The following is a 141635-nucleotide window of genomic DNA, read 5'->3' as shown; positions in this document are numbered from 1 at the left end:
CATTCAAATTAATGACAGTTTATTATTAAATTCATAAATAATATGACTAGAGTAGACATCAACGTCTGATAGTCTCATTTTAAACTAAGGTAGGTGTGAAAGCCCGGTGATTAACGGTAAAAGAATATTAAAAATAATAATATTAATAGAAAATCTAAAACGGTTTGAAACCCAAACTACAAACCCCAACCCACAAATCAATGACTACTTCCATTTCCCAATTAAATTAGATCTACATCAATGATCAAACTTAAATAGAAGTCAAAATAGAAAACAATCTAAATTATATATTTATCAATTTTTTTCCTTAGTTCCAATCGTAACAAACTTAAATCAAAATCTAAACTAAACCCTAAATCAAACTTAAAATTAAAAATAAATAAATAACCTATACACTTTTTTACCTAATTCAAAAAATTTAAAATCATATCAGACTGCTTGAACTATAACAATCTTTTGAACACAGTACTAAGAATGCGAAAAATAAAAAGGAGGGAATTTGCATACAGTTCTCACAGATGATGAACAGAATCATTAGCCAAGTTCACTGAAGGAGTTCCAATGCTAGCAACATGTTTCAAAATGAACAGACATGAAAAGGAGGACTTTGTTTACATTTTCTGATGGTTGCCCCATTTCATACATGATATTTCCTCCAAAGAAATGAATCCACAACCCAACCAGAAAGATTATCACAGCAAAATACAACAATACCATGTTCTCTGCATGTTTAGGTCTACATGTTTACACATACTTAACAAATAGTCTGCAAAAGAGCTCTCCACCAGTAACCACCCGCCAAAATGCCTGTTAAGAAAATAAGCGAGTGAAGATTATGATAATAGGATATTACTTAACCAACAAAATAACATATGAACCTGAAACACGCTCCATCTACTTCTGGCCTTTCTTCCACAAGACCCCAATCTTCTTCAGCATGTTCCCATTTTTCTTCTTGGGTGAATCATCATCCATGTCCTCTGAGCAGGGTGAACCTATCCTTGCACCAATTGTGTGGTAGTTGTTGTCCAGAGATCCTGTTCTTTCTACAATTTTGCCGTTATTTCCTGTTGAGAGCATGGCAGCAGCTGCCTCAGCTGCCTTTCTCCACTGATCTGACTGCACCTTCAATCTCCTTAATTCAGCCTCCAGTTCTGAATTTGCAGCCTGTGTTGCATCCAGCTGCTCAGTCACTCTTTCTGCTCTTCTACTGTTTTTATCTGCTTCCTCTGTTAAATAACCAAGCTTAGTCAATGCCTCTTTCTCTGCAGCCTTTGCAGCTTCTATTTTTGCAACAGCTTCATCATTCACTTTATCGTTCTCTGTTTCCTTTTTCTTGATTTCCAATTTCAGCATTTCATTCTCTTCTGTTATGCTCTGCAGCTCTGTCTCCTTGTCCAGCAAACTTGTCTTCAAATCTGCCAAAGTAGCCTCTGACTTCTTCAGTTCCATTTGCAGTTCAGGTTCCCTTTCATTAGACTGATTCTGCTCAATCTTCACATTCAGCACTTTGTTCTCCTCTGAAATGTTCTGCAATTTGGTCTCCTTATCCATCAGGTTCACCTTCAAATCTTCAACAATCACTTTTGCTTTCCTCAACTCTGCCTCCAATTCAGCCTCTCTTTGGCGTGATTCTGATCTTGTACGTTCTGCTTGTTCATAGGCACTTCGTATCTGCAATGTGCTCTGGATGTATTCTTCCTGGTACCTGATCTCCGCAGCATCCAATGCAGATCTCAATTGACCCACTTCAAATCTCACCAAATTAAGCTCTTGTTTAAGCTGGTTTGTGTCCTCATTTTCTCCATTTTCCCGTGCAAGTTTAGCATCATCTGATGGATTCGCTGCACTTGTGCTGCTACTATTAACTAGATCTTCCTGGAGTTTGCTCACAAGTCCCTCCAAAGAATTTACTTGAGCATTTGATTGATCCAGCTCCAATGTTATGGAGTTATAAGCCTCCATGGCCTTAACACCATCTGACCGAATTGTTTCTGCAGCTGCCTTGGCTGTTTCCAATTGCATTTGAGTTTGAGTAACAACTTTGAGCGCCCGAGCTTCAGATTCTTTGCGATCATTGAGCTGGGTTTTCATTTCCTCTACCAGAGAGAGAGTATCTGCAAGTTCAATTCTTAACCTCTGAATTTCAACATGTGCCGACTCTGCATGTTTGGTTTGAGAAGCCTCGGAGTCAGCCACCATTTCCAGCTGGATTTTGAGCTTCTGGATCTCATTCATGGCAGAAACCAGGGCAGCAGAATCCATTGAGTGCTGCTTCTGGACAGCCTCAAGTTCAGACTGCCATGCACGGTCCCGGTCCTGGGATATTTTGCGGAGCTCTTGTACCCGATCTTCCTCAGAAGCAGAGAGCTCCAGCAGCTGCTGCTGGGACTCCTCAAGCTTTGCTGATACAGCTAATAGCTGCTTTTTTGCCTCTTCAGCCTCCTGATGGGCTCTTCTCTTCCATGACTCGGATGAGTTTAGCTGGTCCTTTGTCTTCTTCAGATCCTCTTGGAGTTGAGCAACCTGAGATTCCAATTCAGAAAGTTTGCTTGGCCGCTTCTTCTAGAGCACACATCAAGACAGAAAAAGTAAGAGGGTACACAGCAACTGCATAAATCAGACATCACCTCACTCCAGGAAGTTGATGTCAGCAAATAATAATAGCAGATACTAATCTCAGAAAATGAGTTGCAAGGACCTTGGATAAAGCTACTTTATTCAGACAGTATGTCTGCTGATTAGAATCAATTAATCGAGAAGTAATTAAGATGATCACAGCTATGAAAAGCATATGAAGACCACAATACACTGCTACCAACAGGTTGATGGTGAAGACTACTGGGAAAAAAGCTTCACTTAATAAATAATTGCAAAACCAAAATGCAAAAGGATGATGGAGTTCCACAGAACTTGGGATCTTTACTTAATAATACTCTTGATTCTAGAATGACAACCTCAAAAAATAATTGCAAATCTGAACTGCAGAATCAGCCAAAACTCCTAATGTACCACTACTGCATCTGAAGCCAACACTAATGTAACACTTACTAAGTTTCAGAGCATCCAATTATCACGAAAGCAGGGGCAGAAAAAAAAATTCTTAATGCAGATGAACTCTGAGGATCAAATTTGATTTCAGAAGCCCTGAATAACTCTTTAATGATAAGTAGCACGCATGACATTATTGGTTCCCCATGAAGATGAAATGCTTCTGGCCACAGTTTAGCATGGAATACCTCAGATACTGGGCTTCGCGTTGATTTGACAATTTTAGGACTTCTGTCTTTTGGTGTCCTGCTTGCTGGATGGGGAGAGGAAACTGAATCGCCATCTGATCCTGGTGTCTTTAGTTTCCGAGCAGTTCGAGGCGTTGCTGGTGATGTCCTTGGAGGCACTTCCAAAGAGCCAGTTCTGCTCTCAGAGTCGGTGGAATAACAACCAGTATCAGAAGAAAAAGGTACATGAAGACCAATGACATATTCAGTTACAGTAAATGAATGCAAACAATTAGTATGGAAATTCACTAAAAAGGAAAAACGATAATAAAGATTGAACAAAACTTGGTTTCAACAATATAACATGAAGGTTTAAAGACAGATTCAACATTATTACCCACCAGGCTAAAATATGCGCATCACCAAAAAAAAAAGATTGCTTAAGGATGGACCATATGGTCTAAGAAAACCTCTAAAATCCATTACTTTGATTTCAATTGAAACCAACATGTGGCACTTAATGCATATTGAACTCTGTCCCAAACCTTCCCGCACCTTTTTGTCTTGGCTGCTCATAGGAATGCTACGGTGGAGGAGATGTGGGATCAGAGTTCGGATCAAGGAGGTTGGAATCTAAGATTTTTGAGGAATTTTAATGACTGGGAGGTGGGTATGGTAGGAGATCTGCTCCTTAAGCTGAGAGGGTTTAGGCCTTCTTTGGAGGAAGATTCGGTCTCTTGGAAGGGAGGAAAAAGCGGTAAATTTAAATTAAAGAAAGCGTACAGCTGCTTAGTCAATCCTATGGACACCGTTTTCCCGGAAAAATGCATTTGGGTGGATAGAGTTCCTACCAAAGTCGCTTTCTTTGCGTGGGAGGCTACATGGGGGAAGGTGTTAACGCTTGATAGACTTCAGAGAAGAGGATGGCAACTCCCTAACTGCTGCTTTTTGTGTGGTTGTGCAGAAGAATCTGTAAATCATGTCCTTATTCACTGTATAGTGACTAGAGCCCTTTGGGAGTTAGTCCTTGGGCTTGTAGGTGTTAAGTGGGTCTTTCCAGAATCTGTAAAGGAGGTCTTGTTTAGCTGGAGAGGTCACTGGGTGGGAAAAAAAAGGAAAAAGATTTGGAAGGCCATCCCGTTACGTATATTTTGGACGGTTTGGAAAGAAAGGAATAGGTTAGCCTTTAAAGGGGGTGAGATACATAGACAGAAGCTAAAGAATTTTCTTGTTTGTAATTTGTGGGGTTGGGCTAGATTGGATATTGGAGATAACTCTCTCTCCCTTCTAGGCTTTCTAGAGTGGCTAGCTGCCACTTAGGGGAGGTGAGGTCTTCTTGGTCCCTTTTGTTTTTTGGTTGTGAGGCTTTAGCTGCCTTGTATATCTCCTGTATACTGTGTGGCTATTGGCCTCTTTTTTAATATACATTGTCTTACTTATCAAAAAAAATTGAAACCAACATGTGGCACTTAATGCATATTGATATTTGAAGACCCAACTTGAACTTAAATTGCAAAACACAATTTTTATTAACGAGATATTTTAAATTATTTTTTATCATTGGGTAACATATAATGTATAATTATACTTGGCAATGCCTAAACTATTTGCATTCAACAAAAGGAAGGTTACAGTTTACTTAATTAACAAAACAAATAACAAAGAAAGAAATCAATAATGCTAGTACATGCTTCTCGAAAGAAATAAATAAATATTTCCAAAGAATTTAAATTTGTCAACTGCCCAAAAGTGTATGCATATTTTTTTCATTCTAAATCCATGTGTAGAATTTTAAGTGAATGATTGTTGAATACACAGGACAACATATTGAAGGGAGTTTCTGGATCATACCGTGCCCATTAAAAGCCATTTACTTTTTATCCATTATGGGGTTAAATGTATCTCATTTATTTGTCCAGTTTTAATGATTCAAATGCACCACTTGTCTGCATATCATAACATTTCAGTTCAACAAGTAATATTATGCATTCTATGCTCAACAAGGTCCCCCTGAAGAAAACCAAAATTGATACCTAAACCATGGCAAAAATAAACTAAGCTTAGGAAAGGATTAGAAAAGGAAAAGCTACACAGGGAAAAAAGTACAAATTACGCAGGCATTTAAATGGAACACTTGCCAAATTCTGAATCAGAAAAAACGGCACTAACAGTTCTTATATTGAATTCAAAATTTTCATTAATTATAGAGCATTCCCATTCAACCAACTCTTATCTTAAAGCCAAACCCTAAAACTTAATTAAGAAATTCATAGTAAAATTATTTGGAGCATAATAAGGTTCATCAGCTAATAAAGCACTTAAATATATTAAAATTATACCTTCTTTTTGGTGTCTGCATATTCTAGCTTCCCTTGTACTGAAAATGGGAAAGGGGTGAGCCAACTGTTCTCTGATTCTCTCCTTCAAGACCCTGGCCCACACAACCTGCAATAACTCAGAGCAATCCTTGCCTGAGACAGAAGCAGATAAAAAAAGACCTAATATAAATCTATAAAGAACAAATAAATGGTTCACCCAGGACAGACTCTTGTAATCAATATTCAGTACAAAGCAAAACCAACTAACAAACAACACTGTCCCTTCAAAGAAACTCCACAGAAACTACCTCCACTCCCACCAACCAAACCTACTATAGGAATTTTTTTTTTTTTTCAAAAAATTTAAAAAATCAAAAATTAAAAGATGCAACCAAAAGAATTTATATAACATCATTGCCCAACCCCATCTTTAAACCTTTTTTTTGTTTCCATCTTTTTACTCTACTGTTCTCCAAACGCATTATTGAACCAACAAGGAACCAAGATGGCATGGGTGACAATTAATAATCCACATAACAGTACACCAGAAGGATTGCTCTCTTCCCTCATAATTACCTTAGACCCACATCGTCTTTTCCCTTTTTCAGTTTAAAGGAGCAACCATTATTGTTCCTAAATCAGCATTTTGTAGTGAATTAAGAGTAAATAACATGTTCTTCAACAACCATGAAGATCAAAAGCATTCCTCAATCATTTTTCTTCTGTTTATCGTTGCCCAAAGGAACAAAAAAACCACAATGAGCCCTTCCACACAATGGAAAATGTAAAACGAAAACTCAAAAAAATAAAAAAATAAAAAAATCCTTAGTCTGAGCTTCAGACTAAAAAATGTGAGAAATATCATCTAGTATATACTCCGGAAAGATAAACTAAGTTAAAACAGGTGAACGAGAGATGACTTCGACCTTCAGATTTTGGGCAATTCGTGACGGAAATTCTTGGATCTAATGAGACTCTGGATTTAGGTTACCGATCTAAAACAAATAAGAGAAGGAGCAAAAAAGAGCATCAAGAAACCATCTTTACATGGACGCACCTAACCCTTCCAGAGAAAACAACAAAAGGAGGCAGGAAAGAGTAGTTGTTCCGTTCTGATGCCGAGAAAATGTAGAAAATGAAAGGAAAAAAATCAAACTGTTGGCTCAATATCCACGACTCAAGCTTGATAAACTCGTTTTACTTAGAAACACAGACAACAGAAAATGTGAGATTCAATATTTTCCTCCCCTCTTCTTCGGTTTCTCGCCGTTATACCGGAAACCAAGCAAATGGTTCAAAACAATTTTCATGGAAAGAAAAGAAACACATTCACACAACCCGCATTATCGCTTCAAAGCCACACCTTTTCCAGTAAAAACAGATTTTATCCGAAAAGGAAACACAAAAGAAACATCATAACTAGGAAAAAAGCCATTCCACCCAGCAAACAGACTCACACTTCCCCAAACCGAAAGCAACATAAGCCGCCATGATTTCCGAGAAAAACACCTGACCTCGGAACCAAACGGCATTGCTTAAAGACAGCAGCCAAGACCATGTTTGGGGTTTGTTTCTCTCACCTGAAGACGTCCGTCTCCAAACAGGGCAGCTGCTGTGCTTTAGCTGGATGATATTTTCTGTGAAACCCTAGGCTATGGAATGTGAGGCTCGAGGGCTCGTCTTCGCATCCGCAGGGCACTGTACTCTTGCGTGGCGTGGCTCCTGCTGTTTGCCCCTGCTAGAGTCTACTGCTTCAGCGCGCTGTTACCGAGGGGTCGTCTTCTCTCTCTAGAATTTTGTGATCAGTGGGGAGAGTGTGTTCCTGAGGCGTGTCTTTGCACGCGCTCGCTCCCCCTCTGATCGTGTGGGACCACGTGTACGGTTATGAAATCTGGCCACTTGATTTGCTTTTTAAAAATAATAGGCCTTGGGCTTTTCAGTGGGGCTTGGCGCTCAAATCAGTCGCGGTCCGAGGGTCTTGTTTTCAAAGGATTCTTATTTTCTCATTTTTCTTTCCTTTAATTTTTTTAATTAATTATCAAATTGAAATTCATATTTTTATGCTCTTTCTTTCTTAGAAATATTGCTTCTTTAATTAAAAAATGAAGTTTAATTAATCTTTTCCATTTTCTATCATGAAAAAGTAACGTAAGAATAAAAACCTTCGAAAAAAAATAGCTCTTTAATCAAACAAAGTGTAAATAAAATCAAGTTCTCGAACTATTATAATTATTTTTATTTAAATTGATTTGACACTATATTTTAAAAATATGATTTTTCTAGAAATTTAAAATCATGATTTTATAAAATATTGTATTAAAGTTTCGATCAATTAATAACATGGTAATTACCTCAAATAGTATTGAAAGTAATAATAATATTAGAAGTAATAATAAAAGTATAAATATTATTATCGGAATGAACCACACAAAAAGAGGTGATAGGATTGAGAATTGGGGTGTCACATCCTAATCTCATTGACCTAAGCCTCGATACGAGAACTAATGCTTGAACTCTTACTAGAAGATAAGGGAATCGAATAATGGAATTCCTTCTAGTTTGGTTGTTAGTGAGTGAGGAAATCGCAAATGGGTTTATGACCAAGAGGTTGACTTTGAAGCTATAATTTACCTTGCTTTAGGATTAATTATGAACCGTAACTTATTGATCTCGTTTGCCAGAAATAAGTTTGACTAGGCAAATATAGAATTAAAACTATTATTTTAAAACACATTTTCTAAAATTGTATTAAAAATATAATTTTAAAATGTGATTTTTAATAAATAAAAAAATAAAGTATTTGATAAAAAATATATATTTTTAAGTATTTAATAAACTTAATGAGGAGAAGACCCATTTTGGACTCAAACTCTAAAAATAAAATATAAAAGGACCTTTTGCTTGATGGTGTACAAGTGTAAAAAGCATCATATGAAGCTTTATCTACATCCCACGACTTCTTTTTTTTCCAACACATTCTTTTGTTTTTCTTTCCTTTCAGCATAATGCTAACGACAAATCATGAATAATAAAAACCTAAAAATAAAAAAAAAATAAAAAAAATAAAAAAGGGGGAAATGATGGTTTCAAATTTTACAAGGCTTTGCTTTGTTTGCAGTGAAAGCAACAAGCAATTAACCAATGCGTTTCCTTAAAGAGCAACCGAATCAAGCAAGCAATAGCAGCACGACACATGAGAATTGACACCCCAGTATAAAAGTAGGGCACGGCACAGAGACGAGTGCTCGACTCCATCAACCGCCCATCACAGCCTTCAAATAAGCCAGAGGCTCACGAACCCATCAGGAGAAAGTACGATTTTCATTTTCACTTAAAGATCTGGAATTGAATTAGTTTTAGGGATCTACAACTCTTTAATGGTTCTATTTTAATAACATTTTTTATGTTGCAACCAGTCCCTCAGCTATAATTCAACTTTGCCATGCTTCCTTCCCAACCACGCTGTCGGTAATGACCGTTGAACCATTAATTATATATCAAGAAATTTATCGCTCGTAACCTATTATGTCGATGTCTTTTCATCTGTCACTGGATGAGGCCATTTGAAGATCAGGCCTAACGGCCTATAAAAATCTGTGGGATTTCAATGTCACTAACTACCTGAGGAAAAAATTAAACTAGAATCGGAATAAGAATAAGTCAGAAATAAATGCAATTGCTGCCAGCTCAAACTTGGAAGAGGTTCGATTTACTTTTTGCCTTATAAAATAATAAAACAACGAATATAATAGAAAAATCCATTCAAGTTTTGATTACATTTTCGGTGAAGTGGAAGGGGGACCCATGAAGAATGATGGATTGAAGTTGGTCATTTAGTGGCTTTGGTCACTTCAGATATTCCATTACCATTCTTTGCTGCTGCTCATGTAAGGGAAAATATTTAATGGAACTCCTATCATCTATTGGTATTGCTAAGGAAGGATTGATTTCTCTTTCCTTGGCTTATCTCTCACGGCAACATTGTCCTTTAATGCCCATGCTCAATTTCGGGAAACAACGTGTGATTCCCAGCACAAAATTGATGACTACGGTGATGATGTTCTTGGTTCGGATTTAGAAGACTGACCACAGCATGTGGTAGAGTAATGATATACTTGGTTTGGATTTAGTGCTCAATTAATGGAAAGAAAAAGTAAGACACATCAGCTCACGGACGGTACTTCAGGAAAACTCAAAAGTGAAAATCAAAGTTTTAAATACAATTTTTGTAATGATGTTATCCACTTTAGATTTGTTAAAACACTTCTACCATATAATTAAGACAAACTCAAATATATATCCTTTATAAAATATTGAGAAAACAAAGTTTATACTTAATTAAGAAAAACACCCAAAAAAAGGGTAAATTAGGTTTTTAAAATATTTTCAATCATAACAAATTAAAACACAATATAATCAAAGTAAAGAAATAGAGTTTAGAGAATTCAAATTCGGGTTTATAGTGGTTCGGTACCTCCTTGTTTACGTCCACTCTCCTCAACCTCCTAATCGAATGAGAGTTCCACTGACTTGAAACTTCAACCAATCTTTCAATCTTCTTACACTTGGATTCCAGTTCCAATGGACCCTTACACAACTTCTTCAAGATTCAACCATCTTTAAGGCTTTAACACTCAGATTGTTACAAGATATAATCACTCAACCTAACTTAAGGATGACTCAAATACAAGATAAAGCTAAGATGATACGCAAGAGTGCACTAAAGGATATTGAAGTGGTGATTTAATGCACTATGAAGGAAATGAGAGCTTTTTGAACAAGAACAGGTAGGTAGGCTTTGAATGCAAGTGTTCTCTTGTCAATAAATGAAGTGGAGCTTTCAATTTATAGGTTTCTAAGCTCAGGAATCAAAAACAGTAAAAGGTAACCTCGTCCGGTCGAGTTAGGGGTCGACCGGTTCACTAGCCGTTTGAGCATTTAATGCATGATAGGTTACCGTTGCCTCAACCGAACCTCGACCGGTAAGAGAAACATCTCGATCGGGAAGAGAAAGCTACTGGGAGAGAGAAAAGGTTTTTGACTTTCCTCAACCGGTCTTCGACCGAACGACCACAACCGGTCGACCGGTTCCTCAACCGGTTGAGGCGGTTGGGCATAGCCTCGATCGGTTGAGGCGGTTGGGCATAGCCTCGACCGGTTGAGCCGGTTGGGCATAGCCTCGACCGGTTTAGCCTTTTTGACCGCGAAAACCTATTTTTTTTTTATTCATTTCTTTTATAACACTTAGGCAAGGTCTTTAGGTAAATTATTAAGCCAATTTTGAAACATTTTGTTTAAGGTACATTAGTTAAAAACTCGAGTTTTAATGAAATCGACGTTTTAAAGAATAAACCGAGTTTTCAAAGATGCGTGAAACGTGTGAAAATCCTAAGTGCATTCATGCATTCATCTTACATTAGTTTCCTATGATCACAAGTCTTTCAAACGTCTCGATTTTTTATCCATTTAGTCATTTGATGAATTTTTGAGTTTATACTTGAGATTCTTAAATATTTAAATCAATTAGTCACTTAACCATGATTTGTTATCATCAAAACCTGATTAGAAGAATCCTTGGACTAACAAATATTATAATTACCCAATACAATATAATGATATTATTGTATTCCATAAAATTACATCATCACACGGACAAATACTTTATATAAGATCAAACAAATAAACTCTCGTATTGAGATCAATATCAATTTTGATGCTATTATGATATCCCACATTGAATAATAAAAGAAAATTTTGAAGTTTATTTTAATTTTATAAACGCTTTTTAAAGATGCACAAGTCATTGATCCAAAGTGAGTAATATATATATATAATTGAAAGTAAATTACTACAAATAATAGTAGAATCAATCTTCGACCCAATGTGCATAATAAGGGGGTGTATGTTTGTTTTGCATTATAAACATGAAAGTTTATTATATGTGTACAAACTTCTTTTAATTTTATAGAGGTGTTATAAAACCACGGGACCCATTAAGCTCAAAATGAAGATAGTTGTAATTTCACTTGCAAAGTCACCCTTAATTTATTTATGTTAATTTTAGGATGGATTTAACCTTTTATTTTAAAATTTTAAAATATTTAAAAATAAATATAATTTATAAATAAATGAATATTATACATTTTTATAATTGAATTTTATAAAAAACAGAAAATTTAATTTTAAATAGTAAAAAAGTTTTAAATAATTTTTATTTAATATTATATATAATAAAAAAGTATCATATCCCAACCAGTCACATGTTTAAAAAAATTTCCCCAAATCGTTCGGCTTCATACGAAGTCATCCTATAAAAAGAGAGGAATCCTCCAAAAAAGAGTCCAGCCCAATCTGTAGTTCTACCGTCCTACTTTCCAAGGGCTGTCTCGGAGTCAAATTGGCATATGAATCTAAAGCATCTTATTAGAAATATGATTACACGAGGAACAACCGTTTAACCTCAAACATCAATTCAGAAGTTCACGTGTGACAACAATAGCAAAGTTTTCCAGTCTATATATAAAAAAACTACAAGAAAATGATGGAACATCTTTCCGACGTAGAGCCTGAAATAAATGACTAATAGAGGCAACACTTTAAACAAGGTACGGCGTATTCTTCCCCATATACAAATGCCTTCCCATTTTTACTTTTTTTAACTCAATGGTAAATTCTTTATCAATTTTACGGTTACGTAAAAAAGTTATAAGAATTAAAGTTAATATGATAAGTTATTAAATTTGAGTTTATCAAAGAAAAAGCATGAAAATTGAAAATTTTATATAACACCTTATATTAATAGGAAAATAATAATAAAAATTTAAAGACATCCGGATCTTGGAAAACTTTTGGAGTGACAATTCAAGGGTTTATCTTAGGAAGTTTAGAACAAATCAATCATTTGATTCGGTTTTAAGTTACCTAAAATTAAAAATGAAATATTTACCATTTTTACATGAAGGCTTCTAGTGATATTTTCCCATGGAATATTATTTGGAGGTAGTGGGCTTAAGCAAGAGTGAGTTTTTTTGTTTAGGAAGGGTCTTAGAACAAAATTTTGACTATCAACTAATTAAAAAAGATGAGATAAAATATATATTGTATAGGTGCTACTTGTATAAAGAAGAGAAATAAATCAATGACCATCTAATTCTGTTTTGTAATAAAATTAGAATGTTGTGGAATTTGATCTTCCCCATTTTCGATGTGCATTGTGTTTTGCATTTCTCTATGAGGTGGAACTTGTTTAAATGACATAGAACTTTTGTGAGTAAAAGAAAAGGTATGGAGGGCTATCCCATTATGCTTAATGTGGACTTTATTGAAGGAAATGAATAGGACAACATTTAATAATAATGAACGATCCAATTAATTTATCATTTTTTATTTTATTTTTATACTTTTGTGAGTCGAGTTATGATGTATATAAAGGATCACACTTTGTTTATAATTGACTGTCTCTTAAGTAAAGGGATGTTTTTCTTATCTCCCCACTGCCTAGTATTTTGAACATTTATTTGTATACTTTATGTGTACTGTTTTTACAACTTCTAGACATTTCTAATGCAAACTCTTATTTATCTATTAAAAAAAATTATATATTATGTAATATAAATTATTATATGTGACATTACTATTATATATATATATATATATTTACTTATTTTTATTTTAAACTATGTGATAAAATATTCTAATATATTTATAATTAATCTACCAAAATGAATTAGTTTATAACGCAAAAATACATGCATTTGTAATAATTTATAATCTAATAAATAAACAAAATGCTTAAATAGTATTTCTAAAATAATATTTGACTTTAGAAAAGGTGTATATTTCCTTCCAAAACCAGGTACACTATTTCTGTATTTAATTGGAAACAAGATCCTGCGGTTTTCCCTTGTTAAATACAATATATTCAAATTATATCAAAGGATGATGAAGTTTAGGCCAAAACCATGGGTGGGGGATTTGGGCATGTGATGTGATCGTATCAAGATCTTAATCACACTGGAATCTGGAATCTCTAGTGTCCGACCAAATATTAAACATTCCCTTTATCGTCTCCTGGTTTTGCAACTTTCCAATTGCAGAAGCAACCATTTAAGCAAAATTATGAAGCCAAATCTCTCATGGTATACACCCTTCTGGCACAGCCATGACTGAAAGGTGCCTTATAGCAGCTTCTCTAGCAGTCCTTGCGTTTCATCCTAGCTCAACCATTAGGTGTTTCAAGCCAAACCCAAACCCAAACCCCAATCCCACCTCCCCACAAAAGGAAGACACTCCTCCCTCAAAACCACACAGGAGTCTAAAGAGAGCGCTGTCCTTGACATAGTCCAAGCGGAAACAAGATTCTCATACAAATCCCCCTGTCTCCAGGACTTCATCGGCCCTTTCCAACACAAGTGTCGATCCATCTCCTCCGGCACCGCCACTTCTAACAAGAAGCGGCGAGCTTTTCAAACCGGTGTCGGAGCTTATCGGGGGACGACCGTTAACTGGTATTGTGGAAACCATTTTTCGATCAGGGTGGGCGGAGGAGATAGGCGTAACAGTCAAGAAGGTCCTGATGGTGAATAATAGTATAGATGTTCTCAACAGGTTTGAGGAGTATAGGGAAATGGTGAAATCCAAGGCCAAAGAAAACAGTGTCGGTTTAGGATTGGAAAGATTGGTGGCTGATGGGAATGAGCTTTTACTGTTTCATGGCGTGGTCATTACTTGTGCATTAGGGTCTGATAAGGGGGCTTTGGGCATTTGCAGCAAGAAACGTTGTGGGGTTTGTAGAGTTATTGGTTCAAACTTTTTCGTTAGAGAAGATACAGCAAGAACAACAACATCATTGTGTGGGAATAGTTGGAGAGCTCATGAGAAAGTGGCTACTGAATGTATTGCCAATGGCGTGTCTCCAGCTACAAGGAAGGGCATCATATTGTGTAAAGTAATAGCCGGCCGAGTTGTTCGTGCTCCCAAGTTTGGGCTCATGGATGGAGAAAAGGGAGGATTTGATTCTGTGGTGAGTTCAACTGGGGATCAACCGGACGGTTCACAAGATCTCATGGTTTTAAATCCAAGGGCTATCCTTCCGTGCTTTGTGATAATCTACAATGTGTGCAAAGGTACCATGTTTCAATAAGAATTAACACATTCCCATGTTCTCTAATGACCATGGAGTTTTTAGCTCTAAGAATGATTGATTTATTTGCTTCTGTCGGTCCTAAGAGAGTTTACAACTTTACATTGATGAATATGGAAATACTTGTACATGGAGAGATATGGGGCATATGATCTTACCCAAGGATTAAATTATCTTGATATATCTTCGATCCGCGATACTATACAAGGCAACCAATATTTTTAGATATTTTATCAATTTTTTGATTTTTTTTCTTGTTTCAATCGATATTTCTAAATATTTTATGGATATTTCAATGATTTTTCGATTTTTTATTAAATAAATAAATTATAATTAGTTTATTTTTATATTTGATTTAATTTATTACCAAAAATATAAAAACATAATTTTCTTAATAGGTCTTTTTATTTTATTTTATATTATCTATATATTTATTAAATATAATAAAAATAAATATTAAAAATTTATACATATATTATTATTTATTTGATATCATTAAATACATTTAAATTAAAATAGACCATAATTTTAATATTAAATACATTTTAAAATTAGACATATTATCATAATAATATTATAAAATAATCTATAATACAACTTAATAATAATAAATGTATATTTATAAAATTTATATTTTTTATCCATGTAAATTATTATCAAATATGACAAATTATATTTATATATTAAAAATAACTTTAAAATATCTATTTTTACTTCTTATATAATTTTTAAAATTTTTTAATATTTTCAAAAATTTTATTAATTCATAAAACCAAACCACCGATATATTTATGATTACCGATTCTAAAGTAAATAATATTTTATAAAAACTAATTATTTTAAAAATCTATGTATTTTTATATTATTTAATTTTTATATAAAAAATAATTAAAAAAATAAAATAAAATAAATGTATCAAAATAAGTTTATTTTCTTTTCCTCACATTTTCCTTAAATTTTAGATAGGTAAACATAATTTAAGGGAAGTTTCTCCTTTTGGTGCTCATAGTTACCATGACCAAATTCCAAGTCTGCAAACTGCAACCTGGATAAGATCTTCAGACTGTAAAAAGTTAAAACTCTGGCATTAGTCAGCTCAAATGCAGGGATGTGGTGGTTTTTTTTGCCTAAATATAGAGCTAAATTCTGCCCAAATTCTTGATCTCGACCTCTCCCTCGGTATAATGCATCAATGATTCCCTCACATGTGATTGTATTGAGTCACCATTGGATGAACCTGGGAGTGCAACACGAGCCTTTCAAGCCGACACTGGGGCATATTGAAAGTGATGTGTTCCCTCTGAATGGTCCTGAAAGAAGCGGACACATCTGCTGAAGCGGAGGAACGCTAAAAAAAGGGTCCAGAGGAAATCTTCTATCTCCAATGTCTTTCTGGTTTGTGCGACATCCAACCTACCACATGCTTTGAACTTGCCTCCATACAGTGAATTAATTGTGTGCCACATGACCCTTGAGGCTTGATCAATTCCTCTCACAATTGGCTTTTAAGCAACCCTATCATGCTGTGATCAAACCAACGGCTCATCTTAATAAAACCCAAATTATATTGGACCGCCCCTTTTTCTCCAACTACCTATATATATAAATGCTTTTAATTGTAATAAAGACTAAAGTAAGTCATCATAAAATATGGTTAAAATTTAAATGATTCAGCATATGTAGCTATCCTAAAATAATAAAAGAAAGGGAATTCCAAGTTGGGAAGCGTGAAGGGAAAGGGCAAAGGAAGGCCTTCCATTAGTTTATTGTCTGACCAGTATGAGCCCAGTCATCCCAAGCCCCAACTAACCAGGGACCACCACCAAAAGTTTCTTATAGTTAAAGCCAAATCTACTCATTTCCACACATCACCTCCTCGACTCGGCTTTGCCAAAATTCCACGATTAACCCCACCGTCACTCCCACTTTCACTGTTTAAAAAGGATCCATGTGCACGTCCACGTAAATTTCATTCTTGGATCTTCTTCAATCTTCGCAGCAACTGACGGTCCAGATCTAAGGAGAATTTATCTAGGGAGAAACGCCGTCGGAGCTGATTTGAAAAATTACAGAAAAATAAATAAAGCGGTGGAAGTAGAAGAACATTCCTCCAATCACATGCACTCACCGCATATCACTCTGACTTTCAGGGCAGTACATTCTGACCGGCTGTCGGCGGTGGACTCCCCCTCCTAATAATTTGACGTCCAAGAAAATCATTCTTATCAGCTTATCTTACCATTACCACCTAACCCATGTCGTTTATTATACGTGTGTATTATTGGGTTAAAGTATATATAGTCCTGAGTGAAATATGAATAACCCAATTTTTTTAAAATTATCCGACAAATATTTTAAAAATTGGGTTAAAATGATTTGAAAATGATTTTTCCATTTTGTAAATATTTAAAAAAAAAAACCAAAATATTCCTGTCCCCAATCATCAGCGCAAACAAACAAGGAGAAAGAAATATCATAAATTGATATAAAATGAGAGAATCTTATTACAAGTCCCCTTAGCAGACCCTGTTTGAAAAGGAAGTGAGCAGAGGAAGAAAAAGGGCCATTAATGGGGAAGAGCGGTTAGCCGGCCACCCGTTCCCATAAAAATATCCACACAGAACCTGAACCAACGGTTTCAGTGTCCCAAAGGAAAAGATAGCTAGCTACATGGCAATGCCACACACTGATGCTCTGTAGTCTTTTTTTTTTTTCTTCATTTCTTTTTCTAAATACATCTTTTAATTTTTTAGTGTGTTGTGGAGAAGATTTGATTCCTTTGAAAGATGGTCGGTTAGGGCTTCTTTTTTTTTTTTAAATAATTTTTTTTAAATTACTCAGCTTCAAGATCACGCCTGTAAAGTTTCTCCCCATTTCTGTTTTTTTTTTTTTCTCGTTTCGCATTATTGATTTTCTTTTTAAAATATTTGCTCCGAATCTTCTTATTAAAGCAACCTTAAACCTCTCTCTTTTGAAACTGCTTTTGATTATGATGGTGGTGGTGTTTGGGGCTTGATGCTTTTGTGGCCGTAACGGCGTCGTTTTTGAGGTGGAGATGTCGGAGGTCAATGGATCGAGGTCATGGAGGGAGGAGCTCAGCCTTGTGGACGACACCGGGTATCGATACAACACCGGTTCGTTCGAGACCAGGAGATCGGAGTTCACCGTCGCCGGAGACTCGCCGGAAGGTGAAACGGAGAGTTTGAGGGACCAGGTGCAGGGGTTCTTGAAGGCGTGGGGTGAAATAGTGGTGGAGTTGGGGAGAGGCTGCAGAGACATAGTGCAGCAGAGCCTTGTGACCGAGGATTCATTCATTGTTAAGAAGCTAGGCGGGCCGTGTTCAAAGGTTGGCAAGAGATTGAGTTTTTTGAACGATTATTTTTTGCCGGAGGATCGCGATCCTGTTCACTCCTGGACGGTCATACTATTAGTTTTCCTAATAGCCTTTGCAGGTATGAACATGCATATTTTAAGGAATCTGAAGACATTTATTTGATTTTTTTTTTTTGTGGATTACATCACTATTTTATAGCTTCAAAATGCTATTGTAATTATTTTTTTAAAACTTGTATAGGCAGATTAAGGCTGGTCTAATTGCTTAAACCTAATTATTTTGAAGGAGATTGGTGTGATTGGATATAAATGTCATTAGGTATAGTGATTAGTGAGCGACACCAGCCATTCAATTAATCATATCTGAGGAATAGCTTTGAAACAGTCAGCAAAGAGAAGTTCCACCATCATTGGCCTTTCTTCTCTTTATCTTCAATTACCACCTCTATCAAAATTTATTTTTTTAATTATGAGGAAATCAAGTTCAAAACCTTTTATACTATTTTTACCACCTTAATTCCCAATTGGATTTTGAACTCTTAATTTATTTTCATTTCATAGTTTTCCCCGTGAAAATCACTTGCTTATTTTGTCCTTGTTTTATTCCATTCTGGATTAAAGATTTTCTGGACGACCCACTTTTGATGGATATTCACAAATGAAATGATAAACCAATTTGTGTAGAGCATCAGCAATGAAATTCTGAAATTGGTTGTGGTCATGGATTTGATTGGACCCTTGTTGAACCGAACTTGCTGCTGCAGTGTTGCCCATTGAGGACTCATGCAATTATTGCCTGTGTTTTGTGGACTCTGGGAAAGTATGTTGGTTCTTTTGGGTCTAACTTATAAACCGAAGTCCACAATGTCACAGACCTTAAATGCTTCAAGCCTCCATGTGGCTCTTAGTTACTTTCAAGGCTTCCTTGAGCCCTATCGTAAAAGAAGTGTCTGCATGGCATGGCTTGGCGACCATGGGTGCTTCATTCATTTTAAATATCATTGAAAAATAGGATAGGTTTCTGAAAGTATTTCTTACCTTATGTTTGAGTCATAGAAAATTTGAGGGAAAATGCAACAAAAAGAAAATAAAGAGGAAAAATAGAAGGAAAATAAAAAATTGATTTAAGGTTAATAAATTGTTTTTACATACTACTTATCAAAAAAAAAAAAAAAAATTGTTTTTACATACTCCTTCAAATTTATTTTATTTTATTTCATCTATATAAAAATTAAATAATTCAAAAGTGTGTAAGTTTCTAATTAATTTTAATTATATTTGATTTTCTTTTGCATTTTCCATGACAAACCAAACATGAAAAAAATCATTTTTTTTAACATTTTTTTTCTTCTTCTTAATACTTTCTTGGAACCAAGGGGAGTTGAATGTATATTTTGGCAATAACTATGTTTGATGTTTTGTTCTTGATATTGCAGTTTTCTCCACTTATGTTTGTAGGATATTCAAAAATATTTTTAGCCCTGCAAAGCAAATTTTAATTTGTATCTGTAGAGAACTTTCCTATGACCAAATGTAGCATTAGTATTTTTAGAGAGCTTTTAATTTGTTCCTCTTTTCCTTTTTAATAAACACATGTTAGGTATACATTTAGACTATGTTTGGTTCCCAGAAAGTTTGAGGGAAAATGCAAGGGAAAGAAAACAAAGAGAAGAAAAGCAAAATGAAAGAAAAAACGAACAAAAATAAAAAATAGATTTAAAATCATTAAATTATATGTATATCCTACTTCAAACGAATTTATTTATTTAACTCTTTTATACAAAGATTAGATAATTTAAGAATTTATAATTTTCTTACTGATTTTGATTGAATTTGACTTTCTTTTATATTTTTCATAATAAGACCAAACATGAGAAAATCATTTTCCTTAGGTTATATTTGGTTCCCAAAAAGCACTAAGGAAAATGATTTTCTTATATTTGGTTGTACTATGGAAAATACGAAAGAAAATCAAATATAATAAAATAAGTAAGAAACTTGTGCATTTTCAAATTATTTAATCTTTATATGAAGGAGCTAAAATAAGATAAATGAGTTTGAAGTAGTACATGAAGATAATTTATTGACTTTAATTTGTTTTTTTATTTTCCTTCACTTTTTCTTTCCTTTTACTTTTCCTCTCTATTTTCTTTCCCTTGCCTCAAATTTTTTGGGAACCAAACATAGCCTTAATATATATATTTTTTTCTTTCCTTAATACTTTCCTGGAACCAAACATAGCCTTAAGAAGAGGCTTGTGCAAGGCATATCCTGTACCCATTGCCATAATGAGTCATGACTGACAGGTACTTCTCTAATTTCTGAAGTGTCAATATTCTACAAGTTCCAAGCATAGGATTTAGGGACTCTCCCTCCAAAGAGCTGAAGCTCACTGTTGTAAAAAAAAAATTATAATGAGAAGTTCTTTAACAAAAAGAGGCATCAGATTAAGTGCATTGGAATCTTTGTTGTACTCTGTTGATGATAAGATGGTAGGAATTGTAGCATAACAACTTCATTCCTACCGTTCATACAGATTCTCTGCACTATTCAGGTGAAACTCAATAAATCAAGGATGGATAAAATGGAAAATGATCTAAGAGCAATTTGAAATCCTAAAGGATGCAAATTTTTTCCAATATATGCCTTTAGTGCTGTAATTCTCAATGGAGAGGATTGCCTTTCTTCACCTTCTTAAGAAATTTCTCATCTTTGATCTGCTGCTTCTTTTTGGTTTTCATTTTCTATGGTTCCTGACAGATTGTCAGACATAAACTATTGTCATACAGATTCTCTGCACCATTCAGGTGAAACTCAATAAATCAAGGATGGATAAAATGGAAAATGATCTAAGAGCAATTTGAAATCCTAAAGGATGCAAATTTTTTCCAATATATGCCTTTAGTGCTGTAATTCTCAATGGAGAGGATTGCCTTTCGTCACCTTCTTAGGAAATTTCTCATCTTTGATCTGCTGCTTCTTTTTGGTTTTCATTTTCTATGGTTCCTGACAGATTGTCAGACATAAACTATTGTCATACAGATTCTCTGCACTATTCAGGTGAAACTCAATAAATCAAGGATGGATAAAATGGAAAATGATCTAAGAGCAATTTGAAATCCTAAAGGATGCAAATTTTTTCCAATATATGCCTTTAGTGCTGTAATTCTCAATGGAGAGGATTGCCTTTCTTCACCTTCTTAGGAAATTTCTCATCTTTGATCTGCTACTTCTTTTTGGTTTTCATTTTCTATGGTTCCTGACAGATTGTCAGACATAAACTATTGTCATACAGATTCTCTGCACCATTCAGGTGAAACTCAATAAATCAAGGATGGATAAAATGGAAAATGATCTAAGAGCAATTTGAAATTCTAAAGGATGCAAATTTTTTCCAATATATGCCTTTAGTGCTGTAATTCTCAATGGAGAGGATTGCCTTTCTTCACCTTCTTAGGAAATTTCTCATCTTTGATCTGCTGCTTCTTTTTGGTTTTCATTTTCTATGGTTCCTGACAGATTGTCAGACATAAACTATTTTCTAAAATCTTTAATACTTGGGTATAGAAGAACTTAGTAAATTACTATGTGCTCATTCTTTTTCCCTCAGTCATTTTTTAGACAGCTTTTGATTTGACATTGTTAATGGTGTGCAGTATTGAGTGTAAATACCAAACATGATAGTTCTATCCCACGAATAAAGAAAGTATGCATACATCCTCCTAGTGCTAGCCGTGTGCTACTTCCTGATGGTCGACACATGGCTTATCATGAGCTTGGTGTTCCAGCTGACAGAGCTAGGTTTTCCCTGATAGCACCACATTCTTTTCTTTCCTCAAGACTTGCAGGTAGAAAACAACTGTAATTCTTAAATTTATTGTGTTTTTGGTGAAACTTTTTGAGAATTTGTCATTTTTAATTTTTAAAATTATTTTTGTATGAAAGGTATACCTGGAATTAAAGCACCGCTGTTGGAAGAGTTTGGTGTTCGCTTGGTAGCATATGATCTTCCTGGTTTTGGGGAGAGTGATCCTCATCCCATCAGGAACCTTAACTCATCAGCATTGGATATGCTGTACTTAGCTAACACTGTTGGTGTTAACGACAAGTTCTGGGTGTTGGGTTACTCTAGTGGAGCCATGCATGCTTGGGCTGCACTTAGATACATTCCTGACAGAATCGCAGGTACCAAGCTTTTCAAATTTTGTTTATAATAACTATTGCATGATCTTGTGATTCTAATAAAAAAATGGAGAGGTTGGCTCTCAAGTGCACACATTTTGGGTTCTGCTCACAAGTGGTTTTCAGCATCAAAAGCAGTCCAGCAATCTTTTGCTCAACTGGAAGGTGGCTCAGCTAACATAACTCAACAATATTATTAACAAACTGTTTAGGTTTGGCTTGGGCTTAACAAGGTCTTGAAGTACATCTAACTGTCTAAGTTTATCCCAAGGAATCTAACTTTCTTGAAGTAAGAAAGCATTCAGTACTAGATGGACAAGAGGAGTATAACTCTCCAATTGGATTCAAGGGTGATGCTCTCTCTGACAAACATAGACACACACACATCCAAATATTTATTATGGGAGGTAAATAGTATAATGCCACCTGAGCGGCAAGTTGGCAGTATAATGAGAAATAAGGTGAATCCACATGTTTTCATTCATAAGAAATAGGAAGATTTAACTGTATCTGTTTGGAACCATGGACACAGAAATAGTCTTACCATTCTCTGATCCCACCCAAAATTTAGTAGCTTGTGTCGAGTCTTACAGGATTATGCCATACACTAATATATATAACTTAGTTCTGTAATCTGGTTGTTTTATGGAAATTATGCAAAGAAACTTAGTAGTATAATGCTTTACCAATATGACTTGCTCATCTGATGGAGGTTATGCTAATCAGACTATTATTCTCATGTTTGGATACTATGCACTCTATTTATACCCTTTTGTATTTTATTCCCTGAAAACATAGTGTGTCCTTGTGATTCAGTTATGATTTACCAAGGTCCTGAATGAACTCTGCTACATATTATATAATCTATGACCGAATGTGCAGGTGCAGCGATGTTTGCACCAATGGTTAATCTTGATGAACGAAGAATGACCAAGGAAGAGAGGCAAAAAACTTGGGAGAAGTGGGTGACAAGAAGGAAACTGATGTACTTTTTAGCTCGAAGGTTTCCTAGACTTCTCACTTATTTCTATCGCCAAAGCTTCCTATCTGGAAAGCATGGTCCAATTGACAAGTGGTTGGCTGTGTCTCTGGGAGAGAAGGTAAGCACATTTTTGTCATAAATTACTCCAGGATGATCAAAACCTTTAGAGAGTTCCAACCACACTCACTGCTTTTTAACTTCATTTCTATGTGTCAGTGTATTTGGATGATGTTAGTACCTGGTTGATTTAGTAATACTTGAGATTACCGATAATCAGGTGGCTAGTTTACTAATGCAATTGTTGGCTAATGCTAACATATTTTCATGTTGGTAAGAGTTTCTCATTGGTCTTTTCTTGAGTTACCTGCATGTAATTAATGTAAATGCATCTTTACTAGTTTTACCAATGAATTAAGTTGCATGCTATTTATAGTCAGTTCTGGACCATGTTCCACAATTTATGATTCAGTGTTCATGCTATTTGAGAGAATAACAAGGCAAGTTTAAAAACTTTTATTCAGTTGGGTTATTTATTGATTTATTTATTTATATCAAAAACTCTTTATATTTAGTTTTTGATAAGAACCTTTTCATGAGTTTGAATGGTTTACTTCGGGAAGTGGGCCTGGTAAAATTTCCATACTTGTATTCACATGCAAATGGTTTTAGTTTTGAAAATCTGATTTTCCTTTGCACACATCCTCTTTCAACTAGGTGTAGAACCTTATTTTGTTTCATCAATGTTCGGTGGTTTATGTTCTTTCTGGTAAAAGAAACTCGTTGTAGTAGAGAAAAAGATGAGCATAGGTATACCTATTCTGCCATTATTTTAGAAGTTGCAGAAAATCAAACCTCTATTTACTCAATTATTGATCAGTTCAATGAAACCAACATGTAAATCAAATTTTCCTCTTCATGCAATATGTTGAACACAGAGTGTGATGATTCTTAAAACTGATCTCGCATGCTTAAGAAAGAAAAAAAGAAATGCTGCATGTATTCTTTTTGTTTGTTTAGGCAATGGGAGGCTGTTGGTGCTTCCACTTATGTGCAAATGACATTTAACAGTCTAACAACTGTGGAATGACACCTTCACTTACAAAACCTGTGCTAATTTTTTAATGCTCTGTTAGAAGGCTCATCTACATTGTCTGCAAAACTGACATTTTGAGGACGAAGTTAGATTTTTGTTGTAACTAACCATACTACTCGAACAAGATGTAAACTGCTCTTTCACAATCTTAATTGGGTAAATAGTCTACATAAGCTACGATTGAGACCTAGCTCATGATTTCCATGATGGTTCATATAACAAAATCTTGACTTGCTCAGGATAAAGCTCTGGTTGAAGAACCACATTTTGAAGAGTTTTGGCACAGGGATGTGGAGGAGTCAATTCGTCAGGGAAATGTAAAACCATTTATAGAGGAAGCTGTGCTACAAGTGTCAAATTGGGGTTTTAGCTTGGCAGATCTTCAGGTTCAGAAGAAATGCCCACGGAAAGGTATTCTTCCTTGGCTCAAGTACATGTACAGTCAGGCTGAATGTGAATTGACAGGATTTCTAAGACCAATACACATATGGCAGGTTTGCATCTTCTTCCTCGTTTGTGTTGTTCTGATTTACTGTTTACTGCAATATTGTTTTCTTCATAGGCTATTGTAATTTACTTCTATTATAAATTTGATTAGTTTCTAAAGGTTAGCTTCAATATATAATTATTTTTTGTTCATTTGAACAGAATCGGGATTTACCTTGGTTTGTCTAGTAACTAAATAAAGAAGTGCATGCCCAAGTGGATTGTGCTATTTCTAATGTGTTCAATGATCTAGGAAAGTATGATATGTTGAGTCTTTATGCAATGCCCTGTCTGAAAATTTTCACAAAATTTCCTGGACGATTTAGCGCAGCAGACTTGAATTGAGAGAAACAGGGTCCAGTATGAATCTTTGTTCTTTCTCGTTTGATTTTAGCTGATCAAAATTAGCAAATTAGGCCCATTTCTTCACTGAACAGTGGAAATTTTGGCCAAAATTATATCCTGAAAATGTCTCAGATGATCAGGCCTTTACTAGTCTCTATCTCTGTCTCTCTCTTGCTCATGGATTTTATTGGGGTTGGGGGCTATCTATTGATGGCTCTCTCTGTAGTGATTCACTTAGTAAATTGGATAATCTTTTCAAAGATGTAGAAAAGACCTTATATGTATAGATGCATACCTACTTAATGTTACAAAATGAATAGAGCAACCTGGTTTAAGAATTTCTTAAAACGGTTGTATAGCTTTTTTCATTTCTGAATTTTGTTGATGCTGAACAGGGAATGGATGATGAAGTAGTGCCACCACCAATGACTGACTACGTGAGCCGGATTCTAGCTGGGGCCACTGTTCATAAGCTCCCAAATGAGGGCCACTTTTCTTATTTCGTTTTCTGTGACGAATGCCATAGACAGATACTCACTACTCTTTTTGGTAGCCCACAAGGTCCGCTAAACAGCACGTTAGACGCCACCGATTCTGCCACAGCCACAGGATGAGATGTCAAATTTTAATTTATTTAGTTTCTAATTCTGATGTAAATACCCATAGGTTTCCTCATTTGGTTAGAGAAGCATGAAAGACCATATGTTCGAGTCATCATTCTGTTTCAAAATTATCAGACTATAAGCACGTAAAAGTGGATAGTTTGAAAGGTAAAGAGTCAACAATTTTAATGCTTTCTTTCTTTCTCTCACTCGACATTATCCTCCAAAAATTCTCTTTGGAGTTTCCCTTCTACCTCTGCCCGAGTCTGACTGAATGGATAAGTCCTCTCAAATTGGATCTTATTATTGCATGATTTATTATTTGTGGGGTTTCTTTCACCTAAAAAGTACTTATGGGGAAATGTCTCCGAATGTGCTTCCAGGAATCTTCTTAGCAGGATAGAAGTTTCCTTACGAATGGTTCCCTCCTTTTTGTTTGGGGAGTTTTTACCTTTTAGGTCTAGTAAAAAATTAATGGGTATATTTAAAATAAGATTTGGATAAATAATGACAAATATTGCCTTCTCCTGAGGAAGAAAACATGCACAGGTCGTTGATTGTTTTGGAAAATGTGAAAGGAAGATTGTTGGATTCTGATGGCAAATGGGACTGGCAGAAAGTGTTGATGCAGGGATATAGAGTGCCCACTCAAGCATTCTAATGAACAACCCATTTTAGCTCTAGTCTGCCATCTCTTTTTATTTTTCATGGAAAAAATTCTACCAGCGATGAAAAAGTGAAGGGACTAGTGTTCTTCCGTTAGCTTCAAGTGAGATTTTTTTGTCGACATATGAAAACTCTCTCTAAACAAACAGTGGATCATATCAGCAGCAAGGAAGCATATTTATAAAAAAAAAACCGAAAATCAACAAATCAATCTCGACTATTGGAGGCAAGAACCCAAATTAAATTTTTTTTTAAAAAAACCTGCAAATCTTTAAATTGATTGAATTCTTCAAGAACCAATTTACCAAATGAAGAATCAGACGTGTGAGTAAGGAGGATAACATATCCAAAAGAGGAGGGATACCATATTCGGGAGCATGTACAAACTACAAACCAAATTTTGGACGTCACCATTCACCACTTGTCCATCGCATCAGGCGTGGACGGCCTCAAATGATGAGAAACCTACAATCTCTCCCCTCCACCATCAATAGCATCATGAAAAAAACGGCTGACTCAGCCATTTCAAGCAGGAAATCCTCACCGCTCTTTAACAAAGCATTTTCAATAAAAATAAATAAATAAATAAAATAAGATGTGAAATGTCCCACCTTTTCTAAAATTTATCATCCCAAAACAAATGAACAGCACTAATCTGATCTTAGGTTTATGATCTAGTTGACCAGCAGCTAGAGTAATTCTAATTCTGATATAATATCATGATACATTATGATAAATACCAACTTATCATTGAGAAGCCTAGGTGAAACTCCTTAGTAGATATCGTGTTCCAAACTCATTCAAAGGATCTGCAAATCCATTGTTTGGCCAGTTGGTAATGATTGAAGAATCGTCCTCATTGAGGATATTTCTGAGGCTAGATGCATAATTTCCTCACCTTGCAGAAAGTACAAGAGGAGAGAGAACAATCTTCACATGGTCTGGAGGAGGCAGCCTCCAAGATATCACATGACAGACCATTCAATCCCTCAATTAAACTAGCATAAAACACTCATATTCTCGGAGCATGAAATCCCCAAACACATGCACGTTGGCTTCTCGTATTTAAGCTAAAGCAGGAGGAAATTGTTTCACATACAAGCAAACTGCACCATGCTAAGCTTCATAATGGCAATCAATATTTGATTGTGTTACACTCGTGAAAAGTCAGCCCGCAGGTGTTTCTCACACTCAATAAAGGGCACTGACCTTTCCAAATAATGTACAACTATTGGGTCTGAAAGAATTGACTGAACAAAAACCCCTCACTTTCTGTTTTATTACTCAAAAAGATTTGGTATGAATACTAGGACACCATGGTCATCTGAAAAGGGTGAAGACGTTCAACTACAGGAGTTTCTCACTCTTAAAACTAATCTTCCTTAGAAATTTGGTGGAAGGACAATGCAGAGACGGGACAAATTAGGGTCATCAAAAGGCTGACTCACTTCCTCTGGTCTTTCCAAGCATCATATCCTTTGCTTCATTAATTTTTGAGGCAAGGTAATGGCTGCCACCTGCATCAGGGTGATTTGCAACCATCACCTTCCTATGTGCTTCCTTGACCTTATCTGCTGGAGTGCTTTCCCTGTTCAAAAGTTTAAAAAATAAATTAATAAATAATAGGTGAAATACAGGGTGAATTAAGGAAAAAATATATCAAACTTGGGAAGTGGAGTGTGGTTTGGCAGGCAGGAGGGGTAGGAGAATGTCATTAAAGAGGTATACAAGGAGTAAAACAGGTAGAAGGAAAAAAAACAGAGAATTTGCACTATTTCATCAGTCATGGTTAAAAAAGACAAGGAAAGAAAAAAATGTGAAACACCAGTGGCAGTGACTAAGCAATATGTAGCAACTCAAGTAAAGAATACATTCTGCATCCTTAGAACATCATTTCATTGATAAGCAAGAAGATGAAAAACATTTTCAAGCTCTGCTGACTTGAATTCAAATCTGTGGTACTAACTCCAGAGATCTCACTCACTCATCCAGGAGATGTGCTTCATGTTTAGAAGCAAATCAAGTTAGGCCCTTCCATTCCTGGCCTTCATTCCAACCAGCAGGAAGGTTCAATGGAGTCAATGTGGGATCAAAAAATATATTTCTAGCTTCATTAGTTTTTCTAGTAGATATTGCCTGGCCATATTCCTCTCCAACAAAATGGCAGCTTCTTAATCACGACAATACTACTCTGTAGAAGCAGACATGTATCTCATATTGTAGAGTTTTACAAGTCAAACATAGAGAATGGAAATTATCATCTTTGACCTTCTACACATATCCCCAGTAAATACATGCAGAACAATCAAAAACCAGTAATGGGTTGAGTTTAAGTCAAACCCACCCAAACTGAAAATAGAAATTTTTTAGAGCAATTTATTAAGAATATTTAGCGTTAATAATCAAAAGTAAAGAAACTTCCAGTGACTTAGTTACATCCTCATGATGATGGGCATTTGCTAGAGATCAAATCATGGTGCATCCTGCTCTTGACAATACAAATCAAGTTGGTTTTCAGATTGATCAAGTTCAGGAACCTACCTGACCAACAAAATTACATTTTGGCTGAATCTAAGTAACTAAATGCAACCAGTTAACGAAATGGCTCTACTAAAGGAGGTTCGTCTTTACAACCTCTTCATTTTTACAGGTGTCTCTGTTAAGTGTAAGAAAACCGCATTGTTAGATGTAGATGCATATGAGAGAAATACAGGGGGAATACCTTGGAGTCTTTTCCAGTCTTTTAAAAGAAGATATTGATATATTCATAGTTTTGAAACGTCTTGTTTTATAGATTCCTAGATCAAAAACATAAAACCAGAACCTATAGCTAAACAGAACTCTCACCCTGAAAGATTTTTTTGAAAGAACCACACCCTGTGCATCCCACTCATCATTCAGAAATTTCATATACTACTCCCCCCCAAAGAAAGAGCTCATCCCAAAAATTAATTTGATTTTTTCAAATCATTAACAAACCAAGCAAAACCCAAACCAACTTGACTTTTAGGAACATAAGATGCTTGGCATAACTCATGGTTGAGATGTTTCAGAGAATTTAATAGGCCATGGCTGTAGATGGCTATAATCAATTGACCCTCCAACCCAATATGCAACTTGCACTGTTCAGTCCTTTTTGTAGCAACATATTAATAGGCCTAGCATTATCCTTTCTTTATAGGAAGACCTATCCTCATCCCCTTGCTGTAGTAATCTTAACATTTTCTAACACCAAGCCTCTTATTTTTACTCTATTTTCCAATAAATTTAACATCAAGTTTTCTGACCAAAAAAATAAAAAAATATAACATCAAGTTTTGTATTAGGCTGCTGACAGACAAATAAATATAAATAACAAGCATGCAACGTCCAAAAGGTAGAACTTTGTCACAAGTGTTTCATAATTCTACCAATGCCAACATAATTCTCTTATTCATTACCACTTAAAAATGCAAGATGTCGTGGCCACCTAACACAGGAAAAGAACAAAACTTGTATTATCAGTTTTATCATAGAAAATAGTGGTTGTTGCAGGTATGGTCGGTACCCCAAGTTTTGGGTCTCATAAAAAATAAAAAATAAAAAAGTAATCAAACTCATATGTCAGTAGAAAATATCAAGGTACCTGATTCCAAGAATAAGAGCTGCTTCCCTCCTTGTCATTGTGGGCTGGAAACCACCTTCATAAAACTTGCGTAATGTAGGTGGTCTTGCCTTGAATGCTTGCCAAGCCTGAATTCCATATCTACCAGCAAGAGCAGCAGCAGCAACTGCAAGTCCTGCTACCAATGGTGTACCCTGGACCAAATTTCAGATTTGGACTTCATTACTTTGGGGTATGGGTTACTGATGCACCAAAAATGTGCAAGTTGCAGTCATCAAGCAAAGAAGTGTAGTACCAATTTTAAATTATAAATCGATGAACAACATGTTCCCTATACAAGAATGACAAACTTATACCAAATCACTGTTTCAACATCATTGTCACCTTTTTTGCTAACCAAGTAGTCTAGTTTGTGGATTTGTAGATGCCTTTGATCTTATACTTCCAAGAATTATGTGTGGCTGCACTCACAAGGGGATTGAAGAAAGTGGAGGAACAGAACCTTGAGACTTGAATTTCGAAAAGTGCAACAGGGATGCAAAGAGGAGGAAACATGGGTTGAGAACAGGGCATAAGGATGTTTGTCATCCTAGGCATCCACATGATCATCGCAGTGCAGGTTTGGATTGTTGAAGGATAAAACAAATTGGTGCTGCCCAGACCGACTATATTTTTTGGATCCTTCTTAGCCAAGGGAACTTCAGATAATCTCAAAATGGATTAATGTTCCAAGGAGGTTACTGGAGCAGGTTGGACCTCAAGTGTGGCCAGTACTTGAGGTCCACAGCAAAGATAGCACAGTACGGTGAAGTGGGACATGGAAAAGGAAGGGGGTGGGCAGAAAGAGTTGTATATTGCATGTCCCTTGTCTAATTATCACTGAACTGCACTCTATACTTTGTTTTTCTGATGCCAATCTCAAATTAAGGGTGGCTTAGTTCCAAGGCAAGTGAGTAGAATATTCGTGTTAACCTGATATACATTACCAGCATATATCTTAACAGTTTAAACTTTTAGGAAAGTCAGTAGCTTAGCATGATAAAACTAGAAGTTTTGAGTTTGGGTCCATCTATCCATCTACTGTTGTCAATTTGCCTCTCAACAGATGGGTATGGGGTTGGACATACCAGTACGTGAGGGGATTAACCTAAGCCTCAATACATTGTGAGCTGATATTCTAACTCAAGGCTTTTCAAAATTTAATAACTTAACATGATATTAACTAGAGGTCTCAAGTTTGAGTTTTACTGTCCCCATCATTTATCTACTAATACTGTTGACTTGTCTCTCCATTTGTGGGTATGAGGCTGCATGTACCAACACTAGAGGTAGGTATTAGCCTACTATACATTATGAGACTCATATCCTAACAACTTAAACTTTCTGGTGGTAGATAAACATGGTATAAGAGTGAACCCTTTCAACTAATATTGTCCTCATCTATTTATCAACTACACCTATTGGTTTATCTCTCCATGTGTGGCTATGGGATTGCATGTAAAGGAGAACATTGACTTAGTGTGCATTGTGGGTCCAAATCCTAACCACTTTTAAGTTTTTAGATCAAGTTTGTAGCTTGATAATAAGAAATTGATTGTAGTTGTTGTATCACAGTTTTTGATGAAAGAATAAGAGGATAAGAGAGCTTTAAGACGATACATAATTGACCAATAGCAATTGTGGACCCAACCACATGTAGAAAAGTACTAAATGAGAAGAATTTGATGGAATAAAGTGGATATTTAGAAAATAAATTCTATCATAAATTAACAATCCATTTGCCATAGATGGAGTATGAATGTCTAATGAGGAAAGTGTGAGAAGAGTTTACATAAAAGGGGAAGTAGGAACAAATTAGTCTGAAACAAACATTGTCCTCTATCCACCTTATGGACAAGATAGGATCACAAATTTTCTTTACATATACCCCAATGCCTGGATGAGAGTTATTCACACAAGAAGATTGAAAGTTAATGAAATGATTCTATAGGAAGGGCTGATCAAATAAGTATGGGTAGAACAAAATAGCTCGTATGAAAAGCTGCAACATATAAGTCAACTTTAGATGGCTTGGGTTTTGCATTGCTGATCAAGCCAAGGCTCAGTTTAAAAAAGCCATTTGACAAAAAGGAGATACAACATAATGATGGTGTTAGATGGTGATAAGGTACCAAGAGAGATGGTTTGACTCCGGCACCTTATCAGATAAGCAGAGATATTGTTGAGGATAATGAAAGCATTGATGAAATATAAAAAACAGATCAAGTTTTCAACATTATCTTTTTTTGTCATAGGTAAACTTTTTTTAATCCTTTCTGGGACTTGAGCCTTAATCTCCTACATCCTGACTTGGAAAAAAAAATCCCTTTACCAAACCCAAAACTCCTCTCAGTGAATAATGTCCTAACATACCCCGAATAAAACAATATGGAAAGCTCATCCTGCTCCAGAGCAGTCTCCTCTAAAATCAGAAAAACCACTAATTTCTCAGGCCAAAGAAGTGGCAGATAATGGCTCATTCTGCTTCTAAAATTAAGATTTAAGGATTATATGCTGCAAATCCAAGATGGAGTTATAATAATTGATTTAAGAGCTATTGAAAGAGACTTAACAACTTTTCCTTTTAATATGATGAAATCATCAAAGTATACCTCATCATCATTCTTGATACTTTAAAATTCCAAATCCAACTTCTTCAAGCCATATTAGGGATATAAAGTCTCTGGGTGCTAAGATATGTGGGCTCAATAGCAACAATACATTTAAGAGAACATGAATTCATGTAGCAACAACATTCGCGTCTATCCTTCTAACTGAAAGATCAATATGAACCTAAACACAATTAACCACGAACCTAACTTGCCAATTGAATCCCATGTACCCATTCCTTTATTTTGACCTGTGCACCAAGTAACACCAATGAAAGTGATATTTCTGATAAATCAAGAAACAATGGTACCAGGATTTTCCTTTCCTTTTCTAATTCGGACTCAATACAATTCCTTATCCATATTTGCAAGAGACTGCAACACTTAATAAACTTAATCAATGACTATGCTACTACCTCCAACTCAAGTGATATTGCTTATCCTAATTGCATGTCTGCCACACTTAATCAACCTGATTAATGACATCCTCGGTAAAGGAAACAAGATTTAAGCTCAACTGCTTCAAAAATTCCCAGAAAATTTTAAGCTCTTCCATAAATATGCAGCCCCAGCACACCATAGCAATCATTCTACCATGTTACGGGTAAAAGCATTCAAGTTTCTCGAGAGAAATGTTGACATAAAGACTTTGGGCTCAAAAGAAAGAAAGCAAAATAAATACAATAAAATTATTTATCATTTGGAAGCGGCCTAGCAAAAGTCCCTACTGGATTAAGCGCAATCCAACTCTTAAGCTTCATTAATGCAATATTTTCATTGTCTGAATTTGAAAACATAAAACAATAAGATTCAGTTCTATTTTCCTTCCTTTTCATATGTTCTCTTAACAACCAAACAACCCTAGAAAGCAACAAGACAGAGAAAAGGAATGCCGAATAAATAACTTATAGACTCCGTTTGGTTGCTAAGAAAATGTAAGGGAAAAAAATGCAAATCTTGAACCTTATTAACAGGCAAAAAAAAAAAAAGAGGAAAGATACAAAGAAAGAAAGGCCCGATGAATTGAGTCCGTCGAGCTAAGAAAAAACAAAACAACAATACGAAAACATAAGGGCCCTCATCTTGTTTTCTTCCCCTTTCCCAGCTATTCCTCGGCAACCAAACAGCGCAGAAACCAAAACCCTAAAATCAATCGGAGATAATGAAACACTCACCATTCCGACTATAGCTTGAGGCCCAAGATATACCGATGCAGATTCGCGGGCTTTATATGATTTTGGTTTGATTTTCACGACTACGATTCTCAACACGCGCCGTAGGGTTTCGTTGCGTTCAACTAAAAGTGGAGTAAATAATACAAAGGTAATAGGAATCACTTATTAGAGTGCATGACCAGCTATTATTTATTTATTTATTATTATTATTATTATTATTATTATTTATAACCGAAAAATATAGGAGTTAGGACTGTCCAGGAGAACCGTGCTGAGACCCCATAACAAGCATCGAATAAATTCAGAGTTAGGATTCAAACTCATGATCATATGTCACTTATTAAGATCACACTTTCTAGTCTTCGTTTTAACCAACTAGACTATATGATGAATGACCAACTATAATTTATAATTTAATATATTTTTTAATGTTAATTCCATTCTAAATTTCTAATTAATTAAATACAACCTATTTTTATAAAAATAAATAGAATATTAGTACCTAAAGAAACAATATAGCTTGTGAATGTGCAAATCTTGATAATTAGGTTCAAATATTTTAAATTATTTAAATTATAATCATTGAAATTTCCATGGATGTGATAATTTGACATTTTCTTCGAATTATATTCATGGGTGGTATGATAAGTACCCAAAAAGTTACTTTATCCTTGAACACGAATATAAGATATCATGATATGTTTTTTTCATTCTTTTTTGTATTCAAGTCCTATTTATTTATATTTTTCATACCTTAATCTTATCTGTTTATTTATATTTATGGAAACATAGAGTCAGGTGAATGAACACGTAACCATCTAGTTCCCAAGGGCATCTCCACTCCTGGAAGAAAGGCATATGGTCGAGCGGATTCTGCCATGCTCAAAATGATGGTGGTTGAGAATTTGTGGGCAGATGAAAGTTTTGCTTGAATTTATAGGCACAAGAAATCTCGACTGCAGGAAGGAAAAAAGTATATTCAAATTCAATATACCTCGAGACACAGATTAAATCTCATTTTGGATCCGGTGAATGAGCCATAAAGATTGAGGAGAGTGGCAAACTGTAAACAAACCATAAATAAGAAATTGAATATCCATTACAATATTACAACAAAGTGTGTTTCTTGCATACAAAGGAATAAAGAAATGAGACAGAAGGACCAAGTGTTGCTTCTGCAGAGAATAATGACCGAGGAAGAACTGGGTTTTCTAAAATGATTCACCAACTATCACAATCTTTTAAGACCCGAATAAATAGCAAAAGGAGACAGGATGTTTACCCAAGCAGTAAATAAAAGCTTTTGACATGTAAGTTGAAGACCCATCCACAAATTAAATAGATTTTCTCTTTTATTCGTTCCTTGCTTTATGCCCATGTAGCTGCTTTCTCTGTAACTCCCTTCCATCAGAGATTAACTAACTGTCCCCCCTCCATTGCTCACAATGCCCTCTGTAAGGGAACTGCTCTCCACCCTTGGTGGACCTGAATGTCGCCTTGGCCTGGCCGGTGAAGCTGGAAAAGAAAGCCGTTTCTTTGCGATTCCTGATGAGCCCTTTTCCGGTGTCCCATTATTCTCCAACCCCAATGGGCTTTGCAATCGTGACTTGGCCTTAGCTGACTTGGTGGGTGCCATGTAACTTGGAACCGCTGGGGAGCTTGCCAGACTCTCATCATCTCCCACTGATGACCCTGCAATGCTATGCCTCCGAAACCGCTCCGACTGAATGCTGACCATGCTCTTTGTGTCATCATCCTGACCCCACAGATTCCCCCTTGGGCTTGCTGCAGGCTTAAATTTTCCAGCTGCCGATGAGGAAGAAACTGCCTTGGAAGGGGGGGTAGAAGGGGACTGGCGGGCAGGAGGATGGTATGGTTTTTGGCTTGCAGTTGGTGAAGGCTTACTGGAATCCAGCAGGTGGCGAGCATAAGCTTTGGTGATTTCTCCTCCAGTGATGCTGCGGCTTCCACTTTTTATGGATAATTGGTCGTTATTGAGTTCTTTATCTGTTGTGCTGCGGCTCTCCCATGGCCGGGCCGCCATCCATCGTTCCAACCAGCTCCAACCCCAATGGGGGTTGCTTGGATCCATGAACAATAGGTTTGTGGACTTTGAAGAATTCTTCCACGCTTGCTGTAGGACCAATTCCATCAGGGATTAATCAAGAATTTGCAATAATAAAACATGTGTCTACATGAGTGCACCACTGGTATTTGATTTTCTTTCCATTTCATACCAAGATAACTGGAAGATCCAACCAGTGAGTTCTTGATCCTAAAAATGGATAATGGGCAGGAAACAGTATTGATGAATAGGATACCTGATGAGAAAATGCATAAGCCAGTGCCCTTTCTCTTCTCATTGCTGCCCCTTGCTTGTTTAATAGGCCTGCTTCAATTTGTTCTTTTGATTGTAGGCTGTCATCCCATTCCTCCCCCATCTGTTACAATTTCAAAAACAATAATTTTCTGAAGAAAGGCAGAAAGCTGAAAAACCACCTAGGATAACTGGCTTTGTTCAAGAATCTCTCACAGAAGCAATTAGCTTAATCATGTTTCCCTAGATGAATTTATCTATCTTGACAGCAATCCAAATATGGAGAAGCTATTTGGGAAACTAAACTTCAGAATGAAGGCTTCTCTAATTGTCCTATTGAGGGGAACTGAGTTCACATTGGAATGAAATCCTGCATGCATCTTTCCATTCTAAAATTTTGAACTCCCTCTTGCAGTCTAGTTTTCCCAAAATAAAAATAAAAATCAGATGAGTCCAATGTCAACCTAACTGACTGCATCTCAGTTCCCCAAACAGCCCTTAAGACATTATGTATGTGGAAAAAAGCTCATACAACTTGATAAATTGAACCATTAAGTCATTTATAAAACACAAATGCATCTCAGAAGTTGACTGACAAACAATCCAGATGATGAAAAAAACCTCCAAGATAATAGGGCAATTGTAAGAGTTAGAAAAGAGAACTAGAAGAGACCTTCAACTGCTCAAACTCTTTTGCCTGTTTCTGTAGGAGTTGTCTCTGGAGAGCCTGATTCTCCTCAGACATCCTGATCCTCCTATAACAGATCTGAGACTGCACACGAGCAAGAGTTTGCATGCACCGTAGAGTGTTTGCAGCTTGGCGTTTAACAGCGGTCCCTTGTATCAGTGATTGCAACCTGACCAGCCCTCTTAAAGCCCGTAATGCCCTCCTTGCCTGAGGAAAATGAAGATCAATAACACAATTATAATTCCACTCATGCTCATAGATTAGTATCTAATTTTTTCTTTTAAGCATGAAAAAAAATAGGCACCGTGATGCATCAAGAAATATTTTGAATATGACAATAGCACCAAAAAAAATCAACATTATCCAACCTTCAACTAGCTAACCCCTTCAACCTTTGCTTTATTTCTACACATACAAACAACTCTCACTATAAAAGGGTATGTCTGGATGCCAACAATTGATTCTCCTCATTGAAAGTATCCTCAAAATTATTTAACTTTACAACTTGGTTGGCTGTAGGACGTGCATTTTCATTACAGATTGCAATACCCCCAACTGAAAATTAGAGTAGAAGTTAATAATTTCCACACAGAGTTTCATGTCTGGAAATTGGTTTGCTTGGTTGGCATTTCTGACTAGATCTACACCTAAGATTCTAACATATGGCATGGCCGAATTGATAAGTAGAATAAAGCATCAATCTATGTGTGAAACCTCTCATAAGGCCAAAAAGATTCATCAAATCCAACAAACATCCATTAATTTTCCAGTACCTCCGAAATTTTCATAGATGATTTCCTAAAACAAGTAGGACCAGGAAATATCTATAATGATACTCTGAAATATGAATTAATCGGGCACAAGTTAAATAGTGAAAATCTATGGGAAACTCTCTTTTGCTCTGAGTCCACAATTGCCCCAACCACCAGAAATGCTCAGTAGAGTCAATACTAATTTCATTCATCCAGTCTAACATTTTTTAATAAACCCAATTTCATGGATTTCGTTACTGATATCATGCCAAATACAATTACTATAGCAGCTGAATTTTCTATTTCCCCCCAAAACTTTGGTGCAGTTTCTAAGTTTTCAAAAAACCACTGAATATGTTCAATCCAGATTGACTGTTTGAGTGGATATGAGCACCCAATTTGGATTCGAATCAATCAAACTTTTTGCATGAAGACGGTAAATTATTAGATCATCATGGAGGCCCACAAAGAAAAAAAGGAAAGAAAAAGTTGGACATAAGATTTTATCAGCAGCTTAGGGCCTGCTTGGTAACTGTTTTGAAAAACAATTTTTAACTTTTAAGAACAGTTTTCAAAAGTCTGTTTGAAAACTTAAAATGTTTTTAACCTATTTTTAATATTTTTAAATATGTTTTAAACATAACTTTAATGTCTAATGTTTTATTTTTAATCATTGTACATGTTTGTATAATTATTTTTTAAGATAACCCTACAAAAACAAGTGAAAATAACAAAGAAAAACTAAAAGATATTCTTTGAAAATACTGTGTTTTCTCTTTTTAAGAACAGAAAACAAAAAACAATTTTTAGTTGTCAAACGCATTTTCCTGTATTTTGTTCTGGAGAAGAGGAAACTGTTCTAAAAAAACAACTACCAAACAAACCCTTGAGCTTTTAGTCAAGATTTTTGGACCTAATCTTTTAGGACATATCATAAATGCTAGCCAACAAGAAAATTTAGTACCAAATCTTATCATTATTTTGCATGACCGCATTTTATAGCATTTCAAGTCCCAGATATGAAATAGTCCACTTTCAAAACCTAGCAACCTACTATAGGCAATATTTAGACAAATCAAGAATTGATTTTTTAATTATCTCAACCTTTTTAATGAGAAAGTATACGAATCTAGAAAAGTAAATCTAACAAACTTGAATCATAGGAGGGTGACATATTCTTGGGCTCCATTTACTACCGTTAAAGTCTTTCTCTAGACGAAAAGGAGTGATTTCAGAGTGGCTTCAAAGTTCAAACAATAGAAACCATAATACCATACAGGCATTTCTGCTTTCATTAAGAAAAAGTGGCAGAAACAATTTATGCCTGATTTGCTAAAACCTTTTTCTCCTACATTAGCCCAAGACATCATATAATTCATAACATCTATCTAGTAAAGAAGTATACCATATAACCTTGGAATGCTGTTAAATATGAGGTTTCAGTCAAGAATTGATGTTTATTCAAACAAACAAACCCCCAAGGAAAAGCAAATTCAAAAGGGTGCATACCAAATAACCTCGGAATGCTGTTTGAATCTTGATTGCTGCTGCTTCCTCTTTTGCTTTTCCCGTTGACTGAGTCAGAGTGGTGATTTCAACAACCTCCACATCAGTCTCAGGAACATCAAGGGAAGCCATGGTAGTTGTGGCTGCAACAGAGTAAACATGCTTGTGATGTTCATTATCAGGTTCGATTGTTTTCACCTCTTCAGGAGGAGCAAGAGAAGGCCCTGGAACAGTTTCTAAAGAGGAAGGATTAGGATCTGGATATTTGTGCTTCCCAAACCATTTCTTCTTGGATTTATCTGCTCTCTGAAAAAGAGTCATAAAAAAATACACTTAAAAACCATTTAAAATTACAAAAACTTCAAATAACAAAAACAATCACATTGGAATTCCTCCAAACCTGGTCCTTCTTCTCCTTGGGTTCTGGGCTGAGAGCCTTCTTTACGGAAGAAAGCCAGTTCCCTTTCCTCCCCATTTTCTTGTACTCAACCCCACAAAGCTTTAGTTTCAACTACCTGGTGCCAACAAATTCAAAGTTCATAAAATGTCAACTATGTAAAACAGCTTGCCGAAAATAATCAGTGTCATTTTGATTATAGGTTTAATAGAGTCAGTAACGTTGACATCCTGTTTGGTTGTTGAGAAAACTGGGGAAGATAGGAAAAGAAAATTTCGAATTTTCGGTCTATTTTGTTTTAATTCACAAATAATGCAAAAGCTCGCCCCAGATAACTCAAATAGCTAAGCATAATGAACGAAAATACTTCTGAATAATGGATTCTAACGAAAAATCGGAGAAATAAAGTTTCAGTTTCTTCTATTTTTCCATTTCTCAGCAGCCTACGATGGAAAAGAAAGAAAAAAAAAATCCACAATTCAAGGAGTCCAACCCACAAATGGCCAGTTTCCAAAGAAATACTTGCTACCCAGATGCGGAAATTGCATGAATTTCGAGAAAATCAAACACCCATTTCAAAAATGCAGACAAATCTACATAATTGCAATGCAAAATCACTCGACAGCTAAAAATGGAAGGACGAAAAATCTCCACCGACAAAGACAAAGTACCTGCAAAGGAAGATCTGAGGAGAACTTGGTAACTTGGGAATTGGGTCTCCTCCTTCCTTTATCTCCCCAAAGCAAACAAAAAGATTAGAAGTTGTAAAGTTGGAGGCTCTCCTTGTAGCAGAAATACCAGATCTTGCCAACGAGATTTCAATGATCAGAAAATTGAGGAATAACACAGCTGGTTTTGCTAGTGTGATTGACCCCACTTCTTGGGTTTAGCAAATTGGGTCCCACTTATTTAACATCCGAAAAAAAATATAAAAATATAAAATAAATAAATCTGCTAATCAGGGGTTAGAGCTACTTCTTCCATAATGATTTCGAAAATTAGCTGTTATTTTTAGAAATAAAATTTTATTTAAGAAATTAAAAAAAAAAACTTTTTAAATTGGGAGAATTATATTTTGGGGGTAGATGAGCCCCAAATTAACAAAAGGTCCATGTAACTCTTCAAATTGAGTTCAAGACCCAATGAAAGTATGGAAATTGAGTTGAAGGATATCATCATTCAGTATTTCCAAAAAAACCCTTTGTTGATTTTGAGAAAAAAATTAGTATTTTTGAAAAATATTTTTATTTAATTTAATATTTTTTTTAAATGATTTTATGTAATTTAATATTTTTTTAAAATAAATTTATTTAATTTAATATTTTAAAAAATATTTAATTTAATATTTTTTTAAATACTTTAATTTAATTTAATATTTTTGAAAAAAAAAATTAATTTAATACTTTTGAAAAAAAATTATTTAATTTAATATTTTTTAAAACTACTTTTATTTAATTTAATATTTTTGAAAAAAAAATTATTGAAAAAAAATTATTTAACTTAATTTTATAAAATATTTTATATGTGTTCTTAAAGGGTATATTTGTCCATTATTATTTCATATCCTTTAACTCAATTTGAAAAGTTATATGGATCTTTTGTTAATTTGGGGTCCCTCTACCCCCAAAACATAATTCTCCCTTTTAAATTTATTCTCTACTAATAAATAATGCAAAAAAAAATTCAAAAATATTTATATTTTAAATTATTTTTTACAACACTCTAAAAAAAACACTTTAAAAATAAACTACAATAAATTATTTAAAAAAAAAATCTTATTGATATATCTATTTAAAATTTTAAAAAATAATTACTATATTTTTTAAAATTATTTTTAATTATTAACATGAATAGATTTTTTAAAAATATCATTATTATTCACTTAGATAATGTTAAAGTTATCATACAAGGAAGGAATAAGGATACGAAACTAATACCTACCGCATTGAACCGCGCCAGAAGGTGAATCGAAATAAATGGTGGCGTTGATCTTACCTACAAATTTAAGTGCAGTAATTTGTTCGAGTGTAACCGCTCAACCCGTGCCGAAATTCGGATTGGCCCGGATAAAATTTGTCTGGGTTATGATTGGGCTGGATTAAAAGGATTCAGACCCGAAAATTTTGGCATTGACATAGGGTCAAAGGCGTGAAAACATTTAACCGTACATTATTATTATTTTAAAATGTTTTTCAGTAATATTATTTATTGTTTTATTTAAAATATACAAAATATGAAAAATAATTATATTTTTTTCAACTTTTTAATTACACAGTTATTTATTAAAATACTTCATTGTAAATTTTTTGTTTAATAACTTATGAAGATGTTTAAGAACTCTTCATCTCATCTCAGGTTGTATCTAACATGAATATATAAATATTGGATTATTTGATTAAAAGAATTATTAAAAATTAAAATTTAAAAATTTAACTTGTTTTTTTTTTGAGTTTTATTTTGATAAAATATATATATTTTTTCTTTTTGGTAAAAATGAATATTTCTTTTAAAATCTAAATTTTTAAATAAAAAGTTGTGAAATATTAGATTCGAGATTATTTCATCAATTTTAAATAATTAATTAACAAATACTTATAAAAACGGGATTTTTTGGTCCAAGTCAGATATGGCATCATCCAAAATTACTGTACCAATAAATAATGAATTTAATTTAAACTTTACCCAAACAGCAAAACTGAAAAAGTTAATTCAATGGTTGAGTTAGGTCCAACCGACACCCTGCCTTAATTTAATGCAAAACAACAAGAACCAATTTCCAATTTTGTATCTAAAATTTTAAGGATAAGTGTGAAAGAGACGGGCCTTCATCCTTCCTGATCACACCCTAAATAAGGTAGATACACTCATAGACTTACATTTAATATTAAAATTGTACAAATTAGTTGTAGCAACTCCCAAATTATCATCATCTATTTATTGTTCCTCCACTGCCCAGCCAGTGCACATGAACCATCGAGCCACCTTCTCAATCTAGTATTAGTTAATTATTATAATTATAATTAATTTGTTAATTACAGAGTATAATGTTGGATTACATAATCCAGACCCAATGTGTAGGGTTCATGTCATTAGGCTTAGTCAGCATTACGACTGGCCCATTAGTGTTATAGTTGGGCCCACGTTTGGTAGCTGTATCGGGTACAGGATGTGACCTCTCTACAGACCGTTAAACATGATTTTTAATGCAATTATTATTATTATACCTTTCATAATTATAATACATGACACGTCACGGTCCTCTTTCTTTGCTTATCCACTCTTAATACAATTGACCCTTTTCCTTAACTATTCCTCCGCGGAATTTAATTAATAATGTATTTTATAAATTTTATATGTATTTTGATTTTGATTTAAGGGTCCACCTCTGCCGACAAGGGCTCACGTTTTGATGACTTCACTCATTTTGGTTTTCATACTTTGGCTAAAACCATTATTTATTGGACCGTCAATAAAAATTAATTTTATTAACTTTAAATTTAAATCACCTCTATGATTAAGTTTGATGTTTATAATGAAGTCTGGTCAAGAATATTGGGGTCACGATTCATGTTGGTAGGTCGCGTTTGTATCATGTCAAAACTTATATATTTACTACATAGTTCAATGAAATTCCGACACAAATAATAATCATATAAAAAACATAAACCAAAATACTGTTTAATTATTATAAAGATAATACATTTAATAATCAAGTTTTTTCATTTAGTAAATAAATTGAGTAAGTCTTTTATATGTCTACATGATTAATGTCTCAACTAAATATATTTATAAATCAATTGATCTATTTATTTAAAAACAAATTTAAAATGAGTTAAATATGAATTAAATAATTTAAATATATAATTAGGTAAATAATAGAATTATTAAATGGGTCAATATAGGTCGAATTCATATTATGAACATTAATACAAAAATTACTTATTTATTAAATGAGTTATGCAAATTAACATAAAATTTGACTCAAACTCATTTATACTTAACTTAAACTCGCAAAAAAACGCATTGAGGTCATATTGTGTTGACGAATCATGCCAAACTTTGTCATCCCTACTCAAGAGTGGTCAAGCTTTAGGGTTCAATTGTCTCCAAAAGGGGCTAACTTCAAATGGGTCAGGTTGGGCTGATCTGGGTTACAATCCGGCCCGACCAAATTTTTTTTATTCCGACTGCAATTTTCTACTTTTAGTAGCGCACGGACCTGTCATGTTCTCTATATGGGAGAAACGTGGGAGCCAAATTAGAATTATCCACTACTAAAAGTGGGTTTATTTCTTGCGTATATCCAAAACTATGTATATTTTGGCACTTATAGAAATTTTAGTGCATTTTTTTCCTTATTTTATTTTTTAATTTCTTTTTTTTTTTTTCTTTTTTGTATTTTCTTTCCGCTTTTTAAAAACCAAACATGAGTATCTATATCACGAAGCTATTTCTCTCACCTTCGCATCTTCATCAATCTCTTTCCTCATCACGGGTTCATGTCCCTCTACCTCACATGGTTCCATTGACCTCTCCCATTATCATTGCTTTGTCTTTATCTCAATGTATGGCTAAGTTTAACCAACATAGCCCATCAATTGAAAATTACAATAGTTTTGTTATTGATACATTTTTGTTATTTAAAAAATAATAAATAAAATTTTAGAGTAACTTAAATGAAATTACTTGTGAAGTGGAGATTAAGTAAAGTGAAGTTGATATTTAATGATTTAAAACTAAAAGTATCAAGCTTTAAGTTATTTATTAATAAAAGACTATAACACGAAGAATTATCGAAAATTGTTTCTCACATTTTAAGATTATAATGCATTGGGTATTTAGTAAATCAACTTAATAACTTAATTTAAGTTATTAAATAAATTAAATATATCTTATAAAATAACTTAATGATATGACTTTAAAAAATAATTTTAAGTAATAAGTAAAAATAAATAACTTATTTTTAAATTCACATCTTCATTTTATCTTTTTATTCTCACTTGTCTTAATTATCTTCATGATATCATTACTACTCTACAAGTTCTACTATTACTCAACCTCAGTTGCCATAATTATAATTTATAAGAATAAACATGTCAATTTAATAATTTAAAATATATTTTAAGTTAATTTTATTAAATAACTTTAATACTTAAAATAAGAATTAAGTGTTAAAAATATTAGAAACACTTTTTATTAAACACACTTTAAAGATGCGTTTGACAGTGATTTTATAAAGTGTTACTACTCTTTATAATATTTGAAATATAAAAAATTTTAAGTGTTAGAAATGTTAGAAACACTTTCAAAAATCATTATTAAACGCACTCTAAGAGTCCGATTAGTAATGTTTTTTAAAAGTGTTTCTAGTCCTAAAAACACTTAAAAACTTTTTTAAGATAAAAAATAAGTGTTTGATAATATTTGAAAAACACTTAAAATTTAAAAAAAAAAATACTTGAAGTGTTTTTTAGATACGCACTTGGAAGGAATTTCTTTAAAAAAACACTTCAAAAATTTTCATATATTTCTAAAATACTCTTTCCCAATATCTTCTATTCCCCTTTCACTCTCTACTCCCTTCTCTCCCCTTTTCCTCTTTTACTTCCCTTTCATAAAAATATTATTTTTAACTTTTTTTAATAATATAAATGTTTATATATATTTTTTGTAATAATAGTTAAGTTTATTATAATATTTTCCTTTTTTTTAATAAATATCATTTTTAGTAATTTACTATTATTAAAAGTGTTGGTATATTTATACAATATATTATAAAAAACACCATTATAATCACTTTTCTAAATTCTCATAAAAACTTTTTTTTCTTCACAAAAGTATTGTAAAAGAAAATACTTTTAATAAAAACACTTTCACTTAAGCAATACCAAATGAGTTCTAAGAGTCTGCTTGATAGTGATTTTAAGAAGTGCTTTTAATTTTTTTAACACTTGAAAAATTTTATCATTTAAGTATTAAAAAGAGTAGAAACGTTTTATAAAATCACTACCAAACATATTTTAAGTATTTCTTCAAAAATCATTACAAGTGATTTTTCAGATTTCTAAAAGTATTTCATAAATTTTACCAAATACCTAAACTTTTTTGAAAAAATACTTTTCAATCTAAAATTACTTATAATTATTGTCAAACGAACTCTTCATTATTTTTTTGCTACCTCAATCTAATTGAATCTGGTTCATCATGAACTCATCCACATCCACTTCATGTTTTAAATTTCACAATGTCAAAAAATTCTTATAAAAATAAAAACAAAAATTCTCAAATTTTACTCATCACTAAAATTATATTTATTGTTGAAAAGTTTGAGGGGAAAATAGAAAAAAGAATATATATATATATATATATATATATATAAAAGAAAAGAAAAAATAAAAGAATTTACAGAATTTTCTCTTATTTAGTTTTCCACAAAACTTAGGAAGAAAGAAATTAAATTATTGAAAATATATTTTTCCTCTTTTTTTTTTTTTTTTTTTTTTTGAGAAAGTGAAAAGAAAAATTCATTCTAGAAACCAAAAATAATATAAAAATTTATCAAAATCACAACTTTGTTAGGAAAATTTCATAACATTGAAATGCATTCATAACAAAAGATTTAAAAAAATCTAAAAAATAAGACAATATGCCTGTATTCTTTCTTTTTTTTTTCTGTCTGTTAGCTTTTTCCCTTTCATTTTTGCTTGAATAAGACAAAATTTTAATTTCACTTCTTTATTGAGTGATCAAATTTGAGCATTTCTTTACAAGATTAAAAAAAGATAAAACCTACCAAAATACAAATGATAGAATTTTATTTTTTTATTTTTTTAAGAATTTATGTTTTAAATGCAAATAATAAGAGCATCACAAAATTTCTAAAAGTGAAAAAAAAATATTATCAAAAAGGGAATTACAAAATAAAGGTGGGATTCTCATATGGGATCATATATTTGCCTCTAATTTCAATCTCTGGTCCTGTGCATTTCCTTCTTGATTCTCTTTACTTGCTCTATGATCATCTTCTACTATCATCCAGTGGAGTTAGTCTTTGATGATATCTTGGTATCGTCCCCACTGGAATATGCAGATTCCAGAGTAATATCCTGGAGCAATCCTCTTGTGGTATACCCTTCAATTTACTCTCATCTTCAAGAGCCACTTCTTTCACGAATTTGATGGAATTCTGTGGGGAAATAGGAGAAAGAAAATCTCTGTAAGTCACATTGAGAGGTTGGCCAAACTTTGTACTAAATCTGAATTTTTAGTTTAAAAAATGTAAGTAGCAGTTGGTTTAATGGCACCCCAGTTGGATGACTAAAGCTATGATCAGCTTTTCTGTATACTAAGGTTATGATATTCATGGGAAAAAATAATAAGTAGAGGAAAAGTGCTTTTGTACAGGCTTGCATGGATGCATTATTGCAAGGTGAAGAGATCTCAAACTTTGAGGACTTAAATCTTATAAAGAAATCCAGCAATCTGTAAAGATTACAAGGATGTGTCAGGTGATCAATGTAATATATGCTTGCCCTAATTAGGGTGCAACTTGGACAGGCCAGTCCAATCCAATTCGACTCAAGCTTAGACAATTATTTTTAATACTTGAGCTGAGCTTGAGTTAAAGTGTTTTCAATCTGAACTTAATTCAACTTGGGTTCAGGTAAGGTTTGGATAATATGACTATATATGAGCCTAACCCTGAAACAAATCTAATTTTTTTTATAATATTTATAATTTCTACTATTTTGGACTTGGGTGAGCCACCAACCCAGCCCAACCTGCCAATTTCCAGCCCTACTGAATCTTGAAAGTGAGTTGAGCTAACTAACCATCTTAAATTCCTACTTTGCCCGGTTTGGGTTGGCATATGCTTATACCTGTGAATTGTCCTGAACAGATGAAGGGCGACCCCATCTTTCTGGATCCCAAAGAATAGAGCTGTTGAATGAGAAGCCGGAAATATGAAGTGGAGATCTTGTTTCTGTTTCATTGTTCATTTTCTTTAGATGCCATCCAATGACTTGCGAAGAATCGCATACAGGTCCTTCCATGATCACCTTGTTCCTGTTTGCTGAGAGTGATGCCATTGGCCATGTACCAAACACCCTGCAAATTCTCCATGTTAGCAAGGCTTCTACATCTACAAATCAGTAATACAGTACTTTGGTTTCCAAAAAAGAAGAGTTGCTGATTAAATAATTGAGAAAATGAAAAGAAAGGGGAATACACTAATGTAGGAACTTGATTGTTTTAGTCTTCCCATTAATTGTCAGTGCTTTCCAAAGTGAAAACATATGATATTGATATGGTATTTTTAAGATGCCCCAAACTAACCATCTAGCATTGTAGAGGAAGCTCATCCTCAATTCATTATGGATATAGCCTAAAAACAGGATGCAAAGCCTAACTTTTCCACCTACCTTTTTTTTTTCTTTTCCCTTTTTTCCCCTTTCTTTTTAAGGAAAAGTATTTTGCCACAAGATATAGTACCAGATTGTAAGTAATGCAGGAAGTAGTTATGGTGATTTGCCAACTCTAAGAACTGTTTGGAGGCATGGAAAATAGAATAGAGCACAACTAACTTCAGATCCAGACCAGAAAAAAAAAAAAGAAAGAAAGAAAAAGAAAAAAAAACCTCATGTTTGGTAGACATGCAGGGTGTTCACGTTTTCCACTCATTTTGTATTGAGATTTGTTTGAGAATTAAGGAAGCTTTTCATTCAGTGAAGTATAAGCTAAATCAAAATAAATATCAGCGTGAGGGATAAGGAATTCCATACTCAATGTCTCTAATCTCATCGAAGAAGCGGAGATCATACACATTGGAAAGAGCAGCAAAATGAACGATCCCACTCAGCTTATGGTGCTCAATGTGACTGAGCGCAAGGTTCCTCTGATGATCCATTTCAGCTGCTGGCTCGGTGAAATTCTCCTTGGAAACCAAATGCCTATACATAATACCAGTTTTCCTAAGTATTTCTGAAACTTCAGAGGAATCTGTCTGTGCTTCCACTACGATCCACAGCAGCGGGGGAGGAACCAATCTTAGAGTATAAGCTAACCTCCTCAGCAAAACCCCCCGAGAAGGATCTTCCGAACCTGCCGGAGTAACAATAATCAGAAGCCTTCCAGGAACCAACTTGGGCTCATCTTCTCCTTCCTGCAAGCTTTCTGCAGTCTCCACTTCTCTAGACCTTGCCGGCACTTCTACTGGAGTTTCAGCCATCAAAGTCCTATTGCCATTCCCATCATTCGGTGTCATTGAAAGATGCAACATCTCAACTGGTTGCGGGGAAAACTGCGATTGATTCAATGCAGCAGCATTGCTAGAAAAAAATGAGGCCTTACCCGCTGGGGCAAACCCCATGAAGAATCCCATAACAAAGCAGAGAGAAAATTGGACAACAGCTTTCTTCCATAACTGAACTCTTTTCTTTGATCTCTCTGAAGACCCCATTACCAGATGAACTGCAATGGAAACCAATGAGCAAGATAGAGAGGTCTTAAGGCATGTTTATTTATGGTGAAATAATTTTAAAGAAGGGAGGAGATGGAGAGGTGTATGATGATGGAAACAGAGGAACTCAATTAGAATTGTTTTTGTGTGGGAGATGTTTGATTGGTGAGGCATTGCTTCAGAAGGTCTTCCCTTGAAGTAAAAGAAAGATGGAAAGATACATGAAGGTCTATGAGTTGCTGTCTGCACCAAATAGTTGTTGAGATGCAAACCCATCACCTAAAACCTCAAGAATCATTGCATTAACCTACTGGGGTTATGATATGTGTTTCTGTTTAGGGTTTGACTAATTCCTTTTATTAATCCAGAATTAGATGTTGTAAAACATCAATTATTGTTGCTCCATTAACTGTCACAACCATTCTCTATTTCCTCCTCCCAAATCTTCCAAGAATGTCTCACTTTAGAAACAAAATTTTCAAAAAGAACTAAAAAATATAACAATATAATTTGAAAGAAAATCCAAAAATCTACTTGCAGCATAGCATTACTAATGAAAAGGAAATTAGATAAGACTCTCTTTCTCTCTCAAAGGGAAATTATACTAGTAAATCTGATTTTGGTGTTGGGCATTTTGAATCCTGAAGGGAGATATTGCAACATGTATTGAAACAAGACAACTAGCTGGCATACGTTCAAATTAGGGTGTGGCATGGTGGCATGGTGGGTCGGTCCAAACATGAAAAAAGGGAAATGATCAAATCATGGTGGAAGCCCAGAAGCACATAAAACACAAGCGAGAGGCTTTGGTTTGGGTGGATCTTGATGTTACACCAACTCAAGAACAGTAGGCACTGCTTGAATTTGACTTCAACATCAAGGATTTCGTAACAAAATTATTGATTACTTACTTGAATATTTGACAGGTTGTTATTTGGGTGGACCAACCCAGTCTTGAGAGGCTTGGGCAATACACTAGGGTTGAGCTGAAGTTGATGTTTCTCAACTGAAATTGACTTGGGATTCAGTCGACTCTTAACCCAAACTTAAAACGTCTCCAATTTCCTTCTGGGTCGGAGAATTTTGTCCAAAATTTGCATGGATGGAAGTTTAATAAAATAGAATCTACTTGGGTGTTGGAAGCAATTCTGTTTTTATTTTCCAATTGAAGACATATTCATGCTTTTGCTCCAGGTTTGTATTGAAACGCTTAATCCAGAATTCATATACAGTGAGCATGTGTTTGATGTGGGAGAATAGAAATGGGGATCCTCAGCATACTGTTGTAAGAAAGAATTCAAATATTTATGAAAGCGAATTTTTATTTCCACCAGAGTTTATTTGGAAACAGTTTTTAAAAAATAATTTTTAAAAACAAGTCTAAGATGCATTTTAAGTAAAATATCGTTTTAGAAATGTTGTATTTTCAATCATTCTTCGTTTATTTATATGACTATTATTTATAATATTACATTTTTAACAATTCTCCGTATTTATACAATTAATTTTTAAAATAACATGAAAAAATATTTTATTTTTATAACTAATTTTCAAAATATTATTGTTTACAAAGAAAAGATCGAAATTGAGTTTTCTATTTTTTTTATAATATATATATATATTTAAAACTAACTCCCAAATGAACGCTAGATTTTTTTATTTCGAATTAAGTGGTGTAATTATAATCCAAATAAAATGAATTTCTTATTTAAATTCTTTATTCGACCTTTCCAAACAATGCCCTCCAAGAGGACAAACCTTATAAACTCATCAACTCAGAACTTGATTGGCTTCTGACTCCCAACCTCTTTCAACTGATCGAGTTGCAGGCTCCGTACATTCAAGCACTAAGAATCTGAGGTGAGACTCATTCACTCTGACGAATAACGGAAGAGTTATTCAAATATTTCACTATGGCCTATCTTCATTTTCCATCAAAACCTTTAACTTCTCCTCTTCAATTTCGAATTTTCTTCTGGGTTTTGGGAAGATGATCAACCAACCCTAACCCTTTCCTTGTTTGATTTTCAGTTTTTAATATTAATAATGTCCACACTCATTTGAATAAACCACTTAAGATTAATTGAGCTTTCTTTTCCATTTTTCTTTTTTGCCTTTTTATTGTTTTTGATTTGACTTAAGTGTCTAATTTCTAACATATGGTTATGAAGGAAATTTCTAATTAAAGAAAATGAAGAGTTAGGGTTTGACAAGTACAAAGAAGAAAGGAGGTGAGAATATTCACATGAAATATAAAAGGAGCTTACCTTAAACAAGAATTCTAGCAACCGCATACTGTCCTGATGTTAACTCAAAATTGAAAATCCACCTGATGCTGCTGGAATTTACAAGATTGCTTTGCATATAAATTTTTCTGGTTAGGGCTCAACCTGTGCTGCTCTTTTAAGGGAAGATCAATCAGAAAGCAACTAGTGATAAGTTTTGATTAATTAAAATATTGGATTCCAGTGTCCATACGGATAAAGGTTTCTTTTTTTTTTTTCACAAAATAAATACATTTTCTATCCCAAAAAACTTAAATTTGTCCAAATCGATAAAACTAATACAAAATTTTTAATTAAACTTTAGATTTAAAATAAAAATTTAAATTTTTAACTTTTTATATTCTATAAAAAAAATATATTATTCGGGATTTTATTATCTATACTTTTTCCCAGGTATTTTTCATTTTTCATATTTATTATACAAAATAGATAATTATATTTCAACAACATATAATTATATAAAATCCATAGTTAAATAACTAAAAAATCGTTAACAAAAAATATTAAAAGTTGAAAATTTTATTTTATTTAAAATTTAAAATTCAAAGCTTCAAAAAGACTTTTGCGTCAGGTGGTTAAACTTATCATTTTAACATTTTACGAAATCGGTGATGGATTAAAAACATAGATGATAAACAAATAAAAACGCAACCAACGGTTTTGTTTACTTAGAAACGCAACCTGCCAAACCATAACCGATGATGCTCACAACCAGCCTACACGACAAACCCCAGAGCCCAATATTTTCATGAATTTCCCTGCTTATGATGTCAATATGAACGACCTCCTCAGATCAGCGCCTTTATTTCCTTTTAATTGAGGCTCAAGGATAATCAAACTTCGGATCAAATTCTTCTTCAAAAATTGAGATTCAAGAGAACGAGGCTTCAGCCTCAGAGATTGGCTACAGATTGTTTTCCGCTGCTCTCTGAGATACGTAATGATATGCTTGCATGTGAAAAAGATTTATATATACACATTATAAGGGGGCAAGAACCATGGGGCCGCCTGCTGAAATCTGTATTCCTATTCACTGGTAATGCTTGCCCCCTCGCCAAACACGGAAATGGATTACCAGAATTCTAAGAAGAAAACAATCACTAAGCACAAACCTAGCACCATAAAGGTAATTCAAGACGTACACCTTAAGTCTCACTGAAATGAAAACATCCAAGGGACGTCAAAACGTTTGTTATCCAATCCAAATTTGTTCTTCAACTAGAAACTAAAAACTCAGTTTACTAAAGAGGGGAAGCACAATATAACGGGTTTGTAGGTTTTGCCATTGCTTGTCAAGCCACTCAGGTTGGAGCCTAAGTGCTCAACACCTCCACCATCCCCACAAGTGAGGCTAGAGTGCAGCAACAAAGGCCATAAAAGCCCATTGAGACAAAATTGACCATATAACTAAAGAAGACCATAGACACTACTTCCCTTAGCATTGGTTTTCTAAAACAAACCTTTCATTTCTTCTTGGCAGCGGACTTGGTAACCTTGGCACCACTTGGATCCTTCTTCTCAACACTCTTGATAACACCGACAGCAACAGTTTGACGCATGTCCCTAACAGCAAAACGGCCAAGTGGAGGGTACTCGGAGAAAGTTTCCACAACCATGGGCTTGGTTGGAATCATCTTAACAAATCCAGCATCACCATTCTTCAAGAACTTGGGCTCCTTCTCAAGCTCCTTGCCAGACCGCCTGTCAATCTTGGTCGTAATCTCAGCAAACTTCACCGCAATGTGGGAGGTGTGACAGTCAAGGACTGGGGCATAACCATTTCCAATTTGGCCAGGATGGTTCATGATAATGACCTGGGCTGTGAAGTTGGCAGCTTCCTTTGCAGGATCATCTTTGGAGTTAGATGCAACAAAGCCACGTTTTAGATCCTTGACAGCAACATTCTTCACATTGAAACCAACATTGTCACCAGGCAGACCCTCTACCAAAGACTCATGGTGCATTTCAACTGACTTGACTTCAGTAGTGAGTCCACTTGGCCCAAAGGTGACAACCATACCGGGTTTAATAATACCAGTTTCAACACGACCAACAGGAACAGTGCCAATGCCACCAATCTTGTAAACGTCCTGTAGTGGGAGACGAAGGGGCTTGTCCGAGGGCCTCTTGGGCTCGTGAATCATGTCAAGAGCCTCAAGGAGGGTAGGGCCCTTGTACCAGTCAAGGTTTGTTGACCGCTCAATCATGTTGTCACCCTCAAATCCAGAGATTGGAACAAAGGGGATCTTATCAGGGTTGTAACCGACCTTCTTAAGATAGGAAGAAACTTCCTTCACAATTTCATCATACCTGGACTTGGAGTACTTCGGTGTTGTCGCATCCATCTATATCAGATCCAAAAATAAAGATTTAGCAGGAACCAGACATGAAAACATCTGATCACCAAAAAAACATGCACATAGGCTAAATTACAAAAACCTGATTCTGTTAAACCCTGGATAACAAAATGTGGATTGACAAGCACTACAATATATTCCATCTATCTAAAGAAAATGGGTCTGTTGTGCCAGATGCATCCATCTATTGGCCATTAATTCTATGCCTCATCACAGAGGGTTAAGGAAAGATCACCTACAGGAGCAAATTTCTGTTTGTTTTGAAATGTAAAAAACCATGCCATAAATGGATTCCAAATGCAAGGAGCAATAGTAATAATGCAATACCTTATTGCAACAGCAGATCATTTGCCTGACACCAAGGGTGAAGGCAAGCAAAGCATGCTCACGGGTCTGACCATCCTTGGAAATACCAGCTTCAAAACCACCAGTGGTAGAATCAATGATAAGCACAGCACAATCAGCCTGTGAGGTACCAGTGATCATGTTCTTGATGAAGTCACGATGCCCAGGAGCATCAATCACAGTGCAATAATATTTAGTGGTCTCAAACTTCCACAAAGCAATATCAATGGTAATACCGCGCTCACGCTCAGCCTTGAGCTTGTCCAAGACCCAAGCATACTTGAATGATCTTTTATTCATTTCAGCGGCTTCTTTTTCAAACCGCTCAATAACACGCTTGTCAATACCTCCAAGCTTGTATATCAAATGACCAGTGGTGGTCGACTTTCCAGAGTCAACATGACCAATGACCACAATATTAATGTGAACCTTCTCCTTACCCATTATAAAATTTTAGCAAGAATCTGAAATTCAAATAAAAGAAATTAAAATAAACATAAAGGAAAGAATATGCCGCTCCACACTCAGCAGAAACATAAATAACAAGAGAAGAAAAACAGACCAATACAGTTACAAGCCTCAGCAAAATAAGAAATCACTCAAACATGAAGCACATCTCTAACATCAACCTTCATTACCAAAATTAGTGAATCGAATTACTTCCAAGATAGAAGAATTTCCACCCAGAATCCTTAAATAAATCATCACAATATGGGCCAGAACAATCAAGCATCCCAACAAACAATATTCCGCCTTTGCCAACACCTTTATCAGAAAACAATTCCACTGCTAACTCAGGCTTGTTTTCTTACAAGCCTCCCAAAACCAAGACATAATTACTCGGGCATGGGCGCATATATTATGAGTAGCTGTCTCATGAATGTCTATACCAATGTAGAAAATAATCTTATCAGCAATTCCAGTTTGTCTTAAATCTAGAAAACACATAAATAATCTGGCAAATCAATTAACAGGGTCCATCATATATCATTAAATTAAAAATAAAATAATAAAATAATCATCCATGAAAAATCAGCATACATGCTCATATGCATCCCAAGAACAACACGGATGAGTAAATTTCCAAAACTGAGTAAACAAATAAGACACACCCAACCAACACCTTGGTCATGAATTGCTATCAACACAAAATTACAAACGTACTCAACTAAAGCCATACCTAAATCCAATTAATTTTCCATTAAAGAAAACAGAGATTTCCCAATCCAGGAGTCCAAAATGAAGAATGAAAAAAACATATAAATATGTTCAAAACATGAACACTATAGATCAAAACCCATCAGAAATTTACAGTATTAAAATTCAAAAATCGAATCGAATCAGGATGCAGATCAAGATCACAGAACAATCAACCGAACCATAAAAAACACAGAAAATTTATCATAAACCAAAAAACAAAACTAGACCACAATCTTCAATCTCAAAGGGATCAAACACACACCACTAAACAGATCAATTTTTCACCTAATCGAAACAAGGAAAACATATAAGAGATGACAGGGGCATGATGAGTACATAATTAGATCGATAGAGAAAGAAAAACCGAACCTTTCTTTAGGTCGAAAATGGCTCTCTCGGAAAATAGAGAGAGAGCGCAGAGGGCAAAGGCACGAGAGGGAGAAGAGTGAAAGGCTACTTCACTTTATGTACCACTATAGGTCCATGGTGTGATTAGGGTTTCTCTCTGAGCCGTTGGATTGAATAATCCAACGGCGTCAGGGAAACCCTATGTCATTCTTGGAGGTTTAGACGCGAATCGAGACGTCCGTCAGCGTCGTTACTCCATCTTTATATTGGAATTCCTATTTTAGCCCTAGATAGGAATAAGAATAGGAATGGGTGTCACATTCCATTTCCGTCTGTTTCCATTTCTGCCGCCTGCATATTCGTTCTGGAATGCCGATGAGATTGCAACAGCTGAAAAATCATCATTAAGTTAAATTTTTTGTTTTTATTAATATGTAACTAGTGTTAAATTTATGTATTTTCTATTTAAATATTATATTAACTATTTTAATATAAAAATTAATAATTTGGAAAAAAAAAGTAATTTAATTATGTCCAAATATCCCAAAATATTATAATTTATTACTATAATAAAAATTTTATAATAATTTCGAAATTATGAATTTAGGATTAAAAAATGTGTTTCATTACTAAATATAATTCATTATTTTTTTCTCAATTTGGGAAAGAATATTAGATTCTAAATTTTTATTTTTCAAAATTAATTGGAATTGTTAATTTTAGTAGATATTTAGATGCCTAAATTATATTTTAAAATTTTAATAGTGAAATCAAACTTCAAATTAATACAATGCTTAACCAAAATGAAGATTTAGATTCAAGACTAAAAGCCTTAGAAAAAGGAAAAGGTCAAATTGAAGAATCAAAAGAAGAAGAACAATTAGAAGAAGGATAATCTTTTCAATTGTTTGTAAATGCTATTACAAAAATGATTAGACAAAAATGGCATATCAAAATAAGAATCTTTATCAAACCCGACTTTTCAAAAAATTTAATTGCTTTAGTTGATTCTGGTGTTGATATTAATTGTATTCAGGAAGGATTGATTCCCTCTGAATATTTTGAAAAAACTCTGCAAAGAGTTGTTGGTGCAAATAAACAAGCTCTTGGTGTAGAATTCAAAGTTTCAAATGTTCATGTTTGTAATAAAAATGTTTGTTACAAAATTTCTCTTCTCCTTGTAAAAGACATGAACAAATAAATCATTTTAGGAACACCTTTCTTGAGCCTTCTCTATCCCCTAACGGTTGATGAAGAAGGAATTAAAATAGTTTATGAAAACCAATAAATTTGTTTCTATTTTCTAAACACTCCTAAGGTAAAAGAATTAAATTATGTAGACAAACAGATAAACCTAATTCAAAAGAAGAAACAACAAATCAAATTTATAGGGAAAGAAATACATCATAAAAGAATAGAAGAAAATCTTTTGAATAAAGATGTCCAAATCAAAATTGAAAAGATTAAAAATCAAATTGAACAAGATTTATGTTCCACTATCCCAAATACTTTTTGGAATAGAAAGAAACATAAAGTTTCTTTGCCTTATGTGGAAGGATTTGATGAAAGTCAAATTCCTACCAAGGCAAGACTTATTCAAATGAACACTCAACTGCTTGAGTATTGTAAAAAGGAAATAAAAGTTTTATTAGATAAAAGTCTAATTAGAAAGAGTCACTCTCCCTGGAGCTGTGCTTTCTATGTTAAAAAACCTTCGGAAATTGAAAGAGGTGCCCCTAAACTTGTTATTAATTACAAGCCTTTGAATAAGATTCTCAAATGGATAAGGTATCCAATACCTAATAAAAGAGATCTTATTGGCCGCCTTCATAATGCTTCAATTTTATCAAAATTTGATATGAAGTCTGGATTTTGGCAAATTCAACTTAATGAAAAAGATAAATATAAAACTGCATTCACTGTTTCATTTGGGCATTATGAATGGAATGTAATGCCTTTTAGTTTAAAAAATGCTCCCTCAGAATTTCAAAATATAATGAATGACATTTTCAATCCCTGTACTAATTTCTCCTTAGTATACATTGATGATATACTTATATTTTCAAATTATTTGGAACAACGTTTCAAACACTTAGAAACTTTTCAAAAAATTGTAAAAGAAAATGGTCTTGTTATCTCTGCCCCTAAGACCAAGCTATTCCAAACTAAGTTTAGATTTCTAGGATTTGAAATCTATCAAGGTACTATCAAACCTATTCAAAGGTCAATTGAATTTGGAAGTAAATTCCCCGATGAGATTAAAGATAAAACCCAACTTCAAAGGTTCTTAGGAAGTCTAAACTATTTGTCAGACTTTTTCCTTAACCTTAGAACCACTATCAAACCTTTGTTTGCTAGGCTTAAGAAAACTCCAAAGACATAGTCAAACTGGTCAAAATTCAGGTTAAGAGTCTTCATTGTTTAGGAATACTTCACCCATATGCCTTTCCTATTATAGAGACAGATGCCTCTAACTTAGGATATGGTGGCATACTCAAACAAGATTTTCAAAACAAAATCTCCATTATCCGATTTCATTCTAGGATATGGAGTGGACCTCAAGAAAACTATTCAACCATCAAAAAAGAAATTTTAGCCATTGTTTTATGCATTCAAAAATTTCAAGAAGATGTTTTCAATAAGAAATTTCTTCTTCGAGTGGATTGCAAAAGCACAAAATAAATTCTTCAAAAGGATGTTAAAAATATTGTTTCAAAACAAATATTTGCAAGATGACAGGCTATCTTATCAGTCTTCGATTTGGGAAAGAATATTAAATTCTAAATTTTTATTTTTCAAAATTAATTGGAATTGTTAATTTTAGTAGATATTTAGATGCCTAAATTATATTTTAAAATTTTAATTAAAATTATATTCTAAATTTTAATTTTAAATAATGAATTTAGAAAAAATTATGAAATTTAATTTTGTAATGAATTTGATGAATTATGAACCAAAAAAATGATGGTAAAGTTTTGGTTTCATTTCTAGAATTTTGTAGATTCATTTTAAAGTGCATATGAGAATGATTTTACAAAACGGTTTATAACATTTTTATTAAAAAAATTCAAATATTAGAAAAATTAAAAATGTTTTATAGAATCACGGTCAAATGGACTCTAAATGATTTTTCAACACTATAAATGATTTTTCAATTTTTTAAAAGTGTTTTCTAAATTTTAATAAACATATAATTATTTTTTAAATACTTTTAAGCTAAAAATGCTTCTTAAAATTACTATCAAACAGAAATTATTATATAAAAATAATAATATATATTGTGTGTAGATATGAATATTTTTTAAATATTTAAAATTTAAATAACCAAAACATTTTTACTTCTTCAATTTTTTTAAATTTGAAAGAAAGGTTTTTTAACTTTTAAGAAGACAAGGTAAATTTATATTTTTATATAAATTTTTATTTATTTTGTATAGGAATTTTTAAAAAATAAAAATAAAATTAAGTAGGATTTCTAAAGGTGAACTAAATCATTTCATTAAAAAATAAAATTCCAAAAATTCGTTTTTTCAACAATTAAAATTTTGTCTTAATTATTTTTAAACCCAAATCAAGCAAGACTCATTTTTCTTTTATTTTCTTTCCTTGGATAATCATGATAAATTTTTTTTTGAAGGATTTATATTTTTCTTTTATTTTGTTTCTTTTTATTATATTTATAGAAATGATAATTCAAATTTTTTTTTTTTTTTTTACATTTTACTTTTCCTTCATATTTTTTCTTGTCCATTTTTTTTTTCTCTCTCATACGTTTCAAAAATTAGACATAGTATTAACGTCCTAAGTAGAGATGGAAATTGAGAAGTGCAAATTTTTTTGAAAAAATTATACTTAAAATAAATTTATCAAACCAACTTGTAATTTAAAAAAAAAAAATTATAAAAGATATTTTTATCACAAAAATAAAAAACTTTTTGTATAGTGATTTTGAGTCCATTTCACATTATTTTAAAAATATTTATAAATAAAAATGAGATATTTGGTAAAATTTAGAAAATATTTTTAAAAATATTAAAAAATAGAAAATAACTCCATGTGTATTTTTGGAAGTGATGATTCCACTCAAATAATTTTGTACAGGTTTAGTGATTAAAAAATTTAAAGTTATTCTATAAAAAATAATTTTAAATTTATGATAATTTATATCAATTCGATTCTACCTGCAACACGTCTTGTGAAAGAACGTGGTGTAAAAAGTTTAGGGCAAAAATGTCATTATTATTTTTTATTTATTCTTCAAGCAACTTTTTTTTTTGGTTAATATATATATATATATATATTTTTCTTGTTTTTGGGAAAAAAGTTCAAATATCTTCCCACAATTTTTCCTTACAATCCACAATTTTTGGTCTCTCTTTTGTCTCCCTCATTTTAGTTTCCTTTTTCTTTTTCTGCAATTACTCCCAGGAACCAAACAATCTATACGCACTGCCTTGCCCAGAAGTTATTAGTGGATTTGCCCATCTTTGTCAGCTAAACTTCACCAAACCTTTATTTTTTCTCGCCTTTTCACTCCCAGCAAACTGCAAAATATACTTCTTCATTTTCCTGCTTTCCTGTAAATTACTTCTTAAATGATAAAAGCCTTAAGACCCCAGGTGGGATTTGCTACTAATAATGTTAAAGAAACTGTTTTATCAAAGCTCAGAGCTGAACAGTCGAGCAACGAATACATAACCTCCCTCTGCAAGCAAAAGCTTTTCAATGAAGCTATCAAGGCATTTGAGTTCTTGCAAAAGAAAACGGGTTTTTGTTTAACTCTTAGTACTTATGCCTATTTGATCTCTGCCTGCTCTTATCTGAGATCTCTGGAACATGGTAAAAAAATTCATGACCATATGCTGAAATCCAAGTCTCATCCAGACTTAACTCTTCAGAATCATATCCTTAACATGTATGGGAAATGCAAGTCGTTGAAGGATGCTCAGAAGGTGTTTGATGCCATGCCTGAGAGGAATGTAGTGTCGTGGACCTCGGTCATTGCTGGGTACTCTCAAAATGGTCAGGGGGGTAATGCACTGGAGTTTTACTTTCAAATGCTGCAGTCAGGCGTTATGCCGGACCAGTTCACGTTTGGAAGCATAATAAAAGCTTGTTCGAGCTTGGGTGATATTGGGTTAGGGAGGCAGCTGCATGCCCATGTCCTAAAATCAGAATTTGGTGCCCACATCATTGCACAGAATGCTCTTATTTCAATGTACACAAAGTCTAACCTGATTATTGATGCGTTGGATGTGTTTTCTCGGATGGCAACAAGGGACCTGATCTCATGGGGTTCAATGATTGCAGGGTTTTCGCAACTCGGTTATGAGTTAGAAGCATTATGCTATTTTAAAGAAATGCTCCATCAGGGTGTTTACCTGCCCAATGAGTTTATATTTGGCAGTGTTTTTAGTGCTTGTAGTAGTCTCTTACAACCTGAATACGGAAGGCAGCTGCATGGAATGAGTATAAAATTTGGGCTTGGGAGGGATGTTTTTGCTGGATGCTCACTTTGTGACATGTATGCAAAATGTGGTTTGTTAAGTTGTGCAAGAGTAGTATTTTATCAGATAGGAAGGCCAGATTTAGTTGCCTGGAATGCTATCATTGCAGGGTTTGCTTATGGTGGTGATGCTAAGGAAGCCATAGCGTTTTTTTCTCAGATGAGGCATCAGGGATTGATCCCAGATGAGATCACTGTTCGTTCCTTACTTTGTGCTTGCACAAGCCCTTCAGAACTTTATCAAGGTATGCAGGTTCATGGATATATTAATAAAATGGGTCTTGATTTAGATGTTCCAGTGTGTAACACTTTACTGACCATGTATGCAAAGTGTTCAGAGCTCCGTGATGCAATTTTTTTCTTTGAAGAGATGAGATGTAATGCGGATTTAGTTTCTTGGAATGCAATTCTTACAGCATGCATGCGTCATGACCAGGCTGAAGAGGTTTTCAGATTATTAAAACTAATGTGTATTTCTCAACATAGGCCTGATTATATCACTTTAACTAATGTATTGGGGGCTTCAGCAGAAACTGTTTCTATAGAAATAGGGAATCAAGTACATTGCTATGCTTTGAAAACTGGGCTTAATTGTGATACTTCTGTCACAAATGGGCTCATTGACCTGTATGCAAAATGTGGATCCCTTAAAACTGCTCATAAGATCTTTGATTCAATGATAAATCCTGATGTTGTGTCATGGAGTAGTTTAATTTTGGGGTATGCTCAGTTTGGATATGGAGAGGAAGCTCTCAAACTCTTTAAAACAATGAGAAGGCTGGATGTTAAGCCAAACCATGTGACATTTGTTGGGGTTCTTACCGCATGCAGTCATGTTGGACTGGTGGAAGAAGGGTGGAAATTGTACGGAACCATGGAAAAGGAGTTTGGTATTGCACCAACCAGAGAGCATTGTTCTTGTATGGTCGACTTGCTTGCTCGTGCTGGATGCTTAAATGAAGCAGAGGGTTTTATTCATCAAATGGCATTTGATCCAGACATTGTGGTGTGGAAGACACTACTTGCTGCCTGTAAGACTCATGGGAATGTTGATGTTGGAAAGCGGGCTGCAGAGAATATTCTGAAAATTGATCCTTCCAATTCTGCTGCACATGTGTTACTCTGCAACATATATGCTTCTAAAGGAAATTGGGAAGATGTTGCCAGATTGAGGAGCTTGATGAAACAAAGAGGTGTCAGGAAAGTTCCAGGTCAGAGCTGGATTGAGGTTAAGGATAGGATCCATGTTTTCTTTGTGGAAGACAGTTTGCATCCAGAAAGAAATAAAATATACACAATGCTAGAGGAGTTGTTGTTGCAGATGCTGGATGCTGGTTATGTTCCATTTCAGAAATAGGCTTGGGGTGAACCATTGCATTGAAGAAAAGAAAATTGAACATATATCCATATGTTTCAGAACATGGAAGGAGACTCCTGGTTTTCTTGGAGTGTTCCAGTTTAAACCTGGAATTGATTCAGTCAATCATGGACGGTATTTAGGGGTATGTTTTTCTTCATAATTATGCTATGTGTTTCTCTATTTCATTTTGCTGTCACTTTTAGTTCTGCTTTCCTGGGAATTTGTACAAATTAAACACTTAGTGGAACCAAAACTTGAACTTCTACATTTCTAGCTGAATAAAAAAAATATTTTTTTTGCATAGGATCTGGCACAAAAAAAAAATGTCTTATCATTCATGTGAGACTGGGAACAAGCATTTGATCTACTTGTAATTAGCACACTCCACACAAGCACACTGACTGAGACCAAGTGATCAACAACCTGATTCAGCATCTATAATTGGTGCTGGATGGTGTTTACTTAGATGGACCTTAGCAGCATTCACTTTTGACTTATAATTCTTGAGTAGACTTTTCTAGAGTTGGATTTATTTTTACTTAATGAGTGAGAGCGTTGAGGAGAGTTTGATTAAAGTTTTAATGATATTAATAAAAAATTAATGGCAAAAATTTTTAGGCAACTGTTTCAATAGCTTGTTTAATGCTAGGATTGATCACTAGAGGGGAAAATTTTGCCACCAAATGAAAGCATGGAGCATTATTGCTTAAGTAGCTTGTAAGCAGCAGTCTTACTAATTAAGGTTTCCAATTTGCTTTTGCACACACTAAATCTATGTACTGTTTACAGTGAAATATATTGTCTTTAATTTCTGAGACTTTCTTGGTGTGTAGGTAAATCAGTTCATCAGGCACTAGCAAGAAGGTCAGCATAAGGTTGCAGGTATTTTCTCATAACCATTATGTCCTTTTGTTTATTTCTTGATTGAGCCTTTCATTTCAATTCTGCCATTGCCCGATATGTGTTAAAAATTGTGATTCTTTATACAGGACAAATATGGAGTAAAGGAGATGAATGGAAAACAAAGGCATTGTTTTGACCCAGGGAGAAAGGAGGGAAGAAAAGGCAACAATTTTGTCTTAGTCAAGAGAGGTAGGCATGGAAATCCAAAATGACACCATTTAGAACATCATTTTGGCTATTGGAAAGAACTAATTTAAAGGTATGGAAAAAGCAGCATGAAGTCATCACCCTAGTCAAAGTAAAAGTAAACCTCTCCATTTCATCCAACAAAGAATTCAGAACCCCACTGTTTCGAGGTTCAGCAAATTCAGAATCTACAAGAGAGTTGTTTTAGAAAATGGATAAACTTGGAAGAATGAAAAGTAAAAAGGCTTTTCTCATAAAAATCAGTAAACAGCTTCATTTTGGCCATGGGTAAAACCATATAGAGCAGAACAAATGTCATTTAATCAAACGAAGAAGGATAAATTAAAAGTAAATGTGAAAAACTTGAACAATGTCTTTACTTATCTGTATCCACTATCCATAAATCTGGAGCATATGAACGAAGTTATAGAAGTACCAACATTTCTTATGAAGTCTCACTATTTAAATCATGGCCTATGGTTTGAATATTTACCGATGCCTTCATCACATTTATATCATGTGGACAAGTTTATTAATAGAAGAAACTAATTTGTAGGAGAATGTGACACAGGCATGATCACAAATACTTTTCATTAGATTTACTATAACTCTTCGTATTACTGTTGAAAGTTCTATATAGGAAAATGTATATTCTTTTGAATTAATAGTAACTATGCTTATTACTTTGTTTTCCTGAATTACAGTTTGTATATTTGAAGAAATTGATAGAGAAGAAGAGGCATGCTGTTGTAGTTTGAGCAATATCAAATTTCAGTGGCATTACCTAAAAGATGTGAGATTTAAGGCTCTGAAGGGTCTGAAGATGAGAGGATTCTTGAGTGGAATACCACCTAGAGGCATTCCTGACTCTTGTGAAAGGTCAAGAGTCAAAACCGATAATTCATGGAAGTGATGGTGAGAGCAGGATGAACCGTAAATGGAAGTAGGGATTATGATCTCATTGAACAAGTAGGTTGGGTGGAAGGCTCAGTGATGCATGTAATATTTGCTTGTTATCCCATTTCCCTAGAAGTAACTATCTTCCCAGGATTCCTACAGTTCTTTGGTTATATTTTCTAACTAGAGGAAGTTCATGCAGTTGCTACTTGCTAGTAAACAAGCCTCGGAAGCTACTGGTGAACCATGTGGCTAGATGCATGACATCAAAAGAAACACTTGCACATTTGTGATGTTGGAGCTTTGGTTGTTACCTTTTGATCGTCTTCCAATAATTAAGGCATTAGCACAGAACATGGATTAAATTATGCAAAGCATATATAAACTATTGACCTCTGGAAGTTATCCACATTGATCCTATTTTGGGCTAGAGTTCCAGCGCATTGCAGACATGGAGGTTATCAAATTTGACAAGTAACAATGCATCTGCTGCCTAGTGAAGGTGGTGCCAAAATAGAGCCCTCAAAATCAGGACTCACTACTTGTGTAGGTGAAAGCAGAGGTGGGGTTGATTCATTATTCATCTCATTAGAAAGTTGATGAACAGTGTAGTAGAGGTAACCAGTAAAGGAATTCATGAAGAGGTGGGGTTGTCTGTTTTTGGGAAAGAGGGGAGAAGACACAGGCGCCAAATGATTTTTGTAATTGCGTCTTTTTATGAAGCAGTGATAAATTTTTGAATTGGAAGGTTGATGATACTTTATCATATATACGGTTATACTGGCAAGTTTAAAATAAAAATAAAAATAAAAATAAAAATAAGGTCTCAGTTATATCCTGAATTGAGAAGTCCAGACTTTGGATTAAGAATTTAATGAACATTTGATCCACATGTAGAGACTTTGTTATAATCAGAGATGAAAGGTGCATATAACTTTTGTTTGTTGCATTTTCTGGGTATCTGGAGCTTATGAAATATGAATCAAGTTATGTAAGAATCCGTCAGCCCAACATTCAGGTCCATTTTTAATGAACTACAGTCAACTTTGGAGTAAGCTGAATTGCTAAGCTTGTAACGTGCCTAGCCCAAACTCGATATTCAAACATGCCACACTACTAAATGTAAGGTCGTGTTTGTTTTTTTTACTGAATAGAAAAAATCAAATATCTTAATTCTTTCTATTTGGCTAAAAGTAACTTATTGATATCAAATAACATAGTTAAGTTAAACATATTGATAACAAATAATTATATTAGTTGATATCAAAAGGTTACTTTTAACTAAATAAAAAAAAGTTAAATATTTTGATATAATAAAAAAATAAATCAAATATTTTAACATTTTCTATTCAACTAAAAAGTAAATGAGAAGGATTTACGGTGAAAAGGGAAGATTTCAAAAGATTTTAGGTATGAAGAGAAGTTTTGGTTAATGAGCAAAGGGCGAATTAATTGAATTCTCGTCACAAAGATGCAACAATTTTCCTTTTTCTGTTTGGATCATTTGAATATTAGAGGCAAATTAGAAGATTGGCCAACGGTTTATAACAATATCGTCACTGTAATTGGCCAGTTGCCACTTTGCTGATCATTTTGATCTGGGAATGATCCACAAAGATCCGGAACTTGGACATGATCCCAAGCCCCCGAGTCCTCGACTCTAAAATGTCAAAAAAATGACTAATACAATCTCATCTCCCTCTTGCAAGGGAGAAGAAACAGCAAACTGAAATCACAAAAGCCTAAAACAGTTACAACAAAATAGGAAATTTTCTAGTGGCCTTGCTCTTTCTGATCATTTGGCCAAGTAGATAGATAATCTCCTCGCGCCCTTAGTATTTCAGATCTTTTAGCCAGGTCAATGTAGAATCTCTTTGCAGCCTTGGTCTTTCTCATCTTTTGGCTTGGTGGATATGGAATCACTTTGCAGCCTTACTCTTTCTGATCTTTTGGCTTTGTGGATATAGAATCTCTTTGGGGCCGATGCTTCTTCCACTTCAGTTTGGGCAAGGCCATAATCCAAGACGGAACCTCACAGCCAGAAGCTGCCATCACATTTGCAATGTTCCGCAAAAATGGAACATCATCTTCTGTGTAAATGGTAATAGCCTCTCCTGTCCTTCCTGCTCTGCCAGAACGACCTTTTTCAAAAGATTAAAGAAACTCTGTTTCAGTGACTAGACGAAAAATACTCCAGCAAAAACTGTATAAAAGTTACTTTTAAAAGATTCAGCATACACCCTGAACAATGTATGTATCAAAACTATTTGCAGACTAAGACATTATTTGTTAGGGGAGTAAATTATTTGCTGACTCATGTAGAATAGAAAACAAACATCCTGAAATAAACTTCAAAAATAGCTCATCTGTAATTCAGTAGATCAGCTAAAAGCCTTATCTTTTGTCATTCCAAGAGCAGTTGTTCATGGTTGCTGTTAGGAAATTAGAAATCATTAAAAAGGGGGGTAATATGAAACATAAAAACAGGAATTCAGGGTTAGAATTCAAGAACTTCTGATCCAAATTTTGTAAATTATATTATTTTTCCATTGTTAAGTGTCAAATTTTTGAGAATTTTATAAAGTGCACAGAATTTTATACATGAACTTGATACATCTGGGAACATATTATTTGAACTAAAACAATGGTAAATTGAAATAAAAAGTCTTGTTACATTGCATGCTTTAAAGAACTGGTGCATTACAATCATTTGTTGCCATTCTGTTTCTGGTAGAAAAGAAGAAAACTATATTAATCAATATTACAGGTAGATACATATGGAGATATTTACACCCCTACAATCCTATTAACAATTATCTCAGAGCAGAGACTCCACTGTATATGAACAATTTTATATCCACAATCGAGGCATTTGACACATCCTCTTCACTTCTTTATAGACAAACATACAACATTCTCAAGTTATTTACAAATTTTGCCTTTTTAAATTAGTCATTGTTTATGTAGCTCATTAAATTTTTTTTATAGAAAATGTTCATCAACCCCTTTTACTCTCCATCCACAACAACGATTTAATAACTATACCTACATTAAAAAAGCTAGGATCAAGGGGTGGTTGAGAAACATACCAATCCTGTGAATATATGCAGCAGGAGAATCTGGAAAGTCATAATTAATCACACAGTTAATGCCTTTGAAATCCATACCACGAGCAATAACATCAGTTGCAATCAAAACCCAAGTTTTCCCGGCTCTGAAGTCATCCACAGCATTTTCTCGCTGTATTTAAGTAAAATCAATTGGCATAAATTAAACATGAGGGTAAAGAAACTTGGAGGCATAAAAATCATGATTTATATCAATAGGCAGCTGAGTAGAGAGACAAATCTTTCTTTGTGTCATTCAATATTAACAAATATGATAATAAATAATATTGACATAATACTGATGACAATAGTAAAATAAGACCAAGTGAAAATGTAGCAATAGATGGTCGAGAACAATTGGACCAAGTTTCTTCTTTCCATGACCACTGGGCATGTACAGGTTACGTCTAAGAACTTATCAAGTTCTGACAGCTAACACTCGAGGTTTATCTCTTTTTCTGGATAGGCAAAAAGAATACATTGGTAGAAGTATATACCAAATTGACAAGTAATTACCTGTGATTGGGACAAATCAGCATGGATAACATCAACTCTAATGTCATCAAATGCCAGTTCCGTGTAGAGCTCCTTTGCACGTTCCTTGCTTTGGACAAAGAGAAGAATCGGTGGATTCAAACTCTAGCAAAAAGTGTGACACACAAAGGAATTAATTAATAAATTAAATATACTCCACTTGAAATTAGTAATAGGGACAATCTAATTAAAAAATGTAAATAAATCGCAGAGTCAATCCTACGAGAAAGAGGATCATGGTCAATAAGTTTGAACACAGCATTATGATCATAATGAGCATTTAAATGGTATGTCAGTACATGGTTGAAGGACATTTCTGTCCAAACACAATATGTATCCTCTCATCATGAATATACCACTCATAACCATTACCATAGCACTTCCATAAAAGATGCACACCAACTAAATTAATCAACCAGAGTGAACTCATATTATTAAATGACTTCTGACAAGAACAATGCATCAGGAATATGATCCTAGGACCAAAAGCAAACCATCAATATTTATGCCCTTTTTATTTTTTATTTCAACCAGGAATCCCCTTTTTTTTAGTTTAAACATAAATTTTGAAATCTCAAACAACCCTTGCACATAGTTTGGAATTCCAGACAGGGAGCTTAATTAGACCTCTACCTGGAATGGAAAGGGACTCTATACCTTACCCCATTGTTACCAATGGCTTAGTGACCTAGTCCGACAAAGAAGCAATAGAAAATCCAAGCAAGCTCTTTAGCCTGTATCTCCATTCAATCTACAGGCTTGAAATCATAGTTCCAGTTTGATTATTTTGATTTATTTGCTATTTTTAGTACATACTCTATCGATAATTTTAATGACATAAAAATTGCGAGATGGATCAGCTTTCCACCACAAGCATGTCAGCAGCATACCTCTGCAAAGCTTTGACGAAGAGCAAGAAGCTTCCCCTCTTCACTTCCAGCAAACACCAGTTTTTGCTTTATAAGTTCAGAAGCAGAATTCCTGTTCAAAATTTCAAATGAGCACTGAATTAATAATAAAATGCAAACAAAGCCTGCAAAAATTGTGGAAGAATATTCATCAAAACCATTCCATTCCATTACCAACAAACCAAACCCAACTCCTTCCCCACAATCACGACCCCTTCCCCATCATAAATGTAAGGGACCACACAAATGTTTTCAAGGCATGATATTAAACATGATGCACATCAATGGAATTACAACTTGCTTTAGTGGTAAAGAGATCCATACTTCCTGCCAATGATGACTCGAACAGCATCATGCATTATTGTGCGAGCAAGCTCTTCAACAAAATCAGGTAAAGTAGCACTAAACAATGAGCGTATTATTGAGGGATTTGAGCATGCTTTGACCACGGCATCAATCTGCTTCACCAAGCCAAGCTCAAACAGTTTATCTGATTCATCCAGGACAAGATACTCAACCCTGCACAAAAGCAAAACTCAAGCAGGAAGGCAAGTTAGTTCCAATTTATTGTGCAATTTTATTTGTTTATGTTGGTTTTTCTTTTGATAGGCAAACAGACAGAATGCATTAAGAGGCACCTAGCAAAAGTAGGGAGTGCAACCAATTTATTGTGTCAATTGAATGCTGGTTCTTCCCACACGAGCATGGACAATTACCATAAATGACCTTCAGCAATTTTTTCAGTCCATTCTTCTTAAGAAGTTAGATATGCTAATTATTCCTAATTCACAAGGACCATGATGGTTCTGAAATTTCCTTTGAATGTAACAAAACAGTGTTCTACAAAACAAAACCCTGATCCCTGAGATATATCAGAATCAGCAGCTTCAGTCATGATACAATCCATCACAAACAAGGAGTAAAAAGTAATGTCTCCAACAACAGTTCCCAAATATTGAAAGATACTTTGATGTGTCATGATAGATAGCACCACGCAAAAACTTCTGTATTTTGTTTCTTTCATTCTTTATTTTCCAATAAAAACATGAAAAGGAGACATAACAGGGCACTGTAAAAGTGCATGTCCTAAAAATAAGTATGATAGCTATTCCATTCTTTTTCCAACAAAAATAAATAAACATGTAAGTCAACTCCAAGTCCACTTGTAGCAGGTTTAGTCCCTTTAAGCTCAAGTTTTAAAGGAAGCTTCAACATTATAGAAACCTCAACCTAACAACTGTCACTCTTAACTACCCAGGTTGAGTTGAGTCATTCCTTCTTTGCCAATCAAATCTATTAAGGGTTATATCCTCCATTTACATCCTTGTGATCATATCTTTCAATAGCCACATCCCCTGCCAGATCTTTGAACATCATCCAATTTCTCACTGCTTCTACCCATGTCCTTTCTGGTGTATTTATTGTCATTTTAACTTCTTCAACTTTGAATTAAATTACTCCTCCATGCCTGTGCATTCATAGTCTTCATCACACAGCTCAACCATCTTATATGAGTTTCCCTTATGTTGTGCCACCCGTAACTTCTTATAGATGTACTTGTTTCTTATTTTAATCGTATTAACATATTTGATTTATCATCCTTTTTCTGCTATTTTTTTTAAGTATTTTGCATCTTAACAGCCCAACATTTTATGAAGCACAGTTAGTTTTGTAACTGTACTATAGAATTTCTTTTACTTGGAAGGTTAACTGTAGCACATTACTCCATATGCACTTCTCTGCTTCACCCATCCTACTCCAAGCTTCATGTTTCAGCATCATAGCAATATAAATATAACATGACCCAATCATTGGAACAATGTTCAATTTTGTAATAACAAATCACCATGCAATGCCCACATCTGAAGTTGAACTAATTTGCTATCATAATTATTTAGTAATCATTGTTTAGGAGTATATCAAATAACAAGAAAGAGCACATTATAAACAACAGACCATTATATATACACACACATACCACAAAAAAAAAAAAAAAACAAACAAACAAACAGTTTTACCCCCTTTTTTGCACTCTTTTATCAGCCAGACAAATGGATACTATGAAATACTGTAATGGGCACTTCAGTGCAGTCTAATGTGCAACCTCTACTTTTCATTTCAATACTTCAAGAAGGGTTTTTAATTTCTTTACTTTTGATGCAAATATTGCACAATCATTCTGCATCAAACTTCATCATGTTCATTCTTTTGGTGTTTCTAACAAATTGAGGAAGTTTGCATCAACAATACATTAGAAATCCACGTACCTGCTTAAATCGAGCTTTTTTTTGCGGATAGCAGACCGCAGGCGCAGAGGTGTAGATATGAGTATATCACAAGGCAGTTTTGAAATATCACCACTTCTTAAAAGTTCTTTAGTCAATAACTTGATGTAAAATTTCTTCCCTTTAGCCAATTTCTTGGACTCTCTGGCTGTCTGAGCAGCTAGCTCCCTTGTAGGACAAAGGATAACAGCCCGGATGCCATCCTTTGATGCATGCTGATTGTATGCAAATATCATCAGAGAAATTCAAGCATTGATCTTCAACAAAGTAATTGAAAGACTTTAAACAGTACCTTAAGTTTCATAAGCATTGGACACACAAAAGCCAAGGTTTTTCCAGATCCAGTAGGAGCACAAGCAAAGCATTCGCGTCCCTAACACAGAACAAAATAAGTGTTAGGAAAATAAATAAAAACCAAAACACCCTGAAAACACTAAATTAGATAACTCATATAATCGTATTAAAGATCTAATTAAGTTACAGATTATAAAAATCCAATTTTTGGGATAACCCAATGCACCTAGGGGAGGGTGACTGGATGGAAGAAGTAAGAAGAACTAAAGTAAAGTTAGCATAAATGGAAGACCATACAGATAGTAGTACTGGAATAGCCTGTCTTTGAATTGGTGTTGGCTCTTTAAATCCAAGTTCCGCCAAGTTGTGCAATAAATATGATTCACATCCATATCTGTGAAATAACCAAATAAATTTTTATGTTGATCAAAAACTACAACTAAGTAACATTTTAAGAAGTAAAAGAACACCATGTAGGTAGAAGCAATAGTCTTCCAAGGTGAGAGTCAAAAAGTTGGATATACCAGGGATGGAAAAGAAAAAGGTTAAAATAACCCAAGTTAACTTGATTTATTTTCCATTGTGAATAATTTAAATACATAGAGATGTGAGCCAACAAGTAATTAAACCTAGCATCCATACGAGGTTTTGCTGTGTAGAAGATGCTCCTAGTTCCAAATCCCCCATACCATCTTATATATGATCAAGTGTATAATTTTCAAGAAAAAAAAATTCTATCTTAAATTCACTTGACATACATCTTTATTAAAAATACAAAGAGCAGCAATGATATTATTTATGGGAAATGATTTTTATTTTATAGGCATTATTTATACGAAATGCCTTACAAAACATATATGTTCCAAAGCCCCAACACCATCCTATAAAAACAAAAAAGAAAAAAAGAAAAAAAAAATTCTATCTTAAATTTTCCTGAATCATCTTTCTGAAAAGTCAAAGAGCAGCATCAATATTATTTAAACGAAATACTTTACAATGCATATAACTGTGAAGCAATTTAAAGTGAAAGATATCATATGCGCATGGTGGTCCAAAATTAAGAACTGTGGAAAAAATAAAACCAAATACCTTGAGCTCAACTCTGAAAAATTCTCCAAGGGAGATGGAACATTATTTCCAGAAATATGAATCTTATGCTTCTTCCGCAAAAGCGCATCCCTCTGAATTCATGAAATAAGAAAAATTTTAAATCGAACTCAAACAAAATAAAAACAAATATGACCGGAACCAATAATAATGAAAATAACAACAACCTCAATTTGCCGATTGAGTTCCTTCTTTGCTTGAGAAAGTTCGCTTTTTTCCTGGTCATTCTGCTGGATTCCTTGAGCGGATGATTTTGAAGTCTTGAAGACATTGAATCCTTCTACAGGATCTGATCCGAACACAAGTATAACAAAACACATTTATTTAGTAGGAAGTTGACAACCTTCACCCTCATCACCAACACCGATAACTTACCCGCAACCGTTGCCTTCCGCTTCCTCTTCTTCACAGGCCTTGCCCCCTCCTCTGCTTCAGATTTCCCACTCTCAACCAAATCATCACTCTCTTTTTTCTCCTAAACCAAAAAAGAAAAAGGCAAAAGTTGGAATTAAAACAAGTCAAACAAACTAAAGCTTCCGCTCCGCCATTCATTTATTTGGACTTCATTAAAAAATTTCTTAAAATTTCCAAGGTCTTCCGAGCAACCAAACTGCGAATCATTGAGAAGAAAAACCCTACCTTAAACCTGGAGAAATCGGCGGCGAACTTCTTTTTGTCGAAAGTAATGCCGGAGAACAGAAAAGAGGTGCCTTTCTCCATCGCTGCAACCTTCTAAATTTCCCTCTAATTCCACTAACTAATTAAAATAAATGAAACATACGAAAACCTAGGGTTTGCTTTGGTAGCCAATGGCAGCGTGCCACGTATGCACACAACGCAATGCATACATTTTCTACTGTTAATTTTCCAGTGGTACAATGAATTTTAAATTATCATGTAATAGTGGAAAATTTATGATAAGGAGTAATAGGTTGATAGTATTAAAAGAAATATATGACTTTTTTTTTTAAATCCAAAAAGGTTAAAACATATTTAATTTTATACCATGAAATTTATTATTGAAATTACATTTATAATATTTTTATTTAATAATAAAAAATTATTTTATATTTTATAAATATAAAATATCACATAAATAAATAATAACAAATTAACTTATGGATATTTTCTAAAAAGTCTATATCACATTAAGGTGATATTTATTTATTTTTTGAATAAAAAATTAAATATTTAGTTTTTTCTATTGATATAAATAAATGAATAAAAAAAATCAAATATTTTGATGTTTTGTATTTAATTAAAAAACAAACAACTTAATCTTTTAATTCAAAATAACTTCTTTTTATTTATTTCTATTTTTTATTTTTTTAATGAACGTAATTCATATGTTATAAAAATGATACTTTAGACATTATATTAAAAATGAAAACCAACAGTAGTAAAGATTTCAATTTCATATGCTTGCATGGGTTATTTAAAGAATTGATTAGAATTCTAATATCACTTCCAAAGGAAGTATCAGTACAAGAACAAGCGTTTTCATAGCTGACTAATATTTATTTTGAATTGATAAAAATTGATTGAAATTGTGAGTCTACCAAGAGAAAGATTTCCAAGCTCCAAATTTCCTGTATTCGTCACAAACTCTCGGCAATCAAATGGGGCTTATAAATAAGAAACAACACGAAATTTTTGTTTTCCGGATTAATAGGCTACAAATTCTGGAAATGAGTCCATTTCCGAGTAAACGTAAAGATGAACACTAATGTGCAAAGCGGTTTAATATACAGTCCTCGACCAAACCCAGCAACACAGAGAAATGGAAGCTAAAAAATTTACATGTTTGACAAGAAGAAATTCTCCAAATACGCTTCAGATGACAGACATGTTAGATGATCAACCTACAGCAGATGAGACTTCCCCATGCAAGATCATATTTAGTGTGGACCCTAAATTTGGGGTCGAACTTGCAGCAAACATTGCCAAAGGAGACTAAGATAAAGGTGTAGTATACATCACGGATGAGGGATTGGAACCAGGGGTCATTCCAAATCCAGGCATCAGTTGGGCGAGGATGCCTATTCGTCAAGCCCATATTCCTCCCCAAAGTACGTATCAACTAACCCGTTTGCCATGTTTCGAAGGTCTTCATTTTCATGAAATTGGAATCTTTCCATTGCATCAATCCCATCCTCTCTCTCCACAAGCTTTGGACCCTCACCATTTGGCATCCCCCTTAGGACCTGTGTGCCACCAAATATGAACACTTTTTTGAGTAAATCACAAAGATATATGCATCCTTTCAATATGGTATTCCTCACCCAACACAATGTTCAGTCATGATAACTCATTCAACGAAAAGGTGCTAAGATCAAGCAAAGTCATTTAAAAAAGGAAAAGATGGTATGGTCCATATCTGTCAATTCATGAAGGCACATCATATTTTAAGTTCCGAATTCAATAACAAAGATAGATCACAAATATCATAGGGAGGGGGAAAACAAACTATTCAATCATTCAGCAACAACCAATAAGACGAACCAGAAACAAAAGCAATCTTGTCTAATATGCAATGGACAATGAACAAAATACTAGGTATAACTAGCAGCAAATTGACAGGGTATATTATATTTGCTTACCAGCTCCATGAATTGAAGCCCAAGCTTTGCAGCCTCAGTATCAGCAGATCTGACCAAATCAATAAAACCCAGAAGGCAACCTCTACCAACAAGTGAAACCAAGTGTTCCAGGATCAGAGCTGGCTTTCCACCACCTTCTGATGAAACTACACAGAGGTTGCCCAATGCATATGCTACCTCTTTCCTTATATCAAATGGTGCAGTTGAAAGAAGGCGCAGTAACAATGGTACTGCTTCACTTGAATATATCAACTTCTTGTGTTCAATGGAACCAGCAGCTATATTGGATAGCACCCAAGCTGCTTCCTACATAAATGATAAGCTTCTACTGAGAATGGGTGACCATGATTAATCTCATGATAATAATGACAGACAATATACCTTCTTCAAGACCCGGTGCTCACTTCCCAAACATTTTACAAGTGCTGCTATAAAATTATCTGAAAATTCAATAGATGTCAGTATTTTTATGAAAAAATGTGTGCAACTAGGAAGGTAAAGAAGTAATTGCTAACCTGTCATTTCATGTCCAACCACAAGAATACAAGTTGCATGACTAGCACCAGCTCCAAGGTTTCCTAAACTTCTCAGCACCTAAAAGGAAAAACTATGTCAGAATAATCCAAAGAACCTACCAACAATTCCTCTACAAACATTACAAGCCCGTTTAAGAAACAACCATTATTCAATCTACAGCTATGTTTGTGTACAGCTGTGGAATTAAATATATCTTCCATCCTAGTAGACTACAACATACATGTTATTCAACAACTTGTAAGCTTGTACATCAGCAACTTAAAGGCTTGGTTTGACATGATTTGCAAGAAAAAATCTTTCAGCAGAGATTTCAATCATGGAACTTGACTATCCTTTTCTGCATGCTCTTATCAATTTCATAACAATGGGATTATAAAATAAGCTGTTATAGATACTCCTGATGATCTCATGATCATTACAATGAAATTTTTTTATCATCTTGTGTGCCTAGGCTGTGTTCCTCCTACTTGAGTCCATTAATCTCACAGCAAAGCCTAAATTTAAAAACTAAACCTTTCCATGTTCGCTTCCACATAATTCTTCCATTAATAGGCAATAAGTAGAGATCATATATAAAAGGACATGATAAAAAAATAACAAAGAAGAAAATGTTATTAACAGCAAATTTTTTAATTTTCTAAAAAAGCATTAACAAAATATTGAGGAATCACTTGATGAGTTTTGGACTTAAAATGATACAGAGACATGGTTGTTCAACAAAGTAAGGAAAGATTTTGCATGGATTGATCAAGCCCTTTTGAAAATTTTGAGCCATAATATTCTTGATCTTTTCCTTCAATGGCTTTAAAAGGCTTAAGAACAACATTTTGGAGAATGAGAGAGAAAAACTAAACAAAAAGGAACTACTTGCCTAATTAAAGAAGGAAACAGAATTATATGGGTGTACCCAACACCGGGTATTAGGAGGAAGACTGACAATGATGAAGACAGGCAAGCAATCCAAAAAGTCTAAAGCAATGCAGCAAAAACTAAAAAATGTAAACTCTCATTTTGTAAGCCTGTATGATTGTTTTTAAGATGATATAAAAACAAAGGTGAATTAGGACTTCCCTGTGGTGGATAAAGCTGGACACCAAGGTGCTCAATTTTGAAAATGCCTAGCAAGTTTTCATTCTTATCAAGAACAGCTAGTACTGTCAGTTGTGTACCAATTTAAGCACTTTATAGTAATTCAGATGAAAAAATTGTCAATACAAAAATTATGAGAATTTGGATAAGATGAACCACATTCCATTTGAATTTTGTTCTAAAAACCCAAAGCCACCCAATGGATCTAAGACTTGAGAATTCAATGGTGGAAATAGCCAAGGAAGAACCTAAAAATAGCAGGAGCATCAAAATATCCGATACAAAATAACTTGGGGTGAGAGCAACTTTTTTGCATGAAAACAAATACATATGAATGCAAGTGTGCAGTTCCAAATTATGTTACCACATATAAATTATCATTCTCAGTGTCTCCCAAGTAAATACCATTTCATTTGTTGTGCACAAGCATAAAAATCATTTTTACTTGATGCACAATCACCAAATATATAATGATGCTACTTCTCTCATTTCCATGCGAACTTTCACAAACATGAATAAGTTTAAGTATCTTTTTTAGTAATATCATTTCATCATTAATTTTTGCACAAAAGTGTCATTGAAAGAATATATGATGCATTCTTTTTCTAATTCTGTCAGACCATTCATCCCAAAATTATCCAACTTATTCAAAAGCATATATGTTTGAATAATTACTCTAGGTCTCCAATTCCATATTCTCTTTCTTCACTTTTACATCAAATTCATAATTATAGAAATGCCACCTCTAATTGTGCATATCATACACAAAAGTTTGTTTTATGATCATTAGTGTTGCCTTTTGTTAGCAGCCTCTAGTATTGCCACCCATTTACCAGATCTAGCTAATAACGCCAAAAGTAAGAATCTGACACTCGACAATGGAAGCAAGAAAACAAATCGGAGTGATCCTTAATTTCCATTAGGTTAAGAGAAAATTAGTTCCCAAATGAATAATTTGAGGTTCCAAGGTGAGAGACTACGATAAACGTTGCATTCATTTAAAATCTTCTAAGGCAGGAACCAGAAGGAAGAAAATGAGCAACATTGATAGCTAAATGAGAACAGAACAATGAATCCATGACTCAACAAACTCACAGCAAAATCATAGATTGTAAACATTATTTCTGGCTTTCAGGATCCAATGGATCATTTCCTAGAATCCTTCCACACCACATAAAAAAATATTGGGTGGAAATTTTTAACATCCAGATCAAATAAGGCCCTAAAAATATGATAGAGAATCTGGAAAGAGAGGATTATTTAACTTTCAAGGATAAGCATGTATGGTTTGAAGAATTGAAACGCTACCCCTCTATTGGAACTTATTCTGAAAGCATTATAGGGATTAATTTCACTACAGTTTCCACTAATTGAGATGGCATCATCAACAGCAAACAATTACCTATCGGTAGATAATTTATATCATACCTGCTATAATATATAGATAATAAAATATTTCCTAGATAGAGCCCCACATATTGCAGCTTTTAAACAAGAAAAAAATGTAAAGCCACAAATTTTTCTCCTCACCCTCTTCATTTAACAAAAAGAAGTCAAAATAACATTATTCAATAAAAAAGAAATTAAAACAGAGGGTCAAGCAAATTTAGTCACTTTTTTTGCATTACCGGAATGAGCAATTGCAAACTATTTGATGTCGCTAATCTTTCAACTAGTAGTTGAAGGAGATTACTCTTCACCAGTATGCTAGTGGCAGTGTCTGAAAGGGCTGAGAGATAAACTACCACCCATGCTACTTCAGTTGCCAACTCTTCATCCCTGAATTTGACCAATAATCTAATTATACTTTAGCTCTGTTGTTTCAACATAAAACTTTACATTAGTGGAATTTTTGCGAATAAAAACAAAAATTTCTGGGGCAAATTTGACCAATATAATAACTATCTTCTGTAAGTTACATGATAAAATTTCTCAAAGAGAAATGGACAGTGAAAACAACTTATTTCTCAAGAAAACTCCTCAATAATAATTTCCTGTCAAAACAATGGAGCTTTAACATCATAAATCGTGAAACATAATTTCAACATACCAATTACATAAAACACTAAGCCAAATATGGTAAGATCTAATGCTAGGTGGCTTTTTCTATATTGCTTCTTCTGCAGATTCCATAAAGAGGAATAATGGAACATCACCCTGAGTCCAATTTTGAAGAAGTTCAACACAAGGAAATGACAGACACAAGTAAAAATATATGCACAGTAAACATCAAATAAATTGGAGCACCAAAACATTTTCACGAAATAGTTCAGCTATAAGTAGAAAGCCAACAAGCAAGAAAGTCACCACAGAGAATGGAGACATGAAGCTGGAATACTCAATGGACTACTGTACCCCTTAGGCACTTTTTTTGTAAAATGTTATCTACCTATCAAAATACCACTTGCATTGAAAATCAAGCTGTGCACAGTAACAAGATATAAGATAGGTATGGACTAGAACTGGTGACAGAACACAAAACAAAGAATTCTGAATGATTTTTGGGGGGGAAAGGGAAAAAGAAAAGGCAACAATTGCGTATTAGTCCCTGCTTGGTGCCTTTACATCTCCTTTCCTAGTTATCCTAAATATAAAATCCTCTTCATCTGAAAGAAATTTTAAATAAGAACAATGTAAAATAAAATAGAATATTCCTTGGAACAAAATAAATTTAAAAGCTTCAGCTTTTAAAATAGAGAGACTGATTAAGGCTTTAGTGTGTGTTTGAGTGTGTGTGTCTGTTCTGGAAGATTTTATGGGGGGAAATAAAAAAGGAAAGGCAACAATTCTAAAAATAGTCCCACATGGTGCATATACAACTTTTTTCAGGTCATCCTAAATACTAAATCCTCTTCATTTAAAGAAGTTTTAGATAGAAATGATATCTTTTAATATAGAACATTTTCTGAAATGGAGATGAATTTGCAAAACATGGCATTTTAATATCGTTTTCCATTTTAAATCTAGAATTTTAATGGTGCTTTAGCTTTTGAAATAGAAATCTAATAGATAGATAGGCAAATAAAGCCCTTGCATATTTTTTCCATCCTGAACTTGGTCTTTGATGAGCAGCAGCATTGATGCTAGTGAGGAATCACAGGTAGCTAGGTGATTGAGGTGTGTATCAACAGTATCATATTAAGCTGGGGTCTTGGTAGTTGGTATTCAGTAGTATCACTATGTATGCCATCAAGTTAATTCAAGGACGTATCCCTGAAATGTCTCACAACAGAACTAATTCATCTACCATAAGTTCCAGAAGATGTTAATAAATTTTCTACAGTAAAATTTTTTCCTGCAAAGGCCCACAAGATTAAGAGTCTGTCACTGGTTTGGCTTCTTCTATGTAACAGGTAAAGAAAATACAAAACAGTTTTCACATCTGAACCATCTCTATTTCTTCCCAAGGGGCAAATTTCTGTTCATACCCTTCACATTGGCAAAACAATCTGGCTTTCTCAACAGAATTTTTCCTTTTACCCTGGACCAAAAAAAATAATAAAAATTGATAACAAGGAAAATTGATCCATATAGAGGAGGACTAACGTAGACAGTAGAACTACCAACTATATCTTGGATGTACAACCTAGCTAAGTCATTGTTTTGATGTGGCCTAAAATGGTATTTCAAACTTCAAGACAGCAGTTAAGAAACCTTACAGCATTAAATCTATAACTATTTTCAAGTAGCAAAAATGGCAATTACTTACCCTTTTCTCAAATGCCTAAGAATTGCATCTAGTACCCCATCAATTTGTATGAGTTCTGATGCAGCTTTAGGATCTGGTCCCTACATTCAGAAATATTGAAATTATATTGCAAATGAAATTTATAAGAAGAAAAAAATGAAGAAGATGAAGAAGGGGTGAAGCCCATTAGAAGAATGTTTGCAACCTAAAGCTATTAGGTTGTAACCCTCTGCATAGTTCTTTTAATTGAAAAGATAATTAGAGACTATCTTAAGCAAAAGGGTTCAAAACCTTGATTAGATTCGATAATGCCCAAGCAGCTGTTCTCACAGTTGAGCCCTTATTTGGCACCATCATTCTAGCAAGAGGTGGTAAGGCTCCTTGTGATAGTAGAATATTTCTCAGCTCCTCTCCTTCACCAGCAACATTTCCCAACGCCCATGCACACTGCTCAGCAACAGGAGGGGAACTCTTTTCTACACAATAAGTGCATTTAAAAATGCAAAACCAGAGTCAGAAAGATCCTAATGCTTAATAACCCTAAACCCTGTCCCTCTCCAAAATTAACTCCATTTTATACACTAACTTGCCATCCTAACTGTATAGTATAGATACATGGACCTGGAAAACATGTATAAAATTGGGAGAATGCTTCTAAAAGACAGTGGTTTCACTGTCTTCTTTTTATAATAAAGTATTGTTCATAACAAGGAAAATGGTCTACTGAAGTGTTCAAGAACAAGATCCTACACTAGGTTAGGACCAACGGTAAACCAGTACCAGTGGTAGGAAAAAAACTCAACCCCATGTTTGCTAAAATGGTTATTTATCGGTATGCACAGGTAGCAAAACCTGTTAAAACCTTAAGGATTTGTGCCTTATTGAAGAGTGGACTCAATGTATTGGCAATGGTCTCCCATCATTTCTTGGTTTCAATTATCAACTTTCAAGTGGTCTTTTTATTTTTTTTCTTTCAACAGCTGATTTTCAAATGGACTTTTATAATCACTCAAATTATCTTATAATGTTCTTAGACCTTTCAGCTCAAAAGGTTGATCAAAATTTTACTTGTAAGAAGAAAGAGAAAATCATTCATATCAAAAGGGAAATGCCGAAACCATTACAAACCTCCCAAATGAGCAATAAGCAGTGGTAATGCAGGCACCAAAGCTTTTGTTTCTTCTGGTTTTCCAGCTGCAATATTTGTAAGGCACCAAGCTGCCTCAAGCAACTGCAATATAACAATTGTAATTATAATTGTGATAATAATCAGAAAGTTTTCTTTTAGTTCTCCCATGCCAATTTTAAATGGTAAGACAAACAGTAATCCACACAGATGCATTCTCTTTTCAAGCAAACTCTAAATCATAGGAAGATAAAAAGTGTCATTCTTAATGCAGAGAAGACTAGTTGATAGAGGATGGGCACCTAAAAGAACTAAGATCTGCAACTTCCTCCACTTCCTTTCTCCTTTTATTGTGGAAAAACACTTGATGCCTACTTAGAAAACATTTGCATGCATATGACAAAATTTCAGACCAAGAAATGAATGACACAACAAATATACAAAAATATGAGAAATTCTTAGAACCTGCTCATCTGGAGAACCAAATGAAAGACACTGCACAAGAACAGAAACTGCTCCAGCTTTAAGAGCAGCTTCAATTGGAGGGAATTCGGATCTTGATAATAGACGCCTTAAATCACGAAGGGCACTCACCCTCTTCTGCATTGCACCTTTTCCCCTAAAATTCACAAATTGAAGATGGTAAGTCAATTGCAATAGAAATTTGAGGAGAGAGCACCTACAATGTAACTACTCATCAGGGAATGTAAATGATGTCCCGCCCCAACCCCGCCACACCAACAAGGGCACAATATAGCTAGATCATGCTTTGTAAAAGACGGAACATAAATAAATAAAAATAAAATAATAAGATAATGAAACATTTTAATAATAATAATAAGAAGAAGAAGAAGAAAGCAAGAAAGAGAAAAAGAATATACTTATCAAAAAAAGAAAAAGAATATTTCCTTCTCCAAGAAAGAAAAGAGATAGAAAGAAGAAGAAGCTAAAGCATTAAAAATTCGGAAGTCAAGAAATGTTGCTTGTTTTTGCTGCCTTCACAAAAAGGAAAATCTATTTCCCAGTGATCTTAATTCATAAATATCCTTGAGGCCCACCTCAAATGGCAAGGGGTTGGCATGAGGAACTAGGAGTTTCTGGGTTCAAAGAACAATAACAACAACAATAATAAATGGTAGAAGTGATAGCAGCAGTAGTGGTGAGAGTAGTATTAATAATAATAATAATAATAATCTTGATCCCAAGCTAATAGATGATCACCACAAATGTTCCAAAACAACCCATTCAATAAGCATTTTACATCCTCAGAATTGACCAGAAAAGAAAAATAATGCCTGGCTTTCCAGAATCACTTCTTAAACATGCATAAATGTCGCTGTAAAATCCATTCACTTTTAAGTTGACTTCCCTAGTACTTTGTATTTATTTCTACAAAGACACTCTTTAGGGGTTCCCATTACTCTCCAAATTTCTCCTCCATTACATTTTCTGTATCTTCACACATCAATTACCACTTCCCAGACTGGCAACTATTGTTCATTTTCTCAGAAGGCACCAAACTACTGCTCTGAGCAAACAACTAATTATTAAGAAGAATAAAAACACACACAAAGATTGATATCTGCTAATATATTAGACCGTTGCAGAAACTATAGTTTGTATATGTCCATTAAGAACCTTGAATTTATGTAACAAATTGGCCAGCAACCCATTAGTTATGGGACTTCTAGAAGAGCTAGTGAAAGAGGTCTTGTTCTTGGAGTAGAGATACATGACCATCTCATAAGTCCTAAATGATTTGCTTCCTATTTTATTCAATCATATCTCATTTTCTTTCTAATCCATTGCAAAATATTGGCTAATAAACTAATAATATATGACCAAACTCCTGTAAAATGGTGAAATGCAGCTCTCCCTATTTGTCCGGCAATGCTAAGAAGTCACATACTGATAAATGACCGTTGACTTTAACTCTTCCACAGCTGAAGAAGTCTGTGTCTCTAATATTGACTGCTCTTCATCAATCATCATATCACCATCAACTGGAACATCACTGTCGCCGCTAATCCCCACCCTGCAAAGGCGCTTCGTGCGCACCAAAGCTTCTCTTCTTTCCTTTCCCACTGTAATAGCTTGTTGCCTCCTTCGATTTGCCGCCACATTCCCAACTGGAAACCAACCAAAGAATTAGAAATTATGCAATGGAACAACGAAAAATACTCCTTTATGAAATTAGATACCAAGGGAAATCTTTTATGAATATAAACCAACCCTCATCTTTTGAATTGCATAAAATCCCGTTTGGATTCTGGAAAAATGTAGGGAAAGTAGAAAAAAATAAATTTTTGAATCGTATATTTTTTATTTCCCGAGACCCTGGAAAACAACCCTCCATTAAACTTAGCCTAATACCACTAGCTTCCGTGCTAGAGTCAGGGTTTCCAGTTCTAGGTTACCAAAACGAATATAAAAGAAATGCAATTCAGAATTTCCTCTTGTTTTCTTTCTTTTTTTCTCGACAGCCAAGAGTTCAACGACTAAAAAATAACAAATGAACTGATATGCACACAACTCGCAAATGGATAACATATATCTGAAACCAAAATTCTTTATATTTAACACACGGAGAGGGAAGGGACAAAGAAACGATCATGAGAATGAAAGTGAAGATGCCTGAAGACTTGATAGGGTCTCTTCTATGCGAAGCCAATCCATCATCAGCCATTATTGACAACTAAATCGAAGAAGCAGATGAACGAAGTGGGGTTTTACAGTAGAGATTCCGGCAAAAAACCTCAAGCGCCAAAATCCTCCGCCTTTTTTCTCCTCTTTCGGTTTTTTTATTTTTTCTTTTTTGTTTTTCTTCCTTTTCTTTTTCTATTTTTATATTTATCACGTGCCACGCCTCACATGTTGTGCGCGTATATATCTATTATTTTAATTTATAATTAAAAAAAATCATCATTTTTTAAAACTTATAATTTCAATTAAATACGTCTAATGGACAAATCTTGTCCTACATTATATATCCGTCATTTAGCATTGGAAACTACACACAATGAACATAAATGTAACATTGGAAAAACAACATAATTAAGTATGTTTGAAAGCATTTTATTCAAAAAAATAAATTAATTAAAGTGTTTTATTAAAATTAAATTTTAAATAATCACTTATGATATATTTTAAAAAAAATATTACAAGTAATTATTTAAAATATTTTTAAAATTTTGTCAAATACCTAATTATTTTTCAGAAACACTTTTTATATTAAAAATATTTTTTATAATTACTGTTACATGAATTCAAAGCGAACTTATAAAAAATTTAAATCTAATAAAGCTGATGAAAATCGATTTAATTTAATTTAGATGGGCTTATTGTATCTAAAAAAATTTGAATTATCACCCAATAATAATTAAATAGTTTAGTAGGTAATGGTATAAATAAGTTTATTCAACGGTGGACAAATATAAATTACAAGAAATACAAGTGAAAAATTAAAAATCAAAAATAAATTTCATGGTTATTGAAAGTTAAATTCGTTTAGTCGTTTCAATCAAATTTTGTCGAATGCGTTTGGGTAGGAACAATTCCAATTCGCTCATCTCTACTCATGCTGTTACTTGACCATCACAATGTTTTGACTCTTGAGCATTCACGCTATACTGCAAATACAAAGACATATGCAGATAGAGCTAATATGAATGCAGGTGTAGCCTGTAGGTGTTCCACATATAAAAACAAACTTCCAATTTCATAAGGTAGTTAGCCGACCAAGAAAAAGGAGTTTGCTAATCCTTCTTTACACGTCTAAAGCAATATCTAAAGACAACTTTTATGAGTAACCGACATATTGTTATCTTCTGGATAAGGATTCTTACCCATAAGTTTATAATAGAGAATGAAAAGCAAGATGACAGAAAAAAAAAATTAAGTACTTTTAAAAATTAAATTAAATTTATGAATTTAAATATGAAAATTAGTTTTTTCAATTTACTTTTTTATGAAAGTGTTATACAATATAAAAATTTACAAAACGTTTTTCATATTTATAATTTTGACTGGTGACATCATATAGAAAACAATTTAAAATCGACATGTATTCTAAAAATAATAATATATTTTTATAATAAAATTTTTTAAAATTATTTTTTGTCTAAGTTAGCAAGGAAATTTTGATTAATGGTAAAGTACTTTATGCACTTAAGTGATTTTGTAATTTGTAGTCTTCATTTTATGTCAAACAATGGTATAACCTTAGTAGATTTGCGAGTGATGAAATTGATTTCGGACAAAATGTTAGATTTGGTAAATGAATTTGGAGACACAAGTATTCAACTAATTAAAACTTGTTTGGATTAATCTACGAGAATGGAGGAATCGGGTATCAGATCAATGAAGATACTGGGTATCGAGTCGTTAGAAGAACCGGACATTGAATTCATTACATCAAAGACATTGATCCCGGGCACAAACATGAACCGTTTAGAAACCTTTGACTCTGGCCCTGCTAGTATCCTTGCGAGTTGCGAACGCTTGATATGGTCAGATCCATGCATTCGAACCAATCACTAGCAAACATTTCCAGCGTCGTTGCTCTCCTCCTAGCAAACTCTTTTAACTCTGGAAAGTTATCCCACAAACTTCAAGAAGAATAGACCATAAAGGTTCACTATCACAAATACCAAAGGTTGCACACATACAATAAACAAATCCCCATGTGAAAGTTTTGTCGTTTCCTATTAGTTGGAAGATGTTAGATAACAAGTATGAGGAACAACCGGGGAAAAACTTGTTTTGTCTTATCAATAGGAAAAAACTTTGCTACCAACTAGTCATGTGTTGCCTGATACAAAATTGGCCAGCCAATGACAAAACATGATATGATCCCAAGCATTTGATCTCTTAACATGTTACTTCCCAAGGAAAAGCTCAACGTCGCTGATCAACCAAAGTCTAGTGGAAGTGACATAAAAGGAGAGGCAAAGCGTGTGGAAATAGGGTAAGTTATCTTCTTGGGAGAGAGATGATGAGTCGAGGAAAGGCCTAAAAGCTCGAAAATCAATCGGAAACACTCATAAACGAGTTGTGTGACAATAGAGAACATACAAATCAATTTTCTTAATGATAATTTATATATTATTTTGATCATTTAAAAATAATAATAAATTATTATTTGAATTGATTTTTTAATAATCAAAAAACCTTTTTTTTTAATTTAAAAAAAAAGTTTTTATTCTTACTTTTACAATCAATAAAACTTTTATAACACTAATATTATCATTTAAAAATTATGAGTTACGCTTTAGTTAAACTTTCAATTGAGCAAAAAACACAAAGATATCTTAATTCCGCCTAACCTACGATTAAATAACGAGCCTAAGATAAAATTTAAAAGAATATAGACAAATATTTTATGTTTAGTAAAATATTTTTAATATTAAAATCATTAATGGAAAACTTAAGATCATAACATTAAATAAAAGCCAAAAAATGATCCCAAGTATAATGGACTCGTGTGCTTGCTTTTGATTGAAAAATAGAGATTAATTTTATCATATTTCTTGAGATTTTGATTCAATATATTTAACTTTTATTGGTTTAAAATTCCATTAATTATCAGCCTTATTTTAAATGTGAGGAAAAGTCAGTTAAAACGACAAATAAAAAACATATAAGAGATATTTGATGAAAATTATAATCAACAAAAAATTAACTTTTTAAAAATAAATTAGATAAGCAGATTGGTCATAGTCAAGCAACAAATTTTGAAAAATATAAGGATAAAAAAAATTATCAAATAAAACAATAAAAATTGAATGGTTTTATTAGGGATGGTAGTTTGTATTAATATATTGTGTTCATGTTGTGTCAAAACCTATACATTTTACTATATAATTCAATCAACCTAATTATGAAACAGATAATACATCTTATCATCTATTTAAGTCATTTAATAATCAAATTGAGTCAAAATTTATAATTAATTAATGTCCCAATGAGATATGTTTATAACTCAATTCACCTATCTATTTAAAAGCAGATTTAGAATGAGTTAAATAGTTTAAACATATGAGTAAGTTAATAATGAAATTATTCAATAGATAAATTCTGATCGAATTCGTATTCTGTATAGTGGTTCTAAAATTACTTATTTATTAAACGGGATATGTAGATAAAGATAAATTTGACTTAAATCCGTTTGTACTAAATCTAAATCTATAAAAAGCGTGTTATGTTGGTATTAGTGTTTACGGTAAATGGTTGTATAGTACCACTTTGAGTTTTAAATCCAACTATAACTATCATGATACAATGCCTCTCACATCAATTGGTACTTAATTATTGTAATTATTATCATCCAAATTAATATTGTTAATTCTTTTTATGGAATAAAAGGAAAGAGAAATGAAAATTACACTCAAAGATGTGTGTATCTTCTAATTTACTTTACAAATCTCTTATTTGGTGTGTTATTTGTAGTATATTCAAACTAAAAAACAATCTCAATCCCAACTCATTATTAAGAATCTCAATAACTTTAATTTGATTTAAATGAATTAGAAATAGTATGTTATCCCATCAATAAATGGTAGGTAAAACATTCTCAAAATTTTAATGGATTAAATTACTATTGAATTGATCGTCAAAATCGTGACTCTAGTTTAACAAAATTTGAACTCAGACAATATTGCATATATATCTAACATGTGACGTGCATTCAGAAAATGTAATATGCATTCAAAAAAGGTAACATGTGAAAAATTTTAGAAGGTTACAAAATTAAGTTTTACAAATAAAATCAAATATTTGAATTGATGTAAAATAAAAAATAAAAAATAAATATTACCTTATTAGTTAATTTTTTAAGAAAAATAAATCTTCTTATTCAAGTCAAAAAGAGAATTTAAAAAAAATATAAAATTAAATAAGCTGCTAAAAATAAAATAATGAAATTATCTAAATTAAGCAATCAAATATTTGGGATTATAAATTTAATTACTTAATTTCACTTGTAAATAATGTTGTCTTCCTTGGATTGCCAAAACAACTTAATTCACAAAAAGAAAAAAATTTCATAAAATTGATCTACAAGATTGAGAAATGTCAAAAATACTATTCATATGTTTTTCGACATTTAATAATTTCATTTGATGAAAAAATCAACATAGATTGACTTGTTATCATCTTTCGAATTGTGATTAAAACGAAATAATTATATATGAGTATGTAACTCATAATTAATTAATTTGAATTCAAAGTTTTGTTTGTATGCATTTTCCCTATTGTTTTACTTTTTATTTTTAGGACCCGACCAAAATTTTGTGTGTAAACAAATAATCAAATAAACATGGAAACTCATATTTAATGGAACAAGAGTTTTTTGATTTATCCAAAGTCAATCCAAACCCACAACAAGGTTTTCTATAGCAACAAAAGGATTACGAGGTAGGTTACAGTATAACTTGATCGTAATGACGGCTGAGGTGAATCAGGCCGAAGTGTCTCACCTTCAAAGTAATTAGAGACTATCAATGAAAGTCTAGCTTAAAATCATTTGGGCCACGACTAGTTTACTCTCTCAATTGCTCTTTAATAGAGGCACGTGCGTATACGTACAGAAGTCACTCATAAGTTTGGGAAAACGACCAAACATTTCAATGAGAATACACGGACACGTGGACAATTGAAATCCAGATATTCACATCGTCGACATTCACGTTGTCCCAACTCCGTAACTTCCAACCCCACGAAGAAATCCAAAGGACGCGCGGCAGACACCACTGCCAAAGCGATGTTGACACGTAGCCATCATCTGGACGCGCCTCCCTCAACCTTTTCCCCACCGTCAACTGCTTTAGCGACACCAACTCAGTTCAAAACATTCCAGATTTGGCTCAAGTACCAACTGCCAGATTCTTCTATCCCACCAAACCCTAGCCCGAAATCCCCAACATTCCTCGATCCCCCATCATGCCACATCCTCCCCTCAAGGCTGTGACTCTCACACACGTCCGCTACCAGAGAGGCGACCGCTTCGGTCATTTCCTCGCATGGGTCTCACTCGTCCCCGTCTTCATCAGCCTTGGCGGCTTCGTCTCTCATTTCATCTTTCGCCGAGAGCTTCAGGGCATGTGCTTCGCTCTGGGTTTACTGATTTCCCAATTCATCAACGAAGTCATTAAGAAATCGGTCCAGCAAGCGCGGCCGGAGACGTGTGCGTTGCTCGAGATGTGCGATTCGCACGGATGGCCATCCAGTCACTCACAATACATGTTTTTCTTTGCGGTGTATTTCACTCTGTTGAGCTATAAGGGGATTGTGCTTCTTACTGGGAAATACAGATGGATTGCGAGTTTCGCTTGGTGGTTACTGGCCGTGCTGACTATGTATTCTAGAGTTTATTTGGGGTACCACACTGTGGCTCAGGTGTTTGCTGGGGCCACTTTGGGGATTATTCTTGGGGCGGTGTGGTTTTGGGTGGTGAATTCCGTGCTTTTTCGTTACTTTCCGGTCATTGAAGAAAGCGAATTTGGCAGGTGGTTTTATATAAAGGATACTTCTCACATACATAATGTGTTGGAGTTTGAATATGAAAAGGCGAGAGCTGCTCGGAAAGATATGAATTGCAAAAGTGATTGATCCATTGATCGGCGGAGGATCTTTTGGCAGGTGGGTTTCCAATCCTCTTCCTTAATTGAATTGCTGCCGTATATGTGAATAACTGGAAGTTATATTACGAGATTGCAAAATATTAGTGATATAAATAATGGCGTTTGCTAGACATGTTTTTCCCCATTTTAGGTGAAATCTGTGACCAACTGGAGTTGTACTCCGACATTGCAAAATATTGTTGGTATAAATAATGACATTTGCTAGACATGTTCTACCATGAAGTTAACAATACGGTTTTCACTATTTCATTTGGAAGGGCATTGATTTGTTCTTCTTGAACTTGCTATTTAGATAGTGATAAAGTTTTGTCAAAGAAGCAATATAGATAATTTGAAACTCACTGTCTTTTTTTGGATTGAAGTGTTGCTTTTTAACATCTTGCTATGTGCTATATGAAGATTAAGGGGGGGTTGGTACCATAAACATGTCTTCAGTAATTTATTAAGTTTTGTTTGAGGGCTGTTCTTTGTAGAAAGTCATGGCTGGCCCTTTATGATACGTAATTTTTCATTCTCTCTTCAACATATGAAAATTAAACTTTGTCAGTATGTTAGTGTTTCATCTTGTATGAATCAATGGAACAGGTAGGATCCCCTTTTAGCTTTGTCGATCTTCATAATCACAATTCCATTGTTGTTTTTATTTATCATCCATAGTCAATCAACATATGAGGTCCAAGTCTCCACTTCCCACCTTTTTTTTTTCCCTTTTATCATGAATGCAAGTTCTAAAGGAGCAAATAAAAACTACCACTTTGCTTTTCATATTTATACTTATCATAATTGATGTTTTTGAGTTTACATTGTCAATTTATTTATTTATTTACTTTTCTTGAATGACATAATCCAATTAGTTTGAATCTTTTTGGAGTTTTGTTGGTCTTCTTTGTGGTTGTGACACCTTTAACCTTTTTTTTAATAGGTAAGTAAAAATACAACACATAGAAAAAAGGTTTGCATCAAAGTACAAATGATGGAGTACACGAAGTGCGCTAATTGGTGAAGAAATAGATTAGAGAAATAAAAGAACTCCCTCCCATTGGCTAGAACCCAATGGAGCAACAATGTCAAACATAGAGACTAACCCTCATTAATGAACTTTATAGCCTAAAGTAAAAATGCACAAAAGAATGAGATTTTGAGTCTACTCCAATTTTTCTACATTTTCAAATGACTTGCAATTCCTCTCCTTTCAAATGGTCCAAAATAAGCATGATTTTTTTTTTTTGATCAGTAAGTGATATATGTATTGATAAAGAGACGCTAAAGAAGCGACTCAAATAGTTATAGTATAGAAAAAACGACTCACCCCCTTACAAAAGAACCCACCCCTCTATGAAAGCACAAAAAACCCTCTTCCTTAATACATGCACACCCAATCTATAAAATCTAATAAGGTCGAAGGACCATCTTTTATCCACACTTTGGTTTCCGACCATAGCAAATACACAAAGGAAATTTTCAACTTTTGTATAGATAGCACCCCGTCCTCAAAAGCAATTGAATTTCTAGCCTTCCAAATGACCCAAAACAAGCATAACGGTCCCAAAAGCCACGTCACCTTCCTCTTCTTGCCCATAATGGAACCTCTCCAACCTATTAGAGTTTCCTTAACCGAACGCGGAAAAACCCAAGAGACTCCAAAAAAAGAGAGGAGCAAGGTCCACACCTCCCTTGTTCTTTCACAATGAAGGAGGAGGTGGTCAATTGACTCCCCGCACTTTTGGCAAAGAAAGCACCTATTTGCCAAAGCCCAACCCCTCTTTTGCAGACGGTCCAAAGTTAGGACTCTACCCCACGACGCCTCCCACACAAAGAAGCTTATCTTGGGTTGAGCATAAGACATCCAAATAATCTTTGAAGGAAACCAAGCTGACGACACCGGCTGCATTACCCTATACAAGGACTTTACCGAAAAAACCCCATCCTTTGATTCCACCCATCTCACCCTGTCCTCCTCATCCACTCTCACCATCTTTCCTTCCAAACACCTAAGTAACCTTCCCACTTCTTCCAATTCCCAATCATTAAACGGCCTATTGAAAGTAGGAGTCCAACTTCCCCTCCTATCCCCCTCGGCTGTCCACACTTCATTTACCCATGCCTCTTTTGACGTTGCTATGGAAAATAAAGAAGGGAAAGCCTCGCGTAAAGGGCTGGTACCACACCACTTATCTTTCCAAAACCTCACATTCTTACCATCCCCCACCTCATAGCCAAAAAAAGGGGTTACAAATTGTCCCACCTTATTTATAGCTTTCCACAAACCAACCCCATAAGCCTCCCTAATCTCACAAGATCTCCATCCTCCTTTCTCCTCCCCATACTTCCTTCTAATCACCTGATTCCATAAGGCCGTTTTCTCGTTAGCAAAACGCCATGCCCACTTTCCCAGGAGAGCCTTATTGAACAAACCAAGACTCTTTACCCCCAACCCTCCTTTACCTTTATCATCACACACAATCGACCACCTTACTAAGTGAGGTTTCTGCTCAAGAGCGCCTCCTCCCCACAGAAAATCTCTTTGTATCTTTTCCAGTCTTATCCTAACCGCCCTTGGAATTTGGAAGATGGACATGAAATAGATTGACAAGTTGGACAAAGTACTCCGAATTAAGGTAATCCTTCCTCCTTTTGAAATGTACTGTCGCTTCCACATAGCCAATCTCCTTTTGAATCTTTCCTCTATTCCATCCCAAACACCACTAGATTTAAAAGGAGCACCTAAAGGCATTCCTAGGTAGGTGGATGGTAAGTTTCCCACCTTATAACCAAATTCATCAGCTAACTCTCCCACATTTTCAACTCTACCAACTGGAATCAATTCACTCTTTTCCATATTCACCTTTAACCCTGATAAAGCCTCAAACCACATTAGCAGCCAGCATAGGTGTGTCAACTGATCCTCTTTAGCTTCACAAAAGACCAACGTGTCATCAGCAAACAACAAATGAGTAATTTGGACCCCTTCGCCCCTTCTTCCCCGAACCAAACAAGGCGTCAAAAAACCACCATCAACTGCTCTTTTCATCAAACAACTGAAAGCCTCCATCACTATTACGAATAAATAAGGCGAGAGGGGGTCTCCTTGCCTTATGCCCCTCGAGCTCTGGAAAAAACCCGTTGGACTGCCATTCACCAGAACTGAAAATCTGACAGTGGATAAGCACCACTTTATCCAATTACACCACCTACCTCCAAATCCCATTTTCCCCATTACCGCTATCAAAAATTTCCAATCCACATGGTCATAAGCTTTCTCTATATCTAATTTGCACATTATTGCCCCTCTATTATTTTTCAGGATGAAATCTATTGCCTCATTAGCGATCAGAACTGCGTCCATAATCTGCCGCCCCTCCACAAAAGCATTTTGAGATAAAGATATCACTTTAGCTAACACTCCTTTTAACCTGTTAGCCAACACCTTAGCTAACCATTTGTAAAGCCTCCCACCAAACTTATTGGCCTAAAATCCTTTAAGTCCTCAGCCCCCCCTTTCTTGGGAATCAAAACTAAGAAGGTTGCATTCATGCTTCTGACAAATCTCCCCGTCTCATGAAACTGTCTGAACAAATTCAAGACCTCCACTTTCACAAAATCCCAAGCAAACTGCCAAAAGGCCATTGAGAAGCCGTCCGGCCGTGGTGCTTTCTCACCGCAACAGCCTTTCAGCGCTTCAAAGACCTCCTCCTCTGAAAATGGTTGCTCCAGCCTCTCTACCTCCCTCTCTTCCAGCCTCTCAAAGTTTAGCCCTTCAATACTAGGCTTCCAATCACCCGGGTCTGTCAACAGTTCTTGGAAATTTCTGCCAACCTCCTCTTTGATTTCACTCTCCCCAGTAAAACACCTCTCATTCACCTTTATTCTATTCAGTTGCTTCCTCCTTCTATGAGCATTTGCCATTTTATGAAAAAACTTGGTGTTTCTGTCCCCCTCTTTTAGCCAAATTTCCCTAGACTTTTGCCTCCATGATACTTCTTCCAATAGAGCCCACTTCTTATATAACTCCCTTGCCTCCTTCCTAACTTCTTCTTCTTCTATTGACAGAGAACGAACCATTTCTTCCTTGTCCCAATACTCTATTAAGTTCCATGCTTTCTGTTTCTCTAAATCAATCTGTCCAAAAACCTCTTTATTCCAACTTCTTAACAGCGGTTTTAAGGCCTTCAGTTTTTCAGTCAATATGAAACTAGCCGATCCATTCACTTGAATCCCCTCCCACCACTGTCTCATTACCTCTTTAAAGCCCTCACTTTTCAGCCACATGTTCTCAAATCTAAAAGGAGTTGGTCCTCTCCTCATTCCTCCCCCATCCAGAAGAATCGGGGTATGGTCAGAGATAGGCCTAGCCAAGACAGTTTGGATGGCCCCTTGAAAATGAGTTTCCCAATCCTCAGAAATGAAAAATCGATCAATTCTTGATTTTGATCGATTATTGAGACCACCACACCACGTGAACACCCCCCCTTGAAGTGGCAAATCCCTTAATTCTAACTTCTCAACCACCTCTGAAAATCTCCTCATTGCCTGGGTTAAACGGCCTCCTCTGCTCCTCTCAGATGGGAATCTAATCATATTGAAGTCTCCTGCAACGCACCACGGCTCATTCCATAACCCTTTTATTGCCCCCAGCTCACTCCAAAAATCCTCTCTCTCCACTTTTGCTGTGGGCCCATAAACTCCTGTGAAACACCAACAGAACCCATCCTCACAGCTCTTAAAACGACAAGAGACTGTAAATTTGCCCACCTCCATCTCCTCTAATTGCAATACCCTGTTATCCCAAAACACCAACACCCCCCCAGCCGTCCCCCTGGAATTTAAAGACCCCCATTCCAAACATCTTCCAACCCCGAGGCTTTTGACCAACCCATTTGACATCTCCTGGATTTTTGTTTCCTGAATACACACTAGGTCAACCTTCTGTGATTTAATCACATCCTTTATCACCCTTCTCTTTTCCTTGTCGTTTGCCCCCCTTACATTCCACGACAGAATCCTTAGCTTCATCTACCAGACTCTTGATGGCCCCGATCCTCTACAATTCCTCCATAATTCACCGACCACTCAAGTTTCTTTAATTCACGATCAAATCTCGAAAGTCCCTTACCTTTCCTTTTTTTTCCTGTAACCCTCTCAGAACAATCCCTTCTTTCCCTAAAGCATGATAAAAGTCTCAATATTCCTTTAGGTGCTCCTTTTAAATTTAGTGGTGTTTGGGATGGAATAGAGGAAAGATTCAAAAGGAGATTGGCTATGTGGAAGCGACAGTACATTTCAAAAGGAGGAAGGATTACCTTAATTCGGAGTACTTTGTCCAACTTGCCAATCTATTTCATGTTCATCTTCCAAATTCCAAGGGCGGTTAGGATAAGACTGGAAAAGATACAAAGAGATTTTCTGTGGGGAGGAGGCGCTCTTAAGCAGAAACCTCACTTAGTAAGGTGGTCGATTGTGTGTGATGATAAAGGTAAAGGAGGGTTGGGGGTAAAGAGTCTTGGTTTGTTCAATAAGGCTCTCCTGGGAAAGTGGGCATGGCGTTTTGCTAACGAGAAAACGGCCTTATGGAATCAGGTGATTAGAAGGAAGTATGGGGAGGAAATATGGAATCAGTCCCTTACCTCAAATATTTTTTTTGGCTTTAAAAATTCCTTACCCTTTATTGATCGACTTCTACAAGCTAACACCGTAACCTTCTTTCCCTACCTAAGAGCACCAACCTCTCGGTTCTTCTCTAAACTTTCCATGTATAAGATTTCTCCAAACTTTCCATCTATATAATTTCTCCAAAGTATATCCTTTTATAAAGTGAATCTCTAATACCATTTACCCAAAAGTGTCTTATTGAGAGTGGACAAATCCTTAATTTTTTTTTTTTTAAATATTTTATTGGACAAATCCTTAATGCTAAGACCCTCTTTCTTTTTATCTTTATGATCATCAACTAATTCATTAGACGTGGGTTTTTTTTTTTCTCAAGAACCCTTCCTCTCCATAAGAAATCTCTTTGGATTTTCTTAATTTTCTTAGCCATCGATTTAGGAATAACGAAAGGGACATAAAGTAAATTGGTAGGTTGCACAAAGTACTCTTCAGCAGAGTGATTCTTCCTTCTTTTGAAAGGTATTGCCTTTTCTAAAGGGTCAATCTTTTAAAGAACCTCTCTTCCACCACATCCTAAATAACTTAAGCCATAAAGAGAGCATGGAGGGGCAAGCCCAAGTAAATGGTGGAAAGTTTTCGTACTCCACAACCTAACACTGATGGGAACACCTCTACATTAGGGATGCCCTCTATTGGAATTAGTTTGCTCTTGTTCACATTAATTTTTAGCCTTGAGGAAGCTGTAAACCAAAGCAAAACCCAAGCCTTATATGTAAGTTGGTTTGGACCAAGGATGAAAATATCGGTAATTACGGATATATTGGTATTTCGATTTTACGGATATATCGGAGATATATTGGTGGATATTTTGACATAAAATATCGGTAGACCTAAAATTGACCAAAACTTATAAAAATATAAAATAAAACTTTTAGAAATGAAATTAAATTATAATAGACATTTTAAAGTTATTTTGTTAAATAAATTAATGTGTATATATATATAATATTGTACGTGTCAATAAAAAATATAAATTTGATAAGTGTATATTGATTATTAAATTATATTAAATATTATTTGATCATTATATTGTGATATTTGATTATAATATATTTCGATAGATATTTTGATACAAAATATCCGTAAACCTAAAATTGATCAAAACTTATAAAAATATAAAATAAAACTTTTAGAAATGAAATTAAAAACATAATAGACATTTTAAAGTTATTTTTTTCGAATAAATTGATATATATATATATATAAAATAATAATAATAATAATATTGTACATGTTAATAAAAAATATAAATTTGATAAGTGTATATTGATTATTGAATTATATAAAATATTATTTGATGATAATATTGTGATTATAATATGTTTAATTTTAAAATCTATTTAATATTAAAATTATGATATATTATAAAATAAATGATGATAAATGTATAAATTTTTAATATATTAATAATATTAAAAACACTATGAATAAAATTATGATATATTTTTTACTAATCAATTAAATGAAAAATTTTCATTTAATTATAAAATAGTTATAATTAATTTGTTATTTAAAGTGTTTTTTTTAATATTTTATTTATATCCTAAGTTTTGATATATATTTCTTTAGTGCATATTATTTATAAAAGGGCACGTTTGCCCTAGTGGAGCTGGGGATGCACTTTGAACCTTTTGTTGGGGGTTCAAATCCCCCTAACAGCAGGAAAAAAAGACTCAATTTTGAGCTTTAACCGTTGACTAAGTGTTGACCAGGCGATATATCCGTGCTATATATCGTGTCGGCACCCACCGACACATCGATATTTCGCCGAAATATCGCCTAATTTCGGCGATATTTTCTTCCTTGGGTATTGTCTGTGAATAGGAAGTGAGAAATCTCTACTCCTTCTCTACCTCCCTCTCTTGCCTTGAAACTTGAAATAAAGCCACCATCCACTGCTCTTCTCATGAGAAAGCTAAGATCCTCCATGACTAATACAAAAAGATAAGGGTATAGGGGGTCCCCCTGTCTCAAAATCCTTGTTCTTTAGAAAAAGCCCTGAGAAACCCTATTGACTAAAATTAAAAATCTTACTGTTGAAATGAAAACTTGGATCCACTCAATCCATTTCTAACCAAAGCGCATTTTTGGCATCACTCCAAAAGAAATCTCCAATTTACATGATCATAGGTTTTCTCTATGTCTAATTTACACACAACTCTCCCTCTGACTCCTCAATCTCGAATCAATGGGTTCATTGGCAATAAGGACCACATCCAATTTATTTCCCTTCCACAAACGCATTTTGAGAATTTGACACCACTTACCCAATCATTTTTTTCAACCTATTAGCTAGGACTTTGGCTAAAATTTTGTATTGATTGTCTACAAGGCTAATGGGTTTAAACTCCTTCAAATCTTCCATGCTGCCTTTTTTAGGAATCAATGCCACAAAGGTAGAATTTAAACTTTTCTCAAAGGTGCGCATTAAAAAAAAATCTCTAAATAAACCTAATATCTCCTTGTTCCCAAACTCCTAATAGTGTTGCCAAAAAGCTAAGGAGAAGTCGTCAAGACTCAAGGGTTTGTCTTTGTTCAGGCCCATAAGAGCATCAAAAGCCCCTTTCTTAGTGAATGCCTCTTCAACCTTGTTGTTAGAAGAAACCCCAAGGCTTCTTAACTTTTTAGCAAGAGTACTCCATCCCCCTGGGTATCCCTTACATTTTGAGAACAACAGAGTAAACCTCCCCGCCGCCATAGAGCACAACGAAAATCTTCCTGCTACATTGCTCTGGAGCTCCTGCAAATACTTCCTTCTTCCTTCACTCTCTACCTTTTTGAAATGATTTCTTAGATTCTTGAGACAATATTCTTCCATCCCTTCTAGTTAAGTAATCGGACTCTTTTCTCCAAATTTAATTCAACTTGAAAAACCTCGACTCCTCTCCAAAACCTTGCCTATAACTTTTCCTTTCACTACCTCAACTATGATCCCAAAGGATTTGCATTTAACTCTAAACCAGCCTTTCCTTTCACCACCTCGATGCATAGCTTGTAATGCTACTAATTATGCAGAAGACAGACATGCAATCATGCATCACCAGTTTAGATGATCATTTGTTTAAAGGCATTTGCAGTTTAGTTCTTATTTGATTTGTTTAGGTGATCATATTTGATTTTTACTGCAGAAGTATGGAGAAAGAAGACACTTTTGAGTTGGCTAATTCTTAACACACTAACTTTCTTGGTATTGATGAGTTCCAAACTACTATTCACTAGCTCCAAATAGGAATGGAAGACTTTGATTAAGAATTTTTATCATTCAATTCCTTCTAAAACAACCTATCTTCATCGGCATTCTCCATTGATCTCTCTTAAGGTCTCGTAAGAAATGCCTCAACACTTTCTAGCTCTTAGTCATGAAACTAGCTTAAGAAACAAGGTCTTTAATGCCCTTTCCTCAACTACTTCCACACATTCCTAAACTAAACATTCTTTGAGGTAGCTACAACAAACAAAAAGGGGAAGCGACACTCAAGGATAATTCTCCACTCCAAAGATCTTTCCAAAACTTTGTTATATTAATATTTCCTATGACGAAACAAGTTATACTTTTAAAGTCTTCCTAACATCTCCTTCTCACCTTTTACAACCTTGCCCCAAATCTATTGCTCACATTACAAGAACATCAATTGTCCATTTTTCCCCAAACTTCTGAACACTAACTTGTTTCCACAAAGGTTTCTTTTTTTAGGTTAACTTTTAACAACATTGGCTATGAAGAGCCATATTAACCACACCTAACAAAAGAGGTGCACCAAGGTCTAATGCCAAACTTTTTATTATCTATGCAAGCTATCAACCATTTCACCAAATGAAACATTTTCTTAGGGGCTTTAACTTAAATTAAGTCCTCATGTGCATGACCTACTAATCTTTTAGATGTTGTTCCCTTGTATTGTTCTCAAGCGTGCCAAATCAAACTCCGCATAAGCACATTCATTTCATTTTATCTTTTTTCTTGTATTTTGTTCATCCCTTCCTAGTCTCCAGGTCAGGGTTTAAAGTATCAGTTAGGACCAGTATGACTTGGCATTGCCATATCTATCTCAATGCAAGTGGAGTTTTTTGTGGTTTAAGTTAAGTTAGTTTGGAATTGGATATGAATTGCTTAATTTGGTTGACTTTAGAGATAACTTGAAATCATAACGCTATAATTTAGGTGTGATAAATGTCTTCGTCCCAAAATGCTTTCGTTCAGGGAAGATAAATTCTTAATGTTGCTTCAATTGCTAATGAGGCCATAGATTCTTTGTTGAAAAAAAATGAAAGTGGTGTGTTGTGCAAGCTAGACATAGAGAAGGTGTATGATTACATAAATTGGAATTTTTTGTTGCTTGTGATGCAAAAAATGGGTTTTGGGGAGAAGTGGGGAGGTTGGATAAGATGGTGCATTTCCATTGCGATGTTCTCTGTTTTGGTTAATGGCACGCTATCGGGTTTCTTCCACAACACAATGGGATTAAAGCAAGGGGATCCTCTATCGCCCTATTTAGTTGTGATTGGGATAGATGCTTTAAGTAGTCTTATTAATAGAACAATGAGTGAAGGTTTTTTATTTGGTTGTAGGGTAAAGGAAAGGGGTGGAGATGGGACTCAAATCACTCACTTGCTGTCCGCTGATGATACACTTGTATTTTGTGAGGCTTCCCATGATCATATGACTTATTTGAGTTGGTTGTTAATATGGTTTGAAGTCATATCAGGTTTGAGAATCAATTTGGATATGAGTGAAATTTTACTAGTGGGAAAGGTAGAGAATTTAGAGATTTTGGCCCTTGAGCTTGGTTGGAAGGTGGGTGCACTTTCTTTCACTTACTTGGGGCTTCCTTTGGCTGCTCTGTATAAATCTGTGGTGGTTTAGGAGAGGTTGGAGGGCAGTTTTCGGAAGAGTTTAGCCATGTGGAAAAGACAATTTATTTTTAAAGAGGAGAGAATCACTCTCATTCAGAGTACTTTGTCTAGTATGCTCATTTACTTCATGTCTTTGATGTGTATGCCAAGAGTGGTTAGGTTGAGATTAGAGTGGATCTAAAGGGACTTTCTTTGGGACGGGGGGCTTTGGAGAGGAGGCCTCATCTTATAAAGTGGGCGATTATTAGTTTAGGTAAAAGGAAGGGTGGCTTGGGTGTTAGATGCCTATCTACACTTAATAGGGCCCTTTTGGATAAATGGAGTTGGTCTTTTTCAATAGAAAGGAAGCAAGTTATTAGTAGGAAGTTTAGGGTGGAAAAATGAGGGTGTTGTACTTGAGAAGTGAGTGAGAGGCATGGTGTGGGGTTATAGAAGGAAATTAGGAAGGGTCTTTATTACATAACAAAGTTGTGTTCTTTATGGGGGATGGTAAAATAGTGAGATTTTGGAAGGACAAGTGGTATGAGAATGATGCTTTATGTGATTCTTTCCCCTTTTTGGATGCCTTGGCGGCTTAAAAAAAGGCGTGGTTAACAGGGGTTTGAGACTCTATGGGTGAGTAGGGGGGTTGGAATTCTCGGTTCTCTAGGCCTTTTAATGATTGAGAGGTGGAGGTGGTGGAAACGTTCTTTTTGAAAATACAAGGGAAGAGGTTGATAACCAATTTGGAGGATAGGGTGTTGTGGAAAGAGACTAAGGATGGGAAATTTTGTTTTAAGTCCCTTTACAGTGTTCTTGAGCTTAGATATGTAGGCCCGTTCCCAAGGAGCATCATTTGGAGCTCTTGTGTTCCTACCAAGGTGGGTTTTTTTTTCTTTTTTTTTGCTTGAGAAGTTTCGTGGGGCAAGGTTTTAACCGTGGATCAACTAAAAAGGAGGGGGTGGTCCATAGCCAACGGATATTTCCTTTGTTGCGCTGAAGAAGAGTCTATTGATCATATTCTAATCCACTGCACCAAGGTTAGGGTTTTGTGAGAGTTATTATTTGCTCTATTTGGGGTGACATGGGTCCTCTCTTTGTCGTTTAGAGAGACCTTTCTTGGTTGACATGGTTCTTTTAGGGGCAAGAAGTATAGAAAGGTGTGGAGGGCAGCTCCCTTATGTCTCTTTTGGTTGGTTTGGAAGGAAAGAAACAAGATTGCTTTTGATAAAAGGGAACTTTGAGTTCAAAAGATGAAAAATTATTTTGTATGTTATTTGTGGTCTTGGACTAAGTTGTTTATAGATGAAGGTCCTTTAACTTTAATCAACTTTTTATATTGGTTGGGTTCTAGATGAGGGCATGTGAGATTTTTTGTATCATTTCCACCTTTTTTGTTCTTGCCTTTAGGCTCCTCTTATATACTCCTTGTATGCTTTGGGTTGGCCTTTGGGTGCCCTTTACTATTTTTATATATAAAATTTTTTCCGTGTTTTTACCTATCAAAAAAATTTAGGTGTGATAAAATTTTCAAAATAGCTTATTTTCAAACAATTATTGACTTGTAATCAATCAAATTTTATTTTGTTATTCTTTGAAAATAAAAAATAATTGTATTTAACAAGCTATAGTTCTAATACATTTTGATATACCAATTAATCAAAAATCAATTCCAATATGTTTTGATATACCAATTATCAAAAATCAATATTTTGTTTATTGTAATGTTTTAAGAGTTTATGATTCTCAATATTATTAGAAATTAGTCCAACGTTGTTCTACTATAATTATTTAAACAACGTCAAATATAATAAGTGTCCTTTATTAGTTTGTTGAGCCCATCACTTTGTAATTTTTTTAATAAAAATTTTCATCTTTCTTTAAGAATTTTTTGAGCTTTTTAATTAGCATGTTGTGTGTATTGCTCAATATTGATTCAAGATGCTAAGACCAATCTACTTTGGAACCTACTGAAAACTGAGATCCAAAGTTTAATATCTACTTGTTCCTTGGAGGCAACATTGATCCCACATAAGGGTCTACCTTTTTGTATAAATCACAGAAATTCAGTTCACATCCTTACATCTGGAACTTAAATCTGGGAACTCTCAAGTCTGTAAGCCTTAGTTTTTCCTGGCTTGAGTCTCTTAAAAAGTTCAGTTTCTTCTAGCTTAACCCTTGGTGTTCATAGGTGTAATGGCCGGTTTGATTGGTATCAGGTACAGCTTATGTTGTATGTGTTTAATGATTTAATCCTTGTTTGTTTGTTTTTTGATAGATTGATTTAATCCTTGTTTGTTGTCCCATGCATAAGGGTTTTGGGTCTTGAAACCTAATCCTATGATAAAATGACTTATCATTTTCTATGCCTTGTAAAGGGAGCCTTTTTGTTTGGGAGGCAGCTTGGAAGAAATTTGAGTGTTGGACCCAACTTAGAAACAGTTGTTTGGTTCTTTCTTTGTTTGGGTCATCATAGGTTTTCGTTGCTTAGTCAAGGAGCTTTTGGTTGGAGCATGCACTTTGTGATGGGTTATAGGAAGTTGGCTGTGGAGGATGGTGCCTCTTTTCTTTTTTGTGGGCCATTTGGAGAAATTGTAATATAAGATGTTCTGGGGATTTTGGAGTGTTTGGAGTTGATGGTGAAATCTAACTTTACATATACCTTGTTTTGTGGGCCATTGGTGTAGTCTTGTTCCAGATTGTTTTTTTTTTTCAGCTCCTTCTTTCATTTCATTCGCTGTTTAGGTAGGGGTTAAAGAAAGGGTGTAGTTGAGTTGCCTTAGGCACTCTTTGTATCATTCCTGTGTTCATGGGTTACTCTCTTTCTCATTTGGCCCTCTGTGTATCATTCCTGTGTGCATGGGTTGCACCCCTTTTCATTAGATGCTTTTTAAGACCATCTTTATTCTTTCCATCAGAAAGAAAAAGAAAAAAATGGTGGCTTTCATTTTGTAACTGTTCTTTGACATTCATTTTTGCACACAAAGTTTTACATTCCATTTTATGTGATCCAGATTATTACGAGGTTAGTGTTTTTATTGGTGCATGGTTTGCCATTCATCTTGAGAAAAACAATCTGCTTGTTTGGCTTCAGTATTCTTTTGTGTAGGCCAATATTGTGAGGTAGAATTGCTACAAAAGGTCCTGTACCAATCATGTTGTCAGTATGCCTGTCATTGCTTAGTTTGTTGTTGTTAGATGTTATTGCTGTGCAGTGTCACTGATGGTCATCTCATTTATTTGGTTGAATGAGCTTCTAGGAATTTTTTTAAGTAAGTACTGTAGTTTCTTGATTTATTTATTGCATGGTGAAGCTAAAGATGGACAAGCTTCTATAAAAAAAAATGGACAAGCTTAATGTAGATGTTTCTCATAGAACACAATAGCAGGTAGGATGAACTTAGAAGTACTTTGGCGGTATTTTCTTACTATATAATGTGAAATCCTTGTTGCATTAAAAGGGAGATTCCATAAGATGGCCATAATCATGCTTTATGGTAATGACATTTGGGTGGTGAAGCAAAAAAAAAGAAGTGCATAAAATGGCATAGTACTGCTGGAAAAAGTATATGGAGATCGATTTTTGGGAAAACAAAACCAATGAAAATTATAAGTAAATATGTTTGTGAGAAGTTAGGTTGCACCGATTAAGGCTAGGGATATAGAAGATTTATCGTGTTTGTTCATACACTGGAAAGAGGAGTAGATTTTGTTTAAGTTAAAAGTGGTACATAAATTTTGTTTTAAGTTGAAGGTACAAGGACAAGATAGAGTCAATACTTCAACTAGAAAAGGGAATAGGAAGTAAAAATATGGAGGCTGCTTGATTAAATGTCGAGCAAGCCCATGAAATAAAGGGTTAAGATTTAGTAGCAAGAGAGAATGCAAGCATGCACTTGCAAATGCAGGCACTTTGCTCACACCCATTCGGCTGCGGCATGCAGATCACAACAGACATGCCCAAAATAATGCACTGATATGGTTTAAATTTGATTTTTTGGAAACTCCATATATCATACTTCATAATTCTAAATGCTTCCCTTGTTTATTTTCCAGGTAAAATAATCCAGGATTTTTTGTCTTGGCATCTACAAGAAGACACCGGTACGCTAAATGACTGCTGCTATTGTTTGAATCATTTCCTTAAGAAAAAGCATTGGGAAGCCGGCAGCTGGAGCAGAAAAGTAGCTACTGATTTATTTTGGGCACATATTGAGATACTTGCAGATGATGTGTAGTATTGGAAGAACGGTTCTTGGTAGAGAAACATGATTCTATCATGGTCTATGAATTTGAGGGCTGAGAACCATGGTTCTCTTTTGAAACCTGGGGAGATTTGAGAACGTATAGATTACTTTTCAAGAAAGCATATTCTAAATTAAAGGCATCTGGCAAAAATGTGAGGTTTGCTGCTGCCTTCTTCTAAACTTATTTTATATATATATATATATATATATATATATATATATATATGCAGGCATCGGTCTGGCTTTTGTTGGGCTTGTCAAGGGGCATGGGGCAAGTTACGACAACATCTTAATTTGTGGTCCATGCTAACTGCTAGCCCGGTGGCTGGACTACGTCATTCGTGTCCCCCAAAATCTTACATTGGGTAGTGGTCTCCACGCTGGCCCAAACGGCAGCCACTTTTTTATTTTTTTATTTCTATTAACCTAACAGGGAAGGATCATTTTATTTGACAGGGAATTCCACTTTTATATATATATATATATGCACTTATAACGATGAATAAATATTAGGACTTCAATTTGGGTAGGTTGATAGGGTTGATGATTAACTTGAATTTAGCACGAATTAAGAAACAATCTATCAAATCTTAACTCGACTCAACGTCTAACCCGAGGTATTTAAACTCAAGCTTAATCCAACTTCATTTTTTTTTAGTTCGGATTGAGTTTGAGTTGTTCAAGTTAAATTCAAGTTGATCCGGTTAAATTCAAGTTGATAGGGTTTAATTCAAGTTGTATGATTCAATAAATAATAAATAATAATAAATAGGACAAAATTTCAAGAATAAACATAAATTTATGTATTTTTTATAATATATATATATATGATATAATATAATTTGATTTTTTTAAATAAAAAATAAATATTATTATACAAGATAGTATGAATTATAAAAATATTAAATTGTGTTTGGATTATGTTTGAATTGTTTGGATTTTAGTCGGAATCCAACATAAATTAATTAAGTTGAAAAAACATAATTCAACCTCATTTGAAGTATCGAAAATGATTGCCAAAACTTGTCTAAATTGTGGATTAGGTTTCGAAAATGATTGTCAAAATTTATCTAAATTGTGGATTAGGTTTAAGTTGGATCAGGTCAACTCGTTCAAGTTATATATATATAACATCAATTTTTTGTTTTCTAAACCTTTGATATCAATATTTTTGAAATACAAGAAAGTAGAAAAATATATATATATATTTTTTTATTTTTGTCTAAGAAGGAAAAATTGGAAAGCATGGAAACAACACATAAAGTATTCTAAAAGGAAAAAAAAATTCAAATTTAATTGTTTTTTAAACCTTTGATATCCATATTTTTGAAATACAAGGAAGTAGAAAAATATTTTTATTTTTTATTTTTGATGTCTAAGAAGGAAAAAGTGGGAAGCATTGAAAAAACAAGTAAGTATTTTAATAGGAAAAAAAAATTCCAATTTAAGAGAATTTAAATACAAAAATGCTATCTAATATATTTTCTTTCCAATTTTGAGTGACAGAATTAGGTTAAGTTTTGAATGTTCATTTAAAGGCTTTGGAATGGCAGGATATAATTACTTTAAAAAGAACATATTACTTGCAATAATAATTTAATTTAATTTGTCCTAAAATTTGTTATGATTTATTTCTTCCCATAAAAACCAACCATATTAGTGAGTAAAGCTGGCACTAGACTACTAGAGACGAAGGCGGAGGCAAAAAAGTTAAAAGTTGAATGCAAAAGATAGAAAGCGGGAAACACGTGAGATCAAACCACTCGCCCCACCAACCCAAATTCAAAGCCATAGCTGAGTCGTTGGGCTGCCTCACTCACTACTCTGCGTTCTCAAAAATTCACAAAAATGTGGCAAGTTCTCTTGGCAGCTGCAGTCGCAGGATCAGGGATCTTTGCTAAAAACCTCTTTTCCAACAACAATGCCGATCCCACCGTTTCACCACCACCGCCTCAGGCGGAACTTCAAACACATGACAAATGTGATCAGAACCACCAGCAACGATCTTCTTCTCGTTCAGCCTCAAAGGAGGTTAGTCAATCGAATCAGAGTGGAGTTGTTGGAGAAGCTGAGGAGATCTTTAGGTTTTCCAGTTCCGGTGTTTCGAAAAAACCGAGGACCAGACCTCGTGGATTCAAGAAGAAGGTTGAAGTCGAGGGAATCTCTCTTTCCTTCAAGAAGAGGAGGACCGGCAAGGCTGCTTCTGTAAAGTCATCTACAGGTTAGCTTCTTTGACTCTTTCTTTGTGCTGTATGCTCTCTCTTTGATTTCCCACAAAATGCGGGCAGGAAATCAAACCAAAATGTCGGATAAATTATTTATCACCATTGATCGGAAAGCCTGAAACAACTATTTGGTTTCGTTTTTATTTTCTTGGGGGTTCATGAAATAATTCCTATTTTGATACAATTTCGACTTTATATTTTTGTCAGATGTTTATTGATCTCCAAGAAGATGCATCTAGCTACTTGAATTATTAACTGCATTTTAAGTCCTCAAAATTGAATTTAGCATTTTCATAATGAGCGTTCCACGGGTTCCATTTATTTGATATCCTGAAGTTAATTTTCTTGCTGATTTTAGGGAAGGGCTGTGAGTAATTAGATAATAAATTAGTTGCCTGAGAAATTTTCATCACTTATCTCTCTTCATTTATTTTATATTTTGTTTTCCATTTGTGTGATTTAACTGGTACATGAATTCCCTCAACTTCTAGGTTCTTCTATAGTATCTGCTTGGAATTTCTGACATATCTTCTATGTTTTCTAGTGTGTATGCTTTGATCATCATGCCTTGTTAGTGGGTCAATTGGGTCACCAACATTGTCCAACCTCCGGACCCACTCCCACACATCATGGTATGCTGTTATATGCAAAGACAGAAAGCAAAACTGGGACTTTTAAGACAACATTAAGACTATGTTTGGTTGTTCCCGGAAAGTAAGTATGAGGGAAAGGGAAAGAAAATAGAAAAAGAAAGAAAAAGTGATGGAAAATAAAAACTATATTTTAAACCAATAAATTACTTTTATATACTATTTTAAACTCATTTAATTTATTTTAACTCTTTTATATAAAAATTAAATAATTTTAAAATATATAAGTTTTTGACTGATTATAATTATATTTAACCTTTATTTTTTTTCGGTATTTTTTTATAGTAAAAGCAAAAATGAGAAAATAATTTCTTTATCATTTTTTTTCTTTCCTTAGCCATAGCCTAAAAGAAAACATCACTGTTAGTATACTATAAATCAGGCATAGCTTGAGACCATAACTTCTGTGAAAGTATCATTGTTTTGGTTTGGATTTTTCAAGGAGTCAGTCTTAAGTGTATTGATATCAGAGGATACCTCAAGTGATTGTTCCTAAAAAGAGGCGTGAGAATATTTTAGTGATGAATAAGTAAAAAGGAATTATAACTTTTATAAAAAGAATGTTCTTTCAGGCTTATTGGACCAGTTTTTGATTGAAAAAACTAAAATGATGTAATTTGAATGTATGTGTTGTCATACATGCATCACTGATTTTTTTCCTGAGGAAGTCTTTTGGCATGAAATCATTTTACAATCTGAATCACACATATTAAAGCTGTAACAACAGGATAGGACATTCACCTCTCTGCAAGAGAGGTAGTTTGTATCAACTGTTCATTTATGTGGTCTTCCTTCATATCAAGTCTGGATGAATTTCTTCGGAGAGAAATTTCTGGATTCCTTTTCATCACATTTAGAGACTGCCTATAAAAGAAATTGAGTATATACACTCGTATTATGCTTCTTCTTCAAACATGCTTTTTCCATGATTTTTAGGTTCTGTTTGGCTCAACTTCTGAGAAGCCCAAAACTCTTTTATGAGCTCAATAACAGCTTCTATGCATGTTTGGTTGATTTTGTTCAAAGAGTTTGTCTTAAAAAAGAGTAATATGGATACTAGGAAAATGTTGCTTCTTGTAGAAGCTTTATTTTAGCTTATGCAAAAAGTTCTTTCATGTTTAATAAGTCTTTTATAATACCAATATTGCCTTTAAAAATTATGACTTTGGTTTCAGCTTTAGCTTCCAGCTAAAGCCAAAAGCAAGAAGCTATCCCAAATGAGGCTGTAAAAGGGTTTACTTTTTGTACATGAGAGGTGAGACAAGGATATTGTATCAACTTATTGTACTATTTGTAGTGGAATGATACCATCAATTTCATCCATGCTAATAAGCTTGACTGTGATATGCATTGTGATAGCTGCAAAAAGAATAAGACATATTGGATTTTGATGCCAATCCAAAAAATGATTTTCTTAGCTAAAATTGGAAGTTCTATTGAACTCCAAAAAAAAAAAAAAAACAGCAGCTCTATGGTCTATGATTTATTTGAGAGTACATATGGTAGACTGTCCATCTATAGCACCTGTGCTTGTTGAATGATGAGAGCTGCAATAATGAGGTTTCTGTACGTTTCTCTCTAGGTAGATTCTAGAAAAATATTTATAATTAATTGCTTCCAATCTTTTATGTTCTCACAGAAAGATCCTTGTCGGTGCTTTTCAGTGGTTTGCCCCTAAACTGGTTTTTGTCACTTTGCATTTTATTTGTGTAACTGTGCTTAATTCTCAAGTTTGTGTTTGATTTATATATATTTAGCTAAACTACAGTTCCAAATTTTCATTCAAAACCATGTTATACATTACAGATGGCTCAAGTTTTGTTTGGGGACTTGGCGTTGGAATGATGTACATGATGTCAGCTGGGAAAGCCGAAATCAGTAAGCTGAACACAAGCATGGATGAGACTGCAAAAGTAGTTCAGGAATTAAAGACTGAACTTTACAAAAGAAAATCATCACGTAATTTGCAAGTTTCAAGTTTTTCAAGTGAAGCAGACACTAGTCCAAAGAAAATTAGAGGCAAGCATACTGCACAAGTGCTTGCTAAGTCAAGTACTGGAAACCAAGATCCTAATGAGATCAATATTTCTTCTTTTCCTGTAATTGATGATGGTGAATATGCAAGTAGTGTTCTTACTGAAGAGCCACGGCCAGAGGTGCTTGAAATGGATCAACTGGAAGCAGAGCTTGAGTCTGAACTGCAAAAACTTCCTTCTTGTGCCACAGATGCTCCTGACTGTGAAGAAATAAGACCAGATTTGGGTGACGTAAGCCTTTTTCTTATATTCCCATATGCTTGGTAGTATTAACTTAAAACGTAATGTGTCTATCATGCTGGTGCATTCACCTTTGCTAACATTAAGATAGAGTTATCTGTATGGATTATTTCTTGGGGACTACAATTTTTTCTTTTTGAGTCTCTAGACACAAAGTTTTTATCCATAAATGCAGTTGTAGATCTCACTTGACAAATCTCTTAAGGACATTAACAGGTTGGATCCTTCATGGACTGTTGGTTATTCTATTATAAGCATAACAAAGACTTGATACAGTAAATAATGACTCATGAGTAAAGATGCTGGTGTCTTTTGTTCTAGTTGGTGATTTGTAACATCCCTATGACCAAAAGTATTGTTCTCAATGGGTTGAAAATTTCAGTTTTTAGCATTTGTAGCAGCCACCATAACCTGAATTCTTGTGTATAGACTGGTTGTAAATCCAAAACATTGCAACCACTAATCTTATGGTTAACCCATATTTCCTCTCTTATTTTTGAACTATACCTTCTTATGGTTTTCTAAATCAGTTTTTACCATTTCAGTGGACTAACTAATCTGATAGATTCTGAAAAAACCTTCATGTCAGTATAAACTGGTTCATGTCGTGCTCACTTGTTCATGTATATCATGTTCTTTATCAACTAATTACCAAGCTTTATGACTATGCTTTTGGAGGAAATTTTAACCCTAATTAAGACCACATTGTAGATAACATGATTTGTGAACTAAACTGGCTAAAATACAGGAAGTCTCTCCTAGTTTTAAGTTTTCAGTGAAAGAAATGCAGACACTATCAAGTAAACTGTATGAGAAATAGGATAATTCTTTTCATATGGCTTTTAGATTATTTTCCATGTTGGAGTTGGCAAGTGAATGCCATATGGTAAGACATTGCTTAGGCTCATATGTTAATATGTTATGATGAGTTGGGTTTGTTCCTCCCTTAGCAAACTATGCTTCTTCCCAAATATACAATGTTGTCTTAGATTGACCTGTAAAATGCTGTGCAGACTCGAGAAGTTTCAGCCAAAGGGTTTCATGAACTGGAAGGTCAGAATTCCAATTCTTATCAGTTCCATGGTGTGTTGCCAGCTGAACTGGATCAGAAACTGTGCCATGTGCTCATCGAACAGCAGGAAAATCAAATTGTGGATCTGGAGTCTGAACTGCACTTGGCCCAGTCCAAACTACATGAAAAGGAAGCAGAACTCCAAGCACTGAAAGACTGCGTTAAACGCCTAACTGAATTCTCTCTGTCAACTGTCTCAGGCAATGTTTCTTAACTTTAAATAAAGTTTTAAGTCACTGCTTTCTATTTATCTATTTATTTTTTCCCTTCGATTCACTTGCTGCTAGTATTGGAACCTTCGCATGATGCCAAGGCTATCTGTTATTTCTATACTCTAGTCTAAGAAACGGCCTTCTTATGTCAATTGCCATGGTTTCTTTGACACTTGACATTGTTTCTCAGATGATGAAGCTGAATCACAAGTGGAACAAAAGAGGCTCATCGATGGGAATTCCAATAACGACACTGGAAATGGCTCAAAACGATCAGCCGTTGGGATGAAAAGGGCCCTTGATTCTGAAGCATCCGGTTACTATGTAAAATGACACTTATCTGCAGGTAATTAAATGGAAAGATCATAGAATGTCGTCAAATCTAAGTAAGCTATGGGTGGGCCATACAAATAAAACTATTAGCAGCTCTTGTACATTACCAGTATTTTATTATGCCTCTCTCTCTCTATCTCTTTTAATAGTATCAACATGTTCATTCTCTTTTCTTGCATTCAGCATGCCATCCTTAAGAATATTAATATAAGGACATGAGATCTTCAGGGTAGCCCCTGAACTTGAAAACTTTGCCATTAAGATGCTGGCTGCCATAAACTCCTAACCATCTGTTACCACCTTCTCGAAACACTACAATTTATTAGTATTGTTTTGGGTTATTTTCTTTATTTTTTTGGCTTAGTGTCCTGAGCTGAACTTTCTTTTAACAGTGATTCCTGATTGACTTTAGCGGGCCTTCCTGCATCTGCCTCGATGGTCAAGCTCATTTTCGAGTGCCAGAAAGGGGCCTGAAACCTTGGTTGACTTTTTGTTTCCCTGTGGGTTGAGAATATGGCTCACATGCCCATTCAACAGGAAATTACTAGTCGCATTGAGCGATCCAGAGGTAGGTTTGAGTTCAGTAGGGATAGTTTCGGAAATTAGTAAAAACTACAAAACTGAAAAAAGAATGATAACTGTATGACATGGTGGCTGTTGCTTGTACAGAAAGATGTGTAAAAAGATAGGTGGAGCCATGATGGGGCTGTTGTGGGACTGCCCCTTTTTTCCCTCCTGTGAAAATTCAGATGACCCCATTTGATGTTTGCCACTTCAGAAAAAAAAAAATAAAATAAGGAAAGAAATAATATAGTTAGTAGTCTTGCTTTAGCATTTTTTGGTTGTAGGGGCATTTCTTTAGTGTCATATCCACAGCAACAACCACAGAGCCTTGTAGCCTAGTGGTGCCTACCTGCCTCCTCGTAGGCACTGGGTACTTTTCTAGAGCATAAATCCTCTTGTGGGGGTGGATGGAGCCAAGGATTGAAATAACCAACTTATGGACTAAGGGTTGTGGTTCGTGACATTAAAAGACGTGACAACACGAAGCAGGTAAAAATTGGTAATATTGATGATCTGACCATACTTAGAAGGTGGCCCAGCCATCAAAGGAGTACTTGGAGCAAAGACTAGAAGATGTAAGCATAAGTTATTGATTCATATACCACCATTAAAAAAAAGAAGTCTGATAATTGAAAAACCATGTTCCGAAAACCAGGGATCTGAGAACGAGTGTGACCACTCCCTGTTATAGCAATGAATGCCAGTTGTGGCTTTCAACGCCTGTGATTAAGACTGGCAGGGGTGATAATATTATTTTAAAAGAAAAATTAGGTCTAGAAAATCATGTAATGAAGTCTTTAAGAACAAGCAGGTTGCTTCTGAACCAATTGATGTGGAAAAATTGGAAGCTCCAAATCAATCAAAGCGTTGGTGGTAATGCCTCATTTTAAAGAGATAAATCCATGACCATCCAATCATGGATGGTTGAGTGAGTGAGTGGACAACCACCCTCCTTATCATCTTACAAGCCCCCAGACCTCATCATCATCATCATCATGATCCAACGGTCAATATTGCCCTAATGTTTACTGCAGATATGTGTCATGTATGAGAGTACAGTAATAATACAGGATATTTTATTTTTTTCCAAAAAGGCCCCTACGAGTTACGCCCTTGGAAATATAGTAAAAAATCCACACAGTTGGTTCACCCATCCGTGCAAGGATAAAAATAAATAAATGGCCAACACAGAGACAAAAAAAATATGGAAACAAAGACGAGGTGATCTCAATATCTTCTCTCTCTTCTTCAATCTCTCGTACCAAGGCCAGGCACTTAGGCACCCGAGGAAGGGAGTTTCAGAGCGACGAGAGACAGAGCAGGGAAGCGGAGAGAGAAGGGGTGAGGTTGGTGAAAATGAAGCTTTCTTCGAAGACCATGTCGAGTCCGGGTCGGACCGAGAAGTTCCCACCGCCATTGATGAGGTTTTTGAGGAGTAATGTGGGGAGCAGAAGCAGAGGTAGGTCACGTTCCAGCCCTATGTTCGTGAGGAAGAAGAACACTGCTATTGAAACCCAGGAGCCTTCTTCTCCAAAGGTTACGTGTATTGGTCAAGTCCGAGTCAGGCGGTCCAAACAGGGCAGTGGCAAGGCTACTAAGGCTCGGAAAAAGACCCGAGGGTGGTGCAGGTGGATCAGAAATGCTCTGTGTTGCAACCATTTCGTTGGGAGGCTGAAGCCTAAGCCATTTCGACCAGTTTGGCGCAAGTGGGTCTTGTTTTTTCGAGTTCGATTTCGGAGGAAATCCGAAATTAGAGAGGATTCATCGAGAATTGAATCAAAACTGGAAGATAGAGTCGAAGAATCAGAGCAAAGCGACGACGTAGGAAACGAAGAAGAAGAAGCAAGGGTTTTTTATTCTTCCTCCTTCTCACCACCCAAAAACGCTTTACTGCTAACCCGATGCAGATCTGCTCCGTACAGGTCATCATCCCTCGCCAGTCGGTTCTGGGGTTCGCCTTTGGCCACAGAGGAAGAGCAAAAAACAGAGCCAGAAAACACAGACCAACAAAACCCCGCATCGGAAAACGAACCCAGCAGCAGAGATTCGGCTGCAGAATCGAGAACAGATCCAGAAACTGATAGAGACTCCGAATATTTGAACCAATCTGAAGATTCGACCAGTGAAAGAAGCACAAAACCCACCAAAACCGAAGCATTCAAAACAGGGGAAGAAGCCACTGCTCATCCTCTTATACTCACCAGGTGTAAATCAGAACCGGCTAGAACCGGAGCTAGGCTCAACCCGGACACCACTTTGTTTTGGAAGAAGAGAAGGTTGGGTTTTGCAGAGCCACGTTCACCATCCGTCTGTGATTAATCAATTTTTATCTCTCCGTTTCTTCCTCCTTTTATTTTATTTTACTGCTCTCCGATTAAAATTTTCTTGTTTCGATTCCTCAAACTAAAATACATTTTCCCTTGGATGCAGTCCCACTGTACAGGCCATTTCTCCCCAATAAAATTCTGCCGCGTCACTATATACGACTCTGCTTTCATGCATTATGTGTATAAAAAAACTTGATAACTCAGCCTAGTTGCTCCACAAGTGTACAGGTGAAAGTTGAAAGTTGAAACTGCACCCAAAGTCTCAAGTCTTCATTTTATTTTTAATTTTCTTTTTCTTGATTTATTATTACTCTGTTTTTTTCACATCCGAGGGGTGTACTAAGAGAATCTCTATGGCCTATGGTAATATAAAAAGCAAGGTTGGATCGTACGCTGAGAGAGATGAAACAATAAAGCTGTTGTGCATTCATCTACTCTGCCACCCCTCATGGGCAGGTGTATTTACTACTGTCTTTAGTGCCATCGAAGTATCAAACTATTCTACACATTTTCTTGGTACATTTTTCAGTGTTCTGGTTTTCTGCCATTTTCTTTGTGGGGTTTTGGGGATTGGGGTTTGGGGTTTTGGTGTTTTGGTGTTCTTTTATTAATTTTTCATCCTCTTTGGATACCCTGACCCTTTTTCTTCCCCTGTTTGATAAGGATTCATATGATATCTTCATGGTGTGACCCACCTGTTCTGCTTCTACTGTTCAATACTGGCCCTTACATTTGTTGGGTTCTTCATTTATAGTAATGCTGATGAAAAGCTTGTTTCTTGATGGGCTTGTTTGCCTTTAAGACCATTTATGTCAAGTCTTAAGATTGGTGCTTGAATGCAGTAAAAGAAATCTATAATTGTCTGTATTATGCGAAGCCTATAAATTTCATAGGCTGAAGAGTCAGTTAGATAGGGAAACCTGGGGCTGGAATCAAACTATGAAGCTTAATTGCTGCAAATCTTTGTACGGCAGGTTAATTACTTTGAACCCATGCGTTTGCTGCAGGGGAAAACTTATCTTTTCATCAGCTGCCTTTTATGATTTGATTAGTGGGAAATGGGCACCTTAAATCGTGGATGTTCACATTCCAGTAGTCACTGCTGCCTACATTTACTACTAGGTTTTGGGACCCATGGGGCCTTATATTAGTAGTAAACGGTGGTCATGAGCTTGACTGGTTTCTCAACAGTCCTGTCATTTGCAACTTTATGATGATGATAGAGTTGACATTTGATTAAGTGATTAGAGGTGGCAACTGAATAAAATATGATATGCTTTTGACTCTTTGGTCATGCTGTCTCACCTCAAGGGAAAAGGCCAACTCTTTACTAATCCAATTATGTAGCCATCTTATAGCATCAATATAGCTAGAGCCTCTGGAACATGTTAATGTAAATTGGTGATGGTATTTGGATTCCCACTTTGAATGGGGCTTTGTATCTTCTAAGACCCCAAAATATAAATTTCACTTCCTTGTGTTGGGCAGGGCAATCTGGATGCCTGTTATAGTTTCATCCAATCTGATTTTGCCACGTTGCAGACCCAGTCACAAAGCTCAGTCCTTGTCATATCACAGGCTAATAGGAGAAAGAAGAGAGAAGAAGATTCACCAACATTCGTAGGACCTGTATGCTCTGTGCCGCAAACTATTTTTAGATTGTCACATACCTGGTAATACAAAGATTCACATTTTTAATATAATGGCTAGTGCTTTTCTCTGAAACTGTAATATGTTTAGTACATTTGGTCAGGCCCCAAATTGATCAGCCTGCAGGGTCCTGAAGTTTGTCTCAGTTGGGGACGCACATGCTACCATTTGTTTATGAAGAATATGGGTTTGATGCAGGCACTCAGATAACGAATTTCACGGCTTTTGGATCCAGAAAAGCAAAGCTATTTTTGTGCAAAAGCCCATGAAGGTCAAGGTTACTATAGTGATCAAACAACTCAGTGGGTCGCCACAGAAACAGTCCATAGAGCAATTATAACTGCATAAATGGCCACTGCTCATGTCCCCTGGGCCAGTAACCTTTTCGGTTGAGGCCTTGTTCTGTTTGGTGTATGGGAAAATATGATGAAAGAAATGATTGAAAGAGAATTTCCATTCATATGCATCATCATGATGTTTGCCCCGTATAATTATTCCAATTTTTCATTTGGGCTCGTCTTTTTATCCACCAGAATCATGCCAGCTGAATTTTCCTTTTAAAGGTTCACTTTATGCTCTAATTCTCTCCTTTCAAGGTTCAAGTGATGAATATCAAATATCGTGAACCGTACCAGAATTTCACAAGATTCGGGGACTTTCTTTTTCTTAGGTTACTGAACAGAAACAGGTAATCTACAGGCAGATTGGAAAGTGGAGTGTGAAGACGGTATTGGTTTGGCCTGGATTGTTGAGGTGGTGAAACCACTGCAATAGAAATTAGAAACAGAATGGGGATTTGATGGATAAGACGTAGACGTTTGCCCTTGCAGCACACTGCACAGTGGCTATGGAGAAGTATACGACTTGATGTTCTTCCTTTCCCATGTGGGATTGGTATGATTCTATGAACACCCTCACGCCCTCTTTTCAACAATTAGCAAGAGGGAGATTGGTAAGTGGTAAGTTGGTAACCGCATATGGGGAAGCAAAAAGTCATTCAGAAACTACTGAAACTAGTAAGAAAAAAGGGAGACTCATCTCTCCGAACTTTTGTTCTGAATCATTTTTCTTGGTTCCTTGCATTGGCCAACTCCAATTAAGATTCCCTTGCTGCAAGGGTGGCTATCACTCTGGACGATTTCGTAGGACAATGGACTCTGCCTCAGTCCTTTTCTCAGCTTTTTCCATTATTTGGATTGGTTGATGAACAAGCTGTCGGTGATATGCATTCTCCTAAGCTTTTGCTTCATCCAATCATCCATGCCTTGCGTTTTTAAGACTACTAGTTCTAATTATCAAATTAGTAGTAACAGAGTAATTTTATTAATATCTCATCCATTCTAAGTGAATCTATCTTTCAAATGATTTCTCTCAAGATCACCGAAAGATGAAGCTTTTTGTAGACAGGTTTAAAAAAGAGGAAGAAAATGGAATGAGACACCTAATGGGTCATTTGCTTTGTTCAGAATAGACCCTGGGATGTTGACAGAAGTCCATCCATGGTACCTCTCTCTTTGGTTACCAATAAAATCCCAATTTGTCAATTCTTTTAACAGTGGAAAATTGCATAAATCTCTTTAGTTTGGTTAAAAAAGCCTCATACAACATCACTAGGGAAAATTTTTCTATGGGCTCACACCGCCCTACAGATGGGCTCAAGGAATCTGGTTATACAGTTCCACTCCCGTACAGATTTTTTTGCCTTTGCCTCCTGTAGTCACGTGGTCACATGAAGTGCTCTTCAAGCTTTTGAAGATGGAGTAACAAAATTTATAACAAGGAATCTAAAACTATAAAGGCTTCAAGTAAAGAGTATATCTAGATGTAAGGAAGACCCATTCCATTCCAGCCATGATATTACTGTTGATGTTGGACTCAACTACACCCACACAGAAGGTGAACATTTGTATTTGGTTATGTGCATGAACCCTTCACATTACCCTCATTTAATACTCACCCAATAGATATATATGCCACATTCATAACTAGTTTTATCACCCAATAGAAATCATCCAGACACTGAAAGAGTTTGGAAGGAAGAACTTGTATTTCATAAGCATTCTGCTCTTGCATACCTGGAGTGAGGGATCCTTAATTAGCTAGTGCTTATATTTTATAATTAACTTTCACAGAAAAAAGGAAAAAAAGAAAAAAAAAAGTTCATAGATATCCTGGTAGCATGCATCTGAGAGCTTATTAGTTTTCAAGATTGTCCACTAGAAATTATATGGTTGTAAACAGGCCAAACAATTCATCATCTACATATTGACCACATCTTCAGAAATGTCCCAAAGATATCCATCCTTTGAACACAACCTTCCAACAAGCGTCCCAAACATTTTGGGCCCCCTAATAATTCCCTTGAAAATGACCTACTATTGATCGATATCATCGAATTCTTTTGTAAGTTTCCCTCCAGGAAGATGTGATCATTTCGTTATGAAATGACCAGCCTGTACAATTTATTATAAGTTCTTCATGTCATAAATTTTGGATGAAAAAAGGCAGGTCCCTTATTCAAATATGCTGCAGAGGATGTATCTTTGCTTTAGTAGGATAAAGCTTTCCTGACTTGAGCAGAGGGAATTAGTAGCAGCCCTCGTTTTTCTTGGTTTTATTGGAGACCATTGAAAGATGTATTAAAAGCATAAGTGCTGTACTGAAGAGCCTTAAATCTTACGTCTACGGTTGGAACTTCATGAATTTTTAATTGCATTAACTACCGGATCAGGCCTGATAAATGAACCCTTAAACAAAATTGAGGATAAGGTGAGAAATCATCTCTTTGTCTTTACTGATCAGCATGGTGGGAGAGAGTTGAGGTATGAGCATTGCCTGCAAAGCATGGCATGTCCCTTAGGAGTTGTGGCACCAACCATCAATATTGCCGACATAGCCTACCATTTATAGGCTCAGAAGTCAGGATTCGCATCTTCCCTTGCCGCCCCCTTAATTTACAGTTCTCCATTCAGTACCAACCACCATGTGGCACAGCAGGGCTTATAATGTGATTTGCCTGCGTTACCAGTAAATCACTCAAATTCCCGTTCGTCAATAAGGCCAGTGAGGACCCTCTACGCCATGCTATGAACCCCCAGAGTCAGATGACAAGAAGAGACAGCAAAAGAAAGAGGGTGGGGGTGTGGCCCTGTGGGTGGTCTGAATCCCAGCACTGGGGGGCTAAATGGTATGTGTCCCTCTGGGACACTTCAATAATACACACATGGGGATGTCCAGACCCAAATTAATAAAGACTAATTACCTGAAGTTTTTTAGGTACATGGTGTGGTTGCAATACATAAATGTTCCAGCCCATCACATCCCCATCGACCCCTTGCAACTAATTGCTGTGCAGATAAAGACGGTTTCAATACCCAAAAGCTGAAAAATACCCCAACTGCATGCTTTGCCGCCCCCCATAACTTAATTGCCCTCCTCACCAAACCACCACTAAAAGTCTGGCACTTGTGAAAAAGTTCAGTTTTGGAATGCCATGGAGCTCAAGTCCACAACTGCCGCTTTCTTCCTTCTTTTCCTCCTGCTCTCCGCTCCTTATTTCTCAAGAGGTTTGCTGTTCTATAACCTTCTCCTTGCTTCCTCTCTTTCAATATGCAGGAATCGTTATACATGAAGTGTGGCACACATGTCAACTTACTCTGTATTGGATTTGCTGTTTCATAGGGGAATTGGATATGTCTGATAAGAATCCAGAGATTTATGAAATTGACTATAGGGGTCCAGAGACCCACTCCTACATTCCTCCACCAAACCGATCCGGTGGGTTGCCCTTTATTCATGGAGAAAACCCCAGAGGTCACCGCAAATCCAAGGGCTTAAAAGGGGGCAAAATTGGAGAAAATGTAAGATCCCTATAGATCCCATTCCATTTTTTATTCAGCTTGTAATTTGGGTTGGGTTCTGATTGTTTGGGAAAATAAAGAAAAGGAATGATTACATGGGTACTCTTGAAACCAGTGCAATTAATGAAGTCCCTTGTGGCTTTATATTCTCTGTCCATATATTTCAGACTTCCTACTCCAGATCCAAGACTACTTAAGACATCAAAATTTGGGTCTGTTCAATACCATTTTTCACTAAATCATGCTCATTAATTCAGCTTTATTTGCTTTTGGGAGGTGGGCAAGTGAAATTAACTTGCTTTATTCTACCTTGTTTGATCATTGTTCTGGTTTTGCAGGCCCAAAAAACTCATGGATGAACAAGTTTTTTGGAGTCGGAGTGCTTTTTATTTATTTGGTTCAAGTTGCTACAGTAAATTCTGTCTGTTTTCAGTATGATGGATGTGTAGATTGTGTACTACAGGAGTGGAACTGGCAAGACAAACTTATGTTGTGTTTTTACCTATAATAACTTTTATGTAAATGAGGATTGCAGGTTTTGTTGTTTGCAGTTTGATTATATGTAATTGTATTAATAAAGTTTAGGTTTAGAGTCATAGAATTACACAGTTCACCTTCCCCGCTTTTTATTTTATTTTTTTGACAATATGAAAAATTGAGAATTCCTTCTCGTTAATTGCTATGGTTCGAATGATCCTCAAGTTAAATTGTATCGAACTTTGATTATCTTATCATTAAATCAATTGATATTTACTGATGATAAATCAACTCTTTTATAGGATTTGAACATGCATTTCAAGAATTGTTTTAAGAGTTATCATTTAAGTGATTTATCCTGAGCTTAAGAATAGACCTAATAGCAAGTTGGATATTAATTAAGATTTTAGTTATATAGATGACAATGTGATTATTCAAGCAAACTTTTTGGTCGATATTATTTTTTATTAGTAAACCTATTTTCCATTATCTCATAAAAAACAAATGAAGCCAACTCAAAATCTTGAAAGTTACTCAAAGCTGCCTTTGTGGCTAAGGGATCCTTTTGGTTCCTCTTCTCTTGAGAAATTCATGAGTGATGGCATTGATTCCCTTCTTCCTGATATTTCTACTCGTTACTTAAAGTGAGTGATGTTTGCACCCCCATCCCCATGTGAATAGTGAAATAGAAGGAAAGAAATTGTGTGGGCTTTTTATTGGTTAAATAATTCAACAAAATAGTACAAATATAAGTTGTGTGAGGTAACTGATATTTAAAATTACTTTCTGTTTTGGATAAGAAAAAAACTATTTTTTTAACTTAAAAAATAATTTAGAAATTTTTTACAAAAATAGATTATTAAGATTTTGTTTTACAAATATGTTTTTTTTGGAATAAATTTTAGGCTTTTTTAATTATTTAAATGCTTTGATTAATATTTGAAAATATGAAGACTATTTTAAAAACGGTATTGAATAAAAGTGTAGAATTAAGAATTTTTTTTTTTGAGAAACTTTTCAAATTTTAATCTCTCTTTTTTGTCTATGATCTCCTTAATTTACCATCTTACCAAGAAATCTCTCATATGAAACAAATCTCATTGCCATTTTACCTGTTTACACATTTTTCAGCCTTGTAGCTAAGATAAAGTCTTAGATGAAATTTGTTTTTTTTTTTTTTTTACTTTTTATAGAAAGCAATTTACTTCATACTTAAAGTTATTTGTATTTCTACTTTTTTATAACTTATTATAAACTTTTTATTAAATAAAAAAATTAAAATATTTGACTTTTTCTAAATGAAAAAAATAATATGTTGATTTTTCTTTACTTTTTAATACTTAATATAAATAAAATATTACAAAAATAGACAACCTAATACTTAATATTGTTAAACATTAAAGTTCTATTTAGAGTTAAGTAAAAAAAACAAATACTATCTTAGATGGTATCAATTTTTTTTATTTACAATTAAATAGAACTTAACTCTAAATACAACTTAATAATATTAAGTATTAAGTTGTTTTTATATTATTATTATATTATTTTTATTAAATGTTAAGTATCAATACAATAAGAATCATGTTGAGATTGTGCTTAAGTTGTTTCAAAAAGTTATTTTTAATATTTATCCAAAAGTTAAATATTTTGATTTTTTTTCATTTAGTTAAAAAATTTTAAAAAGTAATAAATAAAAGAAAAATAAAATAAAAAAATTAAAAATCTGAAAACAAATTGGATTCAACATTAACTTAAAAAAACTTTTTCTTAATGTGTGCCCCTTAGTCTCCCTTGGGAGGAAAGAGAAAGGGGTCCTTGGGATTAAGGGGTCCCCTCGCCTTGAATCAAACAATTACATGTCAATAAACTTTCCAAGTCTCCGTCTTCTTAATGTGTGCCCTCACATGTAACGTGGGGGTAGGCTCCTCATTTTTAAGCATGATAGTAACATATAACTAAGATTGTCCATTTGGAGGTTGTCAGAACTTTGACCAGCAAGCTGGGTTCTCCTTAAATACCATTGCTTCCCTGTGTTTTTAATTAAGCAAATTGAATCCAGAATTATTTCACTGAAATTCCAATCTACAGAAGTTGCAAAGAACCCATTGAACGTAATGAATTTGTTTGAATTATGCCAATTCCAATCATGAAAGTAACCGAATTCTACATTGGATAAAGAAGCCTGTCAATGAGATTGGTTATCCTAATGGTAATTCATCTTACTGAAATGTGATTGTATCATGTCAAAATACATACCCTTGAAGTCAAATATAATATATATGAATAATGATCTAAGTTAAAAATATCAGCACAAATAGAAATTAATTATTAAATGAGTTACCATCTACTTATTAAACATGTAATATGACATGTAACCGTTTAATAATCAGGTCAAGTTAGGTTTTGGTTTTTAATTATTGTCATTAACCTACCAACTTGATATGTTTACAACTCGATTAACTTATTTATTCAAGATTAATTTTAAATGGATTATAGTTATAATGACTAATAAGATTAATCAGCGTAATTATTATATTCGTCAATTTAGTATTATATAGGCTAATAGAAATTTAACCCAAACATAATTACACTAAAAACTAATAGAGAAAATAAATAATTTAATATTTATCCTTAATTTAACTATTAATAGTTACTTATTTATTTGTTTGGATTAGAGTACGAGATAGAGTTTGAATATAATAGAACTCAAATGTGTTTGGATTATGAGACACCCAGGACGTCTCATAAGATTCAAAATGATTTAGATGATTGGAAATTACCCAAGGTGTCTAATCAAGAAATTTATAAGAAAGGAACCTTTAAGTTCTTCACAGATTATACCATTAAGACCTCTGAAATGACAGTCAGTTTAGAACAAGACGACCAAGTCATAAGACTTCTAGATAACAGATCCGTTGAAAAGCATAAGAAAGATGGCTATAATTTTATACACTTTGGTATGATTCAAGTAGCAGCTAAGCCTTTGACAAGATTAGGTTTAAACACCGCTATTGTCATGTGTTTAAGGGATAATAGGCATCTCGAATATAGAGATTCTATTATAGGTGCAGTCCAAGCTGGACTAAATGATGGCCCAGTTTATTTTCTGTATTTTCTAACCCTCTTCTTTGTTTTGAATCACTGGCGTAATTCATTTGTTCATTTGCATATGACCTTGTCCTGGGTGTCTATGGTATCAGAGCCCTCGTCCTGACGTGCCAAATTCAGGCGTGACATCAATGGGAACTCTCCTTCATGACCGGTCCTACCCCGAGTGGGGGACTAGAGCGAAGTGAGGCTCTCCGCCCATTGGTGACGATAATTCCTCTGACGGGGGTTATCTGGGGTTCTGGTAGGTACCTAGACATGCTCTAGCTGGGGCAAAATTACCTGGGTGTCTATGGTATCAGAGCCATGTGGGAGGGAAGTTGGGTCCTTGTTTTGGGTGTTCTTGGCCTATCCTAGGATAGGTAGCAGTGTGCCTGGGAGCGCGAGCCCTGCCGGTTGAGCCGTTGTTAGCCGTGGATAGGCGTTTGTTAGGCTGTAAGAGGGTTGGGGTGACGTCTCATAAGGTTTGTCAATCTGCTATTAGGCTCTAGATCAAAAACCCTAAAATGAGTTCAATTTTCCGAACCATGTCTAGGAGATCCAGTGATTCTCAAGATACTGTTGTAAACAGTGAAGAGATCAATTATCCTAAGATTCAAAATGATTTAGATGATTGGAAATTACCCAAGGTGTCTAATCAAGAAATTTATAAGAAAGGAACCTTTAAGTTCTTCACAGATTATACCATTAAGACCTCTGAAATGACAGTCAGTTTAGAACAAGACGACCAAGTCATAAGACTTCTAGATAACAGATCCGTTGAAAAGCATAAGAAAGATGGCTATAATTTCATACACTTTGGTATGATTCAAGTAGCAGCTAAGCCTTTGACAAGATTAGGTTTAAACACCGCTATTGTCATGTGTTTAAGGGATAATAGGCATCTCGAATATAGAGATTCTATTATAGGTGCAGTCCAAGCTGGACTAAATGATGGCCCAGTTTATTTCCAGTGTTATCCTAACTTCACAGTTAGATTAAGAGATGCAGACATCTTAGATTCAGTTGTCCTGCATATTAAGACTCATGGCTTTAAGATCAAACCAGGAAACAGTCCTGTTTCTATCATAACCAGGTTTGCCTATAAGAGCATGAACACAAGCGTTGGATCTGGGGCTCTTTGCACCAGTCCTAAAGGTGAGACCACCTACTTTCACTCTGATATGCTAGATAAGTCGGATTTCATCATCCCCAAGAAGATCTTGTGGAAAGATGTTGATTTCCCTGAAAATTGGCATTTTGCTAATGCCGTTCCAGCCATAGCACAGCGTTCTGAAAGTATTGAACAAATAGTTCAATATCCAGATGGAGGAGGAGAACTGGTCTTCTCCAAATCTTTCAGACATTCCAGCAGCCCTAGAGTTTCTGTTTATGAACCCTCTAGAGCTTCAAGCTCTTCCATCCCAGTTAGAACCACTAGGGAAGAAGAAGGATCCAACTCAGGAAATTCTAAGAACGTTAAGCTAACAGGTGTCAGAAGTTACACCAATGTGGCTAGACCATTTTACAGTGAAGAAAATGAGTCTACTCAGGAATCCCAACATGATGAGTCCCCTGTTATGTCTCCTACTTATTCCCAGATGATTAACACTATAAGCCTAAGTGATGAGGACTTTGAGATCAACAAGGATCTCTTAAGAAAGGACTTTTATTCTGAAGTCAATAAGCAAAGAAATGATTGGTTCTTTAACACTGTCCCTAAGGTCATTAGAACCATTTACCAAGAAGAATTCTATGCCTACTTAAGACAAGAAAAGAAAAATATTAAGTTTTGGATCTGGTTTGAACTCTTCAAACAAGAGGAATATCCAGATTATCCCTTTAAGCGTATAAAGGTTACGAGTAGTAATAATGAAAATAAGCCATATGTATTCTCTAAGGATTTCCAAGAAAATCCCCAAGTCAACCAAGCTTTTGTCGATAGGATTAATCAGAAGATTAAGGATAATCTTGTTACTCCTTTGACTGATCAGCCTGATAAGAGAATCAACATGGTTAAAGGTGATATTAGTTCAGAAGAAGAAGCTGATGAACTAATTAAGATGTTTGAGGAACCCCATAATCAAATTATTAACAACTTGGAAACCTTTAAGACTAGGAATTACTATCCTAGGCCTACTTTTCCTGACATGCAGTTTGAGGAAAGAAATCAGTATACTCAAGCCTCATACACCAGTGGTACTATCTATGAATGGAACATAGACGGTATGACCGAGTATAACATACTCACTAAGCTTCAAGAGATGACCATGGTTAGTACAGCCTATAAATTAAACAATAGATTGTCAGATCATGCTGTAGCTCAGACCATTGTTGCTGGGTTTACAGGTCAGCTTAAGGGTTGGTGGGATAATTATCTCACTTTTGATGATAAGAATAGTATCCTTAAAGCTTATAGGATCAATGAGAGTAATGAAGTTGTTAAGGACGAAGATGGCCAAGATATTGAGGATGCAGTAGCTACTCTAATCTACTCAATATCCAAACACTTCATTGGAGATCCTGCAAAAATTAAGGATAAAACTGCAGATCTCTTAACCAACCTTAAGTGTCCCAAGCTTCATGATTTTAGGTGGTATAGGGAAGTCTTCCTAACCAAAGTCATGCTAAGGTCTGATTGTAACCAGTCTTTTTGGAAAGAAAAATTCATCTCAGGATTACCCAAGCTTTTCTCTGAGAGAATTAGGATCAAGATAAGGGAACAGTATAACGGTCAAATCCCTTATGATAAGCTAACCTATGGTAAGATTATAAGCATTGTCACAGGTGAAGGGATTAAGTTGTGCAATGACTTCAAGCTTAAGCAACAAATGAAAAATGAACAAAAAATCTACAAGAATGAATTTGGATCATTCTGTAGCCAGTTTGGTTTCAACCAAAAAGAAACTATGCCTCCCTCTAAGCAAAAGCCAAGCAGGAAGCCTAGAAAAGATAAGTTTTACCACAGTAAGAGAGGTACCCATGATAACTATAGGATGAATGATACTAAGCATTCAAGGCACGTCCAAAGAAGGGTTAACAAAGATACCCAGAAAAAGGTAGAAACTCCTTTAGACGTCAAGCCAATTATTTGTTTTAAATGTGGCAAAGTTGGCCATTATAAAAAAGATTGTAGAGTTAAGCAAAAGATTAACAACTTAAGTGTCTCAGATGACCTAAAAAATATGCTTTGTAAAGTAATGTTAAACTCAGACTCTGAATCAAGGAATGATTCAGATAATGAAGATGATATTAATCAACTAGATAGCAGTGGCGATGTTTCTAGCCAATCTTCTAGTGACCAAGATGTTTGTATTAAGGGTAATTGTAATTGTCGTCCTAAAACCATAAATGTCATAAGCCAAGATCAAGAATTCATCCTAGATACTTTAAGAAAAGTTGAAGATGAAAAAACTAAGCAAAACCTTTATGAAGTTTTTAAGAAATCTGTTGTTAAGGTAGAAGCCAAGAAGACTGTTAATCCTTATAACCTTAACGATATCTTAAACAGGTTCGACCAGCAGTCTCCCAAGGATGTCAGCATTAAGGAACTTCATGAAGAAGTTAAGCAGCATAAAAAGGAGATTAAGGAGTTAAGACAATTCATAAGTCTAGGTCTCTCTGATCTCCAAGATCAAATCAATAGAATTGGCAACCAAGAAATCCATACGGATATTCCAGAATCATCTCACGTTAATGATAATGAGACAAATACTTTTTTGAATACTGTAAGTAGGGTTATCTTCCAGAGGTGGGAAATCTCCCTTACTATAGTAGTCAAAGATAAATTTGTCTTTGATATTATTGCCTTGATTGATTCAGGAGCAGCTGAAAATTGCCTTCAAGAAAGTCTGGTTCCTATTCCTTTATGCGAAGAGACTAGTGAGTCTCTATTTGGAGCTAATGGCCAAAGACTTGCCATTAAGTATAAGTTAACAGATGTTCATATCCGTAACCATGACATCTGTATTAAGCAAACCTTTATCCTTGTTAAGAACCTTAAGGAAAAAGCCCTTCTAGGAATACCCTTCTTAAGCTCTATTTATCCCTTGTGGGTAGATAACCAAGGTATAAGAACTAAGCTTTCTGATAAGGAAATTCTTTTTGAATTTACTAATCCAATTGGATGCATCACCCCTCTTAACCAAGAAATTAACCTTGTTGGGTTAGATGTCCCAAGTAAGCTAATAGGCAACCAATTCATGCATAATGACATTTTAAGCATTTCTTTATGCATTTCAAAATTTCAAATTGGGATTTTGAATCAAGAATTTTTATTAAGAATTATTTTCAAAGATTTTGAAAAAATTAAAAATATGACTTTTAAGTATGATTTAATTCACTGGTATATTATTTTAAAATCTAAGTTTCAAAGTTACTTTATTAAAGGAGATTATTTCAACCCTAATCAGCTATCTCGTGAATTTTGCAGGGTTCATGAGATCATGGCCCCTAAAAAGAATACCCAAGCTTCTAGCTCTCAAAAATCCCAATCCAGTCAAGCTAACCAATCTCCTTCTACCCATAAAATGCTTTGGAGTCAACAAGTTGAAGAGGAAGAAGCACAACTTTTGGCAAAGCTTCATTCTTCTAAACCTATGCATGAATCCAGCCATATGCCTAACAAAATGTTAACCTTATACTATGATCATTCTGATCATTCTAAACCTATTAAGGCAACACAATATCCAGCTACCTCAGGGTCTCAGACCTTTAAGCAGGTTACTATGGCTAATCCATCCCAAAAGGAATTAGCAACAAGCTCTTCTTTTTCAAGCAAACAAATTGTGGTGGCTGCCAACCCCACACCTCTTTCAACAAAATCAAGATATTGGCAAAATGATTTAAATCAATCTCTTTTAGTTATTGAAAGAGAATTTTTCTCTGAAAACCCCAGAGAGATTGCTGCAAAAGCATTTCAAGAAAATTTTCATTATCCCTCTGGTGATATTTTAAAAACAAGAGAGTTTTATGAAGCAGTCCTTATGGAAACTGGTTCTGTTAAGATTAAGCATCACGCTGATAAATTCAGCAATATAGGCTTGGCATTCTCCACCTGCCATATCTATAAGATCCTTACAGTCAAGCAATGGGGTGGAAATCCTAATCTTTCAAGGGAATTTTCTGAACCATCTAAGCCAAGGTTTTTTAATTATTGGGATTATCAGAGAGCATGGTTTAATGCTTTTCTGATCCAGAATAGGGACTTCCATCATTCATGGATGTTCTATTTTCCATCTAAGAATCAACTTTCCTCTTTCCCATTTTGGTTCTACAGTTGGTGGACTTATTATGGTCCAAATATTAAGATTCTTCCTAAGCCCATTCTGGATGGCTTTGAGCTATTCAGAAGTTCTTTTAATATTCCCAGAGAACTTTCAGCTTTTCCCCCTTTACTATTCTTTTTCAGCAATTTTGGCCTGGCTTGGATAGTCCAGTGGGACTATATTATTATTACAGACGAATCAGCAGCCTTTCCATCCCTGGGAAGGACTTTTAAAACTAAATGGTGGGATGCATTGAAAAATGATGCATCTACTGATGCAGTCAAGCAGTATTTCCTCAAGAACCCCTCACAAGTCTCAGCCAGTGATGATATGTCTCAGTTTCTCCTCAAAAAGCAGCAGTTACAAGCCATGCTCGCAGCAGCTAAGACCCCTCAAGAGTTTCAGAAAATCCTTGATGAAGGAAGCTCAAGCTTTTCCCAAGAAAATTCTTATGCAGAGTCTGACGATTCAACAAGCTACCTTCCAGACAATGGTGATGACTGTGAAGGAATCCTTCCTCCCATAAGAAGATCTAAGTAATTATCAGCCTTTTGTCTTCCATCAAGAGTATTTTACAAGCTTTGCAGTTTCTGTTCCAAAAGCAGCAAGCATGTGTCTACACAGTTTAAAGCAGCTTGCCAGTTGTCTTCTCAGCCGAAGAAGGTTGTTTCGGAGGATTTCGGTATTAAAGTGAATCTTACTATTCACTGTTCACTATTCACTATTCAAGCACGGGTCTACTATTCATGGTTACTGTTCAAGATTCCTTTTTTGCCTATTTAAGGAGGCTCGGGCCTCATTTGTAAGCACGTTTCATTTTTTCTCTCCTAAGCTGAAGCTCTCCCTTCTCTCTTCTTTCTCTCTCTTCCTTCTCTCTTCTCTCTCTCTCATCATGTAACCTCTTCAAGCCTTCAAGCTTTCTTCAAAGCTTTCTTCCCTTATCCATTGTAAGATATTTTCTCCTTATGTATAATACAAGTATGTTTTGATTACCTCCTATATGGATGGTTTTTAATTAAGTTTTATTTTTCATTTTATTTTTTATTTTATGTTCTGATACCGCCTATATGGTCGGTTTTAATTAAGCTTTATTTTTAAGTTTATGTTTTTAATTTTGTACCGCCTACATGGTCGGTTTTAAGCTTATGATGAACTAACAAGTTTTTTGGTTCTTTTTCTTTAAATTTCTTTGTTGGATATCTTCTGTATTTTCTAACCCTCTTCTTTGTTTTGAATCTCTGGCGTAATTCATTTGTTCATTTGCATATGACCTTGTCCTGGGTGTCTATGGTAAACCAAACCATAATCAAGAAGTTTTTCAGGAGTTAGGATTAAAACTTCCCCATTAAAGGCAAGGTTAATTGGCTGGTAGTACTGTAGATCAATGCAAGCTCTGCTGATAGTAAAATTCCTATTGCAGTTGCAAATTGGCTTGTTGTCTTGTTGGTGAAGAAGCGGTTCAGTACAACTTCTGCAAAGCTTTGAGCCATCAAATTCCATTTCCTTGGTTAAATTTAATCCTGGAACACTGAGACCAGGAATGGCTGAGAAATAAATGTGCAGATCCTGAAGATAAGCCGAAATAAAAATTTGTTTTTCTTCTGCACTGGACTTGGCCTTTTCACAAATTAGCTGATAAAGATCAGCTGGCTTAAGAGTAGACAAGAGCTCACTCCTTCGGTGAAACATTCTAAAGATAATGCACTCCTGCTCATCCTTACTTAATTTCTCATCCACCAGTGGGGTGAATGGTTTTTTCTCACCAATTTCCAGTGGGGAAAAAGGGGCTTGGCTTATATCTTTTTTGTGAAAATTAGCTATTTCTAGCTTTTTCTCAAGGGTCCTGCACCTAGCCTGCAAATCACAAATACTTTTATGAACAGATAAGGGATTAGTATCAAAAGTAGATAAGTTTAAGGGGATGGGTTCTTCCACCAAAGGTAGAGAACCAGAAATATTTCCTTCTTCCACAACAGGGGAGGAAGGATGCTTAAGAATAGGAGGATTAGGATCAGAAGTAGATCCCTGAGATCTCGAAGCAAAATCATAATACAAAGGCTTGAATTTTTCTGATAAGACTGAGTGAGGTTTCATGTAAGATGATGGTTTCTTAAAGGATTGCTTTTTTGTTTTGGGAGCCATGGTCTTGTGAATCCTGCAAAAATTCACGAGTTAGGAAATCAGGGATTGAGTTATTTTCTCCTTTAATATACTCAATTTGAAAATCAAAATTGCTTAAAATAGCTTGCCATCTAGCAAAAATATGTTTAGAAGCTATATTTTTAACATCTTTTTGTAAAACTGATTTTGCAGATTTGCAATCCACTCTTAATAAAAATTCCTGATTTAAAAGATCGTCTTGAAATTTTGAAATGCATAAAACAATGCTTAAAATTTCCTTTTTGATGGTGCTGTAGTTGAGTTGGGCATGGTTCCAGGTTCCAGAAGTAAATCTAACCAACAATTCTTGGTTATTACTTCTTTGCTTAAGAATTCCACCAAAACCTATATCAGAAGCATCAGTCTCAACAATCTTAAAGGCTTTATGATCAGCTAAGGCGAGACATGGTAGAGTTTTGACTCTAGACTTTACTATTTTAACAATCTTGGTATGATCCTCATTCCAAGGAAATGGATTTTTCTTAAGTCTTTGTCTTAAAGGGGCACATAATTGGCTTAAATCTTGTATGAAATCTGACACATAATTAAGGCTTCCTAAGAAACGTTGCAATTGTTTCTTATCCTTAATTTCATCAGGGAACTTATCAGCAAACTCAATAGACCTTTGAATGGGGGTGAAAGTTCCTTGGTGAATATGATGACCTAGGAATCTTACTTTAGTTTGAAAGAGGTTAATCTTAGTGGCTGACAAGCTTAAACCATTGCTCTTAACAGTCTCAATAAACCTATTGAGATGTTTCCAATGTTGCTCAACAGAATCTGAGTAAATCAAAACATCATCAATGTAAACAATAATGAAATCAGAAAACTGGTTAAAGATTTCGTTCATTATGTTTTGAAACTCAGAAGGTGCATTCTTAAGGCCAAAGGGCATTACATTCCACTCGTAATGACCAAATGGGACCACAAAGGCTGTTTTGTACCTATCTTTTTCTGCAATCTGGATTTGCCAAAATCCTGATTTCATGTCAAACTTAGAGAAAACTTTGGACTTCCCTAATCTTTGAAGGAGGTCTTTTTTATTTGGGATAGGATACCTGATCCATCTTAAAACATCATTGAGAGGCTTATAGTTGATGACTAGTCTAGGTGTTCCTCTTTCAAGTTCTGCTTGTTTCTGAACATAAAAAGCTGAACAACTCCAAGGGGATTTAGACTTCCTTATCAACTTCTTATCCATGAGATCCTGGATTTCTTTTTCACAATAGCTTAACAAATCCTTGTTCATTTGGATTGGTCTTGCTTTAGTGGGAATATTTTTCTCATTAAAATCAGGCTCATAGGGTAATTCTACCTCATGCTGCTTCCTGTGCCAAAAAGCATTAGGAATGTTAGAACAGACTTCCTTAATAATCTTATTCTTAAGGCTTTCTATAGCATCTTGGGTTTTCTTAATCTTCAGTTGATCTTCTATTCTAACCAGAGCAATCTCTTGTTTTAAGAGATCAATATGATTTTGCTTAGCCTTAATCACCTGATCTTTTATGGTGTTTATACTTCTTTCTCCAGGTGGATTAGCAAATTCAAACAGAATTTCCTTATCTAAAAGCTTAGTTCTTATACCTTGATCATCTATCCACATAGGAAAGATGAAGCTTAAGAAAGGGACTCCAAGGAGAACTTTTTCCTTGAGATCTTTAACAAGAATGAAGGTTTGCTTAATGCAAATGCCTTGGTTACAAATATGGGCATTCGGAAGCTTGTACTTGATAATAAGCTTTTTACCATTAGCACCAAAGAGGGTTTGCCTGGTTTTCTCATAAAATTGGGTAGGTACAAGACCTTCTTGTAGACAATTCAAAGCTGCACAACCGACCATATAGGCGGTATCAGAACATAAAATAAAAAATAAAATGAAAAATAAAACTTAATTAAAAACCATCCATATAGGAGGTAATCAAAACATACTTATATTATACATAAGGAGAAATATCTTACAATGAACAAGGGAAGAAAGCTTGAAGAAAGCTTGAAGGCTTGAAGAGGTTACATGATGAGAGAGAGAGAAGAGAGAAGGGAGAGAGAGAAAGAAGAGAGAAGGGAGAGCTTCAGCTTAGGAGAGAAAAATGAAACGTGCTTACAAATGAGGCCCGAGCCTCCTTAAATAGGCAAAAAAGGAATCTTGAACAGTAACCATGAATAGTAGACCCGTGCTTGAATAGTGAATAGTGAACAGTGAATAGTAAGATTCACTTTAATACCGAAATCCTCCGAAAAAACCTTCTTCGGCTGAGAAGACATCTGGAAAGCTGCTTTAAACTGTGTAGACACATGCTTGCTGCTTTTGGAACAGAAACTGCAAAGCTTGTAAAATACTCTTGATGGAAGAAAAAAGGCTGATAATTACTTAGATCTTCTTATGGGAGGAAGGATTCCTTCACAGTCATCACCATTGTCTGAAAGGTAGCTTGTTGAATCGTCAGACTTTGCATAAGAATTTTCTTGGGAAAAGCTTGAGCTTCCTTCATCAAGGATTTTCTGAAACTCTTGAGGGGTCTTAGCTGCTGCGAGCATGGCTTGTAACTGCTGCTTTTTGAGGAGAAACTGAGACATATCATCACTGGCTGAGACTTGTGAGGGGTTCTTGAGGAAATACTGCTTGACTGCATCAGTAGATGCATCATTTTTCAATGCATCCCACCATTTAGTTTTAAAAGTCCTTCCCAGGGATGGAAAGGCTGCTGATTCGTCTGTAATAATAATATAGTCCCACTGGACTATCCAAGCCAGGCCAAAATTGCTGAAAAAGAATAGTAAAGGGGGAAAAGCTGAAAGTTCTCTGGGAATATTAAAAGAACTTCTGAATAGCTCAAAGCCATCCAGAATGGGCTTAGGAAGAATCTTAATATTTGGACCATAATAAGTCCACCAACTGTAGAACCAAAATGGGAAAGAGGAAAGTTGATTCTTAGATGGAAAATAGAACATCCATGAATGATGGAAGTCCCTATTCTGGATCAGAAAAGCATTAAACCATGCTCTCTGATAATCCCAATAATTAAAAAACCTTGGCTTAGATGGTTCAGAAAATTCCCTTGAAAGATTAGGATTTCCACCCCATTGCTTGACTGTAAGGATCTTATAGATATGGCAGGTGGAGAATGCCAAGCCTATATTGCTGAATTTATCAGCGTGATGCTTAATCTTAACAGAACCAGTTTCCATAAGGACTGCTTCATAAAACTCTCTTGTTTTTAAAATATCACCAGAGGGATAATGAAAATTTTCTTGAAATGCTTTTGCAGCAATCTCTCTGGGGTTTTCAGAGAAAAATTCTCTTTCAATAACTAAAAGAGATTGATTTAAATCATTTTGCCAATATCTTGATTTTGTTGAAAGAGGTGTGGGGTTGGCAGCCACCACAATTTGTTTGCTTGAAAAAGAAGAGCTTGTTGCTAATTCTTTTTGGGAGGGATTAGCCATAGTAACCTGCTTAAAGGTCTGAGACCCTGAGGTAGCTGGATATTGTGTTGCCTTAATAGGTTTAGAATGATCAGAATGATCATAGTATAAGGTTAACATTTTGTTAGGCATATGGCTGGATTCATGCATAGGTTTAGAAGAATGAAGCTTTGCCAAAAGTTGTGCTTCTTCCTCTTCAACTTGTTGACTCCAAAGCATTTTATGGGTAGAAGGAGATTGGTTAGCTTGACTGGATTGGGATTTTTGAGAGCTAGAAGCTTGGGTATTTTTTTTTAGGGGCCATGATCTCATGAACCCTGCAAAATTCACGAGATAGCTGATTAGGGTTGAAATAATCTCCTTTAATAAAGTAACTTTGAAACTTAGATTTTAAAATAATATACCAGTGAATTAAATCATACTTAAAAGTCATATTTTTAATTTTTTCAAAATCTTTGAAAATAATTCTTAATAAAAATTCTTGATTCAAAATCCCAATTTGAAATTTTGAAATGCATAAAGAAATGCTTAAAATGTCATTATGCATGAATTGGTTGCCTATTAGCTTACTTGGGACATCTAACCCAACAAGGTTAATTTCTTGGTTAAGAGGGGTGATGCATCCAATTGGATTAGTAAATTCAAAAAGAATTTCCTTATCAGAAAGCTTAGTTCTTATACCTTGGTTATCTACCCACAAGGGATAAATAGAGCTTAAGAAGGGTATTCCTAGAAGGGCTTTTTCCTTAAGGTTCTTAACAAGGATAAAGGTTTGCTTAATACAGATGTCATGGTTACGGATATGAACATCTGTTAAATTATACTTAATGGCAAGTCTTTGGCCATTGGCTCCAAATAGAGACTCACTAGTCTCTTCGCATAAAGGAATAGGAACCAAACTTTCTTGAAGGCAATTTTCAGCTGCTCCTGAATCAATCAAGGCAATAATATCAAAGACAAATTTATCTTTGACTACTATAGTAAGGGAGATTTCCCACCTCTGGAAGATAACCCTACTTACAGTATTCAAAAAAGTATTTGTCTCATTATCATTAACGTGAGATGATTCTGGAATATCCGTATGGATTTCTTGGTTGCCAATTCTATTGATTTGATCTTGGAGATCAGAGAGACCTAGACTTATGAAATGTCTTAACTCCTTAATCTCCTTTTTATGCTGCTTAACTTCTTCATGAAGTTCCTTAATGCTGACATCCTTGGGAGACTGCTGGTCGAACCTGTTTAAGATATCGTTAAGGTTATAAGGATTAACAGTCTTCTTGGCTTCTACCTTAACAACAGATTTCTTAAAAACTTCATAAAGGTTTTGCTTAGTTTTTTCATCTTCAACTTTTCTTAAAGTATCTAGGATGAATTCTTGATCTTGGCTTATGACATTTATGGTTTTAGGACGACAATTACAATTACCCTTAATACAAACATCTTGGTCACTAGAAGATTGGCTAGAAACATCGCCACTGCTATCTAGTTGATTAATATCATCTTCATTATCTGAATCATTCCTTGATTCAGAGTCTGAGTTTAACATTACTTTACAAAGCATATTTTTTAGGTCATCTGAGACACTTAAGTTGTTAATCTTTTGCTTAACTCTACAATCTTTTTTATAATGGCCAACTTTGCCACATTTAAAACAAATAATTGGCTTGACGTCTAAAGGAGTTTCTACCTTTTTCTGGGTATCTTTGTTAACCCTTCTTTGGACGTGCCTTGAATGCTTAGTATCATTCATCCTATAGTTATCATGGGTACATCTCTTACTGTGGTAAAACTTATCTTTGCTAGGCTTCCTGCTTGGCTTTTGCTTAGAAGGAGGCATAGTTTCTTTTTGGTTGAAACCAAACTGGCTACAGAATGATCCAAATTCATTCTTGTAGATTTTTTGTTCATTTTTCATTTGTTGCTTAAGCTTGAAGTCATTGCACAACTTAATCCCTTCACCTGTGACAATGCTTATAATCTCACCATAGGTTAGCTTATCATAAGGGATTTGACCGTTATACTGTTCCCTTATCTTGATCCTAATTCTCTCAGAGAAAAGCTTGGGTAATCCTGAGATGAATTTTTCTTTCCAAAAAGACTGGTTACAATCAGACCTTAGCATGACTTTGGTTAGGAAGACTTCCCTATACCACCTAAAATCATGAAGCTTGGGACACTTAAGGTTGGTTAAGAGATCTGCAGTTTTATCCTTAATTTTTGCAGGATCTCCAATGAAGTGTTTGGATATTGAGTAGATTAGAGTAGCTACTGCATCCTCAATATCTTGGCCATCTTCGTCCTTAACAACTTCATTACTCTCATTGATCCTATAAGCTTTAAGGATACTATTCTTATCATCAAAAGTGAGATAATTATCCCACCAACCCTTAAGCTGACCTGTAAACCCAACAACAATGGTCTGAGCTACAGCATGATCTGACAATCTATTGTTTAATTTATAGGCTGTACTAACCATGGTCATCTCTTGAAGCTTAGTGAGTATGTTATACTCGGTCATACCGTCTATGTTCCATTCATAGATAGTACCACTGGTGTATGAGGCTTGAGTATACTGATTTCTTTCCTCAAACTGCATGTCAGGAAAAGTAGGCCTAGGATAGTAATTCCTAGTCTTAAAGGTTTCCAAGTTGTTAATAATTTGATTATGGGGTTCCTCAAACATCTTAATTAGTTCATCAGCTTCTTCTTCTGAACTAATATCACCTTTAAGCATGTTGATTCTCTTATCAGGCTGATCAGTCAAAGGAGTAACAAGATTATCCTTAATCTTCTGATTAATCCTATCGACAAAAGCTTGGTTGACTTGGGGATTTTCTTGGAAATCCTTAGAGAATACATATGGCTTATTTTCATTATTACTACTCGTAACCTTTATACGCTTAAAGGGATAATCTGGATATTCCTCTTGTTTGAAGAGTTCAAACCAGATCCAAAACTTAATATTTTTCTTTTCTTGTCTTAAATAGGAATAAAATTCCTCTTGGTGAATGGTTCTAATGACTTTAGGAACAGTGCTAAAGAACCAATCATTCTTTTCCTTATTGACTTCAGAATAGAAGTCCTTTCTTAAGAGATCCTTGTTGATCTCAAAGTCCTCATCACTTAGGCTTATAGTGTTAATCATCTGGGAATAGGTAGGAGACATAACAGGGGACTCATCCTGTTGGGATTCCTGAGTAGACTCATTTTCTTCACTGTAAAATGGTCTAGCCACATTGGTGTAACTTCTGACACCTGTAAGCTTAACGTTCTTAGGGTTTCCTGAGCTGGATCCTCCTTCTTCCCTAGTGGTTCTAACTGGGATGGAAGAGCTTGAGGCTCTAGAGGGTTCATAAACAGAAACTCTAGGGCTGCTGGAATGTCTGAAAGATTTGGAGAAGACCAGTTCTCCTCCTCCATCTGGATATTGAACAATTTGTTCAATACTTTCAGAACGCTGTGCTATGGCTGGAACAGCATTAGCAAAATGCCAATTTTCAGGGAAATCAACATCTTTCCACAAGATCTTCTTGGGGATGATGAAATCCGACTTATCTAGCATATCAGAGTGAAAGTAGGTGGTCTCACCTTTAGGACTGGTGCAAAGAGCCCCAGATCCAACGCTTGTGTTCATGCTCTTATAGGCAAACCTGGTTATGATAGAAACAGGACTGTTTCCTGGTTTGATCTTAAAGCCATGAGTCTTAATATGCAGGACAACTGAATCTAAGATGTCTGCATCTCTTAATCTAACTGTGAAGTTAGGATAACACTGGAAATAAACTGGGCCATCATTCAGTCCAGCTTGGACTGCGCCTATAATAGAATCTCTATATTCGAGATGCCTATTATCCCTTAAACACATGACAATAGCGGTGTTTAAACCTAGTCTTGTCAAAGGCTTAGCTGCTACTTGAATCATACCAAAGTGTATGAAATTATAGCCATCTTTCTTATGCTTTTCAACGGATCTGTTATCTAGAAGTCTTATGACTTGGTCATCTTGTTCTAAACTGACTGTCATTTCAGAGGTCTTAATGGTATAATCTGTGAAGAACTTAAATGTTCCTTTCTTATAAATTTCTTGATTAGACACCTTGGGTAATTTCCAATCATCTAAATCATTTTGAATCTTAGGATAATTGATCTCTTCACTGTTTACAACAGTATCTTGAGAATCACTGGATCTCCTAGACATCGTTCGGAAAATTGAACTCATTTTAGGGTTTTTGATCTAGAGCCTAATAGCAGATTGACAAACCTTATGAGACGTCACCGAAATCCTCCGAAACAACCTTCTTCGGCTGAGAAGACATCTGGCAAGCTGCTTTAAACTGTGTAGACACATGCTTGCTGCTTTTGGAACAGAAACTGCAAAGCTTGTAAAATACTCTTGATGGAAAACAAAAGGCTGATAATTACTTAGATTTTCTTATGGGAGGAAGGATTCCTTCACAGTCATCACCATTGTCTGGAAGGTAGCTTGTAATCAATCTCTTTTAGTTATTGAAAGAGAATTTTTCTCTGAAAACCCCAGAGAGATTGCTGCAAAAGCATTTCAAGAAAAATTTCATTATCCCTCTGGTGATATTTTAAAAACAAGAGAGTTTTATGAAGCAGTCCTTATGGAAACTGGTTCTGTTAAGATTAAGCATCACGCTGATAAATTCAGCAATATAGGCTTGGCATTCTCCACCAAAATTCTTATGCAGAGTCTGACGATTCAACAAGCTACCTTCTTCTTAAGGTGATCCTGAATTTCAATAATCTCCTCAACTCTATTGACTTGATTTCCAAGGGTTATGAGAAACATATTAGTATAATTGATTTGTTCCATAATCCTTCTAATATCGGATGCACTAGCAGTTCCTTTATCCTCTGGCTTAGTTTTAAAAGGTGAAGCTGTGACTATGGTTCCATTAATATTCTTTTCTATCTTAGCTTCAGGAGGATGAATGGATTCTATAACAATGTTGTCACTGGTTTTCCATATCTTAGTTTTTGTAGAGGTGTTGTTGATATGCTTACAAGGATAATCTAGATATTCCTCTTGTTTGAAGAGTTCAAACTAGATCCAAAACTTAATATTTTTCTTTTCTTGTCTTAAGTAGGCATAGAATTCTTCTTGGTAAATGGTTCTAAAGACCTTAGGGATAGTGGTAAAGAACCAATCGTTTCTTTGCTTATTGACTTCAGAATAGAAGTCCTTTCTTAAGAGATCCTTGTTGATCTCAAAGTCCTCATCACTTAGGCTTATAGTGTTAATCATCTGGGAATAAGTAGGAGACATAACAGGGGACTCATCCTGTTGGGATTCCTGAGTAGACTCATTTTCTTCACTGTAAAATGGTCTAGCCACATTGGTGTAACTTCTGACACCTGTTAGCTTAACGTTCTTAGGATTTCCTGAGCTGGATCCTTCCTCTTCCCTAGTGGTTCTAACAGGGATGGAAGAGCTTGAGGCTCTAGAGGGTTCATAAACAGAAACTCTAGGGCTGCTGGAATGTCTGAAAGATTTGGAGAAGACCAGTTCTCCTCCTCCATCTGGATATTGAACTATTTGTTCAATACTTTCAGAACGCTGTGCTATGGCTGGAACGGTATTAGCAAAATGCCAATTTTCAGGGAAATCAACATCTTTCCACAAGATCTTCTTGGGGATGATGAAATCCGACTTATCAAGCATATCAGAGTGAAAGTAGGTGGTCTCACCTTTAGGACTGGTGCAAAGAGCCCCAGATCCAACGCTTGTGTTCATGCTCTTATAGGCAAACCTGGTTATGATAGAAACAGGACTGTTTCCTGGTTTGATCTTAAAGCCATGAGTCTTAATATGCAGGACAACTGAATCTAAGATGTCTGCATCTCTTAATCTATATATATATATATATATATTCCCTATCATCAATAACAATATTATACCATAATTTTCAAAATTCTCTTTACTTCATTATGGTATCAAAGCAGTATCCTCCTTGGCTGCCTCTCTCCACCTCTCCTATTCATAAGCCAAATAGTCCTATGCAATCAAGCTTCAATGGCTACAATAAACACTGTTAATTCGATGAAATCGCAACTCAATTTCAGGAATCCTTGTAACGAATCTTGGCACCTCTACCACCAACAAACTCCTCATTCCTTGTATTTCACAACATTAGGCCACAATCATCCACCCCATGTAGTCATTGACCACCTCCTAAGCCCTATTTTAGCTATTGTCAAGCTTGTAGTGCACAAGGTCACACTGCCAAATGCTACCTCACTTATTGGATGATGTCAACGACATCAACTCTGACTTTGGCCACACAACTGCACCACAATGGCAACCTCGTACCAACTTTGCTTTCACAAACAACTCTAACACTCTAAATTGGCTTCTTGATAGTAGAGTATCACACTATGTCACCTCTAACTTAAGTAATGTTTCCATTCATCCTCCTTATGACGACTCTGATGACATTGTGATCAATGATGACATAGGTTTTCCCATCACTTATACTTGTTCCACATCTTTCTCTATATTCTCTCATATTTTTTATTTAAATAATGTCTTTTGTGTTCCAACCATGAAAAATAATCTTATTTCTATCTCCCAATTTTGTAAATCTAATAATGCATCAATTACATTCTCACTTTCTACTTTTCATGTGAAAAATCTACACACAGGGGCAATCCTTTTGTGGAATTGGACTAAAAATGGTGTGCATGAGTTGTAGATTCATCTGTTAAGTCTTCTCCTTTAATTGCTTTCTTAAGTGTCAAGACCACTTTGTTTCAATAACATCATAGATTAGGATATCCATCATCTTCTATTCTTAGACACATTGTTTCTAACTTTAATTTAGACTTACCGAGTCCTTTACCCTTTAATTGCAATGCTTGTCAATGCAATAAAAGTCATAAATTAACATTTTCTACTTCTTCAATCGTTTTATCTCAACCTTTTGAAATAATATTTTTTTTTTATGTATAGATCTCTATTGTTCATTTGTTTGATGATTTCAAATACTATGTTATCTTTATCAATCACTTTACAAAATATATTTGGTTTTACCCTCTTAAGTAAAAATATCATGTCTTTGATGTT

General features: G+C 34.8%; 14 protein-coding genes across 27 annotated transcripts; 7 read left to right on the top strand and 7 right to left on the bottom strand.

The window, feature by feature from the left end:
* Positions 1 to 519: 519 nt before the first annotated feature.
* On the bottom strand, positions 520 to 7424 carry LOC100265405 (interactor of constitutive active ROPs 2, chloroplastic). Of its 10 annotated transcripts, none has more exons than XM_010655224.3 (5): positions 7117 to 7424; positions 5558 to 5663; positions 3240 to 3414; positions 879 to 2565; positions 520 to 807 (listed from the first exon to the last, which is right to left on the bottom strand). In XM_010655224.3, exons 2-4 carry the CDS (start codon positions 5575 to 5577, stop codon positions 895 to 897), a joined length of 1866 nt encoding a protein of 621 aa, XP_010653526.1. In that variant the 5' UTR covers positions 5578 to 5663; positions 7117 to 7424; the 3' UTR covers positions 520 to 807; positions 879 to 894. The 10 variants fall into 10 exon arrangements, with proteins under 10 accessions (XP_010653526.1, XP_059595058.1, XP_059595056.1 ...); XM_059739075.1 differs by lacking the exon at positions 7117 to 7424 and adding an exon at positions 6594 to 6912; XM_059739073.1 differs by having other exon boundaries at positions 520 to 2565.
* A 6273-nt stretch (positions 7425 to 13697) lies between these two features.
* Positions 13698 to 14678, top strand: LOC104880052 (uncharacterized). The gene is made up of 2 exons (XM_059739364.1): positions 13698 to 13708; positions 13922 to 14678. Exons 1-2 carry the CDS (start codon positions 13698 to 13700, stop codon positions 14676 to 14678), a joined length of 768 nt encoding a protein of 255 aa, XP_059595347.1.
* Positions 14679 to 17115: 2437 nt separating this feature from the next.
* LOC100248201 (uncharacterized) lies at positions 17116 to 25897 on the top strand. Its single transcript, XM_002275034.4, has 6 exons — positions 17116 to 18130; positions 21668 to 21859; positions 21957 to 22196; positions 23076 to 23293; positions 24508 to 24762; positions 25495 to 25897. The coding sequence occupies exons 1-6, from the start codon at positions 17734 to 17736 to the stop codon at positions 25711 to 25713; spliced, it is 1521 nt and encodes a 506-aa protein (XP_002275070.1). The 5' UTR covers positions 17116 to 17733; the 3' UTR covers positions 25714 to 25897.
* Positions 25898 to 27463: 1566 nt separating this feature from the next.
* Positions 27464 to 34166, bottom strand: LOC100260197 (mitochondrial import inner membrane translocase subunit TIM14-1). Its single transcript, XM_002279496.5, has 3 exons — positions 33795 to 34166; positions 29993 to 30165; positions 27464 to 27955 (listed from the first exon to the last, which is right to left on the bottom strand). Exons 1-3 carry the CDS (start codon positions 33795 to 33797, stop codon positions 27799 to 27801), a joined length of 333 nt encoding a protein of 110 aa, XP_002279532.1. The 5' UTR covers positions 33798 to 34166; the 3' UTR covers positions 27464 to 27798.
* Positions 34167 to 34858: 692 nt separating this feature from the next.
* On the bottom strand, positions 34859 to 40373 carry LOC100255106 (protein IQ-DOMAIN 2). Its single transcript, XM_002279443.4, has 6 exons — positions 40126 to 40373; positions 39458 to 39572; positions 39061 to 39363; positions 36785 to 37006; positions 36116 to 36235; positions 34859 to 35928 (listed from the first exon to the last, which is right to left on the bottom strand). Exons 2-6 carry the CDS (start codon positions 39530 to 39532, stop codon positions 35209 to 35211), a joined length of 1440 nt encoding a protein of 479 aa, XP_002279479.1. The 5' UTR covers positions 39533 to 39572; positions 40126 to 40373; the 3' UTR covers positions 34859 to 35208.
* A 5871-nt stretch (positions 40374 to 46244) lies between these two features.
* LOC100249957 (beta-1,4-xylosyltransferase IRX9) lies at positions 46245 to 51336 on the bottom strand. 2 transcript variants are annotated; one of them, XM_059739071.1, is made up of 5 exons: positions 51182 to 51336; positions 48806 to 48925; positions 48238 to 48690; positions 47335 to 47563; positions 46245 to 46640 (listed from the first exon to the last, which is right to left on the bottom strand). In XM_059739071.1, the coding sequence occupies exons 2-5, from the start codon at positions 48874 to 48876 to the stop codon at positions 46473 to 46475; spliced, it is 921 nt and encodes a 306-aa protein (XP_059595054.1). In that variant the 5' UTR covers positions 48877 to 48925; positions 51182 to 51336; the 3' UTR covers positions 46245 to 46472. The 2 variants fall into 2 exon arrangements, with proteins under 2 accessions (XP_059595054.1, XP_010653534.1); XM_010655232.3 differs by having other exon boundaries at positions 48238 to 48925.
* A 964-nt stretch (positions 51337 to 52300) lies between these two features.
* On the bottom strand, positions 52301 to 55852 carry LOC100244821 (elongation factor 1-alpha-like). Its single transcript, XM_002279562.5, has 3 exons — positions 55471 to 55852; positions 53884 to 54365; positions 52301 to 53544 (listed from the first exon to the last, which is right to left on the bottom strand). Exons 2-3 carry the CDS (start codon positions 54343 to 54345, stop codon positions 52663 to 52665), a joined length of 1344 nt encoding a protein of 447 aa, XP_002279598.1. The 5' UTR covers positions 54346 to 54365; positions 55471 to 55852; the 3' UTR covers positions 52301 to 52662.
* Positions 55853 to 59794: 3942 nt separating this feature from the next.
* On the top strand, positions 59795 to 65065 carry LOC100854969 (pentatricopeptide repeat-containing protein At3g53360, mitochondrial). Of its 2 annotated transcripts, XM_010655237.3 has the most exons (5): positions 59795 to 62457; positions 63149 to 63197; positions 63305 to 63407; positions 64109 to 64373; positions 64504 to 65065. In XM_010655237.3, the coding sequence occupies exon 1, from the start codon at positions 60045 to 60047 to the stop codon at positions 62310 to 62312; it is 2268 nt and encodes a 755-aa protein (XP_010653539.1). In that variant the 5' UTR covers positions 59795 to 60044; the 3' UTR covers positions 62313 to 62457; positions 63149 to 63197; positions 63305 to 63407; positions 64109 to 64373; positions 64504 to 65065. The 2 variants fall into 2 exon arrangements, with proteins under 2 accessions (XP_010653539.1, XP_010653538.1); XM_010655236.3 differs by having other exon boundaries at positions 64109 to 65065.
* Positions 65066 to 65857: 792 nt separating this feature from the next.
* LOC100267132 (DEAD-box ATP-dependent RNA helicase 57) lies at positions 65858 to 73300 on the bottom strand. 2 transcript variants are annotated; one of them, XM_010655238.3, is made up of 12 exons: positions 73176 to 73300; positions 72912 to 73011; positions 72704 to 72825; positions 72519 to 72610; positions 71727 to 71823; positions 71428 to 71508; positions 71118 to 71350; positions 69175 to 69369; positions 68833 to 68923; positions 67925 to 68047; positions 67391 to 67541; positions 65858 to 66733 (listed from the first exon to the last, which is right to left on the bottom strand). In XM_010655238.3, the coding sequence occupies exons 1-12, from the start codon at positions 73254 to 73256 to the stop codon at positions 66696 to 66698; spliced, it is 1404 nt and encodes a 467-aa protein (XP_010653540.1). In that variant the 5' UTR covers positions 73257 to 73300; the 3' UTR covers positions 65858 to 66695. The 2 variants fall into 2 exon arrangements, with proteins under 2 accessions (XP_010653540.1, XP_002279705.1); XM_002279669.4 differs by having other exon boundaries at positions 65858 to 66442.
* Positions 73301 to 74169: 869 nt separating this feature from the next.
* Positions 74170 to 84396, bottom strand: LOC100261958 (importin subunit alpha-9). The gene is made up of 11 exons (XM_002279688.4): positions 84211 to 84396; positions 83486 to 83705; positions 82042 to 82195; positions 81579 to 81681; positions 80742 to 80926; positions 80472 to 80551; positions 78391 to 78541; positions 75652 to 75730; positions 75518 to 75576; positions 75137 to 75442; positions 74170 to 74740 (listed from the first exon to the last, which is right to left on the bottom strand). Exons 1-11 carry the CDS (start codon positions 84260 to 84262, stop codon positions 74576 to 74578), a joined length of 1554 nt encoding a protein of 517 aa, XP_002279724.1. The 5' UTR covers positions 84263 to 84396; the 3' UTR covers positions 74170 to 74575.
* Positions 84397 to 89208: 4812 nt separating this feature from the next.
* LOC100256862 (lipid phosphate phosphatase gamma) lies at positions 89209 to 105098 on the top strand. Its single transcript, XM_002279705.5, has 2 exons — positions 89209 to 90213; positions 104772 to 105098. The coding sequence occupies exon 1, from the start codon at positions 89515 to 89517 to the stop codon at positions 90181 to 90183; it is 669 nt and encodes a 222-aa protein (XP_002279741.1). The 5' UTR covers positions 89209 to 89514; the 3' UTR covers positions 90184 to 90213; positions 104772 to 105098.
* Positions 105099 to 106441: 1343 nt separating this feature from the next.
* LOC100255082 (protein CASP) lies at positions 106442 to 113233 on the top strand. 2 transcript variants are annotated; one of them, XM_010655241.3, is made up of 5 exons: positions 106442 to 107183; positions 109644 to 110104; positions 111127 to 111385; positions 111588 to 111743; positions 112123 to 113233. In XM_010655241.3, the coding sequence occupies exons 1-4, from the start codon at positions 106811 to 106813 to the stop codon at positions 111728 to 111730; spliced, it is 1236 nt and encodes a 411-aa protein (XP_010653543.1). In that variant the 5' UTR covers positions 106442 to 106810; the 3' UTR covers positions 111731 to 111743; positions 112123 to 113233. The 2 variants fall into 2 exon arrangements, with proteins under 2 accessions (XP_010653543.1, XP_010653541.1); XM_010655239.3 differs by lacking the exon at positions 112123 to 113233 and having other exon boundaries at positions 106444 to 107183; positions 111588 to 111897.
* A 114-nt stretch (positions 113234 to 113347) lies between these two features.
* LOC100249937 (uncharacterized) lies at positions 113348 to 114874 on the top strand. The gene is made up of 2 exons (XM_002275164.4): positions 113348 to 114570; positions 114725 to 114874. Exons 1-2 carry the CDS (start codon positions 113651 to 113653, stop codon positions 114753 to 114755), a joined length of 951 nt encoding a protein of 316 aa, XP_002275200.2. The 5' UTR covers positions 113348 to 113650; the 3' UTR covers positions 114756 to 114874.
* Positions 114875 to 119594: 4720 nt separating this feature from the next.
* On the top strand, positions 119595 to 120735 carry LOC100251731 (uncharacterized). Its single transcript, XM_002279819.4, has 3 exons — positions 119595 to 119837; positions 119953 to 120131; positions 120470 to 120735. The coding sequence occupies exons 1-3, from the start codon at positions 119765 to 119767 to the stop codon at positions 120488 to 120490; spliced, it is 273 nt and encodes a 90-aa protein (XP_002279855.1). The 5' UTR covers positions 119595 to 119764; the 3' UTR covers positions 120491 to 120735.
* The last annotated feature ends 20900 nt before the right edge of the window (positions 120736 to 141635 follow it).

This window comes from Vitis vinifera, chromosome 8 (assembly GCF_030704535.1).
Source record: "Vitis vinifera cultivar Pinot Noir 40024 chromosome 8, ASM3070453v1".
In the NCBI taxonomy this organism is placed as follows: domain Eukaryota; kingdom Viridiplantae; phylum Streptophyta; class Magnoliopsida; order Vitales; family Vitaceae; genus Vitis; species Vitis vinifera.
This window is presented reverse-complemented; position numbering and strand designations above follow the sequence as displayed.

What these genes read in the sequence shown, in the direction of transcription:
- LOC100854969 (XM_010655237.3), top strand. Translation starts at nt 60,045, where the DNA reads ATGATAAAAGCCTTAAGACCCCAGGTGGGATTTGCTACTAATAATGTT.
- LOC100255082 (XM_010655241.3), top strand. Translation starts at nt 106,811, where the DNA reads ATGTGGCAAGTTCTCTTGGCAGCTGCAGTCGCAGGATCAGGGATCTTT. An exon ending in TTCTGTAAAGTCATCTACAG is followed by an intron (nt 107,184 to 109,643) that starts GTTAGCTTCTTT and finishes TATACATTACAG; the next exon opens with ATGGCTCAAGTTTTGTTTGG. An exon ending in CTCTCTGTCAACTGTCTCAG is followed by an intron (nt 111,386 to 111,587) that starts GCAATGTTTCTT and finishes ATTGTTTCTCAG; the next exon opens with ATGATGAAGCTGAATCACAA.
- LOC100251731 (XM_002279819.4), top strand. Translation starts at nt 119,765, where the DNA reads ATGGAGCTCAAGTCCACAACTGCCGCTTTCTTCCTTCTTTTCCTCCTG. An exon ending in CGCTCCTTATTTCTCAAGAG is followed by an intron (nt 119,838 to 119,952) that starts GTTTGCTGTTCT and finishes GCTGTTTCATAG; the next exon opens with GGGAATTGGATATGTCTGAT. An exon ending in GGGGCAAAATTGGAGAAAAT is followed by an intron (nt 120,132 to 120,469) that starts GTAAGATCCCTA and finishes CTGGTTTTGCAG; the next exon opens with GCCCAAAAAACTCATGGATG.
- LOC100255106 (XM_002279443.4), bottom strand. Translation starts at nt 39,532, where the DNA reads ATGGGGAGGAAAGGGAACTGGCTTTCTTCCGTAAAGAAGGCTCTCAGC. An exon ending in CCAAGGAGAAGAAGGACCAG is followed by an intron (nt 39,364 to 39,457) that starts GTTTGGAGGAAT and finishes ACTCTTTTTCAG; the next exon opens with AGAGCAGATAAATCCAAGAA. An exon ending in CAGCATTCCGAGGTTATTTG is followed by an intron (nt 37,007 to 39,060) that starts GTATGCACCCTT and finishes CATTTTCCTCAG; the next exon opens with GCAAGGAGGGCATTACGGGC.
- LOC100267132 (XM_002279669.4), bottom strand. Translation starts at nt 73,256, where the DNA reads ATGGAGAAAGGCACCTCTTTTCTGTTCTCCGGCATTACTTTCGACAAA. An exon ending in AAAAAGCTCGATTTAAGCAG is followed by an intron (nt 69,370 to 71,117) that starts GTACGTGGATTT and finishes GCTTTTGTGCAG; the next exon opens with GGTTGAGTATCTTGTCCTGG. An exon ending in TTCGTCAAAGCTTTGCAGAG is followed by an intron (nt 68,048 to 68,832) that starts GTATGCTGCTGA and finishes ACTTTTTGCTAG; the next exon opens with AGTTTGAATCCACCGATTCT.
- LOC100260197 (XM_002279496.5), bottom strand. An exon ending in GCTCTTATTCTTGGAATCAG is followed by an intron (nt 27,956 to 29,992) that starts GTACCTTGATAT and finishes ACTTTTGAACAG; the next exon opens with GGAAAGCACTCCAGCAGATA.
- LOC100261958 (XM_002279688.4), bottom strand. Translation starts at nt 84,262, where the DNA reads ATGGCTGATGATGGATTGGCTTCGCATAGAAGAGACCCTATCAAGTCT. An exon ending in GTTTGCAATTGCTCATTCCG is followed by an intron (nt 75,731 to 78,390) that starts GTAATGCAAAAA and finishes TTTTCCTTTTAG; the next exon opens with GTGCTGAGAAGTTTAGGAAA. An exon ending in GGTTGGACATGAAATGACAG is followed by an intron (nt 75,577 to 75,651) that starts GTTAGCAATTAC and finishes TTGAATTTTCAG; the next exon opens with ATAATTTTATAGCAGCACTT.
- LOC100244821 (XM_002279562.5), bottom strand. Translation starts at nt 54,345, where the DNA reads ATGGGTAAGGAGAAGGTTCACATTAATATTGTGGTCATTGGTCATGTT. An exon ending in TGATCTGCTGTTGCAATAAG is followed by an intron (nt 53,545 to 53,883) that starts GTATTGCATTAT and finishes GATCTGATATAG; the next exon opens with ATGGATGCGACAACACCGAA.
- LOC100249957 (XM_010655232.3), bottom strand. Translation starts at nt 48,914, where the DNA reads ATGGGGTCTTCAGAGAGATCAAAGAAAAGAGTTCAGTTATGGAAGAAA. An exon ending in GATGAGATTAGAGACATTGA is followed by an intron (nt 47,564 to 48,237) that starts GTATGGAATTCC and finishes GAGAATTTGCAG; the next exon opens with GGTGTTTGGTACATGGCCAA. An exon ending in CTGTTCAGGACAATTCACAG is followed by an intron (nt 46,641 to 47,334) that starts GTATAAGCATAT and finishes ATTTCCCCACAG; the next exon opens with AATTCCATCAAATTCGTGAA.
- LOC100248201 (XM_002275034.4), top strand. Translation starts at nt 17,734, where the DNA reads ATGTCGGAGGTCAATGGATCGAGGTCATGGAGGGAGGAGCTCAGCCTT. An exon ending in CTGTGTCTCTGGGAGAGAAG is followed by an intron (nt 23,294 to 24,507) that starts GTAAGCACATTT and finishes TGACTTGCTCAG; the next exon opens with GATAAAGCTCTGGTTGAAGA. An exon ending in GACCAATACACATATGGCAG is followed by an intron (nt 24,763 to 25,494) that starts GTTTGCATCTTC and finishes GATGCTGAACAG; the next exon opens with GGAATGGATGATGAAGTAGT.
- LOC100249937 (XM_002275164.4), top strand. Translation starts at nt 113,651, where the DNA reads ATGAAGCTTTCTTCGAAGACCATGTCGAGTCCGGGTCGGACCGAGAAG. An exon ending in TTGTTTTGGAAGAAGAGAAG is followed by an intron (nt 114,571 to 114,724) that starts GTTGGGTTTTGC and finishes CCTTGGATGCAG; the next exon opens with TCCCACTGTACAGGCCATTT.
- LOC100265405 (XM_059739073.1), bottom strand. Translation starts at nt 5,577, where the DNA reads ATGCAGACACCAAAAAGAAG. An exon ending in ATGCAGACACCAAAAAGAAG is followed by an intron (nt 3,415 to 5,557) that starts GTATAATTTTAA and finishes CTCTGAGAGCAG; the next exon opens with AACTGGCTCTTTGGAAGTGC. An exon ending in CGCGAAGCCCAGTATCTGAG is followed by an intron (nt 2,566 to 3,239) that starts GTATTCCATGCT and finishes TGTGTGCTCTAG; the next exon opens with AAGAAGCGGCCAAGCAAACT.
- LOC100256862 (XM_002279705.5), top strand. Translation starts at nt 89,515, where the DNA reads ATGCCACATCCTCCCCTCAAGGCTGTGACTCTCACACACGTCCGCTAC.